Source organism: Danio aesculapii, chromosome 14 (assembly GCF_903798145.1).
Source record: "Danio aesculapii chromosome 14, fDanAes4.1, whole genome shotgun sequence".
Taxonomy (NCBI): domain Eukaryota; kingdom Metazoa; phylum Chordata; class Actinopteri; order Cypriniformes; family Danionidae; genus Danio; species Danio aesculapii.
In genome coordinates this window covers 28,716,100-28,860,278 of record NC_079448.1, presented here as the reverse complement: position 1 = coordinate 28,860,278, position 144,179 = coordinate 28,716,100, and the positions used below count along the sequence as shown (strand labels likewise).

The window sequence follows — 144,179 nt, the reverse complement described above, 5'->3', positions numbered from 1 at the left end:
TGAGTCAACTTCAATCAGAAAATGTCTAAAAGTAGGGATTAAAGCCATGCTTTTTTGTGTGTATAAAAAATTTCCAACCAAGATAAAAAAGTTGAAGATTAATTCTTTAGATTTATGTGCAGATTCCGAGAAATAATAAATAATTTATTTTAAACTAAAAGATTGTGCAAAGGTAGGAGGAGTGTTTAAATAATGATACAGGTCGAACCAAAATTTCTGAACAAACTCACACATACAAAATAAATGTATTAAAGTTTCATCATCCATACCACAAAATGTACAATTACTCAGAATATCAACATATTTGGAAACAAATGAGTTAGCCGGATATACCTATATTTTTTAAAGTGGAATTCTTTTATTTTATTAGGAAGAAAATATTTATGAGGCAACAACCAAGCTTTTCTCCAGTGTATGTTATTATTAATGCAGCCCAATGAAATTTGCTTTGTTGAACAATACAATTTCTTTGCTGAATAATTAGATGAATACAGTATGTTTATTATAAAAACAAAATTCATCATGAATGTCAATCCCGTCCAGCAATAATGTTGAATCCTTCATATTTTTTTGACTGTATTGAATGTGACTTTTGACAAGATGCACTAAACCTTTAGGGATAGCTCTTATTGTTGCAAGTTTAAAGGTGCAGTATGTAAGTTTGACACACAGTGGTTGAACTAGGTACTGTATTCCTGGATCCAAACACACACAAGCGCGGTTTGCTAAATTGAGGAGATCATAAGTGAGTCTGACTATCACAAAACGCTGATTTAAGGCTGATTTAAATCGTGTTCTAAATAAAAGTATATTTAAAATCTTCAAATAGAATATTTTCATATTAAAAGCAGTTTTTGTCCAAACCAATACCTGAAATTTATATTTTAGAAACGGCGTCTCTTTTTTGCAGCTGAACAACAGAAAAATTGATGACATGATCACCTCAGGTACACCTCATGTGCTTTATGTAAGTTTGAATGCCAATTTACATGACATTTATTGCCATACTACTGTAAGTATCAGCAGATAGTTTACCTCAAATCTTGAAAATAAAATAAACCATTTGAAATTGAACTTTAGAACTGTGACTGAGTGCAAACCAACAGCATCTACATTTAATAATAGTAAAGATGTTTAACATGTATTATTAGATTATAAACCTTGCCATTTCGTGAGTAAGTGTGCTATTCTGTGCTTCTTAATGGCTGCATTTAAATTTCTGTCATGTTTCGTCTGATGCAAACAGCCAAATTACTTAGCTCTGCAAACCTCATCACGTAGCGTGTTGTTGGGACACGGGGTTACAATGTAACCTGTTCACTAATGTTCATGTTTGTAATATTTATATTATTTGCTAATGAATAACTTCATGTGGAGCTATGAATCTGCGTCTCATTTCGGATTCTGTTACTGTCCACCGGAGGTTGCATTTCGGTCACGGACACATGCTTTGAGAGCCTTTCCGAATGACTGAATCAAATACGCTGGTTTCCAACAAGGCAACCCAGGGTGCTGAAATATAATTGGCTAAAGTGGCAGTGGGCGGGTTAAATGAACCAAAACAAAGACAAGCAGAATAACTGACTTCAGTATTGTTTTTCAGATAAACAAGAATGTTCACTTTGCATGTTTTTTAAATATCTGCAAACATATTATGGTATTTTTATGCTTTAGAAGAGTCAAAAACTTACATACAGCACCTTTAACATGAACGACTACTCAATTTTTACCATTTCTTTTTTTTTTTTTGGAAGATGATTGAAACTAGGGTTGGGCGATGGTGACCAATTTGGCATCGTATGATGTCTAATATGAAACATCGCGATGGATGATGGCATCGTCGTCGCAGGTGGTTGTGAATTAATTATTTTTTAATAATTAATAAATTCATAATTAATTAATTATTTGTAGCCTACCGTTTAAACTACCTGACCCCCATGGTTTTACCCATAACCAAATCATAAATAAATAAAGATAAGTTACACACAATTTACCACATGTCAATCACTTTTCCGCAGGACTCATGAATAGGCAGAGTGATCTGTGTCGTTATAATGGCGTCGACAAACTTGGTAGGTAAAAAGGTGCACAACCAACAGGAACCAACTAACAGTATCTGAGGTTTTCACTAAAATTAGTTCAAGAGTTCCCACTTAGATATGCTTAGCGTTAATAGCAGATTTGGCATGCTGTCCCAAGAGAGAACACCGAGCTCGGAGAGACTTGAGCCCAAGGCTCCTGCCCGGTCAATAAGCATATAAGGGGATCCGAGATCAGGTAGGTCTCGAGAGCTCCCCTTAGAAAAAGGAGGGAAAGGAGAAGATGGGGGGAAGGGGGGATTCTTCCAAAGTGAAGAGCAGTAGGGAAAAACGACCCATTTATTGTAAGCTTGGATCACTCTGATTGGGTTATTACTGATTACAGATGAGCAGCCAGTAGTGCTCAATCATATCACGTGCTCCTCTCGAAATTAGTTTATGAAACTTCACTTAGTACAAGCGTGAAAGCGAAAAATTGAAGCAGTGTGCTGACGCTGTGACCTGTTACCTGATAGACTCAAAAGAACGAAGAGTCATTAGATAGAGACCATATTAATTAAATATCATGTTTAACAACTATAGTGGTGAGACGCAATCCAGCGGTACATCCTTGATAAACTGTCTGACGTGCACTGCTCTCAGGGGTTTTGTGCTCAAAGCACCCACTGACTGCTGGAGCTCAGACGCACACATACTCTGCAACATGACAGAGTGCGTGTGTGTGGTCACGTGATGTGCGTTTTCAGCGGTATAGTGTGGAAGGAGGGCTTTTCAGAAATGCTTGGTGAAACACCAGTGTGGACGTCAATCGTTTTCATACTAAAGTGCCATTTTGAAATTAAGATGTATTAGCGTAAACTATCGACCCAACGCTAATTGAAACTGCAGATGAAGATTGAATGGAAATTACAGTACTGACAAAATTGTCATGAATAAAATAGCATGTTTTGCTTCATGCTGTTGTTATCATTGTGTAAAAAGAGAATAAAACATGAATTGTATTTTGCATGTTGGTCATCAGAATCTTTAAAATACACTGTTTCTAAAACAGCACATTTTTAGGTTTGCATCTCATAAGCAGCTTTATGTTCAGACCTCTCTGACATAGTAAAGTTGCAGAGTGCTCGAGTGCAAATCCTGTAAAACATCACAACAGAAAAGCTCAAAAAGACTTTGTTTTGCAAGCTAAAATAGAACGGTTGTTTCAGCTATTTTTTTTTTGATCTCACACAGAGCATTAACCTTTCAGCACTACTCACTGGACTTTTAATTTGCAAACTGCCATAATACGTTTAACAACCAATCATCACAAAAAGATGACAAGCTCACACATCTTTTTTTTGGATAAAACTGAATGCACTCTTGCCACTGACATTTTCACTTTGAAAGAGTTGCAAAATGTGCAATAAGCAACTTGATATCATTTTTCAAAAATGTCACCACAGGCATGTATTTCCAATGAGTCTAGCTTGCATGTATTACAAGAACACTTAGTATGACTACCAGTATGAGGTTGAGTGCATGATGACAGATTGCTTTAGGCTAAAATATTCCTTTAAAAAATAAAGAGACTTAAGAAAACGGATTCAGCGTTTCCTTTTGAAAACTTGAGTTGATTCAAATTTTAAAGATTCTGACTGAGATGAATGGCCCTCTTCATGAGCTACCGTAAAGCTTGTTAGATGTCTATGAATACATGTGCAAACTCTAAAGCAGCAATTTTTTTTTATTAGTGATCCATTATTGCAAGAAACTAAAGGTCAAAAGCTGTATCAGATAGAATCATTATAATTGTAAAAACGTATGGAGGGAGTGGCATTGCCATCAGCCATCTTTAGTGATTGAAGAAAGGTAGGAGAACGGGTATAATTAGATTAATCTAGGAATCATTGGGCTCTAATATAATGGTGTGATTCATCTTTCTCACCATCTGGTCCAAGAGAAGTGCTCCAGTGGTGCTGATTGCTTTCCCTGGTGCTGTGTGGAGGTAACAGGCTGTTCAAAGCCGTCTCCAGTGTGGACAGCTGAGCAGAGGTGGGGCAGCAGCATCTGGGCTTCAGCTTGTCACCAGCTGCCTGTCACACAAGCACCCTTAACTAGCAAGAGAAACCCACTTTATTCTGCGTTACGCACTTATGTTGAAGGGGAACAATCGTCATGACTTTGGAGGACTGGCAAAGTTATTGCACATGTTATTACTGGACATTATACCATAGAGTTGTTGAATGCTTGATACTGATTGGCTGATGGACAGTATAAGGTGTGCGATTATTTTCTGAAATGCGCATGGCCAAAGTAGTTCCAGACTGGTCTTCTTGTCCACATTATAGTTCCATATCATTACGCCAATCTATTTTTGTTATTTTACAGCCTGCAACAGTTAAAATAAAAATAAAACATAACAAAATGTATTGGATGATGTGCATAAAAAGCTGACAAATGTCTTGATATACAGTACAGCCAGGGCAGGATTAAGAACACGTTGGGCTCTGGAGCTACAGCAAAAAATATATATATTTTATTGGCATGCCAAAAGCGTCTTTTTCTTTCTTTCTTTCTTTTTTTTTTTTTTTTTGTTATTATTATTATTATTATTAATAATATTATTGTTAGTAGTGTAGTAATGGCGACACGGTGGCTCAGTGGTTAGCACTGTCACTTCACAGCAAGAAGGTTGCTGGTTCGAGTGCCGGATGGTTCAGTTGGCTGTGTCACCCCGTGTTGGCGTGGGTTTCCTCCGGGTGCTCCAATTTCCTCCACAGTCCAAAGACATGCGCTAATTGAATTGAGTAAACTAAATTTGCCATAGTGTATGATTGTGTGTGTGTGAATGAGATTGTATGGGTGTTTCCTGATATTGGGTTGCAGCTGAAAGGGCAGCCACTGTGTAAAACATATGCTGGATAAGTTGTCGGTTTATTCCACTGTGGGGACCCAATGAATGAAGGAACTAAGCCAAAGGAAAATGAATGAGTAGTAGTAGTAGTTGAAGTTGTCGTGGTGGTGATAGTAGTATTAATATGCTAATTATTTTTATCTAACAATTTTTATCTAATTTTCTACAATTTGTTTCAAATTTGATATTTGATTGTTATATTTAATTCCTATTTTTAGTAAAGTACTATCATACAAAATGTAACACATTAATTGCATGAATGCATTAACTCCAGACATGAAAAATAAAAATTACAGCCATACTTAAAATAAGTACTTAATAATAAATACCTTTAAAAGGGTCTTCCCATTACTGTCTTCCTGGAAACTTTAGCTGAGCAGAAATCCCTATGATGATTCCTTTAAAATCCATGCTAATTTCAAAATAATTTCCTTTTGTGAGTGAATAGCATCAGGCTAGCATTGTTTTCCCTTAAAGTCATATTAGTTTTTATCTAAAGGGACAAAGTAAACCTTCATAAAAGTGTTTGCTTTCTAGCTTCTGTTAGACTGAGCTATAATCGTCTGTATATACCCTATATAGAGAGCTGGGAGATTTGACCTAAAGTCAATATCTCGATAAATTATTTTACATTTTAACTTGATTACGATTAATGAACAATTGTTTTATTTATTTTATTTTATTTTTCTACCCTCATAGTTCAATGACAGGTTTTGTACAGTAAATATGCTCACATATTACAGGTTTTGAATGAAAGGTGCATTGCTTGATTTTAAAATTCTACTATCTACTAAATTCTAAAATCTACTATCTATGATTATTTATTGACCATCAACATTGATCAACTGAAATTAAAACACACATTGCCTAAAACCAGCAGTCTCTTTTTCTTACTTGCACTTTTGGAAACAAAATTAATTATACTCATTCTTTTCAAATGCAGGAAATAAGCAGTATCTCTTGTAAATAAAATATCCTGTAAATAATATTTTAAACACTGCATTTTTTGTATATTCCATGAACCAATTTATTCATGTAAATAATAATTTTATTGTAATAGAACATATGCCGCCTCAAGGTTTCTCTGGCGCAGCTTCCAATCATCATCAATATAGTGCAAACGTGTGATGTGTAGTTACATTTTTTAAGAGCTGCGCGGGTATGCGACCGCGCGAAGGCTGCGCCAGACTATTCCCGTGCATTCCACGCAGAAGTATAAATCCGCCTTAACAGAGTGGGGTCATGTGACTCCACACACGGTAGGGAAAGTAATTGAAATAATTGACCTGGAAAAATTTGATCAATTATAGGTTCTGAATGTCGGTTTTGATTACTTTTCGATTAATCGCCCAGCCCTACCTATCTCGTCCACACTATGGAGATTTTGACAACTGTGTGTACATTTGATTTGGTCTCACACTGTCTCGTTTTGGTCTCACACTGTCTCGTTTACAATGTACAGATGAAGTCAGAATTATTAGCCCCCATTGATTTTTTTTTTTTTTTTTTTTTTTAATATTTCCCAAATGATGTTTAACAGAGCAAGAAAATTTTCACAATATGTCTGATAATATTTTTTTCCTCTGGAGAAGGTCTTATTTGTTTTATTTTGGCTAGAATAAAAGCAGTTTTTAATTTTTTTAAAAACATTTTAAGGTCAAAATTATTAGCCCCTTTAAGCTAAACATTTTTTTTATAGTCTACAGAACAAACCATCGTTATACAATACATTTCCTAATTACCCTTACCTGCCTAGTTAACTTAATTAACCTAGTTAAGCCTTTAAATGTCACTTTAAGCTATATAGAAGTGTTTTAAAAAATATATCTAGTAAAATATTATTTACTGTCATCATGGCAAAGATTAAATAAATCAGTTATTAGAAATTAGTTGAAACTATTCAAACTATTATGTTTAGAAATGGGTTGAAAAAAAGAAATTGGGAGAAAAATAAACAGGGGGGCTAATAATTCTGACTTCAACTATACAGTATATATCCGAGAGAAGAATTGTGTGTGAGCATATGGCTCAAAATAGTGCTTCAGTTGAGTTCATTCAGCATGATTCCACTTACTCTGGCTTCACTTACTGTAATTTAATCCAAGTTAAGAATCGTGTTTGAATTGTAATTTTTATTCTACAACAAACTTTCTTACCTGTGATTGGGCTCTTCTCACGGGATACTAAAAATAGAGCTGAAACATGGGACTGTCCCTGGAAAAATGTGACATCTGGTCACCCTATTGGGGGGCTAAACCAGGGCTATTCAAAATTCATATTGGACCATACCCAACCCTAGTCCAGAGAAGTTGAATCACTGTTTTGAATACCACCAAGCTGAATAGAATACTTTACATTTTTGGCATCCGAATGCATAATGCGAGGCATTTCCTAGCATCAAGATGCACATTTTCCAGTCAATCAAGGGCCTCCTCCTTTAGCCCCATCTAGCCCATATGTAAATCTGGCCCTGTATACAACATTTGAACATTTTCTTTAGCTGGTGTAATTGTAGTATTAGCAGAACAAATGAGTTAATTGAAATAATCAGTTCCATGGAATCGATAGAAATAATAACTGTCTGCTTTGTGTCAAGGCCACATCACCTCCTCACGTGTGCAATATTTTCTAGTAATTCAGCAGTCCGCTGTCAATTATTCCTAACCTAATTCACCCTGGACCTGAGTGCCGTGCTGTTGTCCAGTCGAAGCAATCATACAAGTAATCTGTGTAGAAGAAAGGTTCAAAAGACATCTGATCAAACGGCTCATCTCCTACTGACAGCGTTATCAAAAAAGCAGTCAATAGTCAAAGGAATAACAAGCTTGACTCAAAGGGCATTGTGTTTTATAATCTGCCGCAATGGGCCCTTGGTGCTCAGTCCTTGTCACGGGAATCTTGACGTCTAATTTCAGAGCCCTGAATAATTACAAGTCTGGATGACATTTTGCAGCTGATATGTGGTCTTGGCGGACTCACCTTTTTGACACAGCACTTCTCCCCTCACAATTATTTGAAGTGCGGTTGGTGAAGGTCTGCTCTTCATACAAACAAAATATCTGTTGGCAGATTTTTGTTCTTTAAACTCATGATGCATGGAGCACATTACCTGGCAATCTCAATTCAAAGTCCCAATTAAAAGCGAACAGGGCTTGCTCTTCATTACCCAAACTCCAGGCGATTTCCGGGTCATTAAGTTCTACCTGTATCTGCGGAAATGTTTTAGAGGTGAACATCTGGAGGTTACGAGATCGAGTATAAAATGAAATGCCTCAGCGTCCTCTCTTTGCCTTTTGTCCAGAGAGGCCAAAGATAATGAAATGTAACGGCACATGATAAGGATCTTGGCAGCATTTTCTGCGACGCAGTGCACAAATCATCTTCGTTTGATCAGGCAGCAGATAGTTTACAGAGATGTTAATTATTTAGCGTTGTGTTAAAGGTGATGATATGAAATACAAGTTTTTTCTAATGCCAACCATGGTCATGTTATACTTTTTCTGTTTACTTACAACATTATAAATAGATGCAGCTACAGTATATGAAGCCTTTACATTTTAATGCTGTGATAGTACAGCATCATTCCTCAAAGCCCTCTAGAGCTCTAGTCTCTATTCACTAGTGTGGCTAAAAGCCTTTTTTATCTAAAACCTCCTCTGCGATGTCCAAAGCACAAGGTAGCACATCTTTTATCAAACAGAGGGAATACTACCCCCAAACAACCTTTGTTAAGCTTTATAATGGGAGCTCTGTGTATGATTGTTTTGTGTCTAAAATATTACTAAAATATTAGTGCAACACACAAGGTATGTTTAAGGACTCTTTTAAGGGGAGGTAAAAAAAAATAAAAAAAACAATGGTCCCAATGTATTTTCTGTTTTACATTTTTTTAAATATATATAGTGTCCAAGAATCCAAAAAGAGTCACAAATTGATAGATAATGTTACGATAGCTGTTTTAACATTAAGTTTGGATTGAATTGTCTCTTGTTACAGTTTGATAACAAGCAGGAAATGTTCATGGGCCAATGATATGACCACATTGCCTGACGTTTGAAACATAAAGTGTGCTCTGTAAATATGAAATGTTTGGCGCTGTCCATTAAAGATCTTTCATCCTGTGGCTTCAAGGATTGTATAAATGTATTTCTTTAATTCATTTTTGTTTGAATAATTTAGATGTTCATCTATGTTAAATGTCCCTACCACTGGTAGATCCACATGCTGTTAAAGTTCGCCTCAGGCCGACTTCAAGGAGTTTTCGTTGATCAATATTTTTTAAGAAGAGGTACCAGCCTAAATTGATTAATTATTAACCCTGCACTTTTGAAAACTACTGAAGCAGAATTAAAAGCAAATTGCGAAATTAATAAATATTAAATTTAGCCAGACCTAATCCTTACCAGCAGTTTTTAATCCTGTGAAGTAAACTCTGATGTGGAACTACAAGTGTTAAAAAGAAAACAGAAGGAATTCTTTTTCAGCACAGAACTGTTTTATGATTTATGGGAAGCCTACGTAGTTCAGCCATGCAATATTCATGTTTAATTCTGTCCTCCAATTTTTCAAAGCACTTTTTTTTTCTCCTCCCTCAATATTGATTGAGGTAGAATGCAGGGAAGAAATTTACAACTGATTTCATTTCAGATCTTTATGCCTGACAATTTAGTTATCGGGGTACTCTAGAGATTCAAGTGGTCACATTGTGCGATAAACTTATATCTCACAACATCCTACTGAAGTAATGTTTTTCTTCTGTAATGGAATCAGAATAACTTAGCAAATATTGGCAGCCTGAAGTGAAAAGGACACATGGAAAAGAACAACCAAGCGCTTTTTCTTCCTGCTCTCACAGCAGGTGGAATAGCAGCATAAACTCAGGTTCGTCAGCTGCCTAAGAGACTAGCGCACTATAAAAAGCTGCAGGATGAGTCAATGTTGCCATCTTGTGGAAGGCCAATATCCAATCAGTGAGCCCACAGAAAGAAGGTGACAAAAGAGAGCAGATCTGTCTTGATGTTATGTAAATTAAGATGACAATCTTCTCTTAATTAACACACGACGCATAGAATGTACCTATTTTTATGGATTTACAGCATGGCTTATTCTTAAATAAAGCTATATGATATGATAGCCCTAACAATTCAAATGAAAGCGACATCACCACAAACAACAACAACAATGAAAAACTTTCTTGCCATTGGTTTGCCTTATGGAGCTGCTGTAATGATCACACTCAGTGCAGTTGTGAGTGTTTTAAACCCTCTCTTGTTTCTGTGACCATCGTCAAACACTATTTTGAGTCTCGCTGGAGATTCGGGTGCTTGTTGCATTCAAGATGATCCACAGTAATCAGCTCCTTTGAGTCCATCTTTCTGAGCCGCAGCACATCTTGCTGTGTCTTTATGTTACATCATTCTCCACATGGCACATTATTAAGCTTATGGGAGCATGCTGGAAGAAAGCCTTGCCCTCCGATTTGTCATTGCAGTGAGCCTCAGCTGTTACGAGCGCAGATGGATCACTTGCCTACCAACCCAGTGCAAGCCATTGAAAGTAATTTATGCACGCTTCTGGAGGACATTCTTGGCACTGACGTGACTCAAATTGCTGTGATGCCTTTGAATATGATATTAATGACATGAGTTGGCTGTGTCAACAGGGATGATTTCTAACCGGAACAGAAGAGCGACATTGGCCAGGTGGATTTCTGATTTACACCAACAATCTCAAAAGTTTCTAAATGGGAAAATGTTCACACCAGTGTGTTCCCCAAATATGTTTTAGTATTTCTGTACAAATGCCAAGGTTCCACACTCCCTAAATATAAACCTTCTTAAAACTGTGTATATATATATATATATATATATATATATATATATATATATATATATATATACATATATATATACAGTTGAAGTCAGAATTATTAGCCCCCATTTGAATTTCCATTTAATTTTTAAATATTTCCCAAATGATGTTTAACAGAGCAAGGAAATTTTCACAGTATGTCTGATGATTTTTTTTTCTGGAGAAAGTCTTATTTGTTTGATCGTGGGAGGCGATCTCTCTGCGGGAGGTGATCTCGCTCCGAACTATGTGTTGTGATCCACGATCCGTGAACCGTATCACCCCTAATATATATATTAGCCCCTTTAATTATTATTATTATTTATTTTTTTTTTTCGTTTTTAAATAATTCCCAAATTATGTTTCACAGAGCAAGAAAATTTTCACAGTATGTCTGATAATATTTTTTCTTCTGGAAAAAGTGTTATTTGTTTTATTTTGGCTAGAATAAAAGCAGTTGTTTATTTTTTAAAACCATTTTAATGTCAAAATTATTATCGTCTTTAAGCTTTATTCTTTTGATAGTCTACAGAACAAACCATCGTTATACAATAACTTGGCTTATTACCCTAACCTGCCTAGTTAACCTAATATACCTAGTTAAGCATTTAAATGTCACTTTAAGCTGTCTTGAAAAACATCTAATAATTCTGACTTCGACTGTGTGTGTGTGTGTGTGTGTGTGTATATATACACACACACACACACACACACACACACACTCACACACATATATATATATACATACATACATAGCTCATTAATATTAACAACCATTACAAATATGGTCAAAACCTTGGTTTTGCTTCTAGAGGCAATTGTGACTGAGCATATAAAACTGTGTGTATCATTTTTAAACTTACCTACACTATACCTTCTATATACTGGAAATGTCAGAGAAGAGAGAACAATATGACGTATTGAACTAGTGCACTCAGTTTCCCTTTTAAGATGTTCAAAGTTATTCATGAAACCGCATATGCCAATAAAGAACATTGATTTTTAAAAGTCTACAAGAATAAAGCCTTCTGATATTCCAGCAGGTGGCGTGTCCTGGTGATGCCTAGTTATGCTGTGGTGTTTCTTGTGTGCACTGCGGCAGATTATCAGAGCTAAACATGCCACGCTGAAGATTTAGCTTTTATGTAGCCCCTCCTCCAAGTGGCAAGGCCTGATCCAGGTGCTTGTTTCCCCTGAAAACACTGTGAAGGGCATGTTTTGGGAGAGTTTTAGAGCTTGAATCACAATGAAAGTAGCTTTCTGTCACAGAGGATGCTGGTTGCTCTTGCTCAACTCCCTGTGACAGGACTGTGACTGAAAAGCTCAAAGGCATTGGCAAGAAATCCCTCATTGGCAGACACAGCATGCCTTTCAATTTGTCCCTCTTCACGGCATCATACCTATTAACTCTCACTGAGTTTAATTGCATCTTCTAATGCTTTCTCTTTTATTCTGAGCATAATTTTCTGTCAATTATATACCATGCAGTCCACCAAGTTATAGAGGCCCTTGAGTAAAACTTTCCTATTATATAGGAAGTGCAAATTTCTTCAACTTCACTCAAACTGAATGGACTTAGAAGCAAGTTAAGGGTCATCCCTGTTGTGCAGCACATTTAGAGCTCTCTACTATGAACGTCTTTATGTTGTAATTTGAATGACAGGTATAAAAGACACAGCAGACGTTGAGAAATTTGTCGTGGTGTGTTTTTTTAACTTTGACATTGAAATGAGTTGTTGTGTGTTGTTCCTAAAGGATTGACAGTTTGCTTTGATATTAATTTTGATATTGTCTTAATATGTATATATATATATATATTTATATATATATATATATATATATATATATATATATATATATATATATATATATATATATATATATATATTAATTATATAGATTAGATATGTATTGTACAGCAAGACTTGGTGTTTCAGATTGTCAAACTAAGTAACACCACAAATTTCTTAGACTAAAATGCATGTTTGATCTGTCTTATCAAAAATAATTTGTGACAGTGACAAATTTTGAATAAAATACGTCAGTTGCAAGATTCATATTAGTAAAGCTTTTTTAAAGCTCATTTAATACTCTAATTTAATTAAGATCTAGGCCTGAATTACTTGCCATTGTACATTTAAAAGAAATAATTATCATAAATAAATTACAGTTAGGAGTTATCTTAGTTTAAAAGGTTTGTTGCACACAGTCTCGGGTATTTCTTAGGAATTTTTCTAACAATGTGAATTTGAGGGTAACAAGGACAAATTTATTATATTACAATTATGAATGAATAATAATGATGTCTGGTTTAAAATATTACTATTGAATTGGGGAGAAAGTCGTAGAATATTTCGTATTAGAGGTTAGCAAAATGCCCGGGGACAAGAATTGCACCATCCACTCAAAGCAAATTACAGAAATTATTTAAAATTCACCTCTATGTCCACATAATTGCAATGTTGTGATAAAAGAAAACTGACTAATTTCATTAAGAGACCCGTGATTGATTGTCTAGACATGAACTGCTGTGTGGGGCTCTCTGAAGTCAAACCCCAGGACTGTAATAACAAAAGAAGGTCAGAGGCAAGTGCCATTGAGTCTGTAATAATCATTCCTTCATCAGGCTTTTAATACCAGAACTCCTTCACTTTGCCTACATTCACCTTTTTCAGGAGCCTGTCTGAATATAATCCAGGAACGATTGGTTGCCTTTATTGGAGGTTCTGCAGTCTTTTTGCACATTCAAAGAGTTTGTCTCAGACTAAGTCAAAGGACTAAGAAAAAATTCTATTTTGTGTGGGGCAAAAGATTAATGTGTGTACATGTTTGTGTTTTGCCAAGGGCGATGAATGGGTTAAGGTCGATGGAGACTCGAGTAGTGAGATGTTGTACTGTTTGAAGGTCATGTGTGAACCGTGGTGGGGAAGCTAACTTTCAAGGACGCGCATGTGTGCTGTTTGAACATTCAGTCAAGAAAACAGTTTGCTTTCTGAATACTGAGCCAGGACATACAAAATAAAAGACTTGTGGTCTGTTTTCATTAAATCAGAATTTTCTTTTACACTCAAAGTACAGAAATTTCAATTCTATAGACACTTGAATCTCGTGTTCTGGTGAAACTGAACAGTGTCTGTACAGTATGTCTGAGACCTCAATAATAGTATATAAAATAAAATTCTAAATGAAATGTAAATGCATGATTGTTTCAGATATCATTATTACAAATTTGAGTTTAATATCTCAGACCTACATTATATCTAACATGGACAGATGTCTAAACGCTGCAATCACTGAAAACCTATCCTGATATCTTAATAACAGTTACAAAAAAATAATTACAGATTTTTTATTACTTTTGGAACTTGGAAGGGCTCGATCAGAAGGGCTCATAGTACACTTAGAATCTCGATCAAGATTTCAAACATATTCTGAAAGATTTTTTTCCAATATCTTCATATATTTTGATTTCTGATAACATATTTACCTGATCCAACATTAAGTGATTACTATCAGTGAAACGTTGTGTCATCATTGTGAATTACTGTAGACTGTGCCACTTTTGAGCAATAGCAGCCCAGACGAGATGCTTCTGATGCAGTATGTTGTTCAAGAGTGGCTTGACACAAGGAATGCTACTGCTGAAAGCCATGTTTTGCATATGTCTGTGTGTAGTGGTTTTTGAAGCACTGACTCAAGCTGCAGTCCACTCTTTGTGGATCTCCCCCACATTATTGAATGGGGTTTTTTTTTACAATTCTCTCCAGGGTGAGATTATAGATTATCCCTATTGCTTGTACACTTTTTTTCTACCACATATTTTCCTTCCATTCGCCTCTATATTAATGTGCTTGGACACAGAACTTTGTGAAAAGCCAGACTCTTTTGCAATGACCTTTTGTGTCTTGCTCTCCTTGTGCAAGGTGTCAATGGTCGTCTTTTAGACAACTATCAAATCAGCCATCTTCCATATGATTGTGTAGCCAAAAGAAATAGACAGAGATCACATAAAGGCCTTTGCAGGTGTTTTGAGTTAATTTGCTGATTAGAGTGTGGCACCAAGTGTCTTCAATACTGAACCTTTTCACAATATTCTAATTTTCTGAGATACTGAATTTAGGGTTTTCATTAGTTGTCATCCAAATCATCCAAATCAAAAGAAATAAACACTTGAAATGTATCAGTACATGTGGAATGAATGTAATCATTATACAAGTTTCACTTCTTGAATGGAATTAGTGAAAAAAATCTTTTGAAAGTTTTTTTGAACTTTTTGAAAGTATTCTAATTATATGACCTGCAGCTGTATATATTTATTCATTCATTTTTCTTCATCTTTACTATTCAGACATATGTTGTACGCAGTGGATGCCCTTCCAGCCGCAACACAGTACTAGGAAACACCCAAACACTCATACACTTTGGCCAATTTTGTTTACCCAGTTTACTTATATCCAGGGCTTGCGCATCCATAGAGGCAACCTAGGCAGCTGCCTAGGGCGGCAGAATAGTAAGTGCGGCATCCACAACACCCCCATCCACCCCCAACACCCCTCTCTTCCCTGCCCCGTCCTCACTTTTGTCTGCGACAAACATATCTGCAAATAATATATCTGCAAATGTATTTTAAGGGGGTGGTCCACTATAATATTTTATTTTAAACTTTAGTTGAAGTGTACTGTAGCTGTGTGAACATAAACAACATCTCTGAATGCAAGACGCTCAAAGTTCAATGCAAAGGGAGACATTGACCAACTACATGCACAGTTTCTAGCGTTAGTGGTATATTGTAGTGAGGACTGATGTAAACAACAAGAAATGCTTACAAAACTTACAAAAGATATGTGAATGTTTTATATTAGTTACACATGCTTATTTCGAATATATGTGAAAGACACTTGTCAGATTTTATTTTAGAGAGCAGACATGAGGTTCAGCTGTGTCCTCTTCATTTTCTGTCAGATTCAGCTACTGTTTACACGGCGCAAAAGCGCGTGCTTGTAGGGGAGTGACGTGGTGATTTGGAGCTGTTCTGCGAATCACTGCATATTATGTTAGCTGACCAATCAGAGCCTCTTAAGGGCAGGCCTTTCAGAGGAACTAGGAAATGTGACAACGTTTTCATTTTAGCTGATTTGATTATGATCAAAGTAAGACACATGAAAAAATTACGTAATTTTACATGATGAGCACACATCTTATAAACACAACCAAGCCTTTAAAATACACTGTGGACCACCTCTTTAATATCTGTTCAGAATTGCAGACAGTAGACTGTTAGGATTTGCCAAACATTAGTAATGTAAAAGTGGATAGATTTTTAAATTAATTACATATTTTATAATGTACCGAATCTGTATAGTGGAAACCCAATTAATAGAATGCACAGACTCATCAAAAGTTTATAATTTCCAGCTTTAAAAGTCTACACAATGACTCTGTTCCCCAAATGATGTAAAGCTTGTTAAACACATTAAAAATGAGGGTGGGGAAAGATGCTTCGAGGCTGAATTTAAAGAGAATCTGTCTTCTCAAATTTTGAAGCTGAAGGCTAAACTACAGTATATCAACTTATGCAAAGCACCATAGCGCCTTTGCGAAATGCGAGGTAAGATCAAATTAATCTTTTGAAGTAGTTAACAGCGATAGGCTCAAATCCAGACTCTGAACCTGGATCAGGCAGGTGCAGTATGTGCTGCCGTGAGCAGACCTTCTGGCGGTGCGTTCAAGCTTTGGGCTTTGCACGGTGTGAAGCAGTTTCCCACAGTGATTCCACCTACAAAACGATCCAAAAGTGATTAAATTAGCTCGCTATGCTGCAGTACTTGCATCCCCTGGCTGGCAGCTATAGACTCTGACCCAAAGGTTAAGCACTGCCACCTCTGCCCTGGTTTCTGTGATTATCCTCTGAATATTTTGGGACAGTGGCCGATGTGAATAACTGTAAGTGACCTGCTTTGCATCTGAATGTGCAGGTGTACAGTACTTATAAGGTTAGGTCTGATTCTGTCGGAGCAGATTGTACCACAATTCCTAGGGGATAATAAAGCGGTGTGGTCTTTTGGTTTGATATGATTTATTGTTAAACTATGTTAGATAAGAGTAATAATGATCTTTCTGCATACAGAGCTGTTTTGGTGCCTTGTTTAACAGGATGATGGCCTGTTATTTGGGCTGTTTCCACACATAGAATAACGAAATATCTCTGGGAATTGACAAGGAACTAGACAAACTCAGCCTGAGGTCTTTTCAGAACAGTTAAGCATTGCGGGTAACCATTTATTCAGCAAAGTAATGGCCTGGAACTTTAATTGTCATGGGTAGTTCATCTTCACCAACAAAAGCAGCTAACAATGAGGTCTCGGTAGAATGCCTACTTTTCGCCTAAACTGGTGGTGATTAAGCTCTCTCTACTTTTTACAGCTGTGCAGAGCAAAAGAGACGCTCAGGGTGTTTTATGTGTTGATCTATCAACGGATTCAGTAATATATTTATTTTAATATTCATGGATTTATAGCCCTATGCTTTAGAGGACTGTCCAGCCCAAAATAAGAATGCTTTCACTGCTTATTTTTATGTTGTTGCGAATTTGACTTCTTTCTTGGAGCAAGTACATTTGGGAGAATTTACTGTATTTATGTATCGTCATATTTGTCATGCAGTTACAATAAATGGAGGTTTTTCAAGCTTCAGAAAGGATGCAAACACATTATAAAGCCTCCATAAATATAGTACATGATTCATAGGCTACAGTATATTTAAAGTCTCCTAAAGCCATGTAATAACACTGCATTGAAGTTGTTTTGCATTGAAAATATTGACATACATCTGCTCAAAGCTCTCCTTTACACATTTATGAGAGTCCTTGGGATATGGGATTGTGACTGCATCTGATTCAAAATAATTTTAGACTTAAAGTCACAGAGTCACTCAAAGGGAAGATTACCAGCGAATAACAATTTAAAGGGGTGGTCCACTACAATATCACATTTTAAACTTTAGTTGACGTGTAATTTAGCTGTGTGAACATAAACAACATCTCTGAATGTAATAGACTCAAAATTCAATGCAAAGGGAAACATTAGCTTTTATAGAGTTAGCTTAGCAAAGCCTACAGCGAATAAAGTTTGGGGACTACAAAAAAATACATCCAGGTTAGTGAGATCACAAACACTTCAGGTTATGTGCATACACTCCACGTAAACACCCCGCACAGCGACGGGTTGTGGCCAGAGGTGATGTAATGTTATAGCAGAGAAAGCTAAAATGCCATCCAAACACTGCTATTTCCACAGAGCTTGTTCTGTTTTTTTGTATTTGGGCTTCCAAAAGACACAACACAAAGAGTGAAGTGCTTACAATTTATTTTAATTATGTTTCAGAGAATTATAAAAAATATATTGCTAGCATTTGACAAAGGACAGCTTCCAGAATCTCTCCCAGTTCCCTTTAATCTAAAAATAAATAAGTAAATGTCATCAAATAGGACATTTGCAATATAGCTTATGAATTGTATCATGGGGCAACGCAGTGGGGCAGTAGGTAGTGCTGTCGCCTCACAGCAAGAAGGTCGCTGATTCGAGCATCGGCTGGGTCAGTTGGCGTTTCTGTGTGGAGTTTGCATGTTCTCCCTGCATTCGCGTGGGTTACCTCTGGGTGCTCCGGTTTCCCCCACAGTCCAAAGACATGTGGTTCAGGTGAATTGGGTAAGCTAAATTGTCCAATGAGTGTGAGTGAGTGTGTGTGGATGTTTCCCAGAGATGGGTTACACATGTAAAACACATACATTTGTAATGAATCTAATTAAACATCTTCATCAGTTTGATAAAACATGTGCACGCAAACTCTCACAACACACGTGAATGCAGAAATGTACTACAAATAGTGCAGACCACAATGGAATGGGTCGAGGGACCTCAAAAAGTGACAAACCTGGCTGCTACCTGTTTAGTGACAACAATGTTGTCGGAAAATTAAAAGGGGAGTTTTTCTTCTGTTTTCTTTTCTTTATTTTTATTTCCTGGTCACACAGTTCCATGTCATTTGTATATTTTAGATTAAAAAAAATGTATAAAAGCTCTCCTCTCAGATCTCCAACAGTACCTCTCACTCTAAACTGGAAGTAGCCAGGTTAATCATTTTTGGGGGTACCCTGACACTGGGAACTTTTGTGGCCTATAGACCATTTCAATGTGGTCATGTCATTGGCTGATGAACATTTTCTGCATGTTTTCATATTTCATAACTGTAACAAGAGACAATTCAATCAAAACCTAATGCTAAAACAGCTATCATAACATTATTTATCAATATGTGGCTCTTTTTGGATTCTCAGAAGCTACAGAAAATTAGAAATTCAGCAGATTTCTGCATATTTTTAGCCCATCATTGAGTCTCTGTATTTACTTGCGTAAATGTGAATAAATTTATATTTATTCAGTTTTTAAATTCATTTCACTAATATTATTGTGATATAATAATAGTAATATTAAAATGTTCAAATGATTCAGTTGATGTCTTTCAGTAGAAATATTATATAAGAGATGACTTGCTTTGCTTACCAAATAAGTGGATCTAAGTGAATTTACATTGTGAATTTTTTTTTCTTTAAAATATTAAGTTAAGTTAACTCATTCTGCAATAATCCGCAGATTTTTTTACAAAATTCTCCACAAAAATAACAAAAAATGTCCGCAGATTCTGTCTGGCCCAACTGATTACTTAAGGTGAGTGAAACAACCAATGAAACAAAAGGCAAAAAAGTGCTACTTTTTTCAATGAAAACAAAACTTTAAGTGCTTTAAAACATGAATCTACAGTCTCTATTTATTTCAACTGCATGAAAAATTGTACGGATTCTGAATGACTTAAGGGTGCATAAATGATGGCAGAATGTTTGGGTGAATTGTTCCTTTAAGGGGAAGTTTGATTAAATTGCTATCTGGGTTTGTGCTCCGACCTTATGGTGATAATTTGTTTTCTTGTCTCTTTTTCAATCTATTTATATTTTTGTTAGCTCAGAAAATGTGAGACATATTGTATTTGCGCTCAGCTTGTCACTGTTCCTAAATCTGGAGTCAGACAGCAGACAAAGATGAATCTAGAAGGGTGTTTAATTAATAATCATGACACAGCCCGGGGAGCATTTCTGATGTAATTGCAGCCTGTTATTTACTAATGTTGCTAAAGTTGTTAGAAGTGTTTGGGGTGCTAAACTTGGCCTTATGTTTGTGTTATGTTTCCCAATCTTCGCTCCTGAGTTTTGCCGATGACTTTTTCTGAGTTTTTCAGCTACTGAGAGGATATTTAAAGGCGATCGGTGTTTCAGTTCAGCCTAGATGGAGACATTTTGTCAGTGTTGATGTATTTTTGCTTCATGCACTCCTCGCTGAAGTGTGATTAGTTGTGTCTTCACTGGTTCAGATGTAACAGACGATTAGAAATGCATTGCAAAATAAAGTCCACCGCGATTCATACACAAGGTTTCTTTTGGGTAATTTTGAAACACTTGTCACTCACATCTCTGTTAAAAGTTCAGTTACGAGCTTGTCTAGGAAATTGGCATTCATATTTGTGGAGGTTGAGTCCTCTTGTGTTTTTAATAGTGACTCAGAGTATGTAGTCGCTGAATTACAGAATGTCTCCCTTGGAAGTTGAAGCCCATTAAAATGATAGATTGCACTGTGTCGTCGTTTATGCTTAGGGACAGTTTACACCCACAAAGCAGTCTAATTGCATTCATTCCGGTGAAAAATCCACAAATGTTGAATCTGGGCTCTCAGGCGAGTTGGCAGCAGTCTACCTGACATCAGAAGACTGCCTTTGAGGGAGAAGAAGGAAAATGTAAATTTTGACAATGGAAGACAGAGTCTATATCATCTGAAGTCAGTGGACAGGCCTACCGTGCATAATTTCAAAGACACCACAAAGCCTGTACAAGCAAGCGATGGATGGGTTCAATTCTTCTTCTCTAAAGCTTGTTGATCTGCACATTCCTCCCGTCACATCTCGTTAAAACCAATGACAATCAGTTCATCATTTCAGCCTCTGAGACAAAGTCTCTACCTCCCATTTCAGGCTCAAAACATCTGACGAACATCACGTTTGCCTCTTATGCTGTGTGTCATTTTCTGGCACGGCAGAAAATACCTTTGAGAACGCATGAATAGCAATTAAGACATTTTCAAATGAGGTGGCTTTGGCACAGCAGTGCTTCTTTCCTCACTTGTCTTATCACTTTTGACATTTTTGACAGCAATTACTAACTTTTTTCAATATGTAGACCTACATTCTATAGAAAATCAAATACATTGCAATGTTGCTTTATTGGAATTTTCTATTTGCCTTGACATTCCAGCATATAAATAACCTTTGTTATTTTTGTTGTTGAACAGTTGTAATATTTGTTGTAGGAGTAATATATGCTTGCATACCATAAAGGTCTGATTCATAACCCTAGAATATTCATCTTTTCAAGACTGTATGTTCTTCAGAAGTTCTGAAGTCATGAAAAATTCACCTCTATTTATATAGAGCAATATAGATTGTGTCAAAGTAGGAAAAGAGTAATATCCACTGATGAAAAAAAAAGTTCAAAACAAACTTTATAATTGAAACTGGTTTAAAACAGTTAGAAAGTAGATATTTGTTATATGTATCATTTAGCAAGTCAACTAACATTTTAACTTTCAAAAATGTCTAGTATAATTTAGCAAGATGCTACAGTAGCATGTTTCTGCTGGCATTGCTAACATTTCAATATTGTACTCTTCAAAACATAAGTAACTATGATAAAACACGTTTAGAAACCAAAAGGCAAACAGGAAAAAAACTGATTTCAATGAAAACAAAACTGAAAGCACTTTAAAATTTAAATCTCCAGTCACTGTTCAATTCAACAGCATGACAAATCTCACAGATTTGGAATGACTTAAGGGTGTATAAATTATTGGATGAACTGTTGTTTTGTTTTTTTTGTTTTTTTGGATGTTGTTTTAAGTTTGTGCTGTGCTGCGGCCTTATGGTGATAAACTGTTTTCTTGTCATCTTCTCAGGACTATGTGTTCTTCAGAAGTTTTTCCCAAAATTCTTTATAAGCCACACAAAAAAGTCACCTTTATTCAGAAAGTGACAATACAGATTCAAAGAATCAAAGAGTCAAAGAATGAAAATGGTAAAATCCACTAATGAAAAAGGGTTCAAACAAACATTGAGAAACTTTATTAAAACAGTTTAAAAGTAGTTTCATGATTTAACCCATTAACAAACCTTTTAACATAATGTTTGCATGTGGTTCTAAAATGTCTAGTACATATGTACAGGATTGTAGCATGTTTTTACATATTTTCTGCAGACATTGCTATAACGTTTGAACATATTGTTAAAGGCACAGCTTACTCAAAACTGAGAATTCTGTCATTGTCTACTCATCCTCCACTTGTTCCAGACCTATCTTCTGTTGATTACAAATGAATATATACTGAAGAATGTTGGGGTGAAAGCATTTATTGGCATCTATAGTAAGAAAATAAAATGCTATGGAAGTCAATGACTGTTTTTCCTTAACATTCTACAGTAGAAGATAAAAATTCATAAAAGCTGAACCACTTGAATGTAAGGAAATTGTGAGGAAATTGTCACTGTCCCTTTACCATTTCTGTTAATGTTTAACACAATGCTAGCATGTTTTAGCATGATTTTAACACATACCTTACATGATTTAGCAAACTGCTCTGTTTTTTGCACACTCCTAGCACATTTAAATCATGATTTACCATACTGCTACAATGTTCTATCATCTTCCAAACACACTTCCAATATAACAAGTTCAAGTAATCTGTAAGCAGTTTTATTAAATGCAGCAGTGTCTTCATCCAGTGTCAGCGTGGCAGGATGTGATTCAGTTTGATGCAGATCTGCAGAAGACAGTATAGTATCTTGATCTTAATTCAGTTCAGGGATGGATTTAGTGATTTTGGGGCCCTAAGCAATTCCAGCCATAGGGCCCAAGTCCTGAAATGCACCCTTTCTACTTTTATTTAATTTTTATTTATAATGCTGCTTTTTATATGACTCAATCTTTTTTTTTTCGACATTTTAAATTAAAGCAATATCTACATTTTAAATGATTCGCTTTGTTAAAATACATAATTTACAACTAAAAATAATAAATATTTTTTTATAAATTTTACTGCTGGACTGCTTCATGATATATATTTTATCTTGTAATATTATAATAATAATAATTATTATTATTATTATTATTATTACATAACATTAAATTATTATATTAATACTATATTCAATTGTATATTAAATAATATTTATGTTGATGTTTTATATAGTTTATAGGTATAATTTATACTTCTGGATATTTATTGGGGGCCCCCAGATTTCCTGGGGCCCTAAGCAGCCGCTTGCCTCGCTTATTAGTTAAATCTTCCCCTGATTCAGTTCAAGTATATTTCTCATCTGATGCTGTCAGTCAACCCAGTCAGTGTTTGTTCAAATTAGTTACAAACTAATTAGTAGCAGTAATTAACTTACTTATCTGCTAAAAATGTAAAGTAGGGGTTTCCTTTTATTTTAAATAATTAATTATTTTAAATAATTAATTATACAGTTACAGTATTTGCTATGAATTATGTGCATAAATTCAATCGTATATAAATCAATTCAGAGAAGAGAAGTAATTGCTTTTCTGTAATGTAAATATATTTTGCAGAATAATAAAAAAATTTTAAATAAAGAAGGGTAAATTATGACAATTGCACATGGGTTTAGTAAATATTGAGCGTGAAACCAATTCATGACAATATATATATATTTATATATATATATATAGAGAGAGAGAGAGAGAGAGAGAGAGAGAGAGAGAGAGACAAAGAGAGATTTTCAGTAATAATTTAGTTTTTCAACTAAAGAAGGTTACATTTGTCTGACAACGTGTTATGTATGGTGAAATATGAAATATGGTGTCATTTCTTTGAAACATTTTGTGGTTTTAAAAAATGTTTTTTAACTTGATTATCTTCTTTATTTTTATTAACAAAGGTATTTTAATAGTGTAATTAGTAAATAATTACGTTTTGAACTATGATATCATATGATATTAATACATTTCTAAAAGTTAAGAGACCTGTACTAAGCAAGACAGAAGTTGACAGTGGCAAGGGAAAAATGCCTGGCCAAAAGGCCTAAATGAACAACAAAAAAGTGGAAAAATAATAACATAAAAAAGACAAACACTGCATGATGTGTGCTCGACACAAAAAAAGTCACCTTTATTCAGAAAGTGACAATACAGATTCAAAGAATCAAAGAGTCAAAGAATGAAAATGGTAAAATCCACTCATGAAAAAGGGTTCAAACAAACATTGAGAAACTTTACTAAAACAGTTTAAAAATAGTTTCAAGATTTAAACCATTAACAAACCTTTTAACATGATGTTTGCATGATGTTTTGAACTATGATATCATATAATATTAATACATTTCTAAAAGTTAAGAGACCTGTACTAAGCAAGACAGAAGTTGACAGTGGCAAGGGAAAAATGACTGGCCAAAAGGCCTAAATGAACAACAAAAAAGTGGAAAAATAATAACATAAAAAAGACAAACACTGCATGATGTGTGCTCGATTCTTAATCCACAACAATTGTTTTTGCAAGAAAGATGGGCCAGTTTTCACATTGATTTATTAGATATAGTATATTTTTGCTGGAGCTTGCCATTCCCTTGACATGTTATTGTCCTTGTAAATCAAGAGCTGTATAATGATCATTCCCACAATTTTGTGCTTCATGAAAAAATAGCCACAGTCAGGTTTTGAATGACATGAATGTAAGTATATGATGACAGGATTTTTTTTATTTTTTTTTTATGAACAATTCCTTGAATGCAAAGCATCTAAGGTGCTCTTTCTCAATACGTTCAGGGACTTTAAAATAGCTGAAGAATTTCTGGCTGACAGTAAATTATGGGCGCCAAGGTGCAACTCTAAGGCATCTATGCTTTGACTCACGTTTTTTTTTTGCAAATCACAAAGCATGATTTGTCATAATGAGAAGCAGGGTGTGGATTTTTTTAGATATACAGTATATCCAATTTCTTTGTATTTCATCAGCCTGTCCTAATAATTATGCAGAAGAATTATCTCAATTACATGCCCTTGACCTAGTTGATGTAAGTTGACATTTATTGTTCATAGCAGGGATATAGAGAACTGGCCGTTTGAAATTATTTTTAGACTTTAACTAAATATAAAACAACTAGAAGCGCAACAGCACCATCTGCTGTAAACACACAATTATGCAAACACATCAAAATGTAAAGCCATGTTCTTTAGAGCCGTGTTCAGTCTTTCACTGTAAGTCATTGCAAGGTCTGCTGGAAGTTTTACTGGATGGAGGCCAGGCTGTCGTGTTTATATTGAATTCTTATTTGAGCTCTGCAATCAGTATGCAAAGTAATTTGATGGTCTGAGTGATATCGACAGAAACTTAGATTACTTTTCTGTAATGTCCAACAAAATCACATCAACAGCTTTATTGCCAGATGAAATTGAGCTACATGTGCTGCATTGTTGTAAATCAAAAATCTTAAGAATATATTCCCGTAATTTGAGAGTTGGTATGAAAAAATGGATGAGAAGTGAAATGTTGCGAGCGGATGTATTTTTTTTTTACTTCTTACCTTCATTCAGAGGTCTCGCCATTGATTTCTCAGTTCCAGCTTGGATGAAGCAGACACGGCTTTCCATGAGGCCATGAACTGGAGGTCAGGTAATTTCAGTAGGCTTTTCAGATATTGCCATTTCCAACATCTGGAGGGACTAAAACAACACCTGCAGTCTTTCTGCCCTTTTGCTCTCCCTCTCCATCCGTCTTCTGATGTTCTGCGGCAATTGCGTTGCATTAATAATCAATTTTTATTCCCTTTGAAATGTTCAGTCTTTGTTTTGCTCTTGCTCTGTTGGAGAACAAAGAATATAATTGCAATCTATTCATTTTATAAGATACGATCTGGCTTTGGACGTCCCTCTGTCCTTTCACGTCACTTTCATCTTTTGACATTTCAGACTATCAACAAATAACACATTAATTTTTTAAAGGTTACACCGCAACAATTGAAGTTCTTTTTTCCAGCCATGAACCTCTTAGGTGAACCTCTGAGGTCTGCGAGTCTGTTTGATTGAAATGATATTGCCTCCTTTTCGTTTCATGTTGATCCAGTTATGTCCTCCATGTAGAATAATGATTCTACCCATGTACTAGATTTATTGACCATTGCAGCAATCTTGCTTTTGTCGTTGGGTTTTGACTTCTAATCCATAATGTTTAACATAAACTAGCCGTGTTGTTGGTGGCTAGATGATTTTGCTGCACATGACTTGGCTGTTACCTTTTCATTTTCAAACAGAATCCATTATTAGTTTCACAGACGTTGCAAGGCGACCACAGATGAGGCAATATACGTCCAATGCTGTACAAGAGACCACCACTGGAGGCCACTGGAGTATTAGGGTTTGCAGCCAAACCCAGTCGTATAAAAAAAATAAATAAATAAATAAATAAATACTCAGAAAAGAGAATAACGTTTTATTTCTAACTTCTTCAGCATGCCATACAAAATGATGAAAAAATCAATGAAAGCATTTCTGTATTACAAATGCATCACACTAGTAAACTTATTATTGATTAGCATGTTACATTCCAGTTAATGAGGCTCTTCAATAAAACAATTTATGGCAGTCAAAAAGCAAATGAATGTCAGTACAGCACAAAGCAGTCATTTATACAACTCAGTTGCAATGGCTGAATTTGACATTGCGGTAAAAGACCCCATGAAATCAAGTGTGGCATTTAGTACATGTCAGTCATTTTTATTGTCATCTATGGGCCATGATGCACCAAAATGTGACTGTATCTGTGTCAGCTAAACAACTTGCAGGTAGAGTCTGCATCTGCAGGAAGAAAATAACCTGTACTTGTCTGGACAATTAGCAGAAGTGAAATCGAGCTGTATTTGAAATCAAATACATCCCTACTTTAAAGTATGTGACATACATAAGACAAAGAGCACTCTCAGAATTCATAGTATTTGGTAATTATGACTTGCCATTTCTGAGATACTGATGTGCATTGTACTATCCAATGAGGCAACAGGCAGTGAAATAAAATAACAAACGCCAATAGATAAGTGGTATATACTGTATAGTATACTAAATAGTAAGTCCAAATTTCCTTCATTCTACCCATATTCATAATATACAAAACATTTTTAAAAAACAGTAGTGAAGAACGGAAAAATTCTAACGTAGTACCTACTCAGTATGCAATTTCAAAGGCGCTGCCATATAGCAATGCTTGCTTACCATTTTGAATAGGAATATTGTTGATCACTTTCTTCATTCCAGATGGCTCATGTCATTAAGAAGACATTCACATATTTAAATGCTCAGGAAAGACAACATAAAATTAGGACAGCCTTCTGTCTGTGCTGTCTTGAATTCTTTGTTTGCTTTCTCATTCCCTAAACTGAACAACCAATCTAGTCCACAGACGACCATAAAGTACAGATAGGATCTGAATTAATAGTTCTATGGACTTCAGCAGTCTTATACTGTAAGATCATCAAAAATTGCACTGTGATACTTAGGAATATAGTGTATATAGGCTGTCCAATGATGCAATTATTAAGAAAAGCACATCTATAACACATATGCTGTGTTTTCTTTTATATTGGAATGTCACATGCTGGTATTGAGTTTATCTATTTTTGTCTTCATTTCTTTTAGCACCATGTCATGTTCACCAATAGACCATTTCATGTTTCAGTTTATAGGTTGATCAGTAGATCATGAGTCTACAGACTTTGATCATTCTATTTTTTTAAAACACTATCAGAAAATGTTCATTGACTCTCTTCGGTTGCATGACTTTCACAATATCTATCTTTGAACTATTCTTATTGCATAAAGTAGGATCACAGGAGCCATGAACACAAAAAAGAATCATCATGGTTGTTTCATGTTGATCATCTTCTGTCTGGAATAGCCAAAAAAGGGTCTACCGGAGATAATCAGACTTTCTACTTCATGTGTCAAGGCCTTATTTGCTAGTGTAATTGTAATATGAATTATCACAGAAATGCATTGAAATTTCATAGCTTTGAAACAACTAAAGCCTATTGAATATATTTAAAAACGTATATATACCACCAAACATCTGCTTAAAATAGGGAATATTTCAACACAAGTTTGTCAAATGATTTCATTGGGTCTTTAAAATATTTAATAATGCATTCAAACATATACTGTAGTTTGTCAGTATGCATGATGATAATGTACACAGGACTATATACAATACAAATTACAAAACCTTTACATATAGGTGAAATATCAATATGATATAATAGTATATTTTCTACTGTAAACCTTATTACCATTAAAATCATGACTTACCGACACATGCTAATTACTTTGGTGTTTTTTTGTTTTGCTTATTTTTTTTCTATTTCAAAGACAACTTTGCAAAGTCATTTTGTACTGAACCTAGTTTCAGACAAAAAGTGTATTCGGATGAGAACTGCGTGAGTGAATGTCCACAAACATTTTGGGCAAACCCGAATGTTTAGCTGCGAGCGTATATTTTGAAGTATTCACAGTGGTCTTTTAAAATTGTTTATCTAAGGTCAAAATACATTTTTTCCACAAAATTACACAAGTAAACAAGTATGATGCTGTCTTTAAAATACATTTGATTTTTCATATAGATAAAAGAGAGCAATGTCAAAAATGTGACGAGGTTAACAGGATGTAAATATTAAAATGGAAAAGCGTAACTCAAAGGCATTTTTAAAAGTATTCTTTTCTCTCAATATAAAACATGAAACTGCCTCGTATAAGTAAAATCTTAAGAGCATTTTTTTTTTCTTCCTTTTTTTCTACTCTGTAATAGTGCCGGGCGAAAAAACAGAATGAACTGCAATCTGTTGAGGTCAGTCCAGTGTCGATGATAGCTTTGATGATCTTTGTGTACTACGAGAAAAGAGCATTCCAAGTGTTGACATCGCAGGCCTCTTTTAGAGGTCACAGTTCGGGGACTCTGAGCCTTCAAGGCAGTTTGACGACCACCACACAAGCCCCTGCCCTTCCAATGTTTAGAGGAACCTCCTAGAATAACAAGAGACAGAGGTTAATGACCAGTGTCCAGCCTCCTCCGCGGTGTCTGCTATAGCACAGGTAATCTTATGAAAGAGCGAGCAAGAGAGAGCCATGGGAACTTTAAACAGGAGGCAAACTAGACTTGAATAGAACAGTTGTAACTCATGCTGTCTGGGGAAAGAGTGGTTAACCTCATAGTGTTCCATGCTATTGTCACAGTGGAAATGGCTGAATGAATGGCAGGAAATACTTTTGCTTCCTGTTCAAGGATGTACATCATTCAAGCATTCAAGGAACATTCACAAAGCTGACTGCTTTGGTTTGTTCAATGTTCTAGGGGTACCCAAACTTTTTTGTATGAAGGTCCAAAATCCAAATATCATTGACAGCTGTGGGCCAAATATGAACAAAAAAATATACCAAATTATTTTACATTAAAGTTGCCATAGGTTATTTCCTAATTTATTTCATAATATTTCAAAATAAATAAAAAAAAAGTTTTTAAATGATAACTTATTTCAATTAAAAAACAGAAACAATCACATTTATAACAGTGGAGTTCAATGCTGAATACACCTGTCAAGCAGAATCTGTCTTTGCTTTGATTTGATCCATCGGGTGACAGCGTGTACATTTAAAACTAAATCTGATTCATTTACATAATTTGAATTGAAACATTTAGTTTCAGCAAGCTTTTTTGTAGCTTAACAATCAAACAAACAAATTAAAGATTACATTCAAGTTGCTATAACATAATCTCTAAAACATCCTCATCATTCTCCCTCTTTTAGGTGGCCAAATCAAAGGTTACCATGGGCCAACTTTGGCCTGCAGGCCCCAGTTTGAGCATCTCTGTTCTAGAACATTTCTAGGTTTGTTTCTTCTTTGCAGACAACATTGTAATCATATAGACAAAAAAATGGTTTTGCATTTTAAACATCGGCATAATGTTTTTTTTAATAAATATTAATTTTGAATACTTAATTTAAACGGAAACTAAATTCTAGATTACAGTAAGATTCACAACACAAAACAATACAAGTGAGTGTCAAACAATAAAAGCTAAAACTGCCTCTGGGCCTATTTACTCTTGGTTTTGAGAAGTCTTTGTCAACCCTACAGGTTCATTCAAAACTGAAGCAAAGACTTTTTTTTTTTTTGATGAGGGAAATCAGTGATGCTTCTCGTTCACTTTGAATGGGTGATATCATAGTTGAATTATGGGTCAGTTACATCATGTCACTGGCAGTGCTTGTGCCACAAGTTTAAAATATTTCCATACACAGGCATCAGCCAATTAGATATCTTTATGCAAATATCATAGCACAGACACTAGTAAATGAATGTTCCAAAAATGTTTTGAGCTTGTCCACTTTTGACCAATTTCAATTACGCATTTGATAAAATTGATTTTGTGAGGGTTTGCAGGACATACAGTATATGATTTGTCCCCCTTTTATAATTAACTATTAATGAATGTGGGGATTGTGAAATTGAAATTATGTATGGCAGGCCCATACCGAGCCTGGTGAAAGAGGTGGGGGTTGGGGGGGGGGGGGGGTTCTCAAAAGTGGACTTTTTTTCAGTTATTATTTTCTATTTAATTATTAGTTTAAAATACTCCATTAAGTGACATTTTAAGCACTATTTTTAGCTGGATTAGCTTGTTGTATGGTCAGTGGTCGAAAATATTTACTAAAGATTTAGAGTAAAGAAATATGAGAACAAAAAAACGTATTAAAATACAAAGTTAGCACATGATATAGATATATATATATATATATATATATATATATATATATATATATATATATATATATATATATATATTTATTTATTTATTTTTTTTTTTTTAATGTAGCCTTTTGTCATTTTTTGACAAATTCAGCACATTCAGCTTTCCTCATTCAGAATTTGCCCATTTGAATAAAAAAAACTATTAAAACATAATAATAATATAGAGCTTCACAATTTTTTCTAGCCTCTCTTGAAAAATGTGAAAATTCATGGACAGCAACAACCGCCTATTAAAATTAACCTTAATGTGGGCCCCTTTTGGTGCTTCAGGAATAAGGTCCAAGATTTAGAATAAAATTAAAAAGTAAAATGTTTTTTTTTTCTATTTAACAACAGTAAGTCAATAACGAAAGTTGACTTTACTTACGTCATAATCTGTGTGGTCTTAAAACATTGTTTTGGCATAGCAAATTCAAAATAGAATATGGCATATGCAGTCAAAATAGAATAAAAGAGAGAATAGTCGCAAAAATTCTGGACCAATGGCAAATTTTGAACCTTTGTCAGTGGGGGGGTGGTCTTTCAAACCCGAACTCTCGCTGGCTACAGGCCTGTACAGAAGTCTTATGTGTCTGTGTGTTATTTTAGGGTATTTTATGTTATTTCAATGTAAATTGCACTGCAATAAAAAAAGATTTTGAATTTTAAAAAATGATCATGTAGTTGATTGTGTTCAAAAAGCTACAAAAACACTTAATTATAAGCTGTGTTGTACAGCATGTGTTGTGAAATAGAATATTGTTTTATTACTATTTGTTATTAGGCTGATAGTTCACCCAAACATCTCTTCAAGTGGTTCCAAACTTTGAGGTTTTTTTTTTTTTTTTTGGTCTGTTTTTGTTTTTGCTGAAAATGCTGAAAACCTGTAACTGACATCCATTGCAGAAAAAACAAATCTTATGAAAGTCAATGGAAAGTCAACTTAATTTTTGGGTGAATAAATGTACAAATAATTTAATCAACAAAAATTCAGACAATATTTTGTGTTCTCTGAACAACAGTTTTCTTTGTATCTTTCGAAACATAAATAGGCACGGTGTGTGGAGTTTGCATGTTCTCCCGGTGTTTGCGTGGGTTTCCTCCAGGTGCTCCGGTTTCCCCCACAGTCCAAAGACATGTGGTATAGGTGAATTGAATAAACGATATTGGGTGTATGTGTGTGTGTGAATGCGAGAGCGCATAGGTGTTGCAGCTGTGTTGTAGTATGGAGTTGCAGCTGCATCCGCTACATAAAACATCTGCTGGAATAGTTGGCAGTTCATTTGGCTGTGGCAACCTCTGAAATAGAGACTAAGCAGAAGGAAAATTAATAAATGGGCCCTAAACCTTAAGAAAAAAAAATCACACAATTTCTATAATAAATACAGCATTTTCAAATATCCTCTGTCTTTAATACACCCTTTGCATTATATTTCGTTCTGTTTTTTATTTTCTATTATTCGTTTTCTTTATTTATTGAAGGTGGATGTTGGTTCTCATTGTTAAGGACTGTGTGTGTTTGAGAAAGACTAATTAAAATGTGCAAAAGTCATTTAGATTCATATACAATTATACCTCTGTATTTTCTAGCCACGACAAACTCTAAAACATTTTTATATAGGCAGAAATTATGAATACATTTATCTATTTATTGATTTATTGTTAATTATTTAATGTTTATTCATTAAATTATTCAGACTCTTGGAATCAATTATGTTGCAGGCTGCTGTTTTAAAGGCACCAGAAACTCAGTTCACTCACCTCAGTCCATTCATTGTTCTGTGCATCATAGGACTCAACACTGTTTAAGTAGGACTGACCATCATAGCCTCCAACTGCATATAACCTGTCTCCCAGAAGACAAACCCCCACTGCATCCCGCGGGACGCTCAGAGAGGATACTGTGGTCCATGTGTCTGTTTTAGGGTCATACCTGTAAATGCAACATTGAGTGTATGAGACTCAGTACAGCAACCTGTGCACAAGCCACAGAATCAAATGAGAGATAATTGCATAGAGCAGTTAAAAAGCAGTGAGTCTGTAATCTAGACAGTGGAAGCCTTTGAACACACAAGGCCTGTGATTATCATCCCTAACAATGAAATCTATTGTGCTTTCAACATGCAGAGTAATAAGTGAGTAATGAGGTTAAATGAGTTTAGACTTCTAATGTTAGTTGTCCATTAATTCAGATATTTTTTATAATGAATTGTTTTAGCTTTAGATTTTTAGTGGACAGCATAATGTTCAGTGGACTTTTTTTAAACTACATTGTAAAAAAAATCCTGGTTGCCTTAATTTTTTAAGATGAATCAAATTAATCTTAAACCTTAAGTCCATTGAACTTATATTATGTTAAACTGACTTAAAACAGCTTACCTAACCTATAATATTAGGTTAGAACATGATTAACCTAGCTTAATAAGTTACAATCACCTAAAAACATATGCTGTCAGGACTAATTGATCATAAAATGTGTAAAAGTGTAGTAAATAAATATACTTTTCTATTTTAAAATGACAAATATATGAAGTCACTCCACCCATCAGTAACATGGACATTTTTCAAGTGGTCTCATTTTTATCCATAGTTGTGTTGTGTGTGTGTGAGTGTGTGTGTGCGTGTGCTTGCGTCATCATCGACTCTCATGTTTTATTCCTCACTGCAGCAGTTGTATGCTGTAGTTTGGACCATCACCAGCAGGAGGTGTATAACACCAGATTACAGATTCACTGTGGCTTTCAACCACATTGCTCAATAATAAGGTAACAGGGATTTCACAATAAAGTAAGGTGTGTCCAAAATCTCAAATAAATGTGCAAATTATAGTACTTAGTAACCATAACTATCTACCAAGCCTGCATTTTGCTGACTCATGTTGTCATTTTAATGAAGATAATTAGGTGTTGGCTTTGTTTTTGTTTTTTTTCAGATGCTTTGCTATGGTAGTTTACCTCTCTACACAGTCCGACAGTCTTGAACAATGGCTTGAAGCTGGAGCGTCATGTCCACCAACCGCATACAGGAAGCTGTTATATGTGGCCACACCCACTCCGCCTCTTCTCTTGGACATGGGTGCACACATGCTCCATTTATTAGTGTGAGGATCAAAACATTCCATTGATCGCAGACAGGAGCTTCCATCGCGACCACCCACAGCAAACAACCTGCAAATATATACAGGTTTTACTTAGTCATCAGGAAACTGGGGTCTTTTACTGTAGATCATGGAAGTGGACGTGCAATTTGTTTGTAATTTGTCATTGTGCTCCAAAACAGTAACATAGTAATCAATCTGTCTGTCTGTCTGTCTGTCTGTCTGTCTGTCTGTCTGTCTATTGTTCTCAGGTTCATGTGTGTAGATTTAGTAATTTCACGTTTATAGCAATGAATAAGTTCTTTTCATTGCATTTAAAGTAAAATAACTAAACATGAACTTAGGAGGCTAAGGGATGCTCATTTAAAAACACAAAGTGTAGTTACACCCACAAATTTCAGTTAAAACTGTACTGTGCCAAAAGGAAGCCCTATGTTAACAGTGTCCAGAAGCGCCATCGACTTCTCTGGTCTTAGAGGCGTCTAGGATAAACCATCACACAGTGGAAACATGTACTGTGGTCAAGTGGATATGTACTTTAGGTATTTTTTGGAAGAAATATATGCTGTTCTCCGGAACAAAGAAGAAAAGGATCATCCAGACTGGACAACAAGTTCAAAACACAGGGTCTGTCATGGTATGGGAATGGGTTTGTGTCAGTGCCCTTGGCAAAGGTAACTTGCACTTCTGTGATGGCACCATTAATGCTGAAAAGTACATAGAGATTTTGGAGCACAATATGCTGACTTCTTCTCCAGGGACACCATGCATATTTCAACAAGACAATGGAAAAACCACATTCTGCACACATTAAAAAGCCCTGGCAGCGAAGGAAGAGGATACAGGTACTTGACTGACCTTCCTGCAGTCCTGACCTGTCTCCAATAGAGAATATGTGGCACATTTTGAAGTGCAAAATGCAACAACAAAGACAGATTTACACCTGAAGCACTTCTAGGGTCTTCAGTCCCTAAACATCTTTTGAGTGTTTTGAAAAGAAATGGCAACATTACAAAGAGGTAAGGTAAAGTTTCTGTTACAAAGTGGGGAAATAAAAAATCATGCAGAACACATTAAATAATGTTTGTTGTATTGTTTACAATGTCAAGTCAAAGTAAATTTAAAAATCACTACTTTCTTTTTTATTTGCTTTTTCCATACTGTCCCAACTTTTTCTGATTTGGGGTTGTATATTTACTGTCTGGATTATTCCAATTATTACATGGCTACTTGCCACAAAATTTTAAAATTAGGCACAAAACATTGTTCTCAACGATAATAGTATATAAATCTTTAATTAAACACAAAGCTGACAGAAGCAAAAATGGAATGGAGCATATGCTAACTTACATATTATTTAGTCACAAGATGACACCAAGCAGCTGTGAGACCGACAAGCAGTGTTGATGGTAAAATATTAGAAGTAATGTGAGATATGTTATAATATAACTTTTCTATATAATGAATACTTACAGTAGTTAGTTAGTTAGTTAGTTAGTTTTCCAAGTAATGAGAGAATGCGCTCCACATGGGAACAGACAGAATTGAAGATGGCAGGCCAGAGCTTTACATTTCTGCGATGGAAGTATTCTCATTATTTTGAAAGCATTGAAAAAAGGAAAAGGGAATTGTCTCAATGGACAGTGATTTTACTTAACTAATAACACAAAAAGTACAAAAGTAATACGGCACATATAGCACCATAAAATTAATTAAGTAATGTCACTAGTTGTTTTTTTGGGTAGTAATGCATAAGTAACTTTGTTATCTTATAAAATAAAAAATAAAAAGCACTATATGTCTAAGAATTGTGTTTATGCAATTAATTGTCTGTTTTGGGGACCATACAAAATGTGAATTATATATATATATATATATATATATATATATATATATATATATAGTTATTATATTTGAAAATATTTGTGCAGATTTGTGATAATTGAATATGTAAATTGTATTTTTTGGTAATTTTTTATTTATATGTTAAACATACATTACATTTTTGTCTGTGAAATCCAAACATGAACTTGTATGTTAAATGTGTGTTTTTCTTTATTTATGAATTAATTGTTAGAAATTATTGAGATTGACTCTTTAAGTTGTCACTTTACACCTTAAATATTATATTCATTGCATTCTGTACTTGTCAGAAAGAATCTCAACGAATTGGCCTGAAACACAAAATGCTATACAGTGCATGTAACATACAGACTTAAAAACACACAACAGGAGAAAAAAATTGAAAGATCTGTTACTAAAAAGCTATATTAGCTTGAGTTTGAGATGCAGTACTAATACAATCTATGAAAAGGGAGAAAAAAGGCAAGTGCATTTGGACTTGTCCATCTGTATTGTAATTTTGTTTCTGTTTAAAGCAAATGCAGCCATCGCGGTAGTCTGAAACAACTGCTGTATAAAATAACACAAGACTGTTATCTAATAATTGTGAAAGGCCTAACCAAGACATTCAAAAATAATTCTGTTACACACAATCTCAACTGTCTATATGCTGAAATGAACATAGTACACTTTATAGGGCAGAAACAATTCAGATATTGCAAAAGTGCTTTTCATTAGAGTGAATGAATTCTGGTTTTGAGTTAATATCATGCAAATTGCCAAAGCACTCACACATGTGGTCCACTCTCATCCAGCACAAACCAAAAAACATCAAATCCATCTGAATTCTGCACCAAATGCTGTAATATTAACAAAATGCTATTGGCTATTTTGTTAAAGGGGGGAGGAGCAGCTCAATATATCTCTGCCTGTCTTCATGTTTCCGTTTAAATTATGCCATACACTGGACTAAAGCTGCATATTTCAAGTTGCTTCAGGGGATATTGAATTTAATTATTATAATAATCATTGTAATGTATGTTACAAAATAATTTATATATATATATATATATATATAGAGAGAGAGAGAGAGAGAGAGAGAGAGAGAGAGAGAGAGAGAGAGAGAGAGAGAGAGAGAGAGAGAGAGAGAGAGAGAGAGAGAGAGAGAGACCATATCTTACAGTGTTACTAGGTATTTCAGAAAGCAGTTTTATATTAGAGGTTCCTTTGGTTTGCAGAAAGCCTTTTTAAGGGATCTCTGGGTCAGATGAAGCTGAAACTATAGAAGCTAGAAAAGATACCTATGATGTGTCCTGCTGCAAAGACTGATCAATTTATCATTGGAGAAGTAGGACACTGGGCTCTTAAGGGTTTGTTTTTGACCTGGATAGAGAAATGCCCCATGAGTCGTCAGTCATGGTTTTGCCTGTGTTTTCTTGGACAGAGGGAACAGCAGCTCGGTGACTTCAGTGCAAAAGTCACTGGAGATTCTGTGGTCTCAAAGCCCATTAACTCCCGTCAGGCAGTTCAGGTTTACGCTGCATATTGGATACAGAACCTAATTCAGACCTCATCATGAGGAGGATCCATGGAGAAAAGAGATCAGTCACGCCACACTGCACAAACTGATACTGACAGAAAACTCTTTCTTCACTCTTATGTTTGAGTGCATCAAGAGTTCAAATCTAACCTAAGAATTAATTTATGTACATGAATATTTATATTTATTAACATATATATTCAATTTTTCTCTGGATTTACTTTCTGTATTAAACACCCCCTGACTCTCATTATGTTAATACATTTCTTTTCTACTACTAGAGACTGCAAACAGACTAATATATTAATGTAATGTCTCTCCACAAGTGCAAACGTCAGGTCAGTCCCTGAAACTGAAGGGCACCATGCGACTTTAAATCAAGATATAAAATTGTTTAAAAATGTCTTTATGAAAATTATTTTAAAGAAATGTGCTGTAAATGCTGCAGTCATGTTTTAATAAATATATATGCATTTTAAAAACATTATTTGTATTGCATTAATCTTCTTAAGGTGAAAAATACAGAGCACATGTGATTTATGACACAATCATATTTTAAATAATTAAACACACTCTCTGCATTAAGAATAACACATTGGTGTAGTTCAAAATAACACAAAATGGGTTGTCCTTAACTATGCACATTTGTAAAGAAATAACAGGTTGCGTTGATTTAACACAGCAGTTTGAAAAGCCACATTGCAACCTCAAGCACTGTTCTTTTCATTTAAGACAAGACACTGGAGATGTCAAAAAAAAAAAACTAAATTATAAATATAAATCATACACTTCCTCAGTTGATTGATTGCATTAACAATTGCATAACATACAATATATATATATATATATACAGTTCTGTCTGGTTCTCAAATCTGATTGGCTGATAGTCGTGTTCTATTCTGCAATATCAGAACTCTTACAGCCTCCTCATCCTTCTGTATTACTCCACCCACATAGAGTGACAGCAGATCAATAAACCCACAACAGTTTGACAAATATTGCAGCTGTTGGACAACATAATGTACTTTTGAGGGTTATGCAGGTGAGAATTTAGTTGTAAAGGTTGCAACTATGCAGTGCTATCCACAAGATGGTGACAGAAACCGCATGATAAGTCCTTAGAGGAGGAAAAACCCAGTGTCATTTTAAACTACAGCTGATCAAATCATTATAAATCTGGTAAGTGACTTTCTAAGTCAATCTCTCTCTTTTATGTTGTAGTGCTGTATTTATAACATAGTACTTGTAGTGTGTTGAGTTTGAGATGAAACTCACTGCAGACTAGTTCAGTAAACAGAAGGAAAGAAGAAATGCCCGCATGTGTTTGACTTTTTCCTTATCGCAAACACAGCAGTAATCTGGTAGTGATTGCGCTGCTTTAGCTTTTTCAGGGTTAATAATTGTGAAAAACCAATCGCAACAGAGAAATACTGGAAGATATGTCTGTTGACTGATGGCATTTTATGCCATTCAGCCTGATAATCTTAAAATGTCAGCAAAATCACCTGTTTTGTCATCACTTTAGACATTATGCAGGAGAATCATTCAAATACTAGCTTTAAAATGACGATGGTGAAGTAGCAATGGTTTCTGCTGTTCTGATGTCAGCTGCAGATGTAAAGGAATGGTGGAAGAAAGTATTTCCTCATACATAATTTTTTAGACTCTCTGTGTTTGATTTTCTTTTTTATATACATGATTATGCGGTTGAACTGTTGTACAAATGCAGTATCACATGAGTAGCAGTGCGATGTGGCTGTATATAATCACTAGTGGCACACGAAGGCAACGATATACAGCCATGTAGCACTGCTACTCATGCTATTGCTCACACATATTCTAATAATATTATATTCTAATAATATTATATTCTAATAATTATATATATATATATATATATATATATATATATATATATATATATATATATATATATATATATATATATATATATATATATATATATATATATACGTTATAAGAATTTAAATTAAGCCTTTAAATGTCACTTTAAGCTGTAAAGAAGTGTCTTGTAAAATAATATTTACTGTCATCATGGCAAAAATATTAGAAATGAGTTATTAAAACTATTATGTTTAGAAATATGTTTTTGTGTATACTGTATAACTGTATATTTACTTATTTATATTTTTTTATGTTACGTTGAAATATACAGGTGAGGCACTGTTTAATTGAAAATGCTCTACTTTGCGTACATTTATAGCACAAAAAATATCAACATTGGATAATGTGAAGCTCAATTTTCTTTGTTTTTGCAGAAGGGATTTGGGGAATATTTTATTATTCTTTCACTAACTTAAACAATGTAAATGATCAAATGTAACAAAAGGAACCTCTATGGGGTTTTTGAGTGTTTTCTTTACATTAGACTAAAAAAGCAATAACCTAAAAAGCTAAAAATCTCCAAACAGGCTGATGCATCAAAAAACATTGCTTTTGACTGCAGTGCCTTGCCTTCATTTAAAAAGTTACAGTTGAACTGGCGATTAACATCATTTGATATACCTGCCAAAACCAATTTAAACTCACATTTTACGCTTGGCAGGGATTTATTTTAGACACAGAGTGAATTTAATTATGCTCGATTTTTTAGATTTTCTGTAAGGAAAAGTGATTTTTACAATCATGGTGCAGAAAATGAAATCCTTACTTTCCATTGAGAGCGGTGACTCCGACAGTGCTGCGCGGGGTCGACATGCTGGCCACATAATTCCACTGCCTGGCCTGCGGGTCCCACCTTTCTACTGTGTTCAAATAGCTCCATCCGTCATGACCTCCCACAGCATACATGGGGCCCTCGAGCACAGCAATTCCTTCCCAAAGAAATAAATAAAAAACAGAAAAAGATAAAGCTTCTGGTGGTCCACGTCGTACATCAGACAATGCACAATCCCTCTGCAACTGTCCGGATTTGTCTTTGCGCCGTAGCGAAATTGGCAAATGGTGGAAATGGTGTTAATATTAACGAACATCAAAAGCACTTCCGTTTTAACCAGATATCAGTAGTTAAATCATTCTTTAAGTCCAACCCCGAGGACAAGAGCCGTGAGACACTGTGGTAAGCATTAAGTATTCATGGCGCATCTCGCCGCTCCCTTTACAGAAAAGGTCTCTCATGTTTCTGTTATAAATCTCTGGCTGTCGCTTTTGGGGTCTTGACATATAAATCGTCTCTTGACCGACATTTTAGTTCTGATATTGCTATGCACACTGCAGACCTCAATGACCAACCTTTGAGTTTCAATTTATGGGATTACTGTGCAGTGTATTTTCTCCTCTATGAGTTTAAAGTACCTGCTGTATTTTTTATATACATTTTTATGTGTAGCCCAGATTGCTTTTGTTAATTTATATGTGCAGTTTTGATGTGTGGCCATACAGTTATTTATATTGTTATTTGGCAGTGGAGTCACACAGTTCATACTATGCTCAGACTGCCTTGCCAACTGAAATAAATGCTTGCTTTGTTTAAAAATGCAACATATACTTTTTATGAATGTCAATTTTCTGTTAAGTGGATTTGGTGTTTTGCATATCAATTGGAACAAGTAAAACGTGTCACGAAAGCCAGTAATTGATACTACAAACTACATATAATAACCATTTATAAGGCACTCACTGCAATACTCATTGGAAAAAACCATTGAAGTGTTTAATGTGGACTTTTATTCTAGTATGATGCTTTATTTTTGCGCTCCTCCTCTCATCTTTCACTTGCAGCAAACAAACAGTTGGAGGGGCTTGGCTAAACATATTTTGCTCATGTCATAAAACTGACATCATCAGAGAAGGACTGCCATTCCAGAGAGGGAGCAAATTGTCAGATTTTAATTAAAGATTAGCCAAACAGATGCATTGTTCACCTTAAAGGCTGATTTGTACTTGACGCATTTGCTAGTTCGCTTGAGTGTGCACAGCAACTGTGAAGTCATTGTGTTTGCGAAGGTTCACTTTGGGTGCACGCGACATGATTTCGGCTGGTGAAGCACACACATTTTTTTGAGACTCAAGCAAACAGTTCACGCAGCGTCGCAAATGAGTTGTGTTGAATATGAATCACTTTAAAGAGATTTTGTCTGAAACAGGTACAATTGTACAGACATCTTTATGATCCATCCATGCGTGATCATAGGGATAACCAGATTGTCAATAATTCTTCGCTAGAAATTTGCAACAGCAGTGGCAAACAAAGAAAGTTTTTGATGAAAAGTTTAAAAAAACTTGAGAGATAAGTTTGTTAAAACCAAAAAGAGAGGCCATGGCAAAAGTGGAGACCCAGACGGTTTTAATACACAATTACAGGATGTTTTTTCACCATTCATAGGTTTTGCACTGATGTACATAATAAATTTTTTTCATTTAAAACAATTTATTACAAATTATTTCTTTGATAATGGGAAGGGAATATTTGAACCTATCGGTTTACAATATACTGATACCCTGTTTTTCTAGGCTTTATTGGTGATAATGGCCAGGAATGTTGGACCATTATTGCCTTTTAACATATAAGTAGAAAAAACAAACTAGCCAGACAGTAATGTTTGAATTGTCGAGTAAAAAAAAAGTAAGCGTTTTTAGTAAGCATACTTTTTTTTTTTGCTTTTATTCTTTCCATATTAAAAATATATTTGTAGAGCAACCCATGTTCTGTTGTCATTAATATTTTAATAAACTAAAATTGGATGAACTGTCCGAGATATGAACAAAAGCAAATGATGCATAAAAGTTTGATTTAAAAAAATCTTCAATGCTTATAAAAATCTTTTTAATCATTAGAATAATTTATAAAAAAATAAGTAGTTTAAAATCATGAATTATATTAATGATATGGCGTAGTTCCAGAAACTTCATACTTCTCTGTTTATCTGTCTGATTTTATGGTCTGTTTCTTTTGACCATCCACTGTTTTTTAAAGAATATCTCAATGGCGAATGCATCAAGTATAAAAGCCTCGTCTGTTTCATGAGGTTCGCGTGTAGTCAGCGAAGGTCTATGGCACCAGGTGAAAGTATAAATCAGCCTTAAGACTTACAATTTGCGCTAGCAAAAAAAACATCGTGTTTTTTGATTTCAATCAGACTTCAAAAAGTATGATACTGTAAATAATGTCAATAAATTGATATTATTTTCATATTATTCACCCAATAAAGGGTTAAACATAGGTTATAATATCACCTTTTACAAATCAACTGCATATGTTTTCATGAAAGTGTAACCCACTAAATGTAAATCCACATCCACACATAACTAAATGAGTACCCTTTTGGTCATTTATAGTGTCTAGCTAACCATGCCAATCAGAAACAACTTGCAGTGTTTCTTCATTTTTATTACAAATGCTTGCGTTTAGAATTTAAAAAGGACCTACATTATAAATCAGCTTAAAATCATATATTAAACTCTGGTTTGTTGATTCACAGCAAACCATCTATTTAAAAATAAATATAAATTTATTATTATTATTAATAATAATAATTAAAAGCGGGTGACGCAGTGGGTAGCTAGCACGTTCGCCTCACAGCAGGAAGGTCGCTGGTTCGAGGCTCGGCTGGGTCAGTTGGCATTTCTCTGTGGAGTTTGCATGTTCTCCCCGTGTTCGCGTGGGTTTCCTCCTAGTGCTCCGGTTTTCCCCTCAAATCCAAAGACATGTGGTAGGTGAATTGGGTAAGCTAAATTGTCCATAGTGTATGTGTGTGAATGAATGTGTATAGATGTTTCCCAGTGATGGGTTGTGGCAGGAAGGGCATCCGCTGCATAAAACATATGCTGGATAAGCTGGCGGTTCATTCCGCTGTGGCGACCCCAGATTAATAAAGGGACTAAGCCGAAAAGAAAATGAATGAATAAATGATAAATCAAAGCAGGTGCCATTTCAGGTAATTTTGAAAGTGTATGTTGTAATAAATCTTGCTTAAATCACACCTAGTGTAGATGAAATATTTGATTAACTGTTGTCTGATACAGTTGTGTTGTTACCTTCTTCTACAGATCCAATGTCTGGCTTGTTTTGCCACTTAAAACTGGATTAAATAAGCAAATACAATTTTACGTGCTTTAAAGTAAGCCATAAAATAATCTCCCTAAAATGTCTTACCCTACGCACAAATTAAACTTCCCTCTAAAAATCACTGCTTTTACTCAAATGAGACATCAAAGGATGAGCCCTTGCATTTCATCTGCATTTAATACTCTCAGTCACGTTTTAAGTGCCTCACACATGAACCAATTTTAATAGTCAAAATATCTTGAAACGCATCTTGATGCCTGTGTTCTGTTCCACTGCATGCTCCATCGAGCTACTGTTTAACCAAAACAAATCGAGTGTGAATATGAATGAAACTGCTATTGTGCATGAATATTAATTGAGTCATGCAAACATGGTTTGATAGCCTATGAAGTAAAGCCAATTATCTCAATAAATGAATAAATATTCATCCATGAACTATATGCCCTCATAATACCAGGATTTCTTCTTCTTCACTAGCTGATTAGCAGTGTATTCCTCTCAGCTAATAAGTCAGGCCAACTGGGTGAACATGGCTGATTAATATTCATGAGCAAAGCCTTATAAATTACAGCTCACAGAATGCAGTTATAAATGTGAGAATGGTATAGAATATCTTTAATAAGATTAATAATCTTAAAGAGCTAGTTCAAACCAAAAATAAATCTAATCTCATTCATCAAAGCCATATTAAATTGGTGATCTTTATAACATACATAAATAAGAGGTTGTTAATCAGAGTTCTCTGTCCTTTTACTGAATGCCTACTAACCAAAAACTCAAATCAAAGTAAATGATGGCAAAAAATATATAGTTGTAGTGAAAGTTATAGTTGTGGCGAAACTAAGCTTCAGTGCTTTCCATCCAATGCAATAGATAATACAGTGGATATAAAAATTTGAGAACTCTTGATTTTCTTTTTCATAAATAATGTAATCATAATTAAAAAGTGATGAATTTTAGTTGTGGCAATTCTAGGCTAGTGATCATGTTTTACAAAAATACCTTTTATTTGGTGGAACTTTTTTCTATGCAAATGAAGTAATGAATAAAAGGCTGAAAATTATTTTGACATTTTTTAAAAATATATTTCTCATAATCAGGTAAATAAAAACACATTCATATTTGTTCATAAATTACTGATCTGTTAGCATGTATTAATTATTGTGAATGACCAAATAAGATTATGCTTAAAATGTTATGAATATATTTTACCTCATGAGGACTGTTGTTTAATATTAAGCATTCATTCATTTTCTCTTTGGCTTAGTCCCTTTATTAATCTGGGGTCACCTCAGCGGAATAAACTGCCAACTTATTCAACATATGGTTTTTACGCAGCGGATGCCCTTGCACCTGCAACCCATCACTGGGAAACATCCATACACACCCATTGACACACATACACTATGAACAATTTAGCTTACCCAATTCACCTACCACATGTTTTTGGACTTGTAGGGGAAACTGGAGCACTCAGAGGAAACCCATGCGAACATGGAGAGAACATGCAAACTCCACACAGAAATGCCAACTGATATATACTGATATACATATGCCATTTAATAAGATTAGACAAACATGTCAAACATTTAAAGAACTCACCTAGTCCATGTCTGTGGGTTGACATTGGAGGCATGGTGGACCAAACTTTAGTGATTGGGTTGTAGCACTCCACCATGTTTGAGGTCTTGAGCCCATCTCGTCCTCCTACCACATAGAGTTTATTATCGATCACTGCTACCCCAAACTGAAGTCTTCGCCCATTCATGACGCCAACTTGAATCCATCTGTTTGTGCGAAGGTCATATTTCTCTATTGTTGTAGACCCTGAAGTCAACAGAAGACCAGATTACTGTTAGTTAGAAATGCATGATGCTTTGATAATAGGTGTCAAGCCGGGGACAGAAATAGAAAATGAGCATGAATTATGCTGAACAAATTATTTTAAAATCTATTTTTATTGCAATGAGAGATAATGCTATATTTTTAAAAAAATCAAGAAATAAATAATTAATTGTGAACCTTTAGAGGCGTCCATCCCTCCAACAGCATACAGTGATCCAACAGTGGATTTTCGTGGTTTGGTTCTTGGGCTCTGTAACATAGGACGGCGCTCTGGCAAAAGATGGTATTTCATGGCTTCCATCAAGAGCTTCTGACATTCCAGGTCTTCAGAAAACATCTTATTGTTTTCCAGATCCGCAAGAAGCTAAATTAAATTAAATAAATCAATATTATTCAAGTGATGATTGCTAACAAGAGATGATTTCCAGCTTTAGTTAGCCTACTGCCAAGTTTTTGAACAAAACTTCTCCCATTAATGTTTTTAGATTGTTTGTTAAATTATCTTCAATACTGTATATGTGACCCTGGACAGGTAAAAAAAAAAATTTAAATTGAGTTTTATGCAGCATCTGAAAGCTGAATAAATACGATTTCTGTTAATGTTTTTAATATGAGATACAACTACTCAAAAATCTGGAAGTTTCAAAAAAATCTAAATATGGAGAAAATTTCCTTTAAAGGTATCTACTGTAAATCAGTGGTGTAAAGTAACAAATTACAAATACTCAATTTACTGTAATTGAGTAGTTTTTCTCAGAGGTTGTAATTTACTTGGTAGTTTTAAAAATGTGTACTTTTACTTTCCATTGAGTCCATTTTTAGTGCTGTATCGGTACTATTACTCCACTACTTTCCTTCAACCTGCAGTCACTACTTAATTTTTTCTTGTCTGTGGGGATAAGAAAAATCAGTCTTGTGATTCCGGTCCAATCAAATCACAAATAGAAGGTAAATTGCATCTTAATGAACTACCTTAAGACATGGCTGATTTATATTTGCAGCAAACTGTTTGGAAGCAGGGTGTCACGGTGGTGCAGTGGGTAGCAAGAATGCCTCACAGCAAGAAATTCGCTGGTTTGAGCCCAGGCTGGGTCAGTTGGCATTTTTTTGTGTGGAGTTTGCATGTTCCCCCTGTGTTTGTGTAGATTTCCTCCGGGTGCTCCGGTTTCGCCCACAAGTCCAAACACATGCGCTATAGGTGAATTGAATAAACTAAATTGTCCGTAGTGTATGATCGTGAATGAGTTTGTATGGGTGTTTTCCAGTGATAGGTTGCAGCAGAAAGGGCATCCGCTGTGTAAAACATATGCTGGATAAGTTGGCGGTTCATTCTGCTGTGGCGACCCCAGATTAATAAAGGGATTAAGCTGAAAAGAAAATGAATGAATGAATGTTTGGAAGCAGTAAAAGTGTCCAAGACGATTGCGTCTTTACACGCAATGTCACAGACTGTTTAGATGCATTTCACTGATGAGAAGATGTTTACTATATGATGACCCAAATAGCCTTAAACACCCAGCAGGCACAAGAGGTCAACATGACATCAGATCGACATTGTACCCCAACGTCGAGGGGACATTGCATTTTGTTTGGAAATGAAAATTGGGTTGACATCAGAACCCAATGTCAGGCCATACGTAAATGTCCAACGTCCAACCTAAAGTCAACCATATTTAAACGTCTGATCATGTTACAGCTTGACGTTGTGTGGACATTACCACTATGACGACTGTCATACCTTGGATTTTGGTTGTCATACCTGACGAATAATTGTCAGTATTTGACATCAATATGACGTTGGTTTAAGATGTTGGCTGACGTTGGATTTTGGTCACTTTCTAACACAACCTAAAATCAACCAAATATCAACGTCATTTGACGTCGTTATTGGACATCAAAATAACATTGTCCTTAGATGCTTGCTAGGCTTGAATTTTGGTCACCTGACATCACAACCTAAATCTAACCTAATATAAACGTCTTATGATGTTGTGTGCCTGCTGGGCAATAACTAAACGCACAACAGAATGTTACGTTTACACACATCCACAAATTACATGTAAATGCATCAGCTTTTTACAGCGTAATACTCACTACTCATGAGTACTTTTGAAAGGTCTACTTTTTACTCATACTTTGAGTAATATTTACAACAGATACTTTTACTCTACTTGCACTATATTTTTAGGAAAGTAATGGTACTTTTACTTGAGTATGATTTTTCAGTACTCATTCCACCACTGCTGTAAATTAAGTTCTTAGCAATGCAAATAAATAATCAAAAATGAATACATTTACAGTAGGAAAATGTCTTTATGAAACAATCTTTACTTAAAGGTGCAGTAGATGATTGTGTTCAGAAACATTTTTGGAGTGCTGGTTGAAAGTCTCTTCCCATTCCAGTAGTAATCATTAAAGTAAATAATCTAAATGTATTTGTATGTATTTTTATATTCTAAGTAAGGAATAAGATAAAAAAAAAATGTTCATCCTGTCTGTCAACAAATCTGCAGCAGTTCACGCAGGTCTGCCGTTTGCGCGTACCTGTGCACCACGCGAGACAGTCACAGCGGTGAAAACAAATGCTGAATCAAAACTTTTTTTTCAAATCCTGAATCAATACTGGAGTTACTTTTGCACGACGATGACACCATGGCTGAAGTATTTCTTTAAGACATGTATTGTTATGTTTTAAAACTATTTTAGTCACGTAAAGCTTACTTAGATTATCTTGTTTTACGAATTGGTTATATGCACAGAAGTGTTGTTCAGCCTGAAATCTTCCGGAGAAAGATTGATGTGACTATTTTCAGTTTCACAAGGGACCTTTTACAGCATCAATAATGTAGATTTTCATTTCGTTTAACAACAAAGCTCTATTCCGCCTAGCCTGCTTTACTGAGCTGAAGTTGGTTTTCTATTCACAGTGGTTCATTTTTGAACAATGACAACTTGTGACATGCTCCCTATATTGTTCACCAGGCTACTCTGAATATTTGGTCTGAAATAGCATGTATGGCTTAGTAATAAGTGTAATTCCCGCACCCCGCTGGCCAACCACTATACAGTAGTCACTTTAGGACAAAGCGCATGAGAGAGTGAGACCAGCGATCCTTGCATACATTAAATATTGCACATGAAAACGTACTAGATACGTATCATCAGGGGCGTAGCGGACATTTTAAAAGTGGGGGGATGGCTGTATGAGATCATATGTTCATATAATTATTACTCACATGTTTATTAATGGTCTGTCTCTAAAAGTGAGGGGGACGGACCCCCCTACACCCCCCCCCCCCCCCCCCCCCCCCCCCAGGGGAGGGATTGTGTTTCAAACATATTACGCTAACTGGTTAGCATTTAGGCAGATCACCTACTGCACCTTTAAAAGAATTTTTCTTTGGCATAAAAGAATATTGAATATATCAATGAATATATTGTTGGCTATATTTGCTTGTTATTGGCAAACCTGTGGTGGTAAAAGAGGAAGTCGGATATATGCCAACAACACTCCCAGATCCTGCTGTCGATGCTGCACATCATGGCGAACCCACATCATCAGGGCTTGGAAAATCGTTTCTTCATCTGGAACATTGATGTCATCACTGGCCAAAAGCTTGACAATTTCCATTGTGGGCAGCAAGAGGAACTCCTGATTTTGAATGACCTCGAGAAAGTGTTCCTAAATTTAAAAAATAGAGCAAGAGAGATGGAGATTTTATTATTTAGCATACGCATATGTGTGATGCAATGTAATTAATCAGATATTAGCTGCATGTCTTCAAACTGCATGCAAAATGTCAAATAATATCAAACTTATCAACTTATATTTGGTAATTACATATCATGTAGTAGTTTCTAAACCTGGTGTTTACATGTCACTGTTTCAAGGTTTAAATTATGATACAATATTGCAAATTATAATAATACACAAAATTAGGATAATTACAAGATGATGTGAGCCCAGCTAGTACAGTAATCTATTTTTCCTAAATAGTGTGTACTTTAAGTTTTTAAAGCTTCCTTTAATGTTGTGCTATTAATGAATAGCGTTCATAAATAGTTGTTGAGAGCATTCGCAAACAGTATTCAATATGTCATGACTTAACAAGCGGAGAGCACTGACACAAAATATATAACATATCATTTTGAATGATGCATTATGGAATATGTAATGCAAAAAAAAAAGGTCAGTCACACAGATCTTCTTCAACATTTATCTCAGCGCTATAATGATCTGCTCCGATGAGCCCTCAAGGACGTCCAAGTCTGCCCTCTGATAAAACCGTTTTGCAAGGTTCAACTGGCAGCATGAGAAGAAGATGCCGGAAATCTCTCTAACAAGCTTGTTCATTACTTATGGCACTTCCAGAGTTTCCTTTGTGCATCCGAAGTAATCCTCATTGATTCTGCTGCAAATAAGGGTAGTAAACATCCTATTGATCATTAATCAGATCTAAACAGCACCGTCTCTCTAAAGCCATGCATGGGCTCTCGAAGCTTAGCTCAGACACACATAATTAAATGAGTGCCATGCATTGATTTTCAGCCCCTCCTCGATATAGATTTAAACTCGACTTCTTCTGGCGACACTGATATAGATTCATTATTCGCAATTACCATCACAAGCACCCTGGCAATTAATTGAATACATTAATTCTGTTTCACTGCAAACATTCGTTTAAAAGCTTCTCACGGGCATATTTTTAGGGGAGGGCGTTCAACTGAACAGTAAGTTACAGGTCCTGCAGCCAAATTAGCATGAGCGGCACAAGGCTCCATAAGACTTAAATGGATTCAATCGTAAGGGAGGATGTGAGAATTTAATGGGTTGTGCCAAAACTAATGTATTCATGAGGGGAAAAATGACCTGGAGCAGTGTTTGTGTTGTCAGTCATTCATCTAAGTTGCTTTATTCTGCAAATGTTTCTTTTTTCCCTCTTATAACTGCAAACGACACTGTAAAATTTTTACATTCAAAAGAAAATACCTAAACTTCCAGCATGCTACAGGCCATCGAATTTTGAACTTAGATATTAAGCCGTGTAACTGCTACTTCTCTTAGAAAGAATGAGCCAGGATGAGACAGAAACAAGGAAAAACAAGCTTATCAAAATAGACATTTTTTAATCTGACCACCACGGCGAGCAAACCAGGAAGCTCTGTTAACGCTGGGTTCATTACCGAGGCGATTGAACAGGAAATTTTCCTGCTTGTGTCCCCTGATTAGATTAACCTCTCTGCTCAGGAAAGGCCTTTGTAAACAGCCTGTGCAGATGTCCTTCAGGAGATAACGCCTATCTTCCTAAGTTGTTTCCGCACTTGGGCAGAGAAATGCCCATCAAGCAAATGTGTTCTGTGGATCCTTGGGCTCCTGAGAATACTTAATGCATTGGCATTATTCAACTGAAAGCTGCTTTTGCTATATTTCCCACACATCAAAGAGCTCTGCACAACCCTTTAAACTGACCGCATGCAGAGATACAAAATGTCACATTGAGAAATTTTATGCTTGGGATTTTCTGTGTCAGTGACTCCAATTTGAAGCTGTTTTTCTACCATGCAGAGAAAAAAATTTGATACAAATAAGAATTCATTTTACAATTCAGCCAAATATAACAATTCTGTCATTTATTAATCCTAATGGGTTTTCTTCCAAACCTTTATGAGTTTAGATTGGTCAGTGAAATACAACTGAAGATTGGCTTACTATATTCAACAGAAGTAAAAGAACACTGGAGTGGAAAAAGGTTATAAAAAATTCAGTATGTTTCATGCACTCCGTTCCAAGCACTCCAAAGTCATACAATACATTCCATTCTGTTATTTATTCAAAATCTTGCCTTGAAAATCTCTGCCATAAATTTCTCCCTTTGTGTTCCACAGAAAAGGATCAATCATATGGGGTTAGAAAGACACGAAGCAAGTAAAGGCAAGTTCAGACTTCACAGTGCACTGCAAAAATGCTTTTCTTAGAATTTTGTCTCGTTTCTATTCTAAGTATCTAAACATTCTAAAATGTTTTGTTTTCAGAAATCAAAATTAAATTTAAATTTTCTTTAAAAAAATGCTAAATAATCTGCAAACGCGGTAAGTAAAATGATTTTAACACAAGATTATTTTACTTTGTTCATTTTGTTTGTTTTAAGTGAAAAACTCACTTAATTTTGACATTCTTTCAGAAAACAAATATATTTTTACAGTGCTTCTTGATTTAAGAATTTTTAGATATTTGGACTAAAAACTCCAAGTAAGAAGATTGGAGTGAGCTTTCATATGTTGTGATATGCACTTTGTTGATTAACGTGGCTTTGAATTCTAAATTCTCATCATGTCATAGACATGTTACAGTACATGTTGTATTTTGACCTGTCTTTTTTACCATCTACAACAATGTACACAATAAAACAGAGACAACGGACCTTACTACTGTCTTCTGCAAACAAGAGTGTAAACAAACAACAGCTAATAAAGTGCCTTGTTTTGTACTGACTACCTTGCTGTCAAAACAGCCCCACAAACATTTGCTACATTACATAATTCCACCTGGCACCACTGGCATTGTCTCTGTTTCATTTCCCCATTTTTAACTATGGGGAAACGTCACTGTAGCTGTTGTCAAAAAAAAAAAAAAAAGCACACTAGTCTTTCTGACAAGATGCTGTGAAGTGTCCCAGACATTCAGGATTCAGAACATGCAGATACAGAGATATTTATTTATATTTATATATATATATATATATATATATATATATATATATATATATATATATATATATATATATATATATATATATATATATATATATATATGAACCACTAGTTCAGTCCAACATACAGCGCTGCCTAATTTTCTCTCTCTCACTTTCCTTTGACTTATTCCCTGCTTTTTCAGGGGTCGCCACAGTAAAATTAGCCACCAAATACTTACAGCTGCACATTTCCTATTTTTATTAATGATCATTTTAGGTTTTGGTGGTATTTATGAGGAATTAGATGCAAGCAGAGTACTGCTGTTTGTAAAGAATATGGCGCCATCTACTGTTACAAACTAAGTTCAGAATTTATTTAAAAGGGATTAGCAATGCATTTCGAATATTTCTGAATCTATACAGATTTTTCACCACGACTCGAATTCACATACTAACAATAATACCCAAACTAGTCATCAACAGTTTGAAAAACAAAGGGCAATGATGCTGAAAATTAAAAGGCATAATTTGAAACGACATTTCAAAATAAGTTTATAAAAAGAGCAAAAAAAACAATAGCAACAACAACATAATCCACCGAATACTAAAACAGTGCATTCACATAATTTATTCATGCCAGAGTGCATGCTGGGAATACTGCCAGTGTAATGCTGTAGACATACTAATATAGTTAATCTGTAAATACACAAAGATTACAGTAATGCTCACTGTGAAATTTGCACCATTAAATCATACTGTTGGAATCACTACTGTGTTAATAATTGTAAAAGGTTTAAAACTACTTTAGCAGTCAGGACAAAGCAATGCGTTCAGATAATTTATCTTGTATACAATCCAAGCTACTTTGTATGTCGGGTCCTACCATAGTGTAGTTGTGAGCGACTTTCAAAAGATCCGTGCATCCCTGAGCATCAGCAAATGAACGGATCCCCAGGCAGTTGGACGGGTGCAGTTGTTTCATCAGAAAGTTGCAGCAGACCTGAATAACTTGTGAGAGCTGGAGGAGACAAGCGGCAGCTAAAAGACTTTCAATTGTCTCCTCTTTTAGCTCCAGGACTCCTGAAAATGCAGAGAAAAGAGCAAAATAGGCAAGAAACTTTTCAGATTTGTTCTTGGAATGAAATACTATGTTTAGCCTGTATAGACTAAAGAATGTTAAACAGTTAGTTTAGGCTTGTAAATTTGTTTTGGCCACTGGCATCAATGAAACACAAAGGGGAACATTTGTTACACTTTAGCTCTGTACTGCATATTAAAAGTCCGCAAATGGAATGTAGCTACTCACCAGTATATGCAAAATGAACCAGTGCTCTCAGCGCCTCAGGATCAACACCCTCCATTTTAATTTCCTCTTGTTTGGCCTCCCTCACATCATTGGTGAACATGGCAGCAAAGTAGTCTGAAACTGCACTCAGGACAAGTCTGCAAATAATTGCGCAAATTGTTTATATGTGTGACTGCATACTTTATGATGTAGTCAAACAAGTTCTCGGGAGTCGTTTTCGTAGAAAATTCCTCCCCTACAAAAAGATTGATCTCAGTGCGGTTTTAGCAGCTATTTTCACCAGGTTGTTTCATGCAGCTCTGGGGTGATGTTGATTGAGCTCTGTGTCAAACTGGGACACACAGCTGAGCTTTGGCTACAGAGAATTTTCCAGCAGAATAGCATCAAAACACTCAGCGGCCGAGAGATTTCTCTAAATAAACACTGTTTTAGAGTCCTTGAAGAAAGTTCAACATGCTCAGTAGATTGAAATGGAGCATGCAGCAGAGATTTGATACTTCTTGGTGCTGTAATTTGCATATTTGTTCTTAGAACACAAATTGAACATGTTTTTGAACATTCTGAAAATTCTGTCCTCATTTTATCATCTTTTACTTGGTTCCAAACATTTATGATTTTCTTTCTTCTGTTAAACACAAAATAAGATATTCTGAAGAAAGCAGGAAACCTGTAACCATCGACTATCATTGTATTTTTCCTATTATATAAGTCAGTGGTTTTCAGCTTTCTTCACAATTTCTTCCTTTGTGTTTAACAGAAGAAATAAACTCTAGAACCAATTAAAGATAAGGAAATGGTGAGTAATTTTTCATTTTCACTATCCCTTAACACATAATACTTTGCAGAAAGCTTTAAAAGAATTAATTTCTATGAAATTTAATAAAATTAATAAATCATGTGTGCTACATTTCCATTTTTTGGAGGTATACTACAGCTTTGTGTGAGATTCAGACTCTAGCACTTTTTTACACCTTGCTGAAAGAAGTATAAAGTCCAACAGTGGGGTTTCACAAGTGCACACACCATTCATTTTCTCCACAGAGAAATTGATTTTTAACAGTAACTGAGAAACCTCTACAGATAGACTTGCAGCTCAGAAGCTGATAATATGTATTGTATGCTGTTGTTAAACCTATTCTAGGCATTAACATTCCAACCCATCTGTTGGCATTTCAGATTATTTGTATTAAACAGTGGAATCCAAGCAAACCCATGATGTGAAATGCCACCAATCAAAGAGTCACAACAAAGCATGACAAAACAGATCTTTAGCCTCATCGCACTATCACGAAGAGGCCTAAATGTAAGTGAATCCGTCACACTACACTCTCAAATAAATATTTTTAATTTTGGTATAAACATTACGTAAATTTCTATCAACACATCCAGGAACTTTAAATATTTTTTTTATATTTATTTTTATTAAATTTATTATTATTTATTTATAAGTTGTTTTTAAAGGAGTATTTCACCAAAAATGAAAACATAATCACCATTTATTCACCCAGAAGAGGTCCTAAAAACTTTTTTCAGTTTCTATATTCAAGAATGTTGGTAACCCATAGTCATTGACACCCATAGTGGGAAAATAAATACTATGGAATCCAAAGGGTACTGGCTGTCAATATTCTTCAAAATATCTTTTTTCAACAGAATGAAGAAACTCAAACAGGTTTGGAAAAATCAAGGATGAGTGAATGATGACAGAATTTAAATTTTCGAGTGAACTACCCCTCTAAATTAAGTGTGTCGTGCAATCCTTCACACTAGTGCAGATATATCTCTTATTTCTCTTCTTTTATTTTCTCTTAAAGCCATTTGATACACTGTCTTGTACCTTTTTGTCTGAATTTAAATACTTCTATATTATAAACAAATGTTTATAATGTTGTGATTCACCATTTAGCTGGTTGATTAATGGTTTGCAACACTTTATTATAATTTATTTATGTAATTTTAAATTCTATAAGAAAAAACACTTCCAGAACCAAGACTTTCAGTCATTTTGCTAAAACTTTTTTTTTTCTTAAATTGAAAGTCCATTCATCCATAACATTTTATACAAATGTAAAAATTGAGCAGATTTATCCAAGACATCCGAACCGACACAATCTGATGAAGCAATTAAGTTTGCTTGATGCACAAGAAGCCACTGAGGCTATATTTTGTTAGGAAGATGAATAGACTCCTTAAGGGCCTGAAACAAAATTGGATGTGTAAATGATAAACTGTTTTGTACTATTCACAAAGTTAACATATTACTTCAGAAGACAATATAAGAATGCAGCTCATGAATCACATGAAACACTTTTATGTTTCTTGTGCAGCCTTACTGAATAATGAAAACTCATGTTTATTTCATGAACACCATGAAAATTCATTTTTTGTGTTCCATAGATAAAAGCATACTTTTTGGGTCTGTTAAGGCAGCACATGCAAAGTTAACTAAGAGCATTTCATCAGTTTGCTTGCCCATGTACACCTGCAAATGAATAGTAAACAATCTTGATGTCTTTTAAGTTGTTTCAAACCCATGCAGTTAAACTTATTTCTAAATTTAAACAATATACCCAAGCTTAAAAAAAACGAATGGTTCAAGAATATCTTCCTAAACAGTTCTGCGATGACAATGTAATACAATAGAGGTGATGGGGAGGTAAAGGGATTCAGCAAAAAAATCACTGAAAACGCATTATTTGCCTCCTAATAGTTGCAAACAACTTGCATTATATTAAACTGACTTAAAACAACAAGTTAAATCACATTTAACAAAAAATAAATTAATAAAGTTGCAATGTGACCCATATTTTAAAAGTAAAACTAAAACATGTTGTCGTGGCTTATTAATCATCTGATTTAATACAACGAATGACTGCTTTTCATCAAAGTCCCTTTAAGACAAGTCATTTCACTTGGTGGCCATCTTTGAAACGCCTTTTGGGCAGTATGCTCAGGCATTCTGTCTGTGGGAAAACATCAAATTCTCCAAAACTGCTTGCCAAGCTTAAGATTACATTTGGAATTACCATTCAAATTAAACAACAACCCTCTCATAAGTTTAGTTTCTAAATGTTTGAATCAAACAAAATCTGTATTTTTTCGGGTTGCTCGAGTTAAAGAGCATGCACACTCAAAAGGAATGAGATCACGAGACCAACCTCATTTATGGCCGTGTTACACATTATCATCCTCTAAATAATGCTTCATCAGATCGTGCTGGTCTTCTGAAGTAATTCACGACGCTCTCTTGATGGTGAATCTCCTCCAGAAATGAAAGTGACTCTTTGTTTACAAGTTTGTGAGAGTTTGAGTAGTTGCAGCCATGTGATGTGCATTTGACAGGACGGACTGTACCTCGCGTTCGTTTCGTACATATTACAAAACCAGCTTCTGTGTTCATGTGTAGTTGGTTAATTTAATAGAGATTTCAAGCATAATGTGGATATATTTCTTGTCTGTGAAGCAAGTATTCACTGTGATTTCAGCATGTTTGTTGTCCACAAAAACTGTTGTAAAAGCACACTTCTGGTCTGAGCTTCTCCCCTGGAGAAACGTCAGCCAATAGTGATTGATGATTGGCTACTAGTAGTAAATACTAGTAGGCGGGGTTTCATTTACCATATTGACCGTTACACTTTTCCCCATTCAGAACTATGCGAGTGACATGTCTTGTGTATTCTATAGTCTTTGTTTTCATGCTTGAAAAGATAATTGATTAAATGATTGATGAGTCTCCTTTCAAACATATGTTTTGATGTGTTAAGTAGCTATACTAATCGTTTGAATTAGTCTAAGAATGAAGATTGATTTCAATTGATTACTAGAGTAAAAGTGCACTACATTTTCAGCAGTGTTCACTTCTGTCCTGTTCATCTGTCTGTTTTTTTACTGAAAGTAAGATTTTTTTTTCAGGTAAGATGGCTTGATTTGGGGAATACTCACCTGTGTGCAGGGATCTTGTGATCTCCAGCTATCAAAAGTACATCACACAGTTGCTTGTGCTGAAGATAGGTTTCCATCTTTCGGAAGGTCTGTTCCGCATGGTTTGTGGCCTGGAAAAACTCATCTGAGCAGTTGGAGCTCATCCTAGAGAAACTGCTCAAAGCCAACCTGTGGGACAGAGGAAGACTGCAGTTGAGCTGGGACTCTGCGATTTGGGCTTCTGACAGTTTGATGGGACTATTTGATCTACCCGGGTGATAGGGAGAACTAAACTACTACCTGCACAACCTGCTGTGTCCACCTGTGACTTTATCTTTTATTTTTCCTTCAACTGACCTATCAGTTCTGAGACTCTACAGAGTTCTGCTGACTGACAGGTCATGTTGGAGAAAATGTGTTTCTGCAAAGCATGAGTCACGGACGTGCATTTCAAACTGCAGTGTCCTTACAGCTCTAATAGCTGTTTGGTCAAAAACAACAAAGAGAAAATATATATAACTCATAATGCTTACAATCAGTTGGTCCAATCTTCTATAATTTCCTTTCATTGGTTTGTACAATAAATGTTGTTTTGGACTCTTGTGTATGTTTTCATTTGTTGTATGAGCTACTGAATTATTTGTGTACATATTGCTGAAATCTGTGCATGGCAATGGTTATGTGTCAGTTAAACATACAGAGCTAATGGATCTCCAACAATTGACAACCATGAAAACTAAACAGGCTTTCAAATATGAATTTTGGGTAACGCTTTCTTTTACAACCCGCAAAGTACCGCGTAAGTACAGTGAAATAACGGTGTACTTTTCTGTACGTATAGTATAAGTATAAAGAACGTAAGTGTAGGTATAAGGGAACAAACTGTAATGTTTGGGTAATAAGGGGGTAACAACCAGATAAGCAACATGCAAAGTACTGCTTAAGTATATTGAATTTATGGTGTATTTTCTATAAATTGCAAAGGAACAAATCATAATGTTTGGGTAATAAGGGGGTAACAATAAGATATTCAAAACGCAAAGAACCGCATAAGTATATTGAATTTACGGTGTACTTTTCTTTAAGTATTGTATACATATAAAGAATTATGCAAGGGTAGTGACAACCTAATGCAACCTGCAAACACTTGCGTAAGTACATTAATAATAGTACCCTCAGTGCTTGGGTTTTATATGGGGTGTTTAATGAATAAAAGGTTTACAACCTGTGGAATTATAAAACCTTATTGTATACTGTATGTATTTTAAATCTTCAATTCAATATAAAAATATATTTCCATACACTACTTACCTTACGAAAGTTTACTCTTTGATCTCATCACGGTAAGCAATGTCTCAACATCACTATCAACAAATAGGCTAACTTTGCATGATATAGGCCTACCGTCAGGGTTCAATGCAGATTAAAACAGGCTAGCATCTTTACTGCTGTTAGCAAAGTGGGAGGGGGGGGCAACTGTTGCATTTCAGTGAATATATAGCTGATGTTTCTATAGAAAAATGTAGTGTGTAATTTGGCCTTCAATCAATTAAAACTGCTGCAGTAGTTTTCTCTGTTCTTACTGTTCAAATATACACTTGTGCGTTGAAGCCCAGCTTCTTCCCTCCTTGTTCCTTGTAGTTAAAGAGTAAATACAGTATTTGTTCCCACCTTGTTCCATGTAGCTAAAGGGTAAATACAACATTTGCAAGTTGTAAATTTCAGTGAAGCATTGTTCCCACCTTGTTCCCTCTTGTTCCCTGTAGTTAAAGGGTAAATACAGCATTTGCGGGTTGTAAATTAAAGTGTAGCATTGTTCCCAACTCCCCCCTCCCTTTTTCCCTGTAGTTAAAGGGTAAATACAGCATTTGTGGGTTGTAAATTAAAGTGGTGCATTGTTCCCTTCTTGTACCCCCTTGCTCCCTGTAGTTAAAGGGTAAATACAGCATTTGCACAGCTTTGCACAGCTAGTGTTTTTCAGCCAATCGTGAAAGCCTTCCGGTGAAAGCTTAATGTGACTATTTTCAATTTAATAAGGTTCCTTTTACAGCATCAATGTTGTAATGTAATTCAAATATAATCAGTTGAATAGACATTTGGTCGTTAAAGCGTAAGAAGAGATGAAAGATCGTTAAAACGCAGGTGCCGTCATCATCATCAGCAGGCTAGCGCAAAAACTCCATTGAAAATACTGGGGGAAAATTAATTTCCATATTTTAAAGACATGGCTCAGAAAAATAGAATTTAATGCAGTGCTTCTTGTTTGGTCTGAGACCCACTTTATATCGTATATCTATCAGGCAGGGAAGATCGCTGTTTTTTAAAGAAATCAGATCTCAAACGCAGCAATTTTGTATGGGATAATTCACCGGAAGCCCTGGGGCTGGCTGACTGAAATTAAAAGTCTGTGTGCATATACCCCCTTGTATGCTATTTGGGGTTTAATTTGTGGCGTCTGTATGCACAATTGTGAATTATTATATGCATGAATTATACATTGTGTGGAACTAATAAAAAAAATACTTATTTTACTCTCTGCTGGACATAAGCGATTCCATGTATATCTTCCTTCACACTTGTCAGAGCTAAAATTGAAACCATTAGCGCTAAACCTCCGTAAATAAGTGGATTGAAAGCCAGAGTTTTCCAAAGGGGCAGATTACCATTTGCACAAACTTCAGTGTTTTTATTTATATATTTATTCTTCTGGATGCACATGACTTTGTGAGGATCTGGTCTCTTCACAGAGCCTTGATAATGTAAATTCCGAGCTGCTCTCCCCGCAGACCAGTAGATTACAAGCTATTGTGCTGCATCTAAATAATCCCTCTGACTCACAGCAAACAATCTAAACCCTTTATTTTGCTGTCCTTCACGGAACAAATCTGTGGCTGACATTTAACCAGTCCACAATACTGTTCAAAAACTCCAGCTACCTTAGGGACTGTAGTAGAGCTGCGCATTTTGATTACTTTTCTTTAATAAATGCCACAGAGAAGGGCATTTTCAAAAACTCAGTAATTATGAATTGCTTTGTATAACTGGTTATATTACTTGCTGCCAAACAATGTGTCAACTTCATTGAACAAGAGTTGCAAAACTATAAAGCTGCGATTGAATATTAAAACCTGCATAAAACATTATGATCTCGTAAAAGTTTTAATTACAGAGTAAATCCCTGTGAAAGCTGGATCAATGGTTTTGTGAACTGTGACTCCGTCCTTAGAGGCGAAACATAAAGCAGAATCTCACCCTTGTGTCCTCGACTTTGAAGGCGGACGTGCTCCATCGTATGAGCTAGTTTTTAAGCATACCACCATATAAATCACATTTATTCCGGAGTACACACCTCTGCGCTCTTTTTATAGCAGAATATCTGTGATAAGTAGTCAGTTGGCCCATTTTTAAAGATGGAGCTGGTTTGACGTGAGTTGGCTTGATGAGCAAGGTGACTCTCATACGGAATACATTATCTTTATCTCTCTGGTCAGCTGTCAGGGGTGGGTGATCGCACTGATATTTACAAGCGGAGGGGGATTGACTTCTAAACATTTAAAATTGTCCTGGGGTTCCTCTGATCTAATGCCACATGCAAAGTCAGGCTCAGGCTGTCTGGATGATAGATCATACTAAATAGCCTGGTATTTCACGTAAATTGTAGAGCTACAAAAATATGCTTATGTTTTGTGGTATTGGAACTCTATGTGCCCAAGCAAACTCGCTTTTTCAATGGTATTGCTTGAAAGAAAGTCAAGCGATAGAGGGGCTTGTTATGTTGCAACTTTTATTGCAAATGTGTGATCAGCTTGCAACTAAACTTAAAAGAAATTGAGGCCTATTAGAAATTTACCAGAAAAATCTAATGTTTACATGTGTTCCATTCTATGATACTATGACATATAGGCTTATACATTGTTCAAGATAACACTGAAAATATTGAAAAAGTCTATACTGGCAGTGTGTCAAATAATCAAACTAAACTTTAAGCACACCACCATAAGTGTAATTGGGTGTCACGGTGGTGCAGTGGGTAGCACAATCGCCTCACAAGAAGGTCGCTGGTTCGAGCCCCAGCTTGGTCAGTTGGCATTTCTGTGTGGAGTTTGCATGTTCTCCTCTTGTTCGCGTGGGTTTCCGGGTGCTCTGGTTTCCCCCCACAGTCCAAAGACATGCAGTACAGGTGAATTAAATTGGCTGTAGTGTTATGTGTGTGAGTGCAAGTTTTTTAGTGTTTCCCAGTGTTGGGTTGTGGCTAAAAGGCATCCACTGTGTAAAACATATGCTAGACAAGTTGGGGGTTCATTCCACTGTGGTGACCCCTGATTAATAAAGGGACTAAGCCGAAAAGAAAATAATTTAATCATAAGTGTAATTGTAAGTATTTGTCAACATGATCCCTTTGAATTACTGAGCCTGTGCAAACATATCCTAATCAGATGCTTTCTCAACTGCTGTTATTACTGTTGTGTGTTATTTTTTTTAATTAAGAGAAAAATGTGCAGCACATATAGCAATATAGGACAGCAGCTAGCTCTCACATCATCATCCACTGAAGCTAAGCAGGGCTGTGCCTGTCAGTACCTGGATGGGAGACCGTATGGGAAAGCTAGGTTGCTGCTGGAAGTGGTGTTAGTGAGACCAGCAGAGGGTTGTTTTACAGTCAAAGTTGAGGATTTTGTTGTGCTGAGCTGATGATGTTTGCACTCCATTTATGATTTGCTCATTCATTTTTTTAAGAATTTTGTGGACCACAATGGAAATAAGCCTGTGGCTTTTTTGTGTATTTTACCCTCAACCGTTTTTAAAATATGTATGAATTAGTCTAACTGGGCTTGTTTGTATATTTTTGTTAAAATTGTCAAATAAAATCAATCAATAAATCAATCATTCTGTGTGGGTCCTAATGGCCCAGTATATTGATGGGGACTCTATATTGCTCAGTATACGTGAGATAAGACGTTAAACCGAGGTCCTGACTCTCTGTGGTCGTTAAAAATCCTAGAATGTCCTTCAAAAAGAGTAGTGGTTTAACCCCAGCATCCTGGCCAAATTTGCCCACTGGCCTCTGTCCATCATGTCCTCCTAACCATCCCCATATCACTCTGCCTCCTCTCCACCAATCAGCTGGTGTTTGATATGCGGTCTGGCGCAATATGGCTGCCGTCGAGTCATCCTGGTGGATGCTGCACAATGGTGGTGGATGAGGAGATTCCCCCAAAAATGTGTAAAGCACTTTTGAGAAAAGTGCTACATAAATGTAAAGAATTATTATTATTATTATTATTATTATTATTATTATTATTATTATTATTATTATTATTATTATAGCAAATATAGCAAAGGCAGCACCTGGTTGTTCGTTTTAATGATATTCCTGCAAAGGTATTTCCAACTTTTTTTTTATTTTATGATTAAAGAATGAAAATGATCTTTGGAAATATTAATTTTGTTTTGTCTGTTGCATGTTACATGGACACAAGTGTGAGCATGAGCAATAAGGTTCACGTAATGGCCACTGGTGTCACTAATACTTACTTACACCCAAGTTTATATCAAAGTTGATATTTAGCCCCACCATATTGGTTTTTCGTAACATCAAATTTTTATGAGGTGGGTCGTTAGCCCAACACTCAACCCCCAACCTGAAGGCTCAGGACATACATACAATTTAGCTTACCCAATTCACCTATAGCGCAAGTCTTTGGACTTGTGGGGGAAACAGGAGCACCTGGAGACTCTATGCAAACTCCACACAGAAATGCCAACGTACCCAGCTGGGGCTTAAACCAATGACCTTCTTGCTGTGAGGCAACAGCGTTACCCACTGCACCACCCGGTGTCACTAATTAAATTCTACATATGGCCTGTTTAAAGAAGACATTACATTTACAATACATTATTTACAATAAGCCCAGATGCTTTTTTTGTTTTGTTTGTTTTTTGCTTTTTTACCAAGGAAGCATTAGCAGCTGCAATACATTTAGGTACTTATAATGGCATGTTTACATCATGACTGTGGCCAGCACAAACTACTAGTCCCAGACTCCTGCTGGTCATTATACTGTATGGTTGTTTTTTATGCTAAATAGATGGGTAATTTATCTCAGTGACATTATAACTACATTTTGGCACAGAGCTGGGTGCACTGAATAGGAAATAAGCCAACATAAGAGGGGCTGTAAAATCTAGATGCATTACTTTTGCTCAAAGGAATGCTGAGGGGACTTTTATGTCTACCAGTATCAGAGAACCAAATTGCTTCTGTATCACTTTCTGAAAGGTTGTAAATTTACTGAAAATGTTTTCTTTCTGCCTGTGAAATTGGCTTTTTATATAAAGGGTCTTTACGAGCCACAGTGCACCTGAGGCATGATATATAGCAAACAAAACCACATTTTTATAACCCTTGTTTCCTACACGCTGTGTTTAATACACATTAATCTTACAGCTGCATTGAAGTGTTTATAGTCTTAATTTTATAGTTCTTTATCATTACTTTTTACCTGTTAATGTCTTTGTTGTATTTATTTATTTATTTTTAATTATTATTTGTTGTTATACCCTTGTTTTCAAGTAGCACTTCTTTCTACATAAATCTTCATATCATTATTGCATTACTAACAGGAAGAATAAACAGCTTGGCAGTTGAAACTGCTCTATGATGTATTTCAAACCATAAGCTCAGAGGACTTTTATAGCAGTCTATTTGTTGTGTTATGTGGTGCATTACATAACCCATCATATCTCCATATCACTATGGCATCAGAGCAGTTATTGAACTTGAACTGTATCACTCCATTCAACCAGATCAATAATAAGTGGGCAGTTGTTACATGTTACCTGAGCATTTCTTGACAAGAGGCTGCCAAAAGGCTCTTCAAATGCTATTTGAAGAGCCTAACACAGAGAGCATTTGCTTAAAGCGATAGTTCACCCAAATATGAAAATTTGTCATCATTTACTCACCATTTACTTGTTTCAAACCTTAATGACTTTGTTTTGAATATTCTTTCAAAAGCTGGAACCCTGTAACCACTGACTTCCATAGTATTTGTTTTAGTGTACAGCTGTTTTTGAAATATCTTCCTTTGTGTTTAACTGAAGAAAGAAACACATGAAGGTTTGGAACCACAAAAGGGTGAGTGAATAGTGAGTAAATTTAAATTTTCAGATGAACTATCCCTTAAATCAGATTTTACACACACCGTTCCCTTTCTATCAGGAATGCTTATCGTCAGTAAATCAGCGATGAGCATTTTCTTTAAAAAGTGCTACATGTTAAAGTGTACTAGCTTAGCATACTTCAATAAAATCTACACAAAAACTGCATCAAAATACTGACATTTCAATGGTGCAGCTGTGAGAGTGGTTGTCAGTCAAGCCCGAATTTTGCTAGGAGGCAGGTATAAAGGATTTTTCAAGGATCTTATGACAAAATACGTGTCAGCATATCTGCCCACGTGTGTTCTGCGCATGTGTTCGGTTGACCTTTCAAGAAATAGCTGCTAGCTGGTTGCAAACAAACTGAAGCAGCCCTAAGTGATTTTATTTGGCAGGATCTTATTCCTCGCAGAACAGCACGTCAATCCCTCTTTCCCACTTTTCTGAAGCATTCTTTGTTGTTCAGCGATACGCAGTGCATACATTTTGTTGAAACTGCTCAACAGGGCTTTCCTGCTTAAAACAGAATAACGAAACCACTGCTGTGTGTCTGTGAGGTTTTCATCTGCTTCGCAATTTGCTTTCCTTTTCCAAAACGTCATTGAGCAAGAAAGATTTTCTTCCATTGTCATTGTAAACAATGTAGCATAATTCAGCTTATGAATTATAAACAGCACCATCCGGATGCTGCGAAAAAAAATACTGAGTATGTTTGAAAATCTTTAACCTGCAGTGCTGAAAAAAGTGGGGGTGGGGGAAGAAAAACAGCAGGCCAGGGTGCCTTGCATATCTATTAAAGCACCTGGCATATCTACAATTCGTCAGTTCTTAGTAAAATGTTGAATCCTAATAATATGGCTTGTGTGTCTAAGAGACAACTCCATAACAATAAACTAAAAGAAGATGAATGAACCTCGCTTCTAAAAGAGGATTACAGCTATCTGCGCTCGCTCAAAGCCGTGAGTAGAAATCATCTTTATCGCTCAGACAGCTTAACTGGGGCTTCATTCCTCCAGCATTTTCACCCAGTGTCCTTTAGGTCTGATGTAGCGAATACAGGGGGAGCTCAACCTCATTTTTAAGATGGATCTGTATTCATGTAAGCCCCAGGATTTGTGCCGAAGGAACTATTTTCTTTCAGCTCAAATTGCTCAATTCCAGCAATCAAAGAGAATTTCTGTTTCAGAGATAAATCAGCATTCAGAGAAAGCTCTCTGTTCCTGAATGTCATTTGTCAGAATGGGCATAAACAGGGGCGAAATTCTAACGATGCCTAAAAACGTGATGTGATTTAACAAGTTTATCAAATCACAAAGCATTGTAACTATATTGAATCAGCACTGTGATCTTTTGACCTGAGCAGCTCATGACAGAGTTTTCAGTGTCTCGGAGTTGCTTGGTTTTTGAAGTAAATGCTATTTCACTGCTATATCAAGACTGGTTACTCACTGAAGCTAAGCAGGGCTGAGACTGGTCAGTACCTGGATGGGAGACCACATGGGAAAACTACTGTAGGTTGCTGTCGGAGTGGTGTTAGTGAGGCCAGCAGGGGGCGCTCAGCCTGTGGTCTGTGGGAATCCTAATGCCCCAGTAAAAGTGAAGGGGGCACTATACTGTCAGTGGGCGCCGTCTTACACATAAGACGTTAAATCGAAGTCCTGACTCTCTGTGGTCGTTAAAAATCCTATGGCACTTCTCGCAAAGAGTAGGGGTGTAGCCCCGGTGTCCTGACCAATTTCCCTCCATCGGCCCTTACCCATCATAGCCTTCCAATCATCCCCATCCACTGAATTGGCTCTATCATCATCTCCCCACTCCACCAATTGTTGGTGTGTGGTGAGCGCACTGGCGCCGCTGTCCTGTGGCTGCCGTCGCATCATCCAAGTGGATGCTGTGCACTGGTGGTGGTGTGGCGAGACCCCCCTCATGATTGTGAAGCGCTTTGGGTGTATGGCCATACACAATAAATGTGCTAAATAAATACACACATTACTTCACTGAAAGTGCAGTGAAAAAACTAATGGTTTATAAACCTGCTGTCAACAAAAAAAATGTGGTCTGCTTAAAGTCAGCATGGTGATGAACTTCCAAATAAAACAGAATATTGAGTAGGGGATGGGGCTTTCTTTTTGCTCATCATTCCTGGTAAGCGGTCAGATAGACATGGTTAAGAATATTGTGGCTGAAGCCATCAAACTGATGTCAGCATTAAAGGATCGCCACTCCAAACGCAAAAACAAAGGTCCGACGTTAATTGAAGATTACTAGAACTTTTAGTAATTGATTAACTTGCACTGATTAATTGTTCACCTAAAGAATAGCAAAATAAGCAAAATTATAAAAAAAAATTGTACATTTTGATTTCACACAGACTTTTCAAAATAGAAGCTCTATAAAATGTGTAAAATAGATCAGTGGTTCCTAAAGTGGGGGTTGGGACCCCCAGAGGATTGTCGGTTGGCAATTTCCAAAAATCTAATTCATTTTTTTCATTTTAGAACTATTAGAATGACCATATTTTATCCATAACATACTGTTAATAGTAACATTGTTAACATGTTAATAATAAACATTAAAAACACCATGCAAATAAAAAGCCATCAGCTTTTCTATTTTTTTTTTGCGACCCCTGGGGTGATTTCTTAATATTAAAAACACAGCAATAGTGTCAGATGCAGCAGATTGATTTTATGGCACCAGGTTAAACTTTCTGACACCATTCCTGCACTCACATACATTAAAAATAAATACAGGCCATGGAGGATGGTCTCCAAAATTAAACAATGAATAGACTTAGGCCTATTGGTATGTGTGCGCTTTTGAGTGCAAGGTTTATATATTTATAACCACCTCAGAGAATATTGGGGGTCACGAGTCACTGGCATTGTTATTTTGAGGGTCGTGGGCTGAAAAGTTTGGGAACCCCTAAAATAGGTGGAAAGCAACAATTACGAATACATGTCCTCCCTTTTTTATTTGTGTAGCATAAAAAACATTTTAACATGCTGTATTTAAAATACAATGACCATCTTCCTATTTACCTCACTCACTTATAAGTTAGACACCAAACATATAACAGCCCTAGTTGTGTACACTGTAGAGCTCTACTTTGGATGTCTGCCATCTCTTTATAACCAAAGTCCACTGCATGACAAGCATGTATTTTTGTTCTTTTAGTTATCAAATAGTACAATAAACATGACAACTGACAAAAAGACAGGCATGTAGACTATAATTCATAAAGAAAACAAGTCATATGGGTAGGCGTATATGTTCATGATGAATCTGTCGGCTCACTGGCTCATGCTATTTAGGCTACATCAGCGTCCGAATTCGCTCACTCATTTTCACTTCCTCTTTGCTAATACAGTGCACTCAACTGCCATGCACTAGGGATTAGCAAATGAGTGATTGGTTTCTAAGAAGACACATCTCCTGTTTACATTTGTTGTAATTAGCCATCCTAACCTCTTTAAAATGTAAAGTCATAGCTAAGGCCTAGAAGAGCAGTTATAAGAGGAGCTATGGGCCATTTTGACTGTGCACACACAAAACTTCTGTTGCTGTATAATCAAAATAATCCCAAAAATGCTTTTTTTACTTAAAGGGCACCGATTTAAACCCTTTTTCAAGGTTTAAGAGAAGTCTTTTGTGTCTCCAGAATGTGTCTGTAAAGTTTCAGCTCAAAACACCCATTAGATTATTTATTATACCTTTCAGAATATTGTAATTTTCTGCTCTGAAGACATTGTAGCTGTTTTTGTTGCCTATGCCTTTAATGCTATTTCTCCCTGCCCACGTTCCCATGTGTCTGTCAGAGTGTCCCTCAATCTCTGCCTCGGCTGTGTTAGATAAACAGCACAGAGACAGAAATGAAGGAAGATCTCACGTAACGTTTGTGAGAAATTCTACAGTAAGAACTTTCCCAATGAGTATTTGATGTATTTGTTGTGGAGTTAATTCAAGCCTTTCTGCAACGGTGAGTCACACAATGTCATTACAAAATTCACGCACACACAGCACGCGCGTTTGCACAGTTTTGCACTGTTTTTGCACTGCAAATGTGACAGGATACATGTTAATATCCACTGCTGTATGGATATCTGTTATGTTAATCTACAAAATAAACCTGATTTATTGTCCACAAACTGGGATTGAAGCGTCTTCTTTTATACTTGTACTGACATGCAGCTGTGGTGATAAAGTAAAGATGGTAAAATCGCTGTAATTCATTACAAACATGCAAAAAAACGTTTTAAACTTGTAAAACTCATTCTTGATCATATTGATGATTGATGATCACAGTGACCTGAACAGATCTTTTAATCCCAGTTGCTTTGCGCACGTCCTGTCTTGTTGATATGATTATACACGTTACTACGGAGACATGTTAATACGCAACTATCAATCAATTCAGTGGGTGTGGAAACCACACTTCTACATCACGTTGCGGTCGGCCTCCAAATGGGAGGGATTTGAATCCTATTTTACCATCAGGAAATAAGAAAAAGAGACTTATTGTCTTTGTATCACTCCAATATGACTGTGGACACACTATAACTACACACAGTTTTGTCCAAACAGCTTACAAAAGATGATTTTAATCATAGGTGCCATTAAATATTTTGGTCTTGTTTCTAGTCCAAATATCTAAAAAAAAAAAAAGTCTTAAACCAAGAATAATTTTCTCGATAAATAAAAAATAATGTCTTGTTTTGAGAAATAATGTCAGAATTGAGTTGGTTTTTTTTAAGTATGCAATCTGCCAATGGGGTAAGCAAAATAATCTCATTTCAAAGCGAAAACAAGATTATTTTGCTTACCCTATTTGCAGATAATTTTGCTTGTTTTAACAAAAAACACCTTTAATTGTTACTTATTATTTTTCAAAAGAAGACAATATTTTGTGTTCTTGTCTAAAAAATGCTTTGTGATTTAAGAATTTTAGACATTTGGACTAGAAACAAGACAAAAACCCTGTGTAAAAGAAAGCATTTTTTTGCAGTGCATTTTCTTAACATACCATTTACCTAAAAGTCTAATGTTGCCAGCAAACTTTAAAGCCAGACTAAATAGATCAGATGTGTGGCAGTGATTCCTTTCCAAAAGTTAAGGTCTCTATGGTGAAGTGAGAAAGGATGTATCAACAGAATTCATCTAAGATTTTCATTAGATCTTGACTATACACAGGGGTAATGTTATACAGACTGTTCTTTAATAATCATTAATTAACATTCCAGCACCCGACATAGTGTCAACTGATGAAACATTGCATTTTAAAATAAAGGTTAATTGCCTGAAATTGACTGTTGATAATCCACATTCTGCGAACAGCTTCTGCAAATACATTATTAATGAGGCAACAACAATAACATCTTGAGCAGCAATGCAGGTTACAGATCTTCAAAGTCTTTAATTAGAATGCATTAAATATAAATATACCTTGCCAAGAAATGCTGGAAACACAATGACATGGTATATCAATATGTCTTCATATTCAGTGTTATAACCCTGTCCTTGTGGTAGTTAAAATAGAGTGAAGATCATTAAAGGCGTTTTACTTCAAATCTTGCTTTGTCTTTTGTCTTTTATTAAGGTTTTTATTCATAAAAAGACAATTCCCGCAGACATCGCTGTAATTTTTGTAGTTGCTGCTGTTTTCAGGGATCTTCCTATTTTATAGCTTCAGAACAAAGATAACTGAGGGTATTTGTAAACATAACCACATTCAATGGCCTCAGAAGCTGAACAGGTGCGAAGATGAAAGCTTTTTTTTTTTAAGTGCTACAGAACCTCCAGGTCTGACCTCTTCTTATTAGCACTTGATTTTGTTTCCTTTTTTCTTTCTTTATCTTCAAACTATGTTCCTTTAGAGCATGATGTCTCATAACAGACTTGAATTTAAATAGTACTTAACTCAAGGGTTATTGAAACCTATAGAATATCTACAGAATTAAAACATTACGCCAGTGCCGTCACATGCTATTAAGAGTGCTTTGACAGAGGAACTTTCCAACATGCTGTCCATTATTTAAAGCAGAAATTTAAATGGACTGGTTAAAATATGCACTATGCATGAATGTGTTATGTTGTAAAATTTATGTTTTTCCTCTATCATATTCAGTAAGAAAAATGAAGGCAGATGTTTGCTAAGTGTGCAGTTTTTTTATTTCCTACTCCCTCAGCAGCAGATGCAAATTATGAACATATACCAATTATGCTGAGACTAATAGACATGTTGAAAAGCTGAATGATAATTTGATTGAATATGGAACACTCAGCAGTGTTAGGATAATTTATTGCCTAGCTTTAATGTATTGATCTCAAGTGACAACAAATCCTGAATAATCAATAATTATGCTAATAGCTGTATTTCTAAAGACAAACTACATTCTGCAGCAGAAATAAAAACTTGACTCTCAGTATGTGGCACTTTTCATTCATTCATCTTGGCTTAGTCCCTTTATTAATCTGGAGTCACAGCGGAATCAACCGCCAACTTATCCATCATGTTTTTTAAGCAGCGAATGCCCTTCCAGCCACAACCCATCACTGGGAAACGTCCATACACTCTCATTCGCTCACATACAGACAATTTAGCTTACCCAATTCACCTATAGCGTATGTCTTTGGTTGCAAACAAACTCCACACAGAAATGCCAACTGACCCAGCCAAGGCTCAAAGCAGCAACCTTCTTGCTGTGAAGCAACAGCGCTACCCACTGTGCCACTTATGTGGCACTTTTAACTATGAAAAAGATATATTTTTGAATGTTCATATAAAATGTATAAGCATTAGAGTGATGCCTGATTGCTTCAGTAAAGGCATTGAGAACACTTCAGATGAAAGCAGTGTTTTGTTATAGACATTTATGCAAACTTGGTATGAAACTAATTATAAAGGCTATTGAGATTTCAACCCAACAGTCTGCTGCCATCTCAAACTATACACAGATTAATGCATTAGATGCGTTTACATGCTGGCACCCTTTGAAAAGAAAAAAATTTCTCTGTGTTCTCTGTTTCTCTGCTGCCCTTTATTAAAGTTTTAATAAACGTCTTGTGAAGTTAAGATATTTTCAGGGCTACTGTATGATGTTTCCTTTTGAAAACATAAAAACCTAATTCACTGATTAATCAATAAGCCACAAAAAATCAAGCTGCAAGCCAAAGTCTTGATTTATGAAGATAATAACACTGTTCTGAAACGCCTTTTTTTTCAACATTTGTTAGAAATACTACAATGATTTCAATACTTTAAACCAACTAACAATCATTTCACACACAGAACATTCAACATCGAGTTTGCCTCTTGTGATATTATTTTCCCTCTCCTCTCAGACTACATTTCCATTCCTCCACCTGGACAATGTCTCCTGACTTGTCAATGCTCAGTGAAGATACTATAAATCTCACCCTGAAATGAAGCTCTACTCATCCTAGGACAAGATGGTGCCATTATTTTCCGAGGCAATTGAGAGGAAATTGAGATATCATTCAACACAACGGCTGCTGACTCAAGTCTCTGCTGTTTCCTTATTAAAGGGTCAGGGCCAAAATTCTTCTCATAGACAGCGTGTCATTTACAAGGACTGCTCAAGTACCAATGCGCTGAATACATTTTTCAAAATGTATTTTTCTTTCAGAGCTTAGAATTGATAAAATGTAAACACGGAACTACAAGTGATTATTTTTGTTCACGATAAACCTCTATACTAAATCATTAATAGTGTATGCAATATTTAAAGGACTGCATAACATCTATTTGTATAGTCTATAGCAAAAAATTCAACAGCAAATGACTTCTTGTAAGTAATTACTGTGGGATAAGACAATGTTCCAACTGAACTCTCTTAACCTTTCATCAGATTTGATGAAATTATTACAGTACATTCAAGAACATGCGCTAAAAAGCTTTACTCACAAATGCTATCCATTTACTAAAGGGGATAATTCACCCAAAGATGAAAATGAACTCACCATTAACTCACCCCTGTGTGGTTTATTTTTTTATGTTGAACACTAAAGAAGATTTTTGGGCTGGGTCGTAAGGGGTATAGGAATTTTTTTACCTACTATGGAAGTAAATGATTACAGGTTTTCATCTTCAAATTATCTTCTTTTGTGATCAACAGAAGAAAGAATCTCAAACAGGTTTGGAACAAGTAAAGGGTGAGTAAACGAGGACAGAATTTTTGTTTGTGGGTGAAATACATCTCCATTAAATGCAGAGATATATTATTCATTCATTCTTTTTCTTTTTGGCTTAGTCCCTTAATTAATCAGGGGTTGCCACAGCAGATTAAACCACCGAATTATCCAGCATATGTTTTATGCAAACTTAATACAGAATGCCAACTGACCCAGCCGGGGATCGAACCAGCGACCTTCTTGCTGTAAGGCGATTGTGTTACCTACTGCGCCACTGTGATGCCCTGAGATATTTTAGTCAGTAAATTTTTTGGTAAAATGTACCTCAAGATGATTCACATTCAGGCACTAACCAGTTGACTTGTTGCCTATTTGCTTATTCATGAGAATGCTTGATATGAACATTAAACGTGCACATAACAATGTTGTAGTTGAGCACCCCATGACCCTCTGCAAGCAGCTCGCTGTCGGCTGTCAGAGTAGTTGAAGAAATGGTAACACAGATCACAGGCATGGCCCTAAGCCCTCAACGCCCGCAGGGATATGTAGGACACCATCATTTCTCTCTATGCTCAGCTTTTGGGAAATATCAGAAACAGCCGTTGGACAGAAATATGAATTAATTCTACATGGATGTCAATATCTGGTTTAAAATCCCAATTATATTTGTAGCTGGAGATTCTAAATTTTAGATTTAGTAAGATGCTGGCATGTTCCAAAGGTTGGAGTTTTTGTTCATATTTTCTAACCTCTTCAGTTTTTGATAATTCACCAAAAAAAAAAGAAAATGCACTCACTATTTATTCACCCTCATGTGGTTCCAAACCTTTAAGGTTTCTTTAAACACTAAAGAAGACATTTTGAAGAAAGCTGCAAACCTGTAAGCATGACTTCCATAGTAGGAAAAACTAATTATATGGAAGTCAATGGTTACAGGTTTGCAGCTTTCTTCAAAATATCTTCATTTGTGTTTAACAGAAGAACGAGTAAAGAGTTATGAGTAAATGATGACCGAATTTTCATTTGTTGTGTGAACTGTCACCTTAAATGGCACCTAGTATGATGAAAATCATCTTTTTGAAGCTGTTTGGACAGAACTGTGTGTAGGTATAGTGTGTATCATATTAGTGTGTCATATGAGGGTGATATAAAGACAATAAGTCTTAAATAAGTTTTAAATTTTCTTACGTTAAAATAGTATTCAAATCCCTCCCAATTGGAGGTCAACTGCAACATGACGTAGGAGTTAGTTTCCCCTCCCACCGAATTGATTGACAGCCCTATATTAACATGTCTCCGTAGTAACGTGTATTATCATATAAACAAGACAGGATGTGCGCAAAGCAACTGGGACTAAAAAATCTGTTCAGCTTGCTGTGATCATCAATCATCATCAAATGTGATCTAAAACTTGTGTTTACAAGTTTAAAATGTTTTAAAACAGTGCATTTTTGTAATGAATTACAGTCATTTTACCGTCTTTACTAATCACCACAGCCGCATATCAGTACAATTATAATAGACGATGCTTCAATTCCGGTTTGTGAATGTTAAATCAGGTTTATTTTGTACATTAACATAACGGATTTCAATACGGCAGGGTATATTAACATGTATCCTGTCACATTTGCCGTGCAAAGTTGCAAAACATGCGCATTGTGTCAGTGTGTTCGCAGTGTGTGTGTGTGTGTCTGTGTATGCATGCTTGAATATTGTAACAACACTGTGTGTGACTCATCGTTGCAACTTCACAACAAACACATCAAATAATCATTGGGAAAGTTCTTCCTGTGATATTTCTCACAAATGTTACGTGAGATCTGCTTCCTTCATGTCTGTCACTGTGCTGTTTATCTGACGCAGCTGGAGATTGAGGCAACACTCTGACAGGCACATAGGAACGGTGGATGGAAAGAACTAGCATTAATGCACAGACAACAAAAACAGCTACATTGTGTTCAGAGCAAAAAATGTCAATATTCTTAAAAGTACAATAAATAATTTGATGGGTGTTTTGAGCTGAAACTTTACAGACACATTCCGCCCTTTAATAACACCTCATTAAATTATTGTCAGCACATAGATTAAGGTTTCTTCATGGAGTCATTTAGGTTACTTTAAACCTTTTGAACGTTATTCAAGTTTTCATTTATTTCTGCAGGAATGCCAACTTGTTTAGTTTGGTTTCAAAATCACTATGACCTCTGTAATTTCAGCATTTATTACTGTATAAACCTCTTCATCTCGCTTTCCGTTTGAACAAATAAAGCTAAAAAAGATAGACGTTTCATCAACCTCTCTGAATTATTTATGATGAGCAGGTCTGCAGCCTCGATATTAAAGAAGATAGACAGAAGCATTCTAAACATAGTATTCAGCACTTTTCATCAATTCCCATAGTAATACAGCTTCTAGGCTGAATCCAGATTAATTTCTTCCCTAAAATATTTTATTCATTACTGCTTTGGCTGCCTCACAAGGTTTTGATGTTCCCCGGTTTGACGTTTTGCTGGTAATGAAATCTGTGAGCATTATATCAGATGAATATAGCTTACACTGTATCTTATATGGCTTATACTATTAAGCATGACTTGTTTGGCACAATCTGAATAAATGTGAAAGTCAACAAACTGTGCATTTTGTTTTGAGACACGGCATGTTAATACAGGCTCTTTCATGCTCTTTTCATCATTTTTATTTCCTGTGTACCGAGGACAGCAAACGGAGGAAATGGAAATAGGATCAGCAAGTGATGTGAAGTCCTGCTATATTGCATGATAACTATAAGTACAGAACATTACATACAGGTATGTGTGTGTATATTGAAATGACTATGCTGAAAGATGGATAAGCTAATTTAATATACATATTCTCTTTTTCTGCATTATGATCACACTCTGTCATTGCATTGATAAAGCAGCTTTCTGTTTACTTAGATCTCCCTTACTCTTAAATGTCATAGTGGATATATAACAGATAACCAGTAAGTATTTTTTTTTTGCTTTTACCATTAACTCACACACAAAGATGTACAACAAAATCTGTAGTCTAGAGGCAAACTAAAGGGCTCATTTCCATCACATTGTGCCTGTAAGGCAAATTTATGCTTTATTTACGCATACTAAATGATAAGTGATAAAAGGATGGGGGAAGAAAAACACAGAATAACAAACAAATGTACCAGCAGATGTATAATTGTATACCTAAAGGCTCTGAGGTATGATAATTTAAAGCACGTGATGTGGAAGTCTTAAGGGATCAAATCTCTTTTGTTTCGATCTCATTCTCTGATTAAATATTCATAACATAACGCATGATAGCCTCACTGTGGTACTTATGAAAACATAGCAGTTCATTTTCAGGGGTTAAAAATAGTGTACAGGATTAAATTTGCAATTTGTTTTAATGTTGCCGCTAATGTCATTTGAGTCTGAAGATAAGTCTTTTACATGGCAGATGAAGAATACAGTCCTGGGACTTAGATTCACAAGACCATATCAATCAGTGGACAAGGCTATTAACACGAAGAAAGCTTTCAGACCAGCAAAGTAATTAACATAAGCTTTTAAAGGGTCAAAACTTGATGTTTGAGAGTTCATGTCTTGCGTTTAAGCAATGTGGATAGCACTGATATGAAAATGGTTTAATATGGAATAATCTTGCCTGATTTACCTGTTTTATTTATAGCCTTTGACTTGAATTGATTCTATTTTCATACTGTTAAAAGACACACTAAAATATTGATAGACCTGTAAATATCTATGGGTGATGTGTCTATGCAAGGACGTATAGCAGAGCGTTAATGGGTGACATAAACCATGGCCAGGCAATGCTTCTCAGCAGAATATGCAAGAAAGGAACTGAAGAGGCATTTACACATTCAAAAAAGGAAAGACAAAATAAAAGAGGACATAACAGTGTTTTCAAGATACTTAGAAAAAGTATATACAGTTGAAGTCAGAACTGTTAGCTCCCTGAATTTTTAGCCCCTCTGTTTATTTTTTCCCCAATTTCTGCTTAACTGAGAGAAGATATTTTCCACTCACTTCTAAACAATAGTTTTAATAACTCATTTCTAATAACTGATTTATTTTATCCTTGTCATGATGACATTAAATAATATTTTACTAGATATTATTCAAGACACTTCTATACAGCTTAAAGTGACATTTAAAGGCTTAACTATGTTAATTAGGTTAACTAGGCAGGTTAGGGTAATTAAGCAAGTTATTGTATAATGATGGTTCTGTAGACTATCGAAAAAATATATAACTTAAGGGGGCTAATAATTTTGAACTTAAAATTTAAGAAAAAAATGAAAAACTGCTTTTATTTTTGCCAAAATAAAACAAGACTTTCTCCACAAGAAAAAAATATATATTATCAGACATACTGTAGAAATGTCCTTGCTCTGTTAAACATCATTTGGGAAATATTTAAAAAAAGAAAAAAAATTCAAAGGAGGGCTAATAATTTTGACTTCAAATGTTTATTAACTTATATCTACCTAATCATTTAATTAGCTTAACAATAATATATTTATACATTATTATTAGCATTGATATGTAAGCAGGGGCGTAGTGGACATTTTAAAAGTGGAGGGGGGGAGGGGGGCAGCTGTATGAAATCCAAAGGTTTACATTCTTAATCACCTGCCTCTAAATGGTCTGTCTCTAAAAGTGAGAGGGATGTATCCCCCCCCGTCCCCCTGGTTGCTACGCCCCAGCGTGTAAGTGATCAAAATAAAAAGTATAGTTCACCCAAATATGAAAATGTACTCACTATTTACTCACCATTAAGTGGTTTCAAACCTTTATAAGTTTCTTTCTTCAGTTAAACACAAAAGATATTTTGAAAAAAGCTGATGAGAGCCTACTACTACTATTGACTTCCATAGAAGGAAAACACAACATCTCAATGATTACAAATCTCCAGTTTCCTTCAAAATAACTTTTCTTGTGTGTTTAGCAGATAAAAGGAACTCACCACGGTGTGAAATATATAAAGGGTGAGTAAATGATGACAGATTTACTATCCCAAATGAAGTATCCCTTTAATTATCTACAATACTAATGAACTAATATAAATATATTATTCAAAATGAAGACTTTAACTTAACATTTTAACTTATTAAGACTTTAATTTAACAATAAATTAAATAAAAAATGTGGTCAACAGTTACAGCTTTGTGTATATAAAGAAGGGTTTTATATAAGTGTACATGAAAATACCTGTTCATTAAATATAGAATCTAATGCACTATTACTGCACTGATGCACATTACTTTAAAGATGCGATAGGTGTTGTTTTTATGTAATCTTTTTGTGTAGGTCAGTCTTTCCACTTCCTTATCTAAGAAAATGTTTAGCTCCTGTCGTATTCTGCGGTGACTTTATGCTAGACAAATCCACTCAGTGAGAAAAAAAAAGGATCCTTCTCTCCTAAGCGTCCAGCACTTAAGATGTGAATTGAAAGCATCTGTGGAAGCAGGGCTTTATAATCTCATAAATTGTGATCGATCGGACCAAGCCAATTAAATGTTGTCTTTCTCTGAATGGCACTGATGTGTAAATATCATGCTCGCTAAAGATAATTCATCCGGTTGCCCTTTCCAAAATTTATAGCACTTCACCAATGGTCTCTAATGTAATGGCACCCTGTCTGTAACATTTAAAAGTCCGAGGGTGCATGCATTAACATGCCATGAAATATTCCTGCTTCAGGTCATGAAAATGCAGGCTGCTGAAATGAAGAGCGAACCACCTCTCAGCTTACAGAGTGTGCTATCCTACCAGCTATATCCAGACGCCTCTGTGTTTTCCTCTGTGTTTTGTGAGATGTGTCTGCTTGATGAATAATTTATCCGTGGATATTTCAGAGCCGTGCTTCTACAACCCGTATGCCATGTGAATGAACTATTCCCAGGTGAGCAGTGGTGGCAGATGCAATGGTGGAGTTGATTGAAAAACGATATTCCCAGAAGACCAAACCGCCGTGTAAGCGGCGGCCCTGAGTACTGGCAACACAGCGAAAGAAAATAAAACAAACTGTCATTTCTGAGCAAATTTCACTGGGGTAATGAGCTTGACTAGAGTGACAGTTAAATACTGTACTTGTACTCAATCCTGACGCTCCCTGAGGCTTACCGTAAATCCACTCTATGCCAAAATAACACCTCGCTCATCTCCTAGCACCGCACTGCCTGTTTTCATTACCGCATGAAGGGCAAAAAACAGGATTTCCATCGAAAATCTACACGTCTTTTATGCCTACAGGCGAAACTTAGCTGCTTGCACCCTGGATGTGTGAGTTGGCTGACAACAGCAGGCACCTTTTCACATGTCTGTGCTTTTTTTTACCTGTCTGTGGCTTCCTCCTCAGAGGGATCCTCCGAATTGCTCTTCACATCCTCATGGCCGCTCTTCGCCTCCTCTTTGCAAGGTGAGTTGCTCTTGGGAAGCTCCTCGCTAGCTTGGAGCTGCTGGATGATGTTTTGCTGGTGCCATGATTGATTACCCGACCTGGCATAAACCGATGTGGGTCCAGGGTTCGGAGCCAGAATGCTGTGCACCGGGCTGTTGCTCTTACGGAGTCCTCCTCTGTCCCGAGAGTGACTCTTCAGCCGGACCGGTGTTCCCCGGTGATCAAAACCTTCCTGCTGAATATAGCCCCCGTTCCCAGCTGAGGTCTGAGTGCTGTGGCTAAACCAGCGCCAACGGAGCCTGAGGATCTGCTTCACGTCAAACTCCTTTTTTCCAGAGACAGACATCCTATTCGCCCTCGATGCGATGTCAGTGGCACATGGAATCTGTGAAATAACGAGGCAGATCACCGGCTTCAGAGGCTTTACCTCTTTTGTCTTTGTTGTCCGTTCTGGCCAGTCAAGGGATGATGTCTGCAGCTTCTGCCTTGTGTCTTCTCCAACTCTGTCTGCTTCTTGTCCTTAGTTATAGCACACACATGATATCCTCTGCCTGTTCCACCCTCCTCCCTTCCCTTTGTCGTTCTGAGTCTCTCTGCACATGCGACACACACACACACACAAAAATGAGGAACGTTTACAGCAACCTGCTCTCATTCCAGCAGCAAATAAACAACAGCTCTTACCCAAGAAGGTGAGATACCAGACTGACAGAACACTGAGGTCAAAGCTTAGTGGAGAAAATCTTGTAGCACAGCAAGGAACGCCAAAAGCAGCACCATGTCCTTCCACAAGCAGCATCATCTGCGCTCGTGCTCACACTCTGCCCCTTTCCTTTATGTGTGCACACACATGCTCTTTCCCTCGCTCTAGCTCTCTCTCTCTCGCTCACGCATGCACATAGGCATGTCTTCTCACACAGTCCCCACATCTGACGGGATCCCGAGGGAGACAGTCTCAGCCTCTCAGCAAAGTAAACCATGCAGAAAAATTATTCTCTCACTGTCTGTCTCGTGCTGTAGTGACAGATAAATGCCAAAGAGTATCACTGTTTTGACTTCTTCGTCAGGGAACCAGTCAGTTGTTCATTTCAAGTAAATGTTCAGGAAAAAATCTACACTATGTGACCGTGAATAGTATGCAGTAAATTATTGGGGAACTTCACTGGTACAGTATACAGTACAAAACACCTTTAGCTATTTGAACACTGAATACTATGCGAGAAAAAATGTGCGCTAGTTTTACTTGCTCAGAATGTTGCCAGCTGATTATTCCTGATTATTTTATAATGGAAGCCAAAAATAAAACCCTCACTATTATACAGTGTGCTTGAAATGCATGTAAAGCAATGCTGTTTTTTCATCACTGTGTTATCATGCACTGATGTGCAATGTGATGTGACAGTTTTCTACTTTGTCAAAGATTGTTCGTCTGATAGACTTTTAGTTGAGGTGAATTTAATGTGGTGCAGCGTCATAGATATTCTTTATTTGTATCCAAATATTTAATGTTTTTATACTGGCCATAGGCAATGATTTATTCATGTGCAGTGCCTTTAGTTGGCTGTTCTATTGCTTTGCTGAAAATATGGATACTGTCAACCTTAGTTTATGGCATCCATTATGGTGAGAATATTCATTTAGCTTCATTCCTTTGTGAGAGGAAAGAACTATTAGCTTTTCACAGATTGGCCCAGTAATATATATATAATGGACCAATTTTGATACAGATTCAAATGATAGAACACTGGCATTAAAAAAATGTATCTGTCCATTTGAAACTAGAGGCAAACTGTATTTTATACGTAGCTGTAGCATGAACGGTTATTATTATTATTATTATTATTATTATTATTATTATTATTATTATATAATTTGAATATTTCAAGCAGCACACAAATGTCTGGCTTTCAGTAATTGGTTACTTTCTAAAAAACTTCTAATAATGTCAATAAATGTATTTCACGTTTATAATTTAATAAATTTTTTGGATGGGTCATTATTTAATACAAAACAACATCTCTGCAACACTTGATCTAGTCAAAATGAGTGTTATCTGTCATCTTTAATCATTTTGCCTTGTTTGCATCACCATATCGTAATATGTTTTATATTCAAAGTTACATTTTCTAATAAAACAGCCTATCGTTTTACAAACGATGCATATATATTTTCGCTGGAGGAAGCTGTGGTGTCATGAGGGGCGAATATAGAGAATGTAAAAACTAGCAGTAGGCTATAGTGCGGTCAGGCCAACCCCCACTGTTAAAAGCATCATATTTTGTAGGCCGTATCTATGACAGAATTGCACAGATGCAGATATTTTAACAATAAACACACACCTGTCCTGCGCCGCCGCGGCCATAGCTGGAAGTAGCCTACGTGCTAAAATGGGGAGGAGCCGAGGTGAATTTTAAAGGGGACATGATGTGCGGCGTTTATGGATCTAATCGCAAACTCTTTAGGGGGACTGACTGAACATTAAGGGGGAATAAGGCCATTTTAATGGCTTAGCGACGCCCATGTTTAAATAATTGTTGTAATGATTCTACACTGAAAAAAAGTGTTGCATGCAAAACTGTTGCAAACAATTTATGTTGAATTTAAACAAACAAATTAAATTGAGAAATGTTCAACTTAATTTGTTTGTTTAAATTCAGCCCAAATAAATTGTTTACAACGACTTAATGTAAAAAAATTGAGTAAATCCAAGGAATCATCTTTGAATAATTTTTTTCAGTGTACTATCCGCGTGCCCACGGTTGAGAAAAAAATGTCCACTAAACCATTCAAGCTAATATTTTTTGGCCCACGTCAACTTTCATTACAATATTTTTGGGCTTCTTATACTTGATACTATAGCATAGTGCACCCTCACTTACATCCTAATAATAACAATAATAGCCTATTGTATGCTTTTATATTTGAACATTTGTGTATGTATTGTATCATCACAATAAAAATCTCCCTGAATCAGCACAATAAACAAACTGTTTTGTATAAAAATAAATTAAGAATAAAACGTTTTGAATCATTTGGTTGGGATTCTGCGTAGCTCTGTCTCCAGCCGTGTGAAACTGTTAAATTAACAACACCCTGTGAATTTTAGACATTTCTTTACCATAATGTGAGCAATAAACAGCAGGTGACGAAGGGCATATGTCTGATGAAACAATTTTCTCTGTATGCACAAACTAAACTCATTTGACGCTATACTGTAATTGCGGGTAGTCTGGGAGAATAATGTTAACCTATATAATTATTCAATGGTGTCATTTTGATGTAGTTCGGTTAAAAAAAAAAAAAAAAAAAATATATATATATATATATATATATATATATATATATATATATATATATATATATATATATATATATATTTATATATATATATATATATATATATATATATATATATATTTTTTTTTTTTTTTTTTTTTTTTTTTTTTAAGAGAACATTTTTTTTATGAATTATAATGACGAGGCAGCTGTACCTCACTGTGAAGACTGAACTACAGCACTAATATAAATCAACTTTAAAAAAAAATCAACTCTAAACTTTAAAAAATAGCAACATAAATGCAGTTTGAAACTGGAATAAATTACAATGTTGAATCAATTTATCAGCTATCTTGAAAACAATAGATTCATTGTTCATGTTCAAGTTAACAAGTTACTTGTATACAGTATACCATAAAGCTCTATATGTACTAGGGGTGCATGTAGAATTTATAAACAGTATTAAATACAAGAACACAAAGTGCAAAGTATTTTGTTTGTTTGTTTGTTTGTATAGTCTTACCTTGATATTCTGTAGGCCTAGTATATCATTATATAATCATACTATCATTCTCAATATTTTATACTTTCTATCTAAATTATAATTTCAACATTGAAAGACCATGTTTTATGTCTACAAGGAGAATTAAACATGTTTACATCGATATTGCACAATATGCTTCAAATGTCAATCCATTGCTAATAAAAAATCTCTGCCCTTAAAGAACCCTAAATGTCCTAAATTCCTGTATGAAATTTATAACACATTTCTGAACTAAGTTTTTTTTTTTTTTTTTTTTTTTTTTATGAATTAAGAACCACACTCCTAACCCATGACCCACAGGTTATTTTGGACTGTTAACATTATTAGGTAAATATTACTACGACTGTTATTATCAATTAAAAAATATAAAAGAATAAATAGCCTATTCTCCCATCAAGTGTCTTTTTCGTGGCTTTGTTTTTGAAATAAAACAAGAATCAGAGCTAAATTATCCACCTCAAAGCATAAATGAAAAAAATAAAAAACTAAAAGATTCCAGGGTTGCACGGTGGCATAGCGGGTAGCACGTTCGCCTCACAGCAAGAAGGTTGCTTGTTCGAGCCTCGGCTGGGTCAGTTGGCTTTTCTGTGTGGAGTTTGCATGTTCTCCCCGTGTTCGTGTGGGTTTTCCTCCGGGTGCTCCGGTTTTCCCCACAAGTCCAAAAACATGTGGTATAGGTGAATTGGGTAAGCTTAATTGTCTGTAGTGAATGTATGTAAATGGGTGCATATGGATGTTTCCCAGTGATGGGTTGCAGCTGGAAGGGCATCCGCTGCGTAAAATATGTGCTGGATAAGTTGGCGGTTCATTCCGCTGTGGCGACCCCTGATTAATAAAGAGACTAAGCCGAAAAGAAAATGAATGAATGAATAAAATTTTCCATAAGGTCAAACCTAAAGTAATCAGATATAAAAGAAATTGACCAAAACCGAGAAGTCCAAAAAACCAAACCAAAGAATCAAACACTTTCAATAATTAAATAAATCCACCCTCATCCACTAAAACTTTAATAGCAACTGCATAGTAAAAGAAAATGATTTCTTACCTTTTGCACTACAGAAAAATGTGTTTGCTCGTACTCCTCTCAGCTTCCAACTACAGAACACTGCCTGCCGTAATTTTCTCATCCCAGTACTGCTAGCAAACATTTGCAAACAAAACTGCACAAAGGAACCCTCATAGGAAGTTCCTGATTTCCTGGTAGGGAAGAGCCATACAGGAAAGCCTATTTCCTGTTTTCTTAGTGATGGCTCCTATCAAAGTTTTCATAGAAAGCTAAAAGAATGATGGTTAAACCCAGAGCTGAACAAATGGAATCTTATTCCAAAGCCTAATAAGATGTTAGATAATAAGATAGCCTAATGCTAATATTAAAGGGGTAGTTCATCTAAAAATGAAAAATTCTTATTTACTTATCCTCAAGTGGCTGCAAACCTTTATGTCTTTATTCAGCATAACAGAAAAGACAGAAAAAACTGAAAAATACTATGGAAGTCTATTGTTACAGAGTAAAATGTGATAAAATGATGATAGCATTTTTAGTTTTAGGTGAAGTTCATCCATCCATCCATCCATTAGATGGTTTGTGTGTATTTTTATAGAAGCTTTTTTTTATATTACAACACAGAACAGTCATACAGACAGGGTAAACAACTTTCAACACACGTTTAAAATTGAACTCTTTATAAAAAAAAAAAAAAAATGTTTCTTTATTAAATTTTTTTTAAGATTCCCCTTTAAGCAAATGGACCAATTTTGATACAGATTCCTCAAATGATATAACACTGGAGTTAAGAAAAATGTATCTGTTTATTTGAAACTAGAGGCAAACTGTATGTTATACATAGTTGTAGCATGAATGGTTATTGTTATTATTATTATTATTATTATTATTATTATAGAATTTGAATATTTCAAGCAGCACACAACTGTCTGGGTTTAAATAATTGGTTACTTTCTAAAAAAAAACTTCTAATAATGTCAATAAATGTATTTCACGTTTATAATTTAATAAATGTATTTTCAGGATGGGTCATTATTTAATACAAAACAACATCTCTGCAACACTTGATCTAGTCAAAATGAGTGTTATCTGTCATCTTTAATCATTTTGCCTTGTTTGCATCACCATACCGTAATATGTTTTATATTCAAAGTTACATTTTCTAATAAAACAGCCTATCGTTTTACAAACGATTCATATGATATATTTTCGCTGGAGGAAGCTGTGGTGTCATGAGGGGCGAATATAGAGAATGTGAAAACTAGCAGTAGGCTATAGTGCGGTCAGGCCAGCCCCCCTTTGAAAAGCATTATATTTTGTAAACCGTATCTATGACAGAATTAAACAGATGCAGATATTTTAACAATAAACACACACCTGTCCTGCGCCGCCGCGGTCATAGCTGGAAGTAGCTAATATTAAAGGGGTAGTTCACCTAAAAAGGAAAATTTCTCATTTACTTATCCTCAAGTGGTTGCAAACCTTCATGTCTTTATTCTGCATAACAGAAAAGACAAAAAAAAACTGAAAAATAGTATGGAAGTCTATGGTTACAGGTTTCCAGCTTTATTCAAAATATCTTCTTTTCCATACAACTGAGAAATGTTAACTGGTTTGAAAAAAGTAAAATGTGATAAAATGATGATAGAATATTTTAGTTTTAGGTGAAGTTCATCCATCTATCCATCCATCAAATGGTTTGTGTGTAATTTTATAGAAGCTTTTTTTTATACATTACAACACAAAACAGTCATGCAGACAGTGTAAACAATTTTCAACACACGTTTAGAATTGAACACTTTATTAATTTTTTTGCAACAGATACAGGAAAAAGTTAGAAACATACAGCCTAAATGTCCCACTATTTACAAGTGCGATGTACATTTTTGCCTTTTGAAAATATTAATGTTTAATCATTAGCATTTCTGTAGTTATAATCACCACTTTGCAGCATGGCATTTCATTAATGTAGTAAGACTAAGAGAGAGAGTCAATTGGATGTAAAGAAATGTGGAAGATACAACTAAAAATGCCTTAGAAATCATTTAAAACATCAAAGCAAGTCACAGCCCTTTGTCAGCTGCTTCCATATGTGCATTTTAAAGCAGTTTAATCAATCATAGAAAAGATATAAATACTCTAGAAGATTATAATCTCTGTGTAAATTTCATAACAGAATATCTGAACTGCCATATTATTTGGGACACAAAGTAATATAATCCCATGCATCTATTCTGAATAAATTTATTTACAATTTGTACAGCCCTTAAATTTCATTGTGCTTACTAATGGTTTCTGTTTAAAATTAGATATTTATCTGTGATGAGTACATGTGATACAGCACTAAATATATGTGAAGTTGAAGTCATAAAATCCTTTCAATTTTATTTAAAACCATGCCTCTCGCATGTAAATGTGTTCATATAATTTTAGAAAGGAGTCACAAAACCAAACATAGAAAAATATACCACATTATCTGATGACAACTCGCATCAATTTCTTTTTTTTATATTAAGTACACACATTGTTGGATTAAATCTGAATTTCCTATCTACAAAAAAAAAAATTAAAATTACCTACAGTTTTCTCTTATTTACAGTTAAATTGTGATTCAAAAATATCAATGCCTGTAAAGAGCATTTGTGGAAACTGAAGAAACAGTTTATGGCAGTGCATTATTATTACAATGAAAGCCAGATTTACGTTAATCATCTAGACTTACATAATAAAAAAAATGTATTTGTACTAGATATCAACGTAAAAACTTATTTCTTTGGTGAAACTGATATTTCGAGTTGCGGTAACCGAAAACTACCTTTTGTACCACTATCACTGCTAGATGACGATGACATTCTGGACTTCTTTGAAGGCTGAGCAACACCACCAGCACCCTCGGTCATAACCTCACTTTCATCAGTCACTTCATATGAACCTTTACTTTTTGAACTAAAACCTCCAATTGTAGAGAACTTCAACTTTCCTTTTTTGCCTTTAACCTTAGTGTCTCCAACATCTAGAGAAACGTTGCCACCTTCTGCCTGTAAGTGCCCTTCAGTAGAAACAGGTGAAGCTAAGCCTCCCTCTTCACTGACAGAGGATGAGTGATGTCGTGACTTTTTGAACAAGTCAAGGGAGGCAGATTTACTCTTTGGAGAAACTTTAAATCCAGAGCTTCCCTCTACTGTTAACTTGCCACTTGTCAGTTCCCCAGAACTAAGACTCAACTCCTTAGACACTTTAGCAGCACCTTTACTAGTAGCATCAGCATCTTCTCCCCCAACAGTTAGATCAGCTGCACTGCCACCTTTTGATTTAGATTTGACAAACAGCTTCGGCATTTTTACTTTCACTTTGCCACCACTGCTTTTGACATCAGTTTTCTGCATTTCCAAACCTTGAGAACTAACTTTAGCTCCAGCAGCCAATTCATCTGAACCTACATCTACTCTCATTTCTCTTGGTTCTACTCTAGGCAATGCAACACCAAACTTTGGTACTTTGATTTTAGGAAATGTTAGATTACCTTCTTGGTTCTCTATCTCACCAGATGATGCATCTGACTTCAAGCCTAACCCACTTGCAGTGTCTTCCTTTTGTCTTCCTACATTAAAGCCTGCTATTCCAATGTTCCCTTTTACCCCTTTTTGTTCAGCGATACCTAAATCAGCATCAAAAGCCTCCCCATGGACATTTGCAGATGGCACTGCCAACTCAACACCTTGTACTTTTCCTTCTATGTCAATTTAGCACTGCGTTTTCCATTAGTCCCTGATCCTGCTACATGGACATCTGGAGAATGCATGGTCTTCTCTGGAATCTCCAATGTTGCATCACTAACATCCAGATCAGGAGTTTTTAGTTTAGAGGCAGACATACTGTATTTTGGCATTTTTATCTTCCCCCCTTTGGTTTTCAAATCTGGACTGTCCAAACTAGCATCTAGTGTCTTAATGTCAGTTTTAAGGCTTGCCGATGGCAAATCAACATCAGATGATCTTATGGTTCCAGATGCAGATGAACTAGCTTTAACTTTTGGAGATTTTATGTCAAATTCAACATCAGGAAAATGTAACTTTCCAAAAAAAGGTTTCTTTACTTTGGTTGACTTTATGTGAATTTCAGGTTCATTTGTGTCCAACTCGACCATTTCAGTCTTTAAATCAGCATCAAATGTTTTAGACTTCCCTTTCCCTTTTGGCAATTTGAATTTACCCTTTTTTCCTTTGACATCTATGTTCATGTCAGGTCCTTCCAAATTACCACCAGCATCAGGGATATCTGCATTTAACTTTGGGCTCTTAACTCCAAGTGAAAATTTAGATTTCTTAGTTTTTGGCACTTTTATGTTTGCATCTGGTCCACTGATGGTAACGTCCGGGCTTTTGGCATCTATGGCTGCCTCAATATCCTGTTCAGGAACTGAAAGACTGCCACTTGAAGTCTTAATTCCAAAGTGAGGACCTTTAAATTTTGGAAACTTCACATTCTTTAGACCACCCCCAAGTCCATCGGTGTCAAGATCAGTGGTTTTAACATCAATTTCAGGTACTTTCATCTCAACATCTGTTTTCGGGAGATTGAGGTCAATATCTGGACTGTCCACTTTTGTACCCTTGAATCCGAATGCTGGCATTTTCATCTTTGGCATTTTTAGCCCACCTTCAGGGCCCTCTAAATCAACACTAGGACCTTTAATGTCCACTTCTGCAGACTTTAGGTCACCTCCAATCTTCGGTCCGGAAATCCCCATATCACCCTTGACTTTGGGGCCTTTGATATTAATATCTGGCATAGAAATCTGTGGACCAGATAAAGAAGGCATTTTGAAGTTAGGACCCTTGATTTTTCCTCCTTGTCCCTCAATTTCAAGATCAGGAGTTTTGACCTCAAGTTCAGGTCCTTTAATATCAACACCTGCTTTTGGGAGATTTATGTCAACATCTGGTCCTTCCACTTTTGGACCCTTCAGTCCAAACGATGGCATCTTTGGGACCTTAAAACCACCCTCAGGACCCTCATAGCCTGGGCCTTCAATTTTAACTTTTCCTCCTTTAATATCCCCTTCCATTTTGGGTACAGAAACATCAACATCTCCTTTCAGTTTAGGACCTTTTAAGTTAAGGTCAACATCTGGCATGGAAACCTTTGGAACAGAAACTGTCGGCATCTTGAATTTAGGGCTCTTAATTTTTCCACCAGGTCCCTCAATATTAAGATCTGGAGATTCAATGTCAACATCGGGAGCCTTGACATCAATATTGGTTTTAGGGACTTTCACACCAATTTCTGGGCCCTCCACCTTTGGCCCTTTGAGTCCAAAGGACGGCAATTTGGGCATCTTAAAGCCAGCTTCTGGACCCTCTACATCAAAATCAGAACCTTCAATATCCACTTTTGGTGCTTTCATATGTCCTTCCACTTTTGGAACAGAAACGTCAACATCACCTTTCAGTTTTGGACCCTTCAGGTTAAAGTCAACTTCAGGCATAGAAATATTAGGCCCAGATATTGATGGCATCTGGAATTTAGGGCCCTTAAGTTTTCCCTCAGGTGCTTCAATGTCAACATGTGGAGTTTTAATATCTACATCCGGTGCTTTAATGTCTCCTTTCACTTTTGGGACAGACACCATCAACATCGCCTTTCAGTTTGGGCCTTTCAGGTTAAAATCAACATCTGGCATAGATATTGTTGGACCAGAAAAAGAAGGCATTTTAAATTTAGGGCCCTTGATTTTTCCCTCAGGTCCCTCAAAGTCAAGCTCTGGAGCTTTAATATCCACATCAGGTGCTTTAATGTCAATATCAGTTTTGGGGATTTTCACATCCACATCTGGACCTTCCACTTTTGGACCCTTGAATCCAAATTTTGCATTTTGATCTTTGGCATCTTAAAACACCCTCAGGACCCTCAATATCTGGGCCTTCAAGTTCGACTTTTGGTGCTTTAATATCTCCTTCCACTTTTGGAACAGAAACATCAACATCACCTTTCAGTTTTGGACCTTTCAGGTTAAAGTCAACATCAGGCATAGAAATATTTGGCCCAGAAATTGAGGGCATCTGGAATTTAGGGCCCTTAATTTTTCCCCCAGGTCCCTCAATGTCAACTTGTGGACTTTTAATATCCACATCAGGTATTTTAATATCTCCTTTCACTTTTGGAACAGATGCATCAAAATCACCTTTCAGTTTTGGCCCTTTCAGGTTAAAATCAACATCTGGCAAAGAAATTGTTGGGCCAGAGAAAGAAGGCATTTTTAATTTGGGGCCCTTGACTTTTCCCTCAGGTCCCTCAATGTCAAGCTCTGGAGCTTTAATGTCCACATCAGGTGCTTTAATCTCAATATCAGTTTTAGGGATCTGTACATCAACATCTGGACCTTCCACTTTTGGACCCTTGAATCCGAATTTTGGCATCTTGATCTTTGGCATCTTAAAACCACCCTCGGGTCCATCAACATCTGGGCCTTCAATTTCAACTTTTGGTGCTTTGATATCCCCTTGCACTTTTGGAACAGAAACATCAACATCACCTTTCAGTTTCGGACCTTTCAAGTTAAAATCAACATCTGGCATGGAAATATTTGGACCAGATATTGATGGCATACTGAATTTAGGGCCCTTAAGTTTTCCCCCTGGTCCCTCAATGTCAACTTGTGGAGTTTTCATATCCACATCAGGTGCTTTAATATCTCCTTCCACTTTTGGAACAGACACATCAACATCGCCTTTCAGTTTCGGACCTTTCAGGTTAAAATCAACATTTGGCATAGAAATTGTTGGCCCGGAGATAGAAGGCATTTTGAATTTAGGGCCCTTGACTTTTCCCTCAGGTCCCTCGATGTCAAGCTCTGGAGCTTTAATGTCCACATCAGGTCCTTTAATGTCAATATCAGTTTTGGGGATTTTCACATCCATGTCTGGACCTTCCACTTTTGGACCCTTGAATCCAAATTTTGGCATTTTGATCTTTGGCATCTTAAAGCCACCCTCAGGACCCTCAAAGTCTGGGCCTTCCAGTTCGACTTTTGGTGTTTTAATATCTCCTTCCACTTTTGGAACTGAAACATCAACATCACCTTTCAGTTTTGGACCCTTGAGGTTAAAGTCAACATCAGGCATCGAAATATTTGGCCCAGATATTGATGGCATACTGAATTTAGGGCCCTTAAGTTTTCCCTCAGGTACCCCAACGTCAACTTGTGGAGTTTTAATATCCACATGGGGTGCTTTAATATCTCCTTCAACTTTTGGAACAGAAACATCAACATCACCTTTCAGTTTCGGACCTTTCAGGTTAAAATCAACATCTGGCATGGAAATATTTGGACCAGATATCGATGGCATACTGAATTTAGGGCCCTTAAGTTTTCCCCCAGGTCCCTCAATGTCAACTTGTGGAGTTTTAATATCCACATGGGGTGCTTTAATATCTCCTTCCACTTTTGGAACAGAGACATCAACATCACCTTTTAATTTTGGACCTTTCAGGTTAAAATCAACATTTGGCATAGAAATTGTTGGCCCGGAGAAAGAAGGCATTTTGAATTTAGGGCCCTTGACTTTTCCCTCAGGTCCCTCGATGTCAAGCTCTGGAGCTTTAATGTCCACATCAGGTGCCTTAATGTCAATATCAGTTTTGGGGATTTTCACATCCATGTCTGGACCTTCCACTTTTGGACCCTTGAATCCAAATTTTGGCATTTTGATCTTTGGCATCTTAAAGCCACCCTCTGGACCCTCAAAGTCTGGGCCTTCCAATTCGACTTTTGGTGTTTTAATATCTCCTTCCACTTTTGGAACTGAAACATCAACATCACCTTTCAGTTTTGGACCTTTGAGGTTAAAGTCAACATCGGGCATCGAAATATTTGGCCCAGATATTGATGGCATACTGAATTTAGGGCCCTTAAGTTTTCCCTCCGGAACCTCAATGTCAACTTGTGGAGTTTTAATATCCACATGAGGTGCTTTAATATCTCCTTCCACTTTTGGAATAGACACATCAATATCACCTTTAAGTTTTGGACCTTTCAGGTTAAAATCAACATCTGGCATAGAAATTGTTGGGCCAGAGAAAGAAGGCATTTTGAATTTAGGGCCCTTGACTTTTCCCTCAGGTCCCTCGATGTCAAGCTCTGGAGCTTTAATGTCCACATCAGGTCCTTTAATGTCAATATCAGTTTTGGGGATTTTCACATCCATGTCTGGGCCTTCCACTTTTGGACCCTTGAATCCAAATTTTGGCATTTTGATCTTTGGCATCTTAAAGCCACCCTCAGGACCCTCAAGGTCTGGGCCTTCCAGTTCGACTTTTGGTGTTTTAATGTCTCCTTCCACTTTTGGAACAGAAACATCAACATCACCTTTCAGTTTTGGGCCTTTGAGGTTGAAGTCAACATGTGGCATAGAAATATTTGGCCCTGACAGTGATGGCATTTTTAGTTTGGGGCCCTTAATTTTTCCCTCAGGTCCCTCCACGTCCACTTCTGGAGATTTAAGATCCACATCAGGTACACTAATATTTCCTTCTACTTTTGGAACTGAAACATCAACATCACCTTTCAGTTTGGACGTTCAGGTTTAGATCAACATCTGGCATTGAAACCTTTGGACCAGAAATTGTTGGCATACTAAATTTGGGGCCCTTGATTTTTCCCTTCGGTCCCTCAATGTCAAGCTCTGAAGAGTCAATGTCAACATCTGGTGATTTAACTTTAATATCAGCCTTAGGAATTTTTACATCAATATCCGGGCCTTCCAGTTTTGGACCTTTGTGCCCAAATGATGGCAATTTAAACTTCGGCATTTTGAACTTTGGTTTTTTCACGTTGGTTTCTGGTAAATTAACCTCAACAGAGCCTTCAGGGCCAGATAAAGATGGCATCTTAACTTTTGGGCCCTTTACTTTTCCTTCAGGCATTTCACCATCAAGATTTGGCAGATTAATTTTTAAATCTGTGGCTTTGATATCCCCTTCAACTTTTGGAACTGACACATCAACACCACCCTTTATTTTAGGTCCTTTCAAGTTGAAGTCAACATCTGGGAAAGAAATGTTTGGACCTGACAGTGATGGCATCTTGAATTTAGGGCCTGCAATTTTCCCTTCAGGTGCCTCTACGTCAACCTCTGGACCCTTGATATTAACATCGGGAGCCTTTATGTCTCCTTCCACTTTTGGAACGGAAACATCAACATCACCTTTTAGTTTTGGTCCTTTCAGATTGAAATCAACTTCTGGCATAGAAATCTTTGGCATGGAGACAGATGGTATCCTAAACTTAGGGCCCTTGATTTTTCCCTCACTTCCCTCAATGTCAATTTCAGGAGTTTTAATATCCACATCAGGTGCTTTAACATCTCCTTTCACTTTTGGACCTTTGATGTTAAAATCAACATCTGGCAAGGAAAAATTTGGCCCAGATATTGATGGCATCTGGAATTTAGGGCCCTTAAGTTTTCCCTCTGGTCCCTCAATGTCAGCTTTTGGAGCTTTAATGTCCACACCAGGAACCTTTATATCTCCTTCCACTTTTGGAACAGATACATCAATATCACCTTTCAGTTTTGGACCTTTCAGGTTAAAATCAATATCTGGCATAGAAATTGTTGGGCCAGAGAAAGAAGGCATCTTTAACTTGGGGCCCTTGACTTTTCCCTCAGGTCCCTCAATGTCAAGCTCTGGAGCTTTAATGTCCACATCAGGTGCTTTAATGTCAATATCAGTCTTGGGTATTTTTACATCCATGTCTGGACCTTCCACTTTTGGACCCTTGAAACCGAATTTTGGCATCTTAATCTTTGGCATCTTAAAGCCACCCTCAGGACCCTCAAGGTCTGGGCCTTCAAATTCGACATTTGGTGTTTTAATATCTCCCTCCACTTTTGGAACAGTAACATCAACATCGCCTTTCAGTTTGGACCTTTGAGCTTAAGGTCAAAATCAGGCATAGAAATGTTTGGCCCAGATATTGATGGCATCTGGAATTTAGGGCCCTTAAGTTTTCCCTCAGGTCCCTCAATGTCAACATGAGGAGATTTAATATCCACATCAGGTGCTTTAATATCACCTTTAACTTTTGGAACGGACACATCAAAATCACCTTTGATTTTTGGACCTTTCAGGTTAAAATCAACATCTGGCATAGAAACTTTGGGCCCAGAGAAAGAAGGCATTTTTAATTTGGGGCCCTTGACTTTGGCTTCAGGTCCAACGATGTCAAGCTCTGGAGATTTAATGTCCACATCAGGTGTCTTAACCTCAAAATCAGCTTTGGGGATTTTCACATCCATGTCTGGACCATCCACTTTTGGACCCTTGAATCCAAATTTTGGCATTTTGAACTTTGGCATCTTAAAACCACCCTCAGGACCCTCAATGTCTGGGCCTTCAAGTTCGACATCAACATCACCTTTCAGTTTTGGACCTTTGAGGTTAAAATCAACATCAGGCATAGAAATATTTGGTCCAGAAATTGATGGCATCTGGAATTTAGGGCCCTTAAATTTTCCTTCAGGTCCCTCAATGTCAACTTTTGGAGTTTTAATATCCACATCGGGTACTTTAATATCTCCTTTCACTTTTGGAACAGACACATCAACATCACCTTTCAGTTTTGGTCCCTTCAGGTTAAAATCAACATCAGGCATAGAAATTGTTGGCCCAGAGAAAGAGGGCATTTTCAATTTAGGGCCCTTGACTTTTCCCTCAGGTCCCTCAATGTCAAGCTCTGGAGCTTTAATGTCGACATCTGGTGCTTTAATGTCAATATCAGTTTTGGGTATTTTTACATCACATCTGGACCTTCCACTTTTGGACCCTTGAATCCAAACTTTGGCATTTTGATCTTTGCATTTTAAAGCCACCCTCAGGACCCTCAATGTCTGGGCCTTCAAGTTCGACTTTTGGTGCTTTAATATCTCCTTCCACTTTTGGAACAGAAACATCAACATCACCCTTCAGTCTTGGACCTTTGAGGTTAAGCCACATCAGGCATGGAAATATTTGGTCCAGATATTGATGGCATCTGGAACTTAGGGCCCTTAAGTTTTCCCTCAGGTCCCTCAATGTCAAGCTCTGGAGCTTTAATGTCGACATCAGGTGCTTTAATGTCAATATCAGTTTTGGGGATTTTTACATCCATGTCTGGACCTTCCATTTTTGGACCCTTGAAACCGAATTTTGGCATCTTAATCTTTGGCATCTTAAAGCCACCCTCAGGACCCTCAAGGTCTGGGCCTTCAAATTCGACATTTGGTGTTTTAATATCTCCTTCCAACTTTGGAACAGTAACATCAACATCGCCTTTCAGTTTTGGACCTTTGAGCTTAAGGTCAAAATCAGGCATAGAAATGTTTGGCCCAGATATTGATGGCATCTGGAATTTAGGGCCCTTAAGTTTTCCCTCAGGTCCCTCAATGTCAAGTTCTGGAGCTTTAATGTCCAAATCAGGTGACTTAATCTCAAAATCAGACTTGGGTATTTTCACATCCATGTCTGGACCTTCCACTTTTGGACCCTTGAATCCAAATTTTGGCATTTTGAACTTTGGCATCTTAACGCCACCCTCAGGACCCTCAATGTCTGGACCTTCAAGTTCGACTTTTGGTGCTTTAATATCTCCTTCCACTTTTGGAAGATCAACGTCACCTTTCAGTTTTGGACCTTTGAGGTTGAAGTCAACATCAGGCATAGAAATATTTGGCCCAGAAATTGATGGCATCTGGAATTTAGGGCCCTTAAGTTTTCCTTCAGGTCCTTCAATGTCAACTTTTGGAGTTTTAATGTCCACATTGGGTGCTTTAATATCTCCTTTCACTTTTGGAACAGACACATCAACATCACCTTTCAGTTTTGGACCTTTCAGGTTAAAATCAACATCTGGCATAGAAATTGTTGGCCCTGAGAACGACGGCATTTTCAATTTGGGGCCCTTGACTTTTCCCTCAGGTCCCTCAATGTCAAGCTCTGGAGTTTTAATGTCCACATCAGGTGCTTTAATATCAATATCAGTTTTAGGAATATTTGCATCGACATCTGGACCTTCCACCTTTGGACCCTTGAATCCGAATTTTGGCATTTTGATCTTTGGCATTTTAAATCCACCCTCAGGACCCTCAATGTCTGGGCCTTCAAGTTCGACTTTTGGTGCTTTAATATCTCCTTCCACTTTTGGAACAGAAACATCAACATCACCTTTTAGTTTTGGACCTTTAAGGTTAAAGCCAACATTGGGCATAGAAATATTTGGTCCAGAAATTGATGGCATCTGGAATTTAGGGCCTTTAAGTTTTCCCTCAGGACCCTCAATGTCAACTTGTGGAGTTTTAATATCCACATCAGGTGATTTAATATCTCCTTTGACTTTTGGAACAGAAACATCAATATCACCTTTCAGTTTTGGACCTTTGAGGTTAAAGTCAACATCTGGCATGGAAATTGTTGGCCCAGAGAAAGAAGGCATTTTAAATTTGGGGCCTTTGACTTTTCCTTCAGGTCCCTCAATGTCAAGCTCTGGAGATTTAATGTCCAAATCGGGTGACTTAACTTCAAAATCAGCTTTGGGGATTTTCACATCCATGTCTGGACCTTCCACTTTTGGACCCTTGAATCCAAACTTTGGCATTTTGAACTTTGGCATCTTAAAGCCGCCCTCAGGACCTTCAATGTCTGGGCCTTCAAGTTCGACTTTTGGTGCTTTAATATCTCCTTCCACTTTTGGAACAGAAACATCAACATCACCTTTCAGTTTTGGACCTTTGAGGTTAAAGTCAACATCTGGCAAGGAAATATTTGGGCCAGATATTGATGGCATACTGAATTTAGGACCCTTGACTTTTCCCTCAGGTCCCTCAATGTCAAGCTCTGGACCTTTAATTTCCATATCAGGTGCCTTAATGTCAATATCGGTTTTGGGGATTTTTACATCGACATCTGGACCTTCCACTTTTGGACCCTTGAATCCAAATTTTGGCATTTTGATCTTTGGCATCTTAAAACCACCTTCGGGTCCTTCAACATCTGGGCCTTCAATTTCAACTTTTGGTGCTTTGACATCCCCTTGCACTTTTGGAACAGAAACATCAACATCACCTTTCAGTGTCGGACCTTTGAGGTTAAAATCCACATCTGGCATAGAGATATTTGGCCCAGATATTGATGGCATACTGAATTTAGGGCCCTTAAGTTTTCCCTCAGGCCCCTCAATGTCAACTTTTGGAGCTTTAATGTCCACACCAGGGACCATTATATCTCCTTCCATTTTTGGAACGGACACATCAACATCACCTTTCATTTTCCGACCTTTCAGGTTAAAATCAACATCTGGCATAGAAATTGTTGGCCCGGAGAAAGAAGGCATTTTCAATTTGGGGCCCTTGACTTTTCCTTCAGGTCCCTCAATGTCAAGCTCTGGAGATTTAATGTCCAATTCAGGTGACTTAATCTCAAAATCTGCTTTAGGGATTTTCACATCCATGTCTGGAGCTTCCACTTTTGGACCCTTGAATCCAAATTTTGGCATTTTGAACTTTGGCATCTTAAAGCCACCCTCAGGACCCTCAATGTCTGGTCCTTCAAGTTCGACTTTTGGTGCTTTCATATCTCCTTCCACTTTTGGAACAGAAACATCAAGATCACCTTTCAGTTTTGGACCTTTGAGGTTAAAGTCAACATCAGGCATGGAATATTTGGCCCAGAAATAGATGGCATCTGGAATTAGGGCCCTTAAGTTTTCCTTCAGGTGCCTCAATGTTAACTTTTGGAGTTTTAATATCCACATCCGGTGCTTTAATATCTCCTTTCACTTTAGGAACAGAAACATCAACATCACCTTTCAGTTTCGGACCTTTCAGGTTAAAATCAACATCTGGCATGGAAATTGTTGGCCCGGAGAAAGAAGGCATTTTCAATTTGGGGCCCTTGACTTTTCCCTCAGGTCCCTCAATGTCAAGCTCTGGAGCTTTAATGTCTAAATCAGGTGACTTAACCTCAAAATCAGCTTTAGGGATTTTCACATCCATATCTGGAGCTTCCACTTTTGGACCCTTGAATCCGAATTTTGGCATTTTAAACTTCGGCATTTTAAAGCCACCCTCAGGACCCTCAATGTCTGGTCCTTCAAGTTCGACTTTTGGTGCTTTAATATCTCCTTCCACTTTTGGAACAGAAACATCAACATCACCTTTCAGTTTTGGACCTTTGAGGTTAAAGTCAACATCAGGCATAGAAATATTTGGTCCAGATATTGATGGCATCTGGAATTTAGGGCCCTTAAGTTTTCCTTCAGGTCCTTCAATGTCAAGTTGTGGAGCTCTAATGTCCACATCTGGTGCTTTAATATCTCCCTTCACTTTTGGAAAAGACACATCAACATCACCTTTCAGTTTTGGACCCTTCAGGTTAAAATCAACATCAGGCATAGAAATTGTTGGCCCAGAGAAAGAAGGCATTTTCAATTTGGGGCCCTTGATTTTTCCGTCAGGTCCCTCAATGTCAAGCTCTGGAGATTGAATGTCCAAATCAGGTGACTTAACCTCAAAATCAGCTTTAGGAATTTTCACATCCATATCTGGAGCTTCCACTTTTGGACCCTTGAATCCGAATTTTGGCATTTTAAACTTTGGCATTTTAAAGCCACCCTCAGGACCCTCAATGTCTGGTCCTTCAAGTTCGACTTTTGGTGCTTTAATATCTCCTTCCACTTTTGGAACAGAAACATCAACATCACCTTTCAGTTTTGGACCTTTGAGGTTAAAGTCAACATCAGGCATAGAAATATTTGGTCCAGATATTGATGGCATCTGGAATTTAGGGCCCTTAAGTTTTCCTTCAGGTCCTTCAATGTCAAGTTGTGGAGCTCTAATGTCCACATCTGGTGCTTTAATATCTCCCTTCACTTTTGGAACAGACACATCAACATCACCTTTCAGTTTTGGACCCTTCAGGTTAAAATCAACATCAGGCATAGAAATTGTTGGCCCAGAGAAAGAAGGCATTTTCAATTTGGGGCCCTTGATTTTTCCGTCAGGTCCCTCAATGTCAAGCTCTGGAGATTGAATGTCCAAATCAGGTGACTTAACCTCAAAATCAGCTTTAGGAATTTTCACATCCATGTCTGGACCTTCCACTTTTGGACCCTTGAATCCGAATTTTGGCATTTTGAACTTTGGCATCTTAAAGCCACCCTCTGGACCCTCAATGTCAGGTCCTTCAAGTTCGACTTTTGGTGCTCTAATATCTCCTTGCACTTTTGGAACAGAAACATCAACATCACCTTTCAGTTTTGGACCTTTCAGGTTAAAGTCAACATCAGGCATAGAAATGCTCGGCCCAGAAATTGATGGCATACTGAATTTAGGGCCCTTAAGTTTTCCTTCAGGTCCCTCAATGTCAACTTGTGGCGTTTTAATATCCACATCTGGTGCTTTAATATCTCCTTTCACTTTTGGAAGTGACACATCAACCTCACCTTTCAGTTTTGGACCTTTGAGGTTAAAGTCAACATCTGGCATGGAAATATTTGGGCCAGATAGCGATGGCATTTGGAATTTAGGTCCCTTAAGTTTTCCTTCAGGTCCCTCAATGTCAACTTGTGGAGTTTTAATATTCACATCTGGTGCTTTAATATCTCCTTTTACTTTTGGAACAGAAACATCAATATCAACATCACCTTTCAGTTTCGGACCTTTCAAGTTAAAATCAACATTTGGCATAGAAATTGATGGCCCGGAGAAAGTCGGCATTTTCAATTTAGGGCCCTTGATGTTTCCCTCAGGTCCCTCGATGTCAAGCTCTGGAGCTTTAATGTCCACATCAGGTCCTTTAATGTCAATGTCGGTTTTGGGGATTTTCACATCCATGTCTGGGCCTTCCACTTTTGGACCCTTGAATCCGAATTTTGGCATTTTGATCTTTGGCATTTTAAATCCACCCTCAGGACCCTCAATGTCTTGGCCTTCAAGTTCGACTTTTGGTGCTTTAATATCTCCTTCCACTTTTGGAACAGTAACATCAACATCACCTTTTAGTTTTGGACCTTTGAGGTTAAAGCCAACATCTGGCATGGAAATATTTGGCCCAGATATTGACGGCATACTGAATTTAGGGCCCTTGATTTTCCCCTCAGGTCCCTCAATGTCAACTTTTGGAGCCTTAATGTCCACACCAGGGACCTTTAAATCTCCTTCCACTTTTGGAACAGACACATCAACATCACCTTTCAGTTTCGGACCTTTCAGGTTAAAATCAACATTTGGCATAGAAATTGTTGGTCCGGAGAAAGTCGGCATTTTCAATTTAGGGCCCTTGATGTTTCCTTCAGGTCCCTCGATGTCAAGCTCTGGAGCTTTAATGTCCACATCAGGTGCTTTAATGTCAATATCGGTTTTGGGGATTTTCACATCCATGTCTGGGCCTTCCACTTTTGGACCCTTGAATCCAAATTTTGGCATTTTGATCTTTGGCATTTTAAAACCACCCTCAGGTCCTTCAACATCTGGGACTTCAATTTCAACTTTTGGTGCTTTGATATCCCCTTCCACTTTTGGAACAGAAACATCAACATCACCTTTTAGTTTTGGACCTTTGAGGTTAAAGTCAACATCTGGCAAGGAAATATTTGGCCCAGATATTGATGGCATACTGAATTTAGAGCCCTTGATTTTCCCCTCAGGTCCCTCAATGTCAACTTTTGGAGCCTTAATGTCCACACCAGGGACCTTTAAATCTCCTTCCACTTTTGGAACAGACACATCAACATCACCTTTCAGTTTCGGACCTTTCAGGTTAAAATCAACATTTGGCATAGAAATTGTTGGCCCGGAGAAAGTCGGCATTTTCAATTTAGGGCCCTTGATGTTTCCCTCAGGTCCCTCGATGTCAAGCTCTGGAGCTTTAATGTCCACATCAGGTCCTTTAATGTCAATATCAGTTTTAGGGATTTTCACATCCATGTCTGGGCCTTCCACTTTTGGACCCTTGAATCCGAATTTTGGCATTTTGATCTTTGGCATCTTAAAACCACCCTCAGGTCCTTCAACATCTGGGCCTTCAATTTCAACTTTTGGTGCTTTAATATCTCCTTCCACTTTTGGAACAGAAACATCAACATCACCTTTCAGTTTCGGACTTTTGAGGTTAAAGTCAACATCTGGCATGGAAATATTTGGCCCAGATATTGACGGCATACTGAATTTAGGGCCCTTGATTTTCCCCTCAGGTCCCTCAATGTCAACTTTTGGAGCCTTAATGTCCACACCAGGGACCTTTAAATCTCCTTCCACTTTTGGAACAGACACATCAACATCACCTTTCAGTTTCGGACCTTTCAGGTTAAAATCAACATTTGGCATAGAAATTGTTGGCCCGGAGAAAGTCGGCATTTTCAATTTAGGGCCCTTGATGTTTCCCTCAGGTCCCTCGATGTCAAGCTCTGGAGCTTTAATGTCCACATCAGGTCCTTTAATGTCAATATCAGTTTTGGGGATTTTCACATCCATGTCTGGGCCTTCCACTTTTGGACCCTTGAATCCGAATTTTGGCATTTTGATCTTTGGCATCTTAAAACCACCCTCAGGTCCTTCAACATCTGGCCTTCAATTTCAACTTTGGTGCTTTAATATCTCCTTCCACTTTTGGAACAGAAACATCAACATCACCTTTCAGTTTCGGACTTTTGAGGTTAAAGTCAACATCTGGCATGGAAATATTTGGCCCAGATATTGACGGCATACTGAATTTAGGGCCCTTGATTTTCCCCCCATTAGGTCCCTCAATGTCCACTTTTGGAGCCTTAATGTCCACACCAGGGACCTTTAAATCTCCTTCCACTTTTGGAACAGACACATCAACATCACCTTTCAGTTTCGGACCTTTCAGGTTAAAATCAACATTTGGCATAGAAATTGTTGGCCCGGAGAAAGAAGGCATTTTCAATTTAGGGCCCTTGATGTTTCCCTCAGGTCCCTCGATGTCAAGCTCTGGAGCTTTAATGTCCACATCAGGTCCTTTAATGTCAATATCAGTTTTGGGGATTTTCACATCCATGTCGGGGCCTTCCACTTTTGGACCCTTGAATCCGAATTTTGGCATTTTGATCTTTGGCATCTTGAAACCACCCTCAGGTCCTTCAGCATCTGGGCCTTCAATTTCAACTTTTGGTGCTTTAATATCTCCTTCCACTTTTGGAACAGAAACGTCAACATCACCTTTCAGTTTTGGACTTTTGAGGTTAAAGTCAACATCTGGCATGGAAATATTTGGCCCAGATATTGATGGCATACTGAATTTAGGGCCCTTGATTTTCCCCTCATTAGGTCCCTCAATGTCAACTTTTGAAGCCTTAATGTCCACACCAGGAACCTTTAAATCTCCTTCCACTTTTGGAACAGACACATCAACATCACCTTTCAGTTTCGGGCCTTTCAGGTTAAAATCAACATCTGGCATAGAAATTGTTGGCCCGGAGAAAGAAGGCATTTTCAATTTAGGGCCCTTGATGTTTCCCTCAGGTCCCTTGATGTCAAGCTCTGGAGCTTTAATGTCCACATCAGGTCCTTTAATGTCAATATCAGTTTTGGGGATTTTCACGTCCATGTCTGGGCCTTCCACTTTTGAACCCTTGAATCCGAATTTTGGCATTTTGATCTTTGGCATCTTAAAACCACCCTCAGGTCCTTCAACATCTGGGCCTTCAATTTCAACTTTTGGTGCTTTAATATCTCCTTCCACTTTTGGAACAGAAACATTGATATCACCTTTCAGTTTCGAACCTTTGAGGTTAAAGTCAACATCTGGCATGGAAATATTTGGGCCAGATATTGATGGCATACTGAATTTAGAGCCCTTGATTTTCCCCTCAGGTCCCTCAATGTAATCTTTTGGAGCTTTAATGTCCACATCAGGTGCTTTAATGTCAATATCAGTTTTGGGGATTTTTACATCCATGTCTGGACCTTCCACTTTTGGACCCTTGAATCCGAATTTTGGCATTTTGATCTTTGGCATCTTAAAACCACCCTCAGGTCCTTCAACATCTGGGCCTTCAATTTCGACTTTTGGTGCTTTAATATCGCCTTCCACTTTTGGAACTGTAACATCAACATCACCTTTCAGTTTTGGACCTTTAAGGTTAAAGTCAACATCAGGCATAGAAATATTTGGTCCAGATATTGAAGGCATACTGAATTTAGGTCCCTTAAATTTTCCCTCAGGTCCCTCAATGTCAACTTGTGGGCCCTTGACTTTTCCCTCAGGTCCCTCAATGTCAAGCTCTGGACCTTTAATGTCCACATCAGGTGCTTTAATGTCAATATCAGTTTTGGGGATTTTTACATCGACATCTGGACCTTCCACTTTCGGACCCTTGAATGCAAATTTTGGCATTTTGATCTTTGGCATCTTAAAACCACCCTCGGGTCCTTCAACATCTGAGACTTCAATTTCACCTTTTGGTGCTTTAATATCTCCTTCCACTTTTGGAACAGAAACATCAACATCACCTTTCAGTTTCGAACCTTTGAGGTTAAAATCAACATCTGGCATGGAAATATTTGGGCCCGATATTGATGGCATATTGAATTTTGGGCCCTTGATTTTCCCCTCAGGTCCCTCAATGTCAACTTTTGGAGCTTTAATGTCCACATCAGGTACCTTAATATCTTTTTCCACTTTTGGAACAGACATATCAACATCACCTTTCAGTTTCGGACCTTTCAGGTTAAAATCAACATTTGGCATAGAAATATTTGGCCCAGATATTGATGGCATCTTCAAATAAGGTGTCTTTACTTTTCCCTCAGGTCCTTCGATGTCAAGCTCTGAAGCTTTAATGTCTACATCTGGTGCCTTGATGTCTATTTCAGTTTTGGGAATTTTCACATTCATGTCTGGACCTTCCACTTTTGGACCCTTGAATCCAATTTTTGGCATTTTGATCTTTGGCATCTTAAAACCACCCTCGTGTCCTTCAACATCTGAGCTCTCGACTTCAACTTTTGGTGCTTTAATATCTCCTTCCACTTTTAAATCAGAAACATCAATATCACCTTTGAGTTTCGGACCTTTAAGGTTAAATCAACATCTGGCATGGTAATATTTGAGCCAGATATTGATGGCATATTGAATTTATGGTCCTTGATTTTCCCCTCAGCTCCCTCAACATCAACTTTTGGAGCTTTGATGTCCACATCAGGTACAAAAACATTCATATCAGCTTTGGGGATTTTCACATCCATGTCTGAACCTTCCACTTTTGAACCTTTGAATCCAATTTTTGGCAATTTGATCTTTGGCATCTTAAAGCCACCCTCAGGACCATCCATGTCCGGGCCTTCAATTTCAACTTTTGGTGCTTTGATATCCCCTTCCACTTTCGAAAAAGAAACATCAATACCACCTTTCAGTTTCGAACCATTAAGATTTAAGTCAACATCTGGCATGGAAATATTTGGCCCAGATACTGATGGTATATTGAATTCAGGGCTCTCAAGTTTCCCCTCAGGTCCCTCGATGTTATATTTTGGAGCTTTATAGTCCACATCATGTGCTTTAATATCTCCTTCAAATTTTGGAAGGGACACATCAACATCTCCTTTTAGTTTAGGGCCTGTCAGGTTAAAATCAGCGCCTGGGATAGAAATCTTTGGCCCAGAGAAAGAAGGCATAGTGATTTCATTGTCTTTGATTTTTCCATCAGATCCCTCAGTGTCAAGCTTTGAAGCTTTAATGCCCAAATTTGATTCCTTAAGTTCAACATCAGCTTTGGAGATTTTCACATCAACACCTGGAGCCTCCACTTTTTGTCCCTTGAACCCAAATACTGGCATCCCAAAAGCCCCCTCAGGATTGTCTGATCTTTCAACTGCTACTTTTGGTTCTTTAATATGTCCTTCCACTTTCGGAACAGATGTGTCAACACTGCCTTTCAGTTTCTGACCTTTGAGGTTGAAGTTGACTTCTGGCATAGAAATATTCGGCCCAGAGACTGATGTCTTCTTGAATTCTGGGTATGTGATTTTTCCACCTGCTCCCTCAATGTCAAGCTTTGAGGGAAGCCTAATTTGTACATCTGATTGCTTCTTTTCAATTTCTGCTTTAGGAAGATTTAGGTCTACATAAGTACCCGTCAATTTTGGACCTTTGATGCCAATGGAAGGTGCTTTAATATCTCCTTCCACTTTTGGAGCAGAAATGCTGATGTCCCCTTTCATTGCTGGTCCTGTGATGTTCATATCTTGCACAGATGTACCAGAAATTGATGGTACCTTGACATTTGAAACATTGTACTTTCTTTCAGGTCCTTCAATGTTAAACTCTTGAGTCTTCATGTCAATGTTTGGGGTTTTAATCTTGATTTTAGCATTTGCAGCATTTGCATCAATATTGGGACCCTTCATCATAAAGCCATCCTTTACACCCTCAAGACTTTGTCCTTTGACTTCAACTTTTGGTGTCACAACATTGCTTTCAATATTTGGAACACACACGTTAACACCACTTTTTTGTCCTTTCAGATTTAAGTCTACATCTGGCATTGAAATTCCCTGGCCAGTGACTGAAGGCATATCAAACTGGGTATCTTCGACATTAATTTCACATTTTTGTACTTGAAGCTCTGGACCACTGATGTCCATACCAGCACCCAAATTGGAGTTATCTAAATTAGTGCCTTTCATTCTAAATGATGGATGTGGTAAATCCTGATTTCCAGTTAAGCTAAAACCTCTCTGACTAACATCTTTCAGATTTTGATTGTTAAAATTCGCTTCTACATTTGGACCTTCTACAGTAAACTGTTTTGAGCCTTTCACATTGGGTAGCTTGAATTCACCACCAATTTCCTCAAAGTGAACAATTGATCCACTAGTTTCAACTTTTGGTAATTTGGCTTTACTGTCTATGTCTGGAATAGCAAAATCAGAACCCTGGCTGATATCTGCTTCTGAACGTTTGATGTTTACTTTGGGTCTCTGGACATCTATGCTAAACTTAGACAGCTTGGTTTGATCATCAGACCCATCCTTAAGAACTTCAGAAGAAGATCCTCTGCCAATACTGCCCTTAGATCCTCCAATTATGGAAAAGCCTGAAGCATGCGTTTCCAGAACAGAGCCCTTTACTGTTCCTCCTATCGTACTTGAAGCTTTAAAACTAGCTTCTACTGGTAAAGAAATATTTCCCACTTGTTTTTCTAAGCCGGTGGTTACTCTGCCAGAGAAATTACCACTATCTGGAGAAGTTTCAGTCTTTATAAAATGTTCTGTAATTCTTTGTCCTCTTGCCTCTGAAATTCCAGTGTCTGACACATTAATTGTAATCTCTCTCCCACTACCATCTAATTCACTTGTTGTTCTGATAGATCCTGTGCTACAGTGCTTCACAGATGAGCCAGTGACATGGGGCCCACCAAAAGATACGTCCCCTAAATTTATACCCCCGTGTTCACTGCTAACAAGGCTGCTGTGTGGTAATCTTATTTGTGAAGAATCACCCCCTGCCTGCTCATGCTGCAAGAGCTGAATTTTGAACTCAGGGCTTGAGGGATCAATCTGCTGACTAGTGCCCCCAGGCATATCCACTGTGTAGGTAGTTATTCGTCGAGTGATTGTAGTGATGGTGCAACCATCACTGCTTGTGCTGCTGTGGCGTTCTGTGCGCACATCAACACCCTCAGCAAGGTCTTCAGACTTCAGTCTAGGTTTAATCTTCTTACTGTAGATTCTCTTGTAGTCTTCATCATCCCCACTCTACAGGGAAAGAAATTACATATTACATAAGATGCCCCCCATAATGTGCTATACAATACCTCTATAAAAAAGTACATGTAAATGCTATAATGCACAAATAAAAAAATACATTAAAATAGCCAAATATGGACACTTTGACCACAATAAATCTATAATTGGCACATGGCAGAAATCTGTTCTCCAATGTATATCAAAACAGAATAACAACATTTAAAATGTATTAAATTCATGGTTGAAATGGTCATGGTGCTACAGGTAGTTCCAAACAACACATGGATTAAAAGTGAAATCACATTACCAGGAGAATGTCTGAACTTGATCCTCCTAAACTTCCACGTCCTTCCCAAGACAACGTTCCCATTGGAGAGCGGCAAGGTGATTTGTCTCCACCCTTGTTTTGTAGTTTTAATCCAACCTTATGTCGGTTTAGAGTCTTCAATAGCTCAGCTGTTTCTTCTGAACTCATGTTGTCAAAGTAAATGGTGGCCCCCACAATTTGGTCACCTGTGACAAATGGGAGAACGAGTAAAATTCTAATTAAACTGTTTACAACAGTCAACTTATATTTGAATTATACTATATAACTATATTTTGGCCAAGTTAAATTTGAACTGCAAGATCATTAGGATGAAAAAACAAAAGCCTAAGACCAAAAAAGTGCAAATCCTGTCAAACGCTGTTCCAAGAATTAGAATATATGAGGAATCTCAGAGAACAATGTTTTCAAAATTTTATGCAACGCGCCAAAATTAGGGCTGGGCGATAAATGCATTTTATCGATATGATTGAATGAAAATAATTTTCACTCTAACACATGCCTTGCTCTTCTCTGGGTTCCTGTAGTTCCCCCAAATTTGCCATAGAAACACACAAACAACATGGCAGCAAGCAGGGAAGATATGTAGCTCTCTATGAAATGTAATGGAACACGGCCACACAAGCACATCTGCCAAAAAAAGGCATAATTCAGGACTCTCAGCCACATATTTCTCACGGTGGGAAGTAATAGATAAGACATATAAAAGGAACTGTTACCGATCTGATGTTGGAATCTACTGTTGCTCTTTCCGGAAAAATTACGTGACCCAGCCGCAAAGACGTTTAGTACTGTAAATATCAACACTGTGACAAAACTCACTCAGTGCACTAGTAGTCTACCAGCTGCAGTGGCCCAACACAAATAAAAGCAATACAATTTAGCCCATTAGCCTAGCGCGAGTTATTAATATAAACTGATATAATGCTAAATAAAAATGAATAAACATCTGAATGTATGCTTATGTTGAATTAAACAGTACAAAATCAGAAGAAAATAAATCATCAAAAGTGCCTTATTTAACAATTATGAGTTTACTTTTACTGTAACTTTACAAAACAGCTTAATTTGATATTATCATCAGTATTATAGAGGTCTTGTTTGCAGTTGTAAACAGATCTTGTTCAATTTGATCTTTAAATGACAACTTGCAATGTTCTTGTGGGAAATGTTCTTTTATATCCTATAATTATATAAATTATGGTATGCTTAACCTAATTATATAGGTTAAATTAATTGTAAATGGCTCATGAAAAAAATCTTTTTTGTTGTTGTTTTGTTTTTAAAAAAGCCATATCGCACAGCCCTAGTCAGAATGTGTAGAGTTACTTTGGGTTCATACCTTCATGTACTTTTCCAGTATGAGCAGCAGGTGACTCATCTTTCACCTCTTTGACAAAAATCTCTCCTTGACCTTTCTGTTCAATGGTGAGCCCATGCTTATCAGCGCCCATCCACTGTGGGAAAAGTACTTCTCTTGTGTCCTGGTCATCGTCCATCTTTAAAAAAATAAACAAATAAAAAGTGAATAAAATAAATGAGGAAAAACAATATAATACAATTAAACTATTTAAAATAAATACCAAATGTGTATTTAAAGTGCGTATTGTGTTTCAGGGACAAAAAATGTTTGCAGAGATTGGCTATAGCTATTAATATCATAACACATGTAATTCTGCATACCTCTGAATGTGTTGCTTCTTCACCTGTCCCCTAATGTGGACCGTGTCAGCCCTTGTTCTTTCCTTAACACAAACAAGAAAAAAAGAATATTAGTGTCTTCATTTAAATTAGACTTGTGTATATATAAATTGGTAGATGAGACATTCAAACTTATTGAATATTTGAAAGTGAGGATTTCTGAATAAAGCGCTGACCACTAGATGGCAATACACTCTTTAACAAAGCAAGTTATCACGTGATTTTACTTTGGGAACTCAGAAAGTAGTTTCACTAAATCTTTCTAGCAAGACTACATAAGTATACCATGCTCATCTCCAGTATCAATATAAAACCTGTATTGCAAGGTCATTAAATGCATTAAGTTTAGGTTATTATATAGATAAACATACCTAAACGTCTAAAAAAAACATCCTTAAAGGTCCTTAAAATTATTATTGGACACTGAAGGTCTCTGCTTGATGAACATTGAGCTATTTAGTCAACTTGTGGGCCTGCCATTCCAGCTTTCAACACAAAGTTCTTTGTTTCATAGATATCACCCCCTCATAATATCTCCACCCAACAATTACATAGGACTTCTTGAATAGGAAAACACCAACATTCATATTTCATGAAACATTCTAATGCACTAACCTAATCCTAATGAAGGACAAGATTGGGTAACAAGCTAAAGTACATAATTAGTTCTAGCATTTTAAAATCAGTAGTACCTGAGATAAAAAAGCAACTGGATGCAAAATGAAGGAAAGAAATATTGTTGTAGCAAAACGTAAGTCAATTTAACCTATGGCCTTCTTTGTCGAAATGTATATGAAGTAGTATTATGGTGCGATGATAGGTCAGAATAAAAATATTCCATAGAGGCATGTAATATAATTGAGATCTATGAGATTTATGCACAAGTATAGAAACACAGATGAAAAAGAATGCACCATAAAGGGCAGCGTTTTCTCCTTTTATCCTTGGATCACAGCCTGATGCAGTTAAAAAAAAAAGTAAACAAAAATGGCAATAATCTTCAGCTCATGATTTGGATGTATGAGAGTTATTCAAGCAATCTTAATGCTCCCCTGATTCAAAATAGTAAGTATATTCAAAAAACGACTCTGACCTTAACGGATTACTGAAGGAATGTAAACTCTCAAAATAAAAGATGTGAATACAATGTGGCAAATTGTGACAGCTGGTATGAGCTCTGAGCTATTCATGAAAATAATGTTATTTTTAGAAAAACATCGATTTTATTTTCAGCTGTTATAAAGAAACAACAAAGCATTAACAAAATATAATACCTTAATACTTAGTTTTTTTTTATCTATTTCATATAGTTTTATGTTAGCTTGGGTTCACATCTATGTCATTCATTGTTCTGAAGAGATACAACGGCCTAGTCAAACAGGTTTTTCCCTCAATAACACGGCACAGTCCACAAAATTGTGGCCCATCTGAATTGTACACCAAACATTTTATTTATGCAGAAGAACTATCAAATGTGTTCAGACATTAAAGGGAAAATGGCATAAGCAATAACAACAACACTATGAAGAAAACAAAATAATGTATCATGCAGCAACAAACTACTACGCGTAATTTAACAATTTAGTTGAATGTAGTTTCTTAATACAATATATTCTATTTGATTGACATCATGCATCACAAGCTATAATCTCTAAATGCTTCAAATAAGAGCTTGTGATTATTTGCACAAGCATAATGCACAATATTTAGCATTTCAGAAATATCAAGCCTCTGCATGTCATTTCAGCAAACCAATTTGCAAAGGCTAGAGGGGAAAACGCTAGACACAAAATGTGGAAGAGGTGAAACCCAGGCCTGCAACAAGGTAAAAGCAGAATTTATGAAATGAGAAATGGAAAACGTACTGTACAGTGCTGTATGCTCGAGAACTCCCACATAAGTGAAGCAAAAGGTTGTTGTTTTTTCACTCCCTGTATGTGTTCTGCCTCTTAACATGGTGCCACACCCTGCACTCTCTATCAACAATCCTGCACCACCAATGCATACATGTCAAGTTACTTCACCGTGTGTTAAAACTATATGATCTGCAGTACTATTTACACAACAGTTGTTCTCACAGCTCTAACACATTCCTCACAGTGCGCCTCCAGACAAGCAAACTCTGAGAGTGGGAGGGTAAGAGAGAAGAAAAACATGTTTGTTTGTATTTTTTGTCTGTTATCTCAAGTCTGCATGAAACAGAAGTTGTTACCTTTTATCCACCTGACGTTTTGGAGTGAAATTGTTTTCTCAAATTAAGGATTTAATCTGAATTCAGGCTACCAGGAATTGATGTATTTCATGCAATTTTCTACTGCTATGATCTCATGTTAGTCAGTGACATTCAATTTCATTCAATTTCCTTCGGCTTAGTATCTTTATTCATCAGGGGTCACCACAGCAGAATGAACTGCCTACTTATCCAGCATATATGGCAGCGTATGCCCTTCCAGCTGCAACCCAGTACTGGGAAACACCCATACACTCTCACATTCACACACATACGCTATAGTCAATTCAGTTTATTCAATTCACCTATAGTGCATGTCTTTGGACGGTGGGGGAAACCGGAGCACCCAGAGGAAACCCATGCGAACGCGAGGAGAACATGCCAACTCCACACAGAAATGCCAACTGGTCCAGCTGGGGCTTGAACCAGCGTTCTTCTTGCTGTGAGACAACTTATTATTTGTATACGCCATTAATAATAAATACTACATGATTCCATAAACAATAAGAGCTGTTAATGCATTGACATTGTGATTTTAACTATTTGACATCAACACAAAACCTCCAAGTGTAACCATTTTTTTTTCTATGGACAGGTGATACATCCTTTGGCTTTAACAAGAGTATGAACCATGTCACTATCGCAGCATTATTTAGAGGGTAAATGCTTAGAGCAACTGGCTCTTTCCCAAATATCATATGATCTCCTATGATCCATGTAAGCAGACACTTCATATTGCCTCCAGTGATTGAGCAATCATAAGACGCATAGGATAGAACACATCATTGTGCACCTTTTAGATCATCAACCTTTGAGGTCTAGCAATGACAAACAACACAGTGCAGGATCTGAAATATTCAAACAAAACTAGCAGAAAGGAAACCCCCAGATTTTTAAAAGCCTAAAACTAACAGATGGGCTCATAAGTCTTAATTGGGTGACATGACATATATCCAGCAATTCCTGCTCAAAGACAAGCAAAGTAGGGAGGACCACTTCTGCACTTATTCAGTCCACTATTAAGCAACTGATTGACAACAGCTTCATCTTAAAAGCCATTGCTCCCTTAACTAAAGTCTTTTTATGCATTTTGTTCATACATTTACAGGACAATGGTGTTTTGGGTCATGGAAATGCAGCAGGTCATGTGTGTTGAGAAAGCAAAACCAAAAATAGAGGGTTGTATGTGAGCAAACGCAAAGTGTTCTTAAATTGACATTGCAATCATTTTCATGAATCTGAGTTAGGTGAGACCATTTTGGCAATGTTGTCATACTCAAAATTCCAGATAAATATATTTTTACACCATTGCCATGTAAATGCATCCTTGTATATAATGTTCTATGCATGCTATAGGCGAACAACACCTCCTGATATCTGACTTCACACATCTGACATGCATACTGACAGGTTTTTTCTTCTGTACACAAAGATATAATCATGTTTTCAGCAATCTTTCCAGTACCTTTGCAAAACTTGTGATAAAGCTTCGAAAGAAAAGTGTTTTGATATGCTGTAGCTCTGAGAACATGCAGCTTTAATCAGCCGGACTGACAACACTGAAAGACAATGTCACCTTGTCACAATAAAAGGTGACAAAGTTGTAAAAAACCTGAGTGAGAGGTGGGGGGGGGGGGGGGGGGGGGGGGGGTCTGCTGTCAACACCTAAAGGCAGACTATGTCGTTTTTGCCGCTAGAAGGCGTGTATTCATTAACAAACAAAAGCGTAGTTTGATGGGAGTAGAAATTCTGTTCATGGATGAGTTAATTATTCAAGACTTATCATCGTAGTATGAAGCAAAATAAGACTAAATTCGTTAAAGCAAGATGAGAATGCAGAAGCAATCTGTGATGAGATATAAGTGCAGTGTGACTTTGAAAACAGCAGAGATTTTAATACAGCATAGTTGACCACTTTTAGTTCTACTGCCCACGATCATGTGCAGCGTTGGTTTTATACTGAATACATTTTAAGGTTCTGTTATAATGCAAAGTCTAATAAAAGGCACACCATATTTATGTGTCTTTGGTGTGTCCCTATTCTCTATAAAATCAAAACAGGACATGGTCAAAGTCAGCAGTAAAAATTGCTTATTGCCTATTTCTATATTTAAATATTTAGGATAAAGCAAGTACATAAGTCAACAATATATATATATATATATATATATATATATATATATATATATATATATATATATATAAACCGTGTTCTAGTGTTATTTGGATATTTTAATGAAAAAAATTGTACATAGTGCAATTAGATGCACTTTCAATTTATCATTAGCATTCCTTACAGACTGATCCATAAAAATAACTGTACATCATCTCATCAACTTGTACTAATGCTCAAACTCTCTAGTATCTATGGAAAGCAAGAGATAAATCAGATGCCAATATTTCCGTTATTTTAAAAAATAATAATAATAAAATGGTCTTTTTCAGTAGAAAAGGAAAAAAGCTCAAGTGTCAATGTGTTAATGTCGAAAGCTCTTGATCAGAAAAAAGTTTAGAAGACATGGTTTCGAGCCCTTAAGCTAGTCTTGTCAGGCAGAACTTATTTCCCTTTTCCTTCAAAAATGCAGCCCCACCCTAGTTGGTTTTATACTTTGGTTTGCCCTAAGAGGGCGACAGTGACTGAAACAGTTACAATATGAGAACACAAAATGGGGAGTTATCCTTTGCCCAAACCAAACACAGAAGCTTACACGTGTCTGCACAAGCTTAAACTTCTCCTCTGAACATTTCCGTTGAATAATAGTCTGACTAGTTTTCATTAACTCAGCTGAAACACAATTAGCTTTGTTTGTTTAAATTTGAAGTTTGATAAGATGCTATTGTTAAATACATTTACCAGCATCACTCCCTTAAAGTAAACTCATCTTCACGTGGTTAAAAATCCACCCTGCAATCTGAGCATTAGGAACCTGTTAGAGCTGCTGACTAAAGTCAAATGTCACTGTAAGATATTATTGTTTTATGCATGGGAATTTCAGGTATCCTAAAATTAAAAAATGCAACGAATGCAAGTAAAATTCCACACTTGAACCTAAGCCTTTGTTTGCAGCATCTGATGTCCGGAAGTAATTTAATGACTGTAAATTAAAAACATTAAATATTGCAAGCCATTCATTGTTATGTCAATGCCATGAAACTTGAGAAGCAAAACAAATATCATGTAAGATTCTCTCACAGTAGAAGCAAACATCATGCGCAAATCCTCATTTGATCTCATAAAATCCCCATAACTCACATTCTGTGGCCAAAGACACTCAAAGCTAAACTAAGCAGTCAATTTGCTTATTTAATATAACACATTCCAAATTGTGAAACTTTATTATTCACTCTAATCTTAGACAAGTAAAAGTCAATTTCTTTATTTAATTAAAACGTTCAGATGGGCAGTTCATGTGGGAAACCATTTCTGTTAAGTAGTTCAATATTTGCTCCGCTCTATATTTGCTTTAATAATGCACCTATCTAGCTGACTAAAACTGATAAGTGTCAATTGTTCAAAAGACCAAGTCAAGTGACTTATTACCAAATACCAAATCAAATACTCCCTTGACTCAGAGAGGCATCGCCGAGAGAAATGACTGAGCTTGTGCATCTCAAGTGCAAGTGCCATCAACTGTCTCTGAATGTTTAAATTGTTAAATTGTCCTTCGAGCTTCATGGACTTTGAAGCTGTCCTGTGGCTTCTCATCCAATTTAGCATCCCCTTTTGATAATTTCTGCATGGAGGAGGCCAAGGACAAAGAGATATCTGTTTTAAGTTTTCCAGTCAAGGCCAGAGAAATGTTAGGAATTTGTTACATTTCATAAATGTCTTTCAGGCCTTTAAGGCAAGGATGCATGACAAGACCAGATGCATGTTTGCTTCTGTGAACACTTTGCCAAAGATATATTAAAAGTGGTTTCAGTGCTGCTAATATCATTTAAAAAATGACTGAGGATCACATATATGGTTACATGAAATGTAGAGGTTTTCCCTAAAGCAGAAAAGAAACCAAAATACTTCATGTAACACTAGAGCTGCAAACAAATGCTAGAATCAGCACAGACAGGTACATGCTTGCGGGGACCTGCCCTGATTTCACTTTTTCCCAGTACTACTCAACTGTTATTGACAAGAAAACAACTTCACAAAAGTGCTCATTTAAACTCACCCCAAGAAAACCGTAGATTTACCCTTATAATCTTATAATCAAAGAAGATCTCTGTTTCCTTTGAAACAAAGATAGCTCTTAGAGGGGAAAAAAAAGTCATCTGATTAAAAGTTTGCTCAATAGATCTTAAAAATGACCTATTCTGAAGGGGCAGCTTTGTTTGTGAGTTTGTAGGGGGTCAAATAAGTAAGAACTTCGCCCGCTCCAAATGTCTATAATATGGAAACAATTGCTAGAACCTCTCACTACCCTGTTGTTTCATTAGCGGATGGTTATTTCTGAGCTGTGACTGAAATAGGCTCTCTGTGATAAAGGCCAGTCTGGACTATGCTGTCACACTGTTTGCAAAGAACAACATTTGGCAGAGCAGCTGTGTACACTCAAACAGGCCCCGTCTACAAGCCCCTGTACTTAGTTGTATCAAGTTTGCTGTCACCTCGCTATAGGTGAAGCCATCGGAACAAAATTGTTTGTTAAAAACGAGCGCAGTAATAATTACTAACTAACTTCTGCACATACTAAGTTAAAGAATGCCACTTAGTGTTAAAAAGCTTAGCAAGCGCTCAATTGAAAGAGAAAAAAACCCAACTTATATATAGTTTGTATTGTCGTGCATGAGAAAGACTGGTACTAGAACTAAACGCAACCATAATCACAGGTCTAGGACGTGTCAGACGACACCACAATGCTTCCAGAGGTCGTTTGGCAACAACTGTGCAAATCTAAAAGGAGCACAGTTTACAGCACAACACAGTCGACAAACTCTGCAAATCCAAAGTAGGAGGCACGCCCTTCGCACAATAAGAGAGAAACTACATGCACACCATCTCTCAGCCCGCACAGTGAGCTGCGAGCCCCACCCAGGCCTCCAGTCACACGCATTCCTTGATAGAGCCGTCAGGCCAACTGGAAGAGAGCCCAGCCTCTCCTGCAGTGACTAACTCCAAAGCAATGTCCTACTCTCTACCCAACCACTCAACTCACCCAGTGAGTCTGAACTGGGTACAAAAACAGGGTACTCTTTCATGGTTTCCACTTACTAACACCCAGTGGAAGAAGGAAAATTTATCCTTTACATTATCATTATTAATATTAAGGAAGGAAGATGATTTGCGCATTTATAAAAAACTAACAGAAGCCCCTCATAACATTAACACACAGCCGTAAAGAAGCCGTAAAAATTTTTGCATGGTTTCAAATGTCTTACTGTCTCATGGTAAATGGGAGAAATTGCACAACTATAAATATAAATTTACAAAGGTTCAGCAATGTTCAGGCTTAAATAAGTGATAGATTTTCGGGCAAACAACCAGACCACTAATTATAGAAAAGCCACTGTAAGTGTTTAATGCCACACTGTTTCCATTAAAGTGTTGTAATGTTTAATAAGAGGCACACGCGCGCACACACAGTGAGCATTACACAATGCAACAACATAAATTGTGGCCTTTGGCTTTGCTTACAGGAGTTGCTTGGTTACTCGCCCCCTAGCAGACACGTTTTTCCAAAGCAAATTACAGGATTGATTTTATTGCGACAAGTGCAAGTCATATTTCTCCATTAAAGGCTCATCATTCATGATTTCTTGCGGCAGGCGGACAATTTCAGAGCTGATACATAAAAAGGAATAACTGCTTTTTGGTTAAAAGTTCCAGTTTTACTTCCACATGGACACAATTCAAACCCACAAGCGACCAAACTCTCGTGCAAAGTTGTAGCTTTCTGTCTTTTTGTGGAAGATCACCAAATTAGAGGAACAAATGGAACACATAGATAAAACCATAAAAACTTGTTGTAGACAATTACCTCAAATAACCCTGGTCACTGAAAGATTAGAAATATATGTTTACATAAACATTTTACATACATTAAAATCTGTCAATCCCCTCACTGAGTCTTTTTTTTTGTCCATGCGCTTACTTGTTTATCCTGTTAACAAGGCTTTTCAAAACGAGTCAAAGGATATGACTAAGCAATCAAATACATGGCGATGACTGATGGCAAGGTGGTTTCTCTAACCAGCTCAGAGTGCATTATATTTCAAACACCATTAGTCGGCTTTATAGTTAGGTCCATAATGCCACTGCCAAGAGCTTAGTAAAAGTCAACAGGCATATGGACTTAAACATCCATATAACTCAGATCAGAACTCTTTGCTTCTCTACCTACAATTCAACTAGAAACAAACTCACGTAAACTGCACCTAGAATAATCTAACCTCTGCAGCCTGTATCCCATTGCTGTTGTAAACAAGAAGCTCTGCATAACTACATTACTGGGATGGCGTGAAGTAGCATGAGCTGCAAGTCAAATGTTTAGTCTACGTCAAGTAATACTGATCACTGAATAACCTTAAAGATACTACTGAATGCATTGAGAAACTATTCAAAACTAACCAAGAAAATATCTTTGCTGTTTTTTTAATACAAGGAAAATTATTTAGTAATTTTACATTTTAGCTGAGGTAGGTTAAAATCATTAAAATGTAATGTTAAAATGAATCATGTAAGAAATAAACACACTAATGTGTATTTATTCTAATTAAATGCACAAACTAAAAATCAACAATTAACTTATTATGTAAAGCTGCAATGGCAGGTGTGGCAACCAGAAAATAATTGCAACATGTCATGCAAGTTAGTGCATGCGTTTCACCTTAGCTACAGCATAACCAATAAATGGTGGTTTGTGTATATGAAGCACGTCATCGCCAAAAGTACCCGTTTCTGAATAATATCATATATCGTTTTATTTAATACCATGTCAACAACAACGGCTATTTTCATAGCCGTTTCTGAAAACACAAGGACTCATACATAATTGAAGCATTAAACTTCAACTAAAATGGACATGCAGCCTTGGACACTGAGGCCTATAAACTATAAACAGACTAATCATTCTGCTGTCATGTGATCCTAAGCCTTAATCAAACGCACATCGTATTTTCTATTTCAAGACAGACAACAAATGTAATCTAGTAATCCAACTGGATTGCAAAAGTACAATGAAAGTACAGTCTATCACATTTCATCATAGGTACAACTTGACCTGAAGTCTAAAAGTAAAATAATAATTAAAACAATAGAATGTACATAAACGTGTGCATCATGTTTATTTGCAGAAAACACCCAATTGTTTATTTGTGACATTTAAATCGAAGTGGTAAATAGGATCAATTGGAAACAATAATTAATAAAAATAAATTACTGTGTAAAAATAAAATTACTGTGTAAAAAATAAATTACTGTAATAAATTACAGGTTTTCAGAGATAAATGAAAACTTCATGTAAAATTTACAAACATGCCTGTCAATAAGGCATATGTTTGCCAGACCTGGTATTACAACACAAATTATGAAAGAAGAATGCCTGAACCTGACTCAGAGCCATATTGGCAAAGGCATACATCATTGTCCAAATTTGTGCTAGCTTTACGCCAATATTTCACAACCATGAAATAATGATAACACCAGAGCTGTCTGAACAGGAAGGCATGTACCAAGATAATGCTACAAAGTCTTCAGCTCAGACTTCAATACTTCAAAACAATTCAAATGATCCCCACATCCTGTAAGGCATCATCTATAAAAACAAGTGCGCTGCCAACTTATCTGTGATGGATAATCACCAACAATTTCATGGAGAATTTATTTCTGTCATCCTGTACACTTTTGAAAAGCACAAATAATCAAGGAACATAATGCTCAAATGTGAAGCCTGCCACACCTCCCTTGGAGTTTTCAACAAGCGTGTAAGGAAACGACAAAGGAAGTGTGCGCAAGTCCAGACTCTTTCCGTTTTCACACTGGAATAGAGAGTTCTACGAAGCACACTTTAATCTGACCTATCAACACACAGCAGGAGAAAGTTTTGCCTCTGTTGTAAACCTCCAGGACAATCGCGCATCAGATAAAGACACAGATGGCCCCAAACGGTGTTTCTACACAACATCCAAATCTTTAATCTTCTGAGATAAGCAAGAAACTCCCTGTTCTTTTTTATAAACTAAACATTATGAAAGCTTCAAATACAACTAAGGTTGAGACGCTACTAAACATTACGCAACCACTAATAAAGAACATAAAACAGAGACTACAAATGCTGTGTGCATTTAGACTTTCAAAATAAAATATGATTCAAGTGCAGAGTTGATACTGTACGGTGTTACTGTATGCTTTATTCTGCTATGGAGTCATCTGTTCTGACAAAACAGAAGAAAGCTTTGGGTGTGGCAGGAGGAGGGGGATGGGCTCCAAATGTTTCACTGATGAAAAATCTGCTCAGGAACATTTTTATCTTAAATCAGACAAACTGCAAAACAGCTTTTTGTATGTCAACACTCCATGCATATCTCAAATCTGTCAGCACTTATCAGCAACTCTCCTCTTAATGTCCTTCTTACTCTCTTTTATCCATACTATTCATTCTCTTCTTCTGTTATATAACAAACCATCAGTGGTCCTACGGCAAAACGACTCCATAACTAAACTCACGCCTCAGTCGGGTTTGAATAAAACACCTCATTCTTTCTTCTCCATAGCAAGCCTTACTTTCCCCCTCTGTGCTTCAAACCTGGTTTCAATTAGTAAGTCTTTCCAAACCACTACATTCCATTACCCCCTCCTCCCTTCACCCCTCTTACTCACTACCCACACCCTGGCCAGGGCTCCAGGTTGCGAAAATCAAGGCAAACTAGGACAGGCTTCTCAAATAAATCTAAAAATTCACTTTTTATTCTAAAACACAATAAGAATGTTGAAAACAAGCTTAAGTTGCATGTAAAAAATAATTACGGATAAAATATGGCAACATAATTCACCCACAGTGCAGAATATGTGCTGACGTTGTCTAAAAAATCTTGAGCAATGACCAGATTTGGTATGGGAGGAATAAACCCATTTTGAGAGGAACGTTTTTAAAAAAAAAACTTTGCAAGCGTGGCATGAGTTACAGTATACGCACGAACACTACTGTGCGCAGATGGCTTTCTTCAAATGTGTATATACATATACGTGTTATTTTACAGTCATGCAACCAAAGTCAGACACAACCTTCTTATCCACGTTGCTCTCTTTCAACTTGGGTTTATCTTTTGCATAACATGCAAAAGTCCAAAAAATTTGCCTTAATTATGAATCTTAAGTGATTTAGCAGGTCAAGTTCACGAAACGCTGAACAATGGCAAACTTTTGTGATAATATTGGGATAAAATTATGTTGGGGGAAAAAAACGTGCGCAACAGATGACAATTGCAGAGCAGATACACACCCACACACCCACCCACCCTTCATGTTCACACATCCAAATGATTATAAAGTTTGTGAGACATAGTACATTATCATTAGAACCAAATATATCGCGTTAATAAACAACGAAAGATTTACGAAAGTTCAGGAAAATAAGACGGTTTAAGGGAAAACTACTCTAAAACGTGAGCATCACACACAATAAATTCATAACTCATTACTAAATCTCATGAGACACAAACTTACCTGAATCCTTCAACACCTTTGCTCTGGCATCCTCCGCGGTCCACAGCTTTCTGCCACAGCCCAGAAGTTTTCCACCACGCTTTCTAAACTCAACTTATTCGTGTACTCTCGTAAGTTCTCGAGGCGTGGAACCTCTCTTTATATTTGTCTTGTTTTATTAGTTACTTTGTGTCACTTGCGCTCTCTCTTTCTCTCACTTTCGTGCTGTTTATTTTTTCTCTCTTCTCTCAGTGTGCCTGTAACTCCGGGCTATGGAGAATGGCAGAGTTTGGGTTTGGACTGTGGAGTTCTTCAGTGGAGAAGAAGGCGGGGGTAACGGTGTAGCAGGGAGTGGTCCTTTATAATTTTAGTCCAGCCCACCTACTGTTTGATTGGCATGTCTGTTTAACACAGCTCGTGAATGGAAACAGGTTTTATCTAAAAGTTTGAACTCTATTCTTTGGACGACAGTTATTTTAATCATTAGGTTTGTGCAAGTTGGCACAAACTTTATTGAAGCAATTTGTTAAGTGTTTTAAAAGTTATAATTATGATTGAAAAAAATGTAGGCTACAATTCCTAAACAGCAATGGTTAATTTAAAAAAGAGAAAGAAAAAAAAGCAGTCTATTGTAGCTTAAAAAGATAATAGTATAAGTTTTACTATTATTATGTTATCGTGTGTACATGAATTGAATTTCAGACATTATTCTGGAAAGCTTGGCCTTGCATACTTTTGCCTAGCATAAAGTTTCATATGGCATGGTGGCACACGATCTGGCAGTGTTATTTTAGTATAATTGAGAAATAAATGTAGGGTTTTTTTTAAATAACATTTATGTTATTTCAGATAAAACAAATTCAAGTTTAAGTTATAATATAATATAATATAATATAATATAATATAATATAATATAATATATCCTATACCCTTATAGATAGGGTAAGGAGCTCTGTCTGAGCTCAGAGTAGAGCCGCTTCTCCTCCACATCGAGAGAAGTCAGCTGAGGTGGCTCGGGCATCTGTTTCGGATGCCTCCTGACCTGGACGCCTACTTAGGGAGATGTTCCAGGCATGTCCCACTTGGAGGAGGCCTCGGGGAAGATCCAGGACATGCTGGAGAGACTATGACTCTCGGCTAGCCTGGGAACGCCTCGGGATCCCCCTGGAGGAGCTGGAGGAAATGTCTGAGGAGAGGGAAGTCTGGGGTTCTCTCCTAAGACTGCTGCCCCCTTGACCTGGTGGTGGTCGAAAATGAATAAATGAATAATATAATATAATATAATATAATATAATATAATATAATATAATATAATATAATATAATATAATATAATATAATATAATATAATATAATATAATATCTGACCCTGGAACAAAACATTTATTTGCAGTGGTATATTTTTAGCAAAACACATTGTATGGGTCATTGCAGATTTTTCTTTTAATGCCAATATTAAGTAAAAATAAAGATATGATTTGTAAAGTTTCTACCATGAATACAATAAATCTTAATTTTCAAATAGTAATGTGCATTAAGCACTTTATTTGGACAACGTTTAAAGTGATTTTCTCAGTATTTGGATTTTTTTAAACCCTCAGATTCCAGATGGTCAAAATAGTTCCTATTCTAACATAATATGATATAATATAATATAATATACTATAATATAATATAATATAATATAATATAATATAATATAATATAATATAATATAATATAATATAATATAATAAACCCTGTCTCCTAGCAAGGTCAAAACTAGTTTTTCATTCCATATTTTACTGTTGATGCTAGTCTGCTTTTATTGTTCTCAGCGAAACACAATGATGCTGGAACCTTACAGAACAGAATTCTGGATGATAATGAATTCTGAACTAGATGTTCAAACAAAATCCTCCCAGCTAAACACATATTTGTGTAGCTTGACTTTAAATCTTACTGAGATATAGTTCTTGTGACTAGCATGTGACAACTAGCTGTATAATTGTCATTTTGCACAACTTCATTTGTAGACTTATGTAAATGTAGAACCAGGACCTGCTAGAAAGCATGTCTGCCACAGACACAGTACATTCAGAGCAGTTTTAAATCAGAGATGTGTGTTTTGTTTGTTTTGTTTTTAAATATAGGCCTAATTTCGAATTCGTTTCAGAGATTTCTGTGGGAGATGCTGTGACAAATGTCAAATATTTGTTGACATTTGAAGAATTGCTTCTTGTATTTGATAATGTGTTCATTGTGTCTGTAAGCATGGATATAGTGCTGTCTTTGAGACACTCCAACATAATGTCCATACCATTTTCATAACAGAAAATCCAGTGTAGATCTCTAATAACTATTTTATTCATATTATTGAACCACTGAAATAATGAAACATGCAGTTAAATGATTTGTTGATCCACTTTCTAAGTAATAAGTGAAAGTTCTTTAATTTTAAACAAGAAAAGAAACCACCAATTAAATCCAGTTCCCTTTTTTATTTACTGAATTAGACTACTAAAAGAATACTCCGTTTGCCATTTGAAAGAAGAATTGAAACCAACAAACAGGGCCTAAATGACAAAATAGCCCCATCGCTGCAAAATGGTACAATGCAGCCTTAAGGTAGACCAGTCAGAATACTGTCACAGAGGTTTGTTACAATAAGGCACAGTTAATTCTATTAAAAATAGCCGATGCTGACCAAGGTGCTGTAGAAAAAGTATTGAGTTTAAACGTTGCTGTTAAACCATGCTGTCAGCTGCTCATATTTTATATTTAGCATATTTACTATTATGAATCAATGAATGGGAAAGCTAAATTATTAGTAAGAAAACAGACTCCAATTACAGACACTCACAATGAAAGAGACTATTAAAGAAATTAAACAGAGCAATGGACATAATTAACTCATATAATAAAGGCTGTGAACATTATAAACCCAGTATGCAATTAAATTAGGATAAGTTGAGGCAGTTCATTGGGACAAGTAATGTGCAATTTAGAGCACAGGTCTTTGAAGATGCATTGCGTTTATCAAGCTAACAAAAGACTGTTGCAATATGCAAAACGGTGAAGAGATGATATGTGATGGCCTTTGCATGTTTATCTCAAAAGTCTTAATTTTTGTCTTAGTATTCCTAGTGTATAAGTTAAGTATTCACTCAACGGCCTTTTTATTAGGTTTAAAGGTTTCAACCAAAAATGAAAATTTACTCAAACACAAGAGGCTCCAAAGTTTTTATGTGTTTGTTTATGTTGAACGGGTGCAGTTTCAAATAATTTTGTAAAAAAGCATTTACTGAAATCCATACTAGGAAAAGAAACTTCCATAGTAGATGAAAGAAACTCAAACAAGTTTGGTGCAAGTGAAGGTTGAGCAAATAATGACAGATTTTTACATTTTTGTGTGAACTAACTACTTGTTTGCCCAAATATCTAATCACCCAATCAAATGGCAGCAACTCAATACATTTAAGCAAGTTGATTGGGTCAGAATGAGAAAGAAAGGAGCTTCAGAATAGGAATGAAAGATAATGAAATTGACCTTGAACATGATTGATTTGTTGGTGCTGGATGGGACGATCTGAATATTAGACACTGGGATTTCATCATAAATCGTAGCATTTTGATTTGATGGCTAATTCATATTAATCAGTATGATCTCATTTGTACATTTTAGTATGTTGTGCTCATCTCCCAATGAGGGTTGGGTTTGTGGTTTAGGAAGCATGTCCAACTTTAATTAAAAAAAAATTTCTATAAATTAAATTGTATGTTTTTTTACACTGTAAAACCCAACAGTCGACTTTATCAAATGAAATGAGTGTATTAACTCAAAATTGACTGAAAGTTTATTCTACTCTTTTGAAAAGAGTTTTGAACTCTGTTGAAGGTAATGAGTTAATTAAATACTTCATTACTTAAATGCAGTAAGTTCACAGTACTCATATAGATTAGTTTTTAACTCAAATGGTTTGTAGCAATCGGTGTCCTCAAACAGTTTGAATTGACTTAACTTATTGGGTTTTACAGTACTCAGTTGGTTTGAGTTCTCTTCATTTATTTGGTTTTACTGTGCTCAAATTGCTTCATTTAGTTAAATGGAGTAAGTTCACAGTACTCATTAGGAGTAGTATTTGAACTTAAATGGTTTGTTGCAAACGTTTTCCTCAAACAGTTTGAGTTACCTTAACTTTTTTGGTTTTACAGTGGACGAATTAGCCACTTTGGTGTAATGTAGTTATATTTCTTGTGAGATCGGGCTGGGGGATTGTCACACCCAACCAAGCAAGTCTAAGAGAAAAGTGAAGTGAAATGTATCCCTAACCCGAAGCAACAACTGAACTTCACTGGATTTGCATGGCTGATGAGATACCTGGAAGGCCTGGAATACTAATCCAACTTTCCATCTCTACCCTGCCATTGATAGTTTCTCAGTTCGTGCTCTATTCTGTGTGCTGTAAAGGTTCCTGTTGCTGCAAGTCTTGCCCTGCAGCCACTAAATCAATCATTCGTCCCTGCCTAAAACAGCCCGAAGCATCTCACATGTTCCCCTAAACCCTTCACTGTACTCTTTCCAATGCTTTTGCTTCGTTTTAACCTGCCCTAATCTCTCAAAATAGGTTTCACAAGGTTTAATTCACGTTAGATTGAGTAAGATGTCTGTGGTTGCTTCATTTAAAGAGCTGTTTCAGCTGCCTCAGATATTGCTCACACCATGAAATCCAGGTAAACAGCCTAGGTGTGCATATGTGGTTGTGGGGTGGGAGGGTGGTTCGTTGGTTTTGAGACTAACAGACAGATAGAAAGACAGACAGACAGGCAGGCAGGCAGGCAGAGAGAGAAGCCTGAGGCGCTAGCTGAACAAATCCATGTGTCACACCCATATTCAGAGCTGCGCAATGGTGAACAGGAGATGCATTCTCCAAATGAGAACAACATTTTACTTTCTGTCTTGTAAAGAAATGAAAGGAGTGGCAAGTCGCTTTGAGTAAAAGCATTCAAACAATTATGAGGGATTTAAATTACATTATTATAAAAACAAATAAATTCATTTAATGCTTCTCGCTCTTTCTTTAAAGAGATAGTTCACCCAAAAATAAAATTGTACTTAATTCATGAAAATGACTCACCCTCAAGTGGCTCTTTCTAAGATTCTTTATTCTCTTGGAGACAAAATAAGTTATTTTAAAGAAAGCTGGTAACCTGCCACCACTGACATTTATAGGTTTCAGCTTTCTTCAAAATAACTTCTTTAAAGTTCTTCAAAGTAACTCACAAAGGTTTGAAATAAAGTAAAGGGTGAGTAAATGATGACAGAATTGCAATTTTGTAAGTTCTAATGTTCAGTATTCACTACTTAAAGCCTCATGATCCTATAACAAACGTTTTGGAAATACAGTTTGAGTTGGAAAAAACAAAAAACAAACAACTGGAACAATGTGCGTATGCTCTCTTGTTGCTGTCTTGGTGTAGGAGTTTTGTCTCCCCGATGCAATAAAAACTTTTGGATCACAAACAGGCGAAGAATGTCAAGGAACAAAACAGTCATGCTTTTCTGCAAAGCTCCAAAACCATGTGAGGGGAGGAAAAAAACTGAGGAAAAAAAGACATGAAATGGCCGCAGCAAATGCAACAAAGCTCTGTAGTTTGAGGCAGATGCATATTTGAGAGATTAGTCACTGTAATATAAACAAGAGGATCTCATGCTTTTCATTTGGATAAAGTGAGTTAGCAACGATGCCGGAGTAGTCATGAAACATTGGTTAATATAGTTCAATTCTAGGATATGTGGGAACGGGTGTTTCCTGGTGAGCGGCTCATAGGTGTGTCTGCCTGTATGAACTAGTGTGAATAACAGCAGTCAGTGTTGGTGTGTCAGGGTGAGTCATCCCGTATGACTACAATACACGCCGTGCTGTACCAAGAAGAGAAGGAAGGGAAAAGAAGAAAGGAGGGGCAGAGGGGATGAATTTATTGGGTGTGTCCTGGGATCAACTTTGGAGGATACGAGGAGCCATTTTATTTGAAGTTTAAAGAAAACAGTGCAGAACAAAGTGATCTCAAATGTGCACTCTCGCTAGTGTTTGTACTTGTAAATCAGAAAACAGCTAGTTGTGCTGCAGGGAGGATGTGTAGTCTTTAATATAAAGTTTGAAGCTTTCATTGATGCTTTCCACAGCCGCACAATGACCATAAATGATAGTCCTGTCCAGACAAACAATAATATGGCATTGTTAAAGTATATATTTGTTTCAAGTGATCAGTTAACAGGTAGTCTTTGTTTCCTAAATGCAAAAGTTAGAATCAAAACACATTTTTTTTCTTTCTTTCTTTCTTTCTTTCTTTCTTTCTTTCTTTCTTGTTAATTAAATATCTACCATTCATTTAAATGAATTAAAACTAAATCTGAAACAACTGACATTTTTCAACTAATTTCTTTCTTTTTGCGGTACTGAACTGTGACATCACCGGGTCGTATTGTACCAACCCATACATTTGGTGAACCGTTACACCCCTAATATACACATCTTTACTTTCAGTGATTGAGTGATATGATAGTTCCTGACAGGTTATGTCCTGGTCAAACATGCGAGGTAGAAAAAGATATTTTTAAATGTGTGTGTATACAGGGGGGTTAATAATTCTGACTTCAACGGCACACGCACACACACATACAGTTGAAGTCAGAATAATTAGCCCCCCTTTGATTATGGTTTTCTTTTTTTAAAATTACCCAAATGATGTTTAACAGAGCAAGGAAATTCACAGTATGTCTGAAAATATTTTTTTCTTCTGGAGAAAGTCTGGTTTATTTCGGTTAAAATAAAAGCAGTTTTTAAATTTATGAACCATTTTAAGGTCAAAATTATTAGCCCCTTTAAGTTATATATTTTTTTCGATAGTCTACAGAACAAACCATCATTATACAATAACTTGCCTAATTACCCTAACCTGGCTAGTTAACCTAATTAAGCCTTTAAATGTCACTTTAAGTTGTAGAAGTGTCTTGAAAAATATTTACTGTCATCATGGCTAAGAAAAAGCAGTTATTAAAACTAATATGTTTAGAAATGTGTTGGAAAAAAAATCTTCACCATTAAACAGAAGTTGGGAAAAATAAACGGAGGCTAATAATTCTGATTCAACTATATATATATATATATATATATATATATATATATATATATATATATATATATATATATATATATATATATATATATATATATATATATATATATATATATATATATATATATATATATATATATATATATATGTCACGCTGGTAGACAAGGAAGACAGAGATGGTTCGTTTCTCAAGTTTTATTTAAAACAAAGTCACTAATCACATAGGGAATTCAAATGGTTGATATAAATGCTGTTGTGATCTTCATTCACAGCAATAGAAGTGTCAACAATGTGTTATCGATCGCACTTGAAGTTTACTCTCAAGAGACACAGCAGGGGAGTATACAGACAGTTCATCTAGTAGATAGCTGATCTTTTGGTAAACACTACACAAGTGTAAGCATTCCTCCAGATCGGTGAGAAGGATCAGTAAGCATGCAATTGTCATCCATTGATGAGTATACAAGCACACAGTTCAGAGCGATAGAAGATCTTCTAGTAAACATCAGATAAGAATAATCACTTCCCTTGATCATTATGAAGGACTCAAAGACTCATAAGGAACATCCATGGAAGAAGGGGAGAAGCCGAAGGAGCAAAGATGAAGACAACCATCTGACTTCAATACCAGCCGAAGACTGAGAGGAGAAGGTGGGTCTTTAGAGTGTCCTTTGGTGATGGGGAACAGGTGCAAGTCATTAGAATGCTGGTGAGTGTTCACAGGATTGGATGGAGGTGGTTTGTGAGGGAGAACGCTGACTGGGAGAGCAGGAACAAGCTGGGGATGGGACTATATATATATATATATATATATATATATATATATATATATATATATATATATATATATATATATATATAGAGCAAATTAATTTCAATTAATTAAAAAATACAAATTTGGAAGTTCATTTCATTATTAATAATAGTAACGATTTTTTCAAAATGCAGATTCAAATAAAACTATGTCTTTTTTTTAGAAAGAACATTCCCAGCAAGCATTTTTTTTTTTTGTTAAAAGATGTTTAATAGATGTCTAATAGACTTGGCTAAAACAAGGCTAAATTTAGGCTGTCAGTGAAAATCTAATAGACATCTAAGAATAGCCCTAGGAATAGGCCAAAACTAGACTAGTCATCAAATAAACAGAAATGAATAACTACACTTAAAAAGTCTGTCTAATCTGTCTATTTGACGACTAGTCTAGTTTTGGGTTATTCTTAGATGTCTGTTAGATTTTCACTGACAGCCCAAGTTTAGCCTTGTTTTAGCCAAGCTGCCTACGTTTAGATATCTATTAAACATCTATTAAACACAAAATTGTTTGCTGGGTTTACATATCTGCATTTTTACAATTAAAAATAATAAAAGGTATATATATATATATATATATATATATATATATATATATATATATATATATATATATATATATATATATATATATATATATACTAACTGTTTGGGTGATATTTGTCATTTCCATACATGCAACGTATTTTTCTTTCTATCTGCACTACTTTAAAACAATCGCTTTTAACACCCAGGTGAGCTTATTTATTTAGATAATGTAAATTAAATCCACACAAAGTGCCAGGTGTTCAGTAACACTGCTGAGGCATAACAGACATATATGTTATTGTATCCTGAGTACACTACAAACAAAGACGAACTGTGCAGTTTTTCAATAGGTTCATCCTGTTCTTTATAGGAGGGCTTGCTGCAGAGCAAGGGCGTGTGCTACCTGTGAATGTAGGTTACATCTGAAGACTGCAATTATTATTATTACAGTTGGCACATCTGCTTTTTCTCTGGTTAGTATGGAGTATGGGAGAGTTTTCAGAACTGTAAGAACAAAGGGATATTTTGCTACAACGCTTTACAGTATGTGGGGAGTCGTTTTTAGTGTTAAACTAAAGAGTTTTTGAAATTTTTATATATTTTCTCTAAATAATTATTTTAAAGTGTTTTATGGGGTAATTGTGTTTCTGTTTTGATAGCATTTGACACAATTTTGTACAGATAATATCATGATGATCACTGTGTCAATTCAAGTGCCAGCAGAGCAGTGTTGCCAGATAATGCTACAAAAAACAAACAAAAGCAACCCTCTGAGAAAATGCACTACTTCAAGTATTTTGCAATATTATACAGAATTGATAAACCCAGACTTCATCTTCATTTATTCATTTCATAGTCCCTTATTTATCAGGGGTCGCCACAGTGGAATGAACCGACAACTATTCCAGCATATGTTTAAAACAGCAGATGTCCTCCTAGTTCACCAGTACTGGGAAACACCCATAAACTTTTCCATTCACACACGCATTCATAAACTACAGCCAATTTAGTTTATTCAATTCACCTATAGCACATGTCTTTAAACTGTGGGGGAAACCGAAGCACCCAGAGGAAATTCACATGAACACGTGGAGAACAAGTCAACTCCATACAGTAATGCCAACTGACCCAGCTGGGACTCGAACCAGTGACCTTGTTGCTGTGAGGCGACACCGCTAACCATTGACCACCATGCCGCCCATCTTCATCTATATATTAAAAATATTAAGTATTAAAAACGAAACCAGTGTTGTAATGCTTTTAACAAAGCTCCAGCCTCTGGCGCCTAGACTGCAGTTCCACAGAGAACGTTTGGCCATGAAGAATAATGGTCGTGCCCAACAAAGCCTAGTCTCTCTCTAGGTTTTTTCCCCTTCACTTCGTCAATTGGTGAGACTTTTTTCCTCACCACTGTGATCACTGGCTTTCTTAGATCGGGACTTGTGGAGCTAGGCTTCGATGGATTTACTATTCAGTGTTTGAAATTTCAGCAGAGAAATTTAAACCACGCTGAACTGAACTAAACTGAACTTTGAAATCTGGACTATTTGTTAAGCTGCTTTGACACAATCTACATTGTGAAAGCGCTATTTAAATAAACATGGATTTATTTAAATTAAATTGAAATAAATCTTCTAATTCTTATTTTTGGGTCCTACAGTGCATCCAAGATGTAAAATCTATGATTTCAAAGTAAAATGATTCGTTTTACTGGTGCAGTCATGGCTGCCACACAAACTCCTCCAAACATAGATTGATCAGTGCAGAGAAACTGTGTTGACTCACAACACATATAAAGATGATCATTACACAAATAATTGGAGCTTTCAAACAGAGTTGGTGACCAAAAGTAAAGGTTTTGGACAGATGAGATAGGCCATAAAAAATCATAAAGGCTTAACACTGGAACTGTTAAAATAACAGCTTTACTAATTGCATTTTTTATTGGTCATATTGGCATTTAAAACTTTTATTTAGGTTCTAAAATTAAGCTTTGAATGTCTGTCGTCATATTTTATGACATGATTACCATAGAAATACATTTTTGTTGCTTATATAATTATGTTTTTAGACTGTCCCTAAGGTGCACACCTCAATTTGTCTGGCAAGCGAGAGAGCAAGGTTTTTTCACAGCAGCAAAAATGTTGTTTTAGACTGTTTGAAATACATGTCTGAAGTAAAGTTATGTTTTTGATAGCAGAAATTTACAATAAAAAGTATCGGACACTACACTGCAGTCAGTTTTACCACATGGAAATATTCAGAACTCTTTTGTGTTTTGTAATTTTAAAATAGTAGGAAATCTACACACATTTTTGAAAAGTCAGGGTACTGAAATATAAAAATTTCAAATATGTAATTCTAGAATTAATGGAACTAGACACGGTATTAAAATCATTTTGAAATAGGCTTGAAATTATAATTTTGGTGGGTGACACGGTTGCTTAGTGGTCAGCACTGCACCTCACAGCAAGAAGGTCGCTGACTCGAGTCCTGGCTGGGTCAGTTGGCATTTCTATGTGGAGTTTGCATGTTGTATTCACGTTGGTTTCCTCCATGTGCTCTGGTTTCCCCCACAGTCCAAAGACATGCGGTATAGGTGAATTGAATAAACTAAATTGGCCGTAGTGAGTGTGTTTGGGTGTTTCCCAGTACTGGGTTGCAACTGGAAGGGCATCCGCAGTGTAAAAGATATGCCGCATAAGTTGGCGGTTCATTCTGCTGTGGTGACCCCTGATGAATAAAGGGACCAAGCCGAACAAAAATGAATTAATTTGAAATTTTGGGAAAATCTCAAATTGGGAATTTTGGGAAAACCTCAAATTGATATGTGGCGTAATGTCATGACAAAAATTAAAAAGGATATGATTTAACTGAATAAATAATATATCGCTCTACAGGTAGTCAGTGCCTTCAAAAATAGACAAATCACTTTTAGTTTTAAATTAATATAAAATGGTGTTGTTGTTTTTTTGTTGTTTTTTTTTTTGCAAGAATTGAATGTCATGCTTTTTTCCCCTATACACCATGATGCTATTGCAAAAAAAGGAGTAACATCCGTTAAACTGTAAACAGTAGGTGAAGTATTTAAAATACTGCGTACAATGATGTGGCATTATTCTTAGCCAGTGGTGTAAAGTAACAAATTACAAATATATAAATGACTGTAATAGAGTAGTTTTCCTCAGGAATTGTAATTTACTAGGAGTAGTTTTAAAAAATGTGTACTTTTACTTTCCCTTGAGTACATTTTTAGTGCAGTATTGGTACTTTTACTCCACTAAATTCCTTCAAACTGCAGTCACTACTTTATTTTTTCCTGTCTGAGGATTATAATGATCATAATGAACCTCAAGACATATGCGATTTATAATTGCAGCAAACTGTTTGGATGTATTAAATGTGTCCAAAAGATGTTTAAAATCTTGACACGCATTGACCCAGAAACTGTTTAGATGCATGTCACTTATGAGAAGATGTTAGGTGTTTACTGTATGATGACTGAAATGGCCTTAAGCACCCAGCAGGAATAAGACTTCAACATGACATCAGATTGATGTTGTACAGCATCGTTAGTCTACAAATTGCATCCACAAATGCTAATGTTGTTTTCAAGTCATACTTGCATGTGATTTCAGACCGAATATTCAAAGTAACATAGTAAACAATATAGGGAGCATGTCACAAGTTGTCACTGAACGAATGTGCGAATATAAACCAACTTTACCTCAATATTGCACTTATCAACCATAAGGGAAGCTGCGAGAGAAAGCTGCCATAAAATAACCCAAAACCTCCAGACTTGCTTCAGAAATATTATGGACAAATTAAATATTAAATTAACATAAAATACGGACAAAAAGAGTTAATCAGGAAAAAAAAACTGTGAACTCAAATATGCTCTTGCCACCAATATGCTGATAAAAATGGCTCATTTAATACTATAAATGATAGAATGCTGCCATTTTCATGACTTATAAAGCACAAAGACATAAAAATAGCTTTTTTTAATCAGTTTTTACTGTGTATATGAATTGCGCAAACCTATTATTGTAAATAATTTGTTTCAGTTCTTTAATATGGAAGTTACCCAAACCGGAAGTGCAACCCATAAATTAAACACACATTTGGAAAAGGTGGATATTCATATATCTATTGTTATTAGTAACAGTAGTGGAAGCACAATAAAAAGGATGAAACCCTAGAACCGTTCCTGACATGATACATTTTCCCCATTTAATCTAATGTTTATTTACTTGTTATTTATACCATTTGTAAATGATACTATGCAACAGAAAAAAAGTCTGATGAAAAATGATGCCCATCCCCCATCCGGATGGTTCTGATCACTGTGCTCTCCACAGACACATTTCTTTCAGTATTTTCATGGAGTTCCCCTCTTTGAGATCCAATATGTTCTAGTACAAGCGCTGGGGAGGAACATCATGAGATACAGCCTGAATTGTGGTTTCCCCTGCAGGTCGTGAGTCATAAACACGAGGGAGGGACAAACTGAAAAGGACTATTCTGGGATGGCTGCCATGGCAACATAATAAGCAAGGGGGGAAGGTTATTGCAGGGATGTTTCCATGGCGATCTCCTTGTGTATATAAATATGGAATGTCAAAATGTTTGGAAAGTAGTAAGTTGCTTGAGAGCAGCGTCATAAAGTCATGTGAGCAAAGACGACATACTTTACACTCTTTTAATTCCTGCTAAATTTGCCTCAAGGCCTTTGGTAATGGTTTGTATTTACATGTACGTTGTTTTCACTTCACACTTCAAGTCCAGTACGGCAAGGCAGCCAAAAATATACAGGTTAAAGTAATGTGTGAATGCTTCAGAGCTATTTTTATTGACAATGTTACAGTTTTGTTTTATTATAAACCGAACTGTCATTGTTGAAATGAACAGAAATGTCCACTGAAAAAAAATATTCAAAGATGATTCCTTGGATTTACTACTTTTTTTTTAAGTTAAGTGGTTGTAAACAATTTATTTGAGCTGAATTTAAACAGATAAATTAAGTTGAGCATAACAACATTTAATTTGTTTGTTTAAATTCAACACATTGAACTGTTTAAGACAATTTTGCAGACATCATTTTTTTCAGTGTAGCTATGGGACAAATTAGGAGAATACTTCACATTTCTCAGAATTAAAAAAATGTAAATGCATTATTTAAAATGATGCATTTGCGTATAATACAGCTGTGGTTTTGTTTTGCAAACTACCACTCCAAATTTTTAATACAAATGTTTTCGTGTAGACCAAAGTTATAGTTTTTAGGCAACACAATTCACCTTTACTTAAGTTAAGAAATCAATATTTAGTGCACTAAAAAAGATTCATTGTATTTACTTTTTTTAGATAACTGGTTGCAAACAATTTATATGGGCTGAATTTAAACAAACAAATAATTCAATTCAATTCATCTATATTTCAATAGTGCTTTTACAATGTAGATTGTGTCAAAGCAGTTTAACACAGAAGTTCTGGTAGATTGGAACTGTTAGTCCAGTTTTCAGAGTTCACTTTCGTTCAATGTGGTTTAATTTTCACTGTTGAAAGACAAATATTGCAGAGCAAATCCATCAATGTGTCCCAAACCAAGCAAGCCAGTGGCATAAATAAAATGTAGTAATGTTCAACTTCATTTGTTTGTTTAAATTCAGCCCATATAAATGAATTGCATCCAGTTACCTTAAAAAATGTTGTAAATTCGATGAATCTTTTTTTTCAGTGTTAAATAATCCTGATGTTCATTCACAACAAATGAAATCAATTGTTATTCTGGCCAATCGTAATTTCTGGAGAATAAAAATGCTCCAAATTTGTATTTGAAATTTTGAAGGAAACGCTTTATGGAATAAAACACATTTTACTCAAACACATACCTAATAAATCCATACTGTAAAACCCAAAAAAGTTAAGGTAACTCAAACCATTTAAGTTCAAAAACTAATCCTGCACTGTAAAAAGTGATAAGTTACTTAAAGTGAGTAAACCAATTGCCTTAAAAGCAACAAGTTGACTTTACAAAAATAATGTAAGTTAACCCGTTGTAACTTGGAACTGTAAAGTTGACTTAATTTTTATAATTATGCTAATTGTACTCACTTTTTCAGTTAACTAATTCCTTTTTACAGTGTCAGACTATTTTAGCACGTCTGTTTTCAAATAAATACTGTAATTATCACAATATTACATATTTGGTGCATCATTAAGTCTATAAAATCTACACTTATAGCTCATATTGAATTTAGAAGACACACTGGAGTCTGGAAGAACAGATTTATTTTAGTTATTATCATTTTGCTAGATACAGAAAAGCTGTGAAAAAAATACCAAATATAATAAAGGGGTATTGGAAAAATTATTTTACTTTTATTTTAAAAAGTGAGTACAATTAGCATAATTGTACCAGTTATTTTAATTAAGTCAACTTAACAGTTCCAAGTTACAACGGGTTTACTTACATTATTTTTATAAAGTCTACTTGTTGCTTTTAAGGCAATTGGTTAACTCGCTTAAAGTAACTAATCATTTTTTACAGTGTAACTGAATAGTACTGTGAACTTAATCCATTTAGGTAAATGAAGCAATTTGAGCACAGTAAAACCCAATAAAGAATGAAAGCTCAAACCAACTGAGAACTGTAAAACCCAATAAGTTAAGGAAATTTAAACCGTTTGAGGAAACTGATTGCTACAAACCATTTGAGTTAAAGAAAAACTAATCTATATGAGTACTGTAAACTTACTCCATTTAAGCTGAAGTAATGAGGTTAATTTACTCGTTAACTTCAACACTGAGTTTAAAACTCTTTTCAAATGAGTAGTATTAACTTTCAGTAAATTTTGAGGTAACTACACTCATTTCATTTGATAAAGTTGACTGTTGGGTTTTACAGTGTTGAAACAGAATTGTAGTGTAGTTTTCTAGATGCTCTTACATATGCCGTTACAAATAAATCTAAAATAAGTTTTCTTCCTGCAGCAGCTTACAGCCAAACATGCTTTTGTTCCTTGAGAAAAAATAGTGCTATAATTATTGACAGGTCTTATTATTTCAGCCCCAAGCTATATTTACATGTAAAAGACGAAAAGGAAAGAGTGAAAAGCCAGTACTGTTTATGTTCACTTGACTGTACCCTTTCGTCTGGTTTTTAGACACATAGGCAACCTATGATCATTACATTCCTCTCATAGTTGTGAAGTGTTTCGACAGCACAGTCTTTTACGGTGCGAGTTTCAAACCTCACGCACATGTTAATACATGACTGACAAGCAATCTTTAGCCAACAGAACAATGTGTATATTAACAGTATGTCTCATAACATAATTGAGATGAATGAAAAATAAACCTCCCAGTTTTGAGAATTAGATTTATACTGTACTGTTTGTTTTGAGAGATTTTTTTCAGAGTTCAGAGAAATAAAACAAAGATTACTGGAGTATGTTTTACATAAATATGTCTGTTTCTCAACTTCAGAATTTAATATTCTGTTTCATGTCCTACCGGATGTTTCTGTCTAATAATTTTAAACATTCTATAATTTTATTTTGACTAGCTGTCGTGGCAGCATTTCTGAATTTTGTTTTATTGTATAAATACTTCTTTCTTTTTAACCTAAAACTTAATTTAAAAATATACAAAATACAAAATATACAAAATGTTTATACAATATAAAAAATTAATATCAAATCACATCACTTTTATTGTCACATCAGCAGCAGCACATGTATTATGATGAGGAAAAAGCTTAGGTGCTGGCTCCAGACAGTGCAAAATATTCTAAAAAACCAAACAATATACTATTAGCAATGTTGAAAGTAATACGTAAAAGACAATACATACGTGAAAGAAAATAAATGGCATAAAGAAAACCACACATTACACACATGTTTGCACAGATACACAAGTACACAGTCAAAAAGGTGTTCAATACACTGGCGTTTCATTTGTCTGTGGTGACCTCTGATGAATAAAGGAACTAATGAATGAATGAATACTAATACACAATCTATTTCAACTTTGACTAAACCAAATAAAAAAAAAAATAATCTAATCTAAACCAACATATATTAGTATATCAGTTATACTAAATGAACATATGACTACTGAAAAACACAAATAATACATTAATTTTCTTTTCGGCTTAGTCCCTTTATTAATCTGGGGTCGCCACAGCGGAATGAACCGCCAATTTATCCAGCATATCGCAACGGACGACCTTCCAGCCACAACCCATCACTAGGAAACATCCATACACACTCATTCACACACATACACTACAGATAATTTAGCCCACCCAATTCACCTATACGACAAGTTTTTGGACTTTGTGGAGGAAACCGGAGCACACGGAGGAAACCCAAACCAACATGGGGAGACTCCACACAGAAATGCCAACTGACCCAGCTGAGGCTCAAACCAGCGACCTTCTTGCTGTAAGGCGAACATGCTACCCACTGCGCCACCATGCAGCCCCACAAATAATACATTTACAATACAATCAGTTTTGTTATAACCCTGCAGATAACAAAAACTGAGGTTCTCATGGTTAGTTCATGTCCATTAAATATATTATAAATTACAACTTTTATTTTTTAATTTAGCTTTACCTTTTGGCATTATTAATAAATGTTTTCAAATATTTTTCCACCGTACAAAGTTGTAGTTACATATGCAGGTTTTTATTATTGCATAAAATAAAATTACAAAATGTGCTGAAATTACTTTATTTGAATTTACAAACATTCAGAATTATCAGTGAACAACAAGCTGTTTATATTTTAAGTAAAGAGTGTCACCTTACCTTACAAAACGTGTTAACGCTCATTTTTGTTGGCGCACCAGAATTCCTGTGGTTTTATGGTTATTGCTGCTTTAAACCAGCGAAACACAAACACATTTAACCAAGTCAATCCTAAAATGTACACAACATATTGAGAACAAATGGAACAAACATCACAGGTATCAGAGCGAGAGTCAGATTCCTCTGAGGTCAGATTGATTTCATCAATCAAATGTCTGCGAATCACACTCTGCAGCAATAAAATAATAATTAAAGATGGATAAAAACTGCAGTAGAGTAGTTTTACATCTGTACAGCCAGCAATATAATAAACTAACATCTACTGGCAGCAATGTGATTTATCAGAACCCTTTCATTAACATTTTATGGCTTTTTTACAAGCTCTTTACATACTTTGCAAGAAGTAAAAGTAAAAGTAAAGATTGCATTTAAATCATATTGTAGTACTGGCCAGAATATGCTGAATAACACATTTTAATATCTAATACTTTATAATCTTTTAAAAACATTTATTTGAATTATTTGTGTGCGTGGGTGTGTGTGAAACACATGTAAATGTTTTGTCAAATAGCTTCATTTATTTATTTATTTATTTATTTATTCATTTATTAGTTTTATTATTAACAACTTGTATTTATTAGTATGTACTATTTTTATGTACCCAGACAGAAATTCTGCAATCTGAATCTCCATTAAACCTGGAGCTAAAAAGCTAATAATTGTAAGGTTTTGAATTGAAATCCTCTGATACATAAGCGATGACATGAAGCTTACTAAAAAAATAAGATTCGGTACTATTTCTGGGTAAGTAATGGAATAAACTCATTTAAGTTGATCATGTGAAATCATTTATACAGAGTCAGATGCTCTTCCTCTGAATAACAAAAGACTTTCATTGTTGTACAAAATAATGTATAAATTGTATCAAATATTTTGTAATGCAAACATTTCCATAGTGGTCTCAGAACCTTTATGCGAATTGTTTACTTTGTTTTATTAAAAAAGGAGAAAAATGGCGAAAGCATAAGAAAAAATAAATATTATTATGGTTTGACTACAGTCCAACAATAGACATCCCATTTTGGGGTGTGCAACAGATGAAATTTATAAAAGTGATTTTATAAACATAGGCAGTATATTAAATTTCAAATTTAATGTTTCCAATAACTTTAGTAATTGAGCTAATCCAATGTTTGAACATAAAATGCCAAAATATAAGTGAAACAAATGTTTCATCATCATTCAGAGTTACACATATTTAGATCAAATAAACATAATACTTATTCTGACCTGTGCTTAAAATATTAAAGAATAAACGATCATTATAAATGTCATTGTATTGCTGGTAAATAGGTAAAACCTTGTGGTCTGAAGGATCAAGTATAAAAATGTATATTTTTGTGATGCTTTATAATATGCCTGACAATGGTAAAACATTATTTAATTTAATTTAATTAAATTTTACATTTTTATAATTTTATATTATCATTTCTATATTTCATGTAATTATGACATCTGTAAAAAAACAATATATATATATACAGTTGAGGTCAGAATTTTTAGCCCCCCTGTTTAGGTTTTTCCCCAATTTCTATTTAACGGAGAGAAGATTTTTCAACACATTTCTAAACGTAATAGTTTTAATAACTCATTTCTAATAACTGATGTATTTTATCTTTGCCGTGATGACAGTGAATAATATTTTACTAGATACTTTTCAAGACACTTATATACAGCTTAAAGGGCAATTTAACAGCTTAACTAGGTTAATTAGGTTAACTAGGCAGGTTAGGGTAATTAGGCAAGTTATTGTATAACGAGTTTCTCCAGAAGAAAAAAATATTATTAGACATACTGTGAAAATTTCCTTGCACTGTTAAACATCATTTGGGAAATATTTTAAAAAGAAAATAAAAAAATCAAATGGGGGCTAATAATTCTGACTTCAACCGTATGTAAGACCACTTCTTGTTATTACAATTGACATGTTTGTCCTGAAATAACACAAGCAGAAATACAGTAAACTTCCAGTCTCAGCCGTCTGCAGCGCTGAAAGAATAGTTTTGCGTGGCATCTGCGAGCATTGTAATGGAGCTGTGGATGTAGGCAGAGTCTTCGCTCCTCCTCCCCCAATGGAAATCTGAGCCCGCACAGTTATTGCATGGGGTCTCATGTTCAAAAATGCAGGGGCTGAGTGTTTTCAGTCTCCCCTCTTATTTCTGCATTGCCATGCACGAAAATCACCCTGTAGCTCTCTTATCCAAACACAGCGAGAGGCGTTGGTCCGCTTTAAAACTTCTGAAAGCAAAGAAAGGGATGTGTGGAGTGTAAATCTCCAGATGTCGTGCTAATGAACTTTTGTGGTGGTTCACAGTGATTGACAGCACCATCCACATTCTTCCTTTTGGCACCTTTTGACCTTCAACCCCTTCACTGGAATGACAAAAATTCCTTCTTACGCGTCTGCAGAAGGGAAAAATATGTAGGCCATCATTAGAGATTCATACAGTCCTTCCACTGATACCGCCACCCTTGGTAAATATGAGCAGAAATAAGACCTTCTGCTCAATATTTTAAATGAGTAGTTCACAACTCACCCTGTGCATGTTTCAAACCCATATGCATTTTATTTCTAATCTGTTAAACACAAAAAAAATATATCATTTTAAAAATGTTCATATCAGAACAGTTAATATCAGTTGAATAAACTGTTAATCACCTTTGGCTTTCATAGCAGGAAAAAATAAAATGAAAGTCAATGCCTTGATTTTGGGATTGGTTAAGGGTGGAGCCTTTTTTATTTTTTGTACAACTTGCAGAGATGTACACTCAAAAAAAAAAAAAAAAGATTACTGCTGCTTGTTCAAACTACCTGTTTTAAATGAGCTGAAACAACACAATTCTAGTAACTTCTTTAGCCAGTTTACTTGTTTCATGTTTAGTCCATTTAAATTTGTAAACCATTAAGTTAACATAAGCCTTTTGTGTTGGAACAACATGAAGGAATTGTGTTGGTCCAAATACCTGGTTAGGGGATTTGTAGTTGCCAGCATGCTTTGCGTGGGATTGAATTAAGAGAGAAAAATGATGACAATAAAAGTAATGTTAGGTGTTTAAAGTTAATGAAAAGACTTGTTAGAGTTTAATCTTCACTTTAGTTTGAAGATTTAGAAGAGTTTCGTGTATTGCTTTGAGTTTTGAGACTAACACCTTGCAGAAGCACCCATTGCTTTGGTTGTTTGCAGCTACATTTTTTAAAGTGTAGCTTGTTGTTTTGCTCAGTGAGCTAGAACTGTTTTAAAATGAGTTCTGAGTCTTAATCAACTGTATATGTAAGTCATGAAATGTGCTTTAAAATGTCTCTTTTAGTTCATTTAGGATAACTTCAATAAGACTTCAAGACTTCGAAATGTACGACAAATAATAGACTCATGATATTATCAGACATTAGAGTTTAAGTTAAATAAAAATATAAATGTATTATTTGATAAAACAATGTAGGACCAGCTCACTTGCATTTAATTGTATTTTTTGTTGTTGGTGGTGGTGGTGGTGGTGTTAAGCAAATTTATTGGACGTAAATCCTGCCCTCAATTAAATTGAGTTCATCCAATGAGTAGTTTTTTTGAGTGTAGGTGATGTTGAATAGTTTTGGAAGCTTTCTGACCCCAAGACCCAATTAACTTCTGCAATTCTCCAATTGTGGCTCTCTTCCAGGTTAATTCATGACACCTCCAGGTGACTGAAATCTTTTGATTATTGCCCTGGGGGTGGAAAATAGGCATTTTCAGTGGGCTTCTTTCAGCTACTTCTCATTTTTGTGAAGCCACAAATCACATTTTTAATGAATCACTGAGTAAATTTGGCCATTGTGTTTTATTTGGCCCTTTGTTTAGGCCAAGCTTTCGTCACCAGACATGGCAACTAAGCATTTTAAGCTTTCAAATGATATTTAGTTTGTCATGATTGCTTTATGTTTAGATTATAATATTATGGCTTAAATACGTAACTGTAAGTGGTCCCACAGGTTGTAGAGTGACAGTAAATGTTTTTTAATCTATTAAGCTTAAAAAAACTGTGGTAAAATATTTATTCAGTCTTGGACATTTCCAACAATATATAGTTTGTCATAATTGGATTAAGATTTAAGTGCAAAAAAGGGATGTAAATTTGGTGGTGAGACAGTGACAGTTAACGGGTTAAAAATACATGGTTTTGCCAATATTTTAGGACATCTGCTTTTACACGAGCGTGAACTTTATTGGCACCTCTATCTTAATCAGTTGGGTTTAATGTGGAGTTGCCTACCTTGTGCAGCTATAAAAGCTTCAACTCTTCTTCGAAGGTTTTCCATAAAGTTTATTCGTGCTAATGGGAATTGAGAAACACATTTGCGAAGCACTGATGTTAGATGAGAAGACTTGGCTCACAGTGTGCCATTCATCCCAAAGGTGTTCAGTTGGGTTGAGCTCAGGACTCTGTGCAGACCATTCTATGAATCTCTCCACACAGTTCTTGAGATACTCTGAAGTTCACATGAGGTATGTAGCCTCTCATAATCAGCTGAGGTGCTGTTGTTATCAATTGCTTTCACTTTTTTTATAATACCACTAACAGCTGAGCCTGGAATATTTATAAGGGAGGAAATTTCCTGAATAGAATTGAACTTGTGGCAACCAGTGAGCTTGTGAGAGTGATACAATCTTTCACAAATGTTTATGGAAGCTACAGTATCTGATTGCCTAGGTGTTTGATTTTATACACCAGTGGTCATGGAAGGGATTGGAGTGCCTGAATTCAGTGATTTGGAGGGGTGTCCCAACACTTTTGGTAATATAGTATATTTATGACATGTGAATTTAAAGGGGTGTAAATAAATGTGGTACACATATATTTATCAATGTTTTTAATATATAAAACTGAGCTGTTTTGCAATAGTTTGCTCTTAGCGAGAGCTTTTTTTCTTTTAGCAAAACAATAAAGACTTCGTTTTCAGCTTTCTTTGCTTATTTACCAAGGGTGCCAATATTAGAGGAGGGCAAAGTACATGTCCACACAGGGATAAAAGCTGAATTTCAGTTCTCGTAAACATTTTTTGATGTATTTCAGCATAAAAGTGCTCGAGAAATTCTGTGTTGAGTTCTGGTGAGTCTGGTGGTTATTTTTTCCTGGCAGAAGAGCATGGCGACTGACTCCAGGGGAAAAATCCCATATCAGCACAACGGCGCACAAACCACTTTCAGAGATATGCTTTCACAGCCTGGTTTCTGTTCTTCTGTTCCTCATCTAAAATTAAGCTTTCGTTACTGACTCATTGTTGCCATGATACTATTTGTACAGACTGTTGGTCAAATACCGGAAAGGGGTTGTCAAGCATCAAAACAATCACATGGCAATACAATTAAAGTTTTTTTCTTCTGTCCATCATATTGTAATAAAGCCATTTCATTTTGCTTGAATGACAGTTAAACATTTTAATCAAGATTTAAATAAATATTATATATATATACTTATAAATCTTGTCAGGAATATCAGGAGAATCATTTGATAATAATAAAAGTAGGACTGCAGTGCAGACACAAAATACTAATTAATTTGAACGTCTTATACTATGTCACTGTCCTTAAAACCATTACGTTTTACAAATTTGTCAGCATTAACAGTAAGATTGTTTTATCATTTTAACAAATAATAAGTCTTAGCATGATCACTTCTTTATGAAGTACAGGTCAGAATATGTTGTTTCAGCTTTAGATATTTTATTTCCACACAAGTGATTTGAAATATTAATAGAGTCATTTGGATTTAATGTTTTCTAGGATTCACTTGTATTGCTTTTCAGTAAAAGGATTACAAATAACTACAATATTTTATATAGCATAATCATACTGCAAAATACTTTTTAAAAGGAATTTATTATTGTATTCAGCAAGGCGTGTATTTTAATCAAAAGTGACAACTGCATCTTATTTTAATAGATTTATGTTTATTTCTTCAACAAAAATATTTTTCAATTGCCTTGAATTCCCCTAAGAGACATTTTTCTTGAGCAATTGAGAGAGCAGATTTACAAAACAAAACTGTTTACCCACACACAATAAATTACAACACAAAATATGAATATTCCACTTACATAATACATTTCACAATACCTTACATGTTCCCCAAACCCCTTTTCATAATATTAAGAATTGATAATGGCATCAATAAGGATTTACACATTTATTTTACAAGTTGGTACCCTGTATCGCCTCCCTGAAGGCACAGCAATTCCTCTGAGTAAAATTTACTCAGTTTAGATAGTATTTGGTGCCTTTCTGAATTGAGTTAATGTTACTCAAGTTAATGAGACAATGAAAGGATTAATTAGGTGATGATTGAGGACTGATGATGAACACCTGCTAATATTAAGCAGAAACACAGAAGAGAAACAAAAAACTATTACTGACTTCAGTCACAGCCTTAGATGAAATCAGCTGAAATATAATACATTGAATCTCTCAAAAAATCATTAAGCAACTCCACAAACAGCAGCTTTACTAACCTGTTTGCCTTATTATAAAGAAGGACCAAATATTCTCTGAACTGAGTAAATTTTACTCAGAGGACTTTGCTGTGCATCAGCTCATACTCATTAGGGCTTTTCACACTTGAAACTGTTAACCCTTTGTTCTCCTAAACTATGGATGAATTCATCCTGGTTATCTG

The 144,179-nt window shown here is 36.1% G+C and overlaps 2 protein-coding genes and 1 long non-coding RNA gene across 3 annotated transcripts; all 3 read right to left on the bottom strand.

Moving 5' to 3' along the window:
• Positions 1-26,369: 26,369 nt before the first annotated feature.
• Positions 26,370-79,173, bottom strand: klhl4 (kelch-like family member 4). The gene is made up of 11 exons (XM_056472071.1): positions 78,670-79,173; positions 57,020-57,187; positions 53,078-53,214; positions 52,655-52,851; positions 48,549-48,761; positions 45,257-45,443; positions 44,837-45,061; positions 39,878-40,040; positions 33,682-33,894; positions 32,489-32,660; positions 26,370-28,960 (listed from the first exon to the last, which is right to left on the bottom strand). Exons 1-11 carry the CDS (start codon positions 79,077-79,079, stop codon positions 28,901-28,903), a joined length of 2,145 nt encoding a protein of 714 aa, XP_056328046.1. The 5' UTR covers positions 79,080-79,173; the 3' UTR covers positions 26,370-28,900.
• Positions 79,174-85,340: 6,167 nt separating this feature from the next.
• Positions 85,341-120,482, bottom strand: ahnak (AHNAK nucleoprotein). The gene is given in 16 exon segments (XM_056472288.1): positions 85,341-87,298; positions 87,301-89,427; positions 89,430-89,453; positions 89,456-92,133; positions 92,135-93,479; positions 93,482-94,357; positions 94,360-94,413; positions 94,416-94,546; positions 94,548-97,215; positions 97,409-101,151; positions 101,153-103,637; positions 103,640-106,307; positions 106,606-106,811; positions 107,966-108,122; positions 108,307-108,368; positions 120,216-120,482. Coding segments are annotated over 14 exon segments (20,139 nt in total). The 5' UTR covers positions 108,307-108,368; positions 120,216-120,482; the 3' UTR covers positions 85,341-86,321.
• A 7,010-nt stretch (positions 120,483-127,492) lies between these two features.
• On the bottom strand, positions 127,493-137,640 carry LOC130241115 (uncharacterized). Its single transcript, XR_008838829.1, has 2 exons — positions 137,472-137,640; positions 127,493-128,102 (listed from the first exon to the last, which is right to left on the bottom strand). It is a non-coding gene; the product is annotated as an uncharacterized LOC130241115 (long non-coding RNA).
• Between the last annotated feature and the right edge of the window lie 6,539 nt (positions 137,641-144,179).

Excerpts from the sequence above, each read along its gene's own strand:
- klhl4 (XM_056472071.1), bottom strand. The coding sequence starts at position 79,079 with ATGTCTGTCTCTGGAAAAAAGGAGTTTGACGTGAAGCAGATCCTCAGG. Across the intron at positions 52,852-53,077 it reads GGTTCATTTTGCATATACTG|GAGTCCTGGAGCTAAAAGAG; the intron begins GTGAGTAGCTAC and ends CTGCATTTTCAG. Across the intron at positions 40,041-44,836 it reads AACCCACAGACATGGACTAG|GAATTGCTGTGCTCGAGGGC; the intron begins GTGAGTTCTTTA and ends TTCTTTGGGAAG.